At 45.6% G+C, this 118,146-nt stretch overlaps 1 protein-coding gene across 1 annotated transcript; it reads left to right on the forward strand.

Annotated features, from left to right (window-relative positions):
• The first annotated feature begins 4,212 nt into the window (after positions 1 to 4,212).
• On the forward strand, positions 4,213 to 81,685 carry vari (MAGUK p55 subfamily member vari). Its single transcript, XM_084590644.1, has 14 exons — positions 4,213 to 4,552; positions 40,598 to 40,719; positions 42,163 to 42,315; positions 44,776 to 44,922; positions 45,000 to 45,075; positions 46,966 to 47,114; positions 47,208 to 47,339; positions 49,261 to 49,369; positions 52,453 to 52,518; positions 57,127 to 57,288; positions 62,647 to 62,849; positions 73,552 to 73,683; positions 74,169 to 74,240; positions 77,866 to 81,685. Exons 1-14 carry the CDS (start codon positions 4,462 to 4,464, stop codon positions 78,040 to 78,042), a joined length of 1,791 nt encoding a protein of 596 aa, XP_084446770.1. The 5' UTR covers positions 4,213 to 4,461; the 3' UTR covers positions 78,043 to 81,685.
• The last annotated feature ends 36,461 nt before the right edge of the window (positions 81,686 to 118,146 follow it).

Below are 118,146 nucleotides of genomic sequence, written 5' to 3' on the forward strand. Positions count from 1 at the left end.
GGTTAGTTTCGTATGAGGTGGGGAATATTTTCTTCTGTCGAGCCTGTAATGAAGTAGGATGTCAGTATATTTATTGGGTACATCCTGTGTTCTCCGAAATCCCTCTGGAAGTGGTGCCTGGTTAGCATATCCTCGGGCTGAGGCGTTGGCGGCCTCGTTTCCTTCCAAGTGGGTGTGTCCCGGAGTCCATATGATGTAGGTGTCGAAGGGGGGGGGGGGGAGCTTTGGTGCGACGGAGGATTTGAAGTGCTATGCTGGAAATTCTTCCCTTTTGGTAGTTTCTGCATGCAGACTGTGCATCAGTGAGAATGATGACATGTTCTTTGCTCGTCGAGATTGCTAAGGCAATTGCGGCCTCTTCGGTTGCGTCAGTGTCATTTGTTGGAATAGTTGCAGAGGTCTTTTCTGTAAATGTGGAATCCATAACGCTAATGGAGTGAGCTTGTCCTCCGGGGGTATTTTGCTGCACTAGTGTATCTCGTTTCCGGATTTGTTCCGTGCGCTTTGCTCAGGGCCCGAACTCTTGCTTGACGCCGGTCTTTGCTGTAGGATGTATATTTCGCGGGATGGGGGCTACGGTGCTGTATGAGCAGATTTCTTTCGGGATGCGCTGCTTGGTGTTTTTTGGTTCTAAGCTTTCTCTGTATCTCAGTTTCTTGAGGGTTGCGCGCCCAGTTTCTGTTAGTTTTAAGCGTTCCAATTGGTTTACTTTGTGGGCCTCGGCAAGCTCTTCCCACGTGTTGTGAAGGCCGAGGTGGAGGAGGCGTTGCGTAGAGGCCCGTTCGGATATACCAATGGCGATTTTGATGGCTTTAGGGATGAGAGTGTTAAGTTTTTCCGCTTCTGCTTTCTTTAGATCTAAATATGTTCCGTATGTTATGCGGCTTATGATGAGAGCCTGGATGATGCAGACGGTATCTTGTTATTTCATACGTCGTGTCTTCTGCTGGCCAGGCGGCGGACCAGGTGCGTCACTTGAGTAACAGTAGCCTGAAGTTTCGGGAGTTTTGCGGATCGACATTGAGCTATCTTTCGGGATGTTTAGGCTAAGAATGCGGAGAGAGTCGGCTTGAGGGATAGGGGTTCCGCCAAGAAAGATTTCCGGATCAGGAATGTCATCTTTTAGTGGTCTTCCTCGAGTTCTGGCTTTAAGAACCACAGGAGTGCAGATTTCTCTGGTGCGCAGCCCGCAATATTTTTATGTAGTTGTTGGTGCAGTCGACGGCTTTCTGAAGGGCGTCTTACTGTTGTCCTGGGCAGCCGCCTCGAATCCAGATTGTTATATCATCGGCATATAGAGCATGTGGTATGGCCGTCGATTTTATCTAGATCCTTCGGGAGTTTCAGCATAGCAATATTAAACATGAGGGGTGATATAACAGAACCTTGCGGAGTGACTTTGTCCGCTACCAGGAATTGGTTCGTTTTGAGGTTCCCCAGGCTTATGGTGGCCGTACGATTCGTCAAGAATGTATGAACATAGGTGTATGCTCGCTGTCCGAAATTGGTGTCCTGTAGGTTGCGAAGAATTGCGGCGTGTGAGACCTACCAAACGCTCCCTTTATATCCATTGGAAGAATGACGCTATTACTGTATTTGTCAAGATGGTCAATAATATTCTCTTTGAGTTGAAGTAGGATATCTTTCGACGAGCATCGCGTTAATTCTCGCGTTCACACGGTCTTCGCGTATATATATAACTGGATGACTGTACGACAGGGGCGAACGAGTATTAACCAGAGCCAGGCTACGCGTTGCATAGCAGTCCTTACAGTGGTCAGCGCACAGTGATCAGAAACTTGTTGTTCTCCCACTAAGCGACAACCACCTTGCGCCGTTTCCCGTTTTTCCAGAATATTTCTTTGCCGTTTCGACCTCCCCCCGACTCACTACCCAGCTTGTATCCCGCTGAAAGCTACACCTGGTACAGTCCGCAGCCACCTCGGGGACGTCACTGTTATGTCCAACAAAGCTGCTTCACTCTGCGTCGTTTTCTTTGCTGCGTCGTTTCCTTTTTTTAGTTTGCAGTATATTTGTCATGCATGCACCTAAAGGGGAAAAACGCTCGTGGAAGGAAAGTGTTCTGAAGGAAAAAGTCATTCAGCTTCAAAGGCGATTCCTAGAGGGCATAATAAAAAATAAAGCTGCGTTGCTGGCACACGTTTGTCAAAAATAGTCGAACACTGTCGTTTTCCTTGACTTCAGAAGAAGTATGATGCGTGCCACTAGGTGCCAGTAATAGGCGCATGAACTTTCCTTACATTAAAAATAAAGCCTTCAAGCTGCAAAACGTGCGCTTCGGGAACGTCAGCGCATGCATGGCCATAAATATCCATTGCAATACGCGCTCGACGCAGCGTGGGAGAATCGATTCAACAGAATACCGCGCGAATCTATTTCATGTCCCGTTCACGACGATTTGACGGTACACGCTTCATTTGTGAAAAGTCCTGGCAGTGAAGATGAGTTCAAGGGCTGCGTCAATGCATTAAACCGCAGTGGCTGAAAAAAAAGAAAAGAAAAAAAAAGCAAGGGCAAAACACCTCGTTGAAGGAAAAAGCCGATTAATCTTTTCCTTCCTTCATTATTTTTATTTTATTCTATTATAATAAAGAACCACGTACTACTACTACAAGGGAATGGAAGGTACGTGCTCAGAAAACACTAACAATGGAATAAAAAAAAAAATGTGACTGGCATCACCTTCACTGTTGGTGCACGTCCAACCAGCCTGAACGAAGAGAACTCGTGACGTCGGTCGCTATGCTCCCAGGCTGCCGCGGCTTCCGCAGATGGTGCCCAGCGGTTGATGGATGAAACGTCGTGCATTGGGCTGTCACGGCGGTTCCACGCACAACTACGCTAGAGACGGTCTGTCTCTACCACTGTTTGATTTTGCATCCATCGCACGAAGCAGGAGCGGATGGGACTTCCTGTCGTTTCGGGGACGAATTGTTTCCAAGCAGCTAGGGGAGCTGAATGACATTTGAAGGAAAACAAGGGTGCCAGTGCTAGGCTTGGATTCTTACTCCTTAGTGGCAGCCAGTTACACATACACGCGCTCAACTGCTCATTGCTAAGAACTGTATATTCACTCTGAATATTTACACGAAATGCTCACGCCAAATTCATGCCTCGTAATGTTCTAAAACAAAAAATGACGCGAAGAAGGGACTTGGCTAGTAACAGAGCGCTTATTGGGGTGATATTAATGGTATGTAATACTACGAAAAGACGATATGAGGCCAATATAAACGAACAAGAAGAAATAAGAAGAAACGTAAACGGTACGAGGACATGACAATAGGGTTAAGTTCAGCCCTGCTAACTTGTATCTGCTCTAGTCAGGTGGGCTAATTTCTTGGCAAATGCGTCTGCAGTATAATTAAAAAGCCTTTATGTGCACCGTGCTTCCTTAGCCCAGAACTCGAAGCGCACTTCTCGATAAATACAAATTTGTAATAATATAGTAATTCCACATTAAATAATCAGTAATTGCTTTCTAACTACGAATTTGTTCCCTGTTATATGATTTGCCTGAGCTCATTAACTAGGATGCTAATTTATGCCATTAGGGCATATCAACGCATTTCTCCCTTGCCGCTTTCAATCTCACCTTCTTCCATTCCTTACGGCGCTGTTCAGATGTCCACAGAATGTGTAATAGGTACTGCGCCTTTCCTTTCCTGTTAACCAATTATTATTGCTATCAACGCGGCAACGCAGACGCCTTGGTCGTTTGGCCGCGAAACGAGCGGTTAAATCAATGAATAGATTAATCTATAATGCAATGGTGGCTGGAAAATGTATGCGCAGAGCTTAAGCAATGGAGGCTGGAAAATGTAGGCGCAGAGCTTAAGCTAAAGTGCTTTCTTCCTCCCAATGTCGGGCGTACAGAGCAGGCGTCCCCAGCCCACTCGCCCTACACAGACGGCTCTAGTTGCTATGCCGATCGGACCAGCCCAGTGCGGCGGCGGCATACCTTGCCCATCGGAAGCACCAAAGGTTCACTCTCTCCGAAAGCAATAAAGAAGCGAGACGCAAGGTGTGATGCATGCGCAGTCCTCTCGGCTGGCCGCTGGGGAATCCAAAATCGGCGCTCTCGCGGCTACGCATGCGCCGTGACCGGCATGACCTTGCGTCGAGCGCGCCGCCCAGCGGACGCGTGGTCCGCGACCCAATCTCTCTCAGCGGCGCCCGGTCTCCGCGGGCAGCAGCCGCCGCAGCAGCCGACAGCATTGGCGTCGATACGGGCCCCAGTTTGAAAGTTGCCCGGCAGCTCCGCGAGCGTGTGCTCCTGACCGTTGCTCTTCGCGGCGCGTGCATTGCGCGGCCGCACGTAGCCGCCTTTTCCTCGCTCGCTGCGCTGTCTATGCAGTGCGCTGAATCCGTCTCCGAGTGCAAATACCGGACCGGCCAAGTCCCTCAACAGGCCAGCCCGCGTGGGCGGGGTGGCGAAATATGGTGCTGTGCGGCGGACGACAAGGGGCTGACGATGACGGCCGCCGGCTGCTGCGAAGCACCGAGCAGCTCAACCAACAGAAACAAGGCAGTGAGTATAAAAAGGGACGGGCTGATCGGAAGGCGCGCGGAGGCGCGCTCACGGACCTCATCGGCTGAAGGCGGCCCATCCGCTGCCGTCTCGACGCCCGCGTGTGGTCGCCGCACACGTGGGAGTTGTGACGGAGAAGTGGCCTTTTAGGAGAGAGGCGTGCGCGTCTGAGCGCCGCGCAGAATTGTTGCCTCATGCTCTCGCTAATTGTTTTTACATATTTGCCTTGTTGCGAGCTTTTCCCGGTGTGTTAGCGATGACACTATAAATTCTGAATACGAGAAAGGCTGGGGATATTTGGCGTGCGGGCGTTAAAGTCAACGCTCCACCTTCACTGTGAAGTGACAGAAAGAAAAGTTTTGCCTGCGACACGCGAAGTTAAATGTTATTTCGGGCGAACAATTCGTCTCATCAATAGACGTGACACGCATATCATATGTGAATACTCATGTTAACGTCGCCTTTCTGTCTTGCCAAATCAAGAAACAGTCGTTCACTTTGTTGTTATTAAAGCAGAATGTAAAACTTGTGCACGTTGTTGAATCTGCAATTATATCGCACCCTTTCGATAATACGGATTTATAAGTAAAATGTTAGAGGTGAGAGGCTTCAGTCTTAGCCTTCCACCATTCTTTAAAGACAGCAAATGACGACTAAGACGAAAGAAAGAAGAGAACAACAAAACTTTCGCGTATTTTCAAGTAGCACTCTTTTGTACTTCACCATTTTGGTGCACTTCCCTGCAAAGCGATTTCGGCATGGAACCATCGCGCGTCTTCGAGTTGCGCAGAACCGCGCGAATATGATACCTGGGGAGGCAGCTGGCGCGCGTATGCTTTACCCTGCGTTTGTTTTTTGTTTGGTTTCCGGGGCCACTTTACACCGAGAAAATTTGGGACGCCAACGATTCCTCTCGTACGCGCCGTTTTGTCGCAGCTGCACCCGACCGCGGCAGGCCCACTTGCTCACCATGGAAACGGGAACGCTTCGAGGCGATGTGCAGCTGCGCTCCGCATCTAGACATGCAACATGTATATATAGGTTGCAGTCCTCGACACGATGTGGCGATGTTCGAAGAGCTGCGGTCGCCCAGCTCGGCAACTGCAAGACTCATACGGACGACGCCTCGCGCAAAACTCTCACGCATGAATGACTCGAAAGGATGGGCGTTGTGAGTCTTTGGCACACAGGAGCAGGCGGAGAAGGAACGCGCATGAAGGAGCGTCAATGAAATGTGCATAACGATTCCCTTTTAATGCATTAGTCCGCCGAATCAACCTTGCCTCCGCTGAAGCCAACAAACAAGGGTGCCGTGTGGGGCCGAAGCAAATCCAAATCGAGGGCATGCTTCTGAGGAATATGTGGAATTCGGGGCACGGAGGGCCTGAGTTTTTTATGGTTTCCTGCTGTAAAGGACACGCCTAGGAGGAGGGTCCTGGGCGGCCGCAAAGAGAAACCCCGGCAAACACGATAGTCATGCGTTCCGAATGCGCGGAACAGGGATCGAGCGAAAGCACAGAGGAAGCCGTGGGACTCGGGGGTGTGTGAGGGAGGGGAAGGGGTATGGCGCGGTGTGTGATCGTGCCCAACTGGTTTACAAAGCGTAAAGACCGAACCTTACGCGAACTGAGACGTTATAAACAAGGGTGCACACCGGATAGCTGCTGGGAATTGAAGGCGCACGGTTCAAGCGCGAAATCTTTTCTCTTCGGCTCATCCTGTAACCTTTTTCCAGCTTTTTCAGAGAGCCTCTGTCAGAACACCGGTCGTTTTTACTGCGTCTGACAAAACTACCTAGCTGGCAGAATGGTGAGAACACGAACTGGGCTGAGCTTCCCCGCTTGCGATTACTTTATCGTATGCCTCCCCCCCCCCCCCCCCCCTTCCCTCCCGTATCAAAGTACAAGTAGCAATGAGCTAGATTTGCTAGAATATGGGCGATGGGTACGCTGTTTAATACGAGCGTAAATTTAGAAGCTGCTTGCAGTCCAGTGCTCAACCATATTGACTGACGTTCCGCTCAATGCTGACGATGCGGTACGACTTTTCTTATACGCTTATGGAACAATATGCAACCATTATTGGTCGTTGAAATTTTGTTTATTTACCGGTTGCACTTAATTGTATACACATGCCAATGACACCATCAATCGTAAAATGAAAGCGCAGTAGGTGTAGATAGCTATAGGGGCATGCAGTCACCTAGATCGCTCAATGTATCTGTAACCGGAGACAGTTTCCGGACGCATGGTCATTGTTTATACTAAAACATGATAAACTCGGGGGCGTCGATATATAATGTTGTGAACGACCTCCTACGAGAATCATGAGGTTTAAAATCGTTAGCATGTCAACTACTTTTTGTTTGTTGCGGGTGACAGATCCGTCGAAAAATTCATCACTATGCACTCATGATCAGATTCTCGTGAACACCTCGGTATGGGGCATTTCAAGCAGGTAAATAATGAAGCGAAACAAAAAAGAAAAAAAAAAAGCCACCGCGTGCCTCGGCATAGTTCGCCGACGGCACACATTTCCAACCGGATGTGCAGATGTATCCGTACAGCGACCTCTTTCCGTGCGTGAATTTCACCAGCAGCGTGCGATGCAATTTCATAAATGCTGCGACTGTGCGAGCAGCGTCACTGCGAAGCGGGGGATATGCAGTGCACGTAGCGGTGGGAGCAGAGAACTAATGCGCCGCTGGATGCATTTTGGTGACGGGACATACAAATGCGCGAAATGCGGACATGATCGCGCGCGACGAGGACAAGCTTGATCCCTGTACGTGCAGCAGGTTCATGGCTTGTGGAACATATAAGCACGCGGATACCTGTGCCGCAGTGGATACGACGGAGATCCTTGTGCTGTCGCATATAGATGGCGCATCTTTTTGGTTTAGTTTAAAATCCCTTGAGGCTTTAGTTTGGTTGGTTTGGTTTGTGGGGTTTAACGTCCCAAAGCGACTCAGGCTATGAGAGACGCCGTAGTGGAGGACTCCGAAAATTTCGACCCCCTGGGGTTCTTTAACGTGCACTGGCATCGCACAGCACACGGGCGCCTTGCTTTTCGCCTCCATCGAAAAGCGGCCGCCGAGGCCGGGATTCGATCCAGCGCCCATGAGAACAGTAGTCGAGCGCCGTAACCACTGCGCCACCCCGGCGAGGTATAGCTTTTTAATTTTAAGCAGTGTTAAGTAGGCTTAGTTAAAAAAAGAGCCGCCAAGTAAAGCTACTGGGATGACAGGGGCGGAAAGGGAACAAGTGAGGCACGTCTATACTCCTTCGAGAACAACAGATAGAAGATATAGTCTGTAAAAATTTGCTTCATTTATTTAAATTTACGCTCTTAAGACGAAATGCAGCTACGGTTTACCCATGGTTTGCCTCTTCAGAGGCACGTGACATTTCTCCCCAGAGGCCACGTTCTGACCAGCCACGGCATCTTTGTTGGCACATCTCGCATACCACGAGCGCCTTTTTAAATACAACCTTCTCGCTGCGCGTCCGGCGGCATGCTTTCTTTCGCGCGAATTTATTGCTGCAATAGCCGAGGCCTGGACAAGTCTGCATGGGCCTGTAATTATGCCGGCTAAATTCGTCGAACTCGGCTGGGCACTGGATTAACAGGTCTCTCGAGCTCTTCCCCGGGAGATGGGGCAGTATGCGAATGACTGAAGCGCCACGGTGCGGACGGCTGGTTGCGCTTTCTCAAGCAACCACCTGGCTGTTCTCGCTATCTCGCCTCACACCTTTCGCCAGTGGGGTCCCTGTGGCTCATTCGTAGTCATTTCGCATACTCTGAAATTTTGCACAATTTCTAGGAAAGAGTTTCTGAATGTAATTTCTTTGTATATTGTATAACTGCGCCACAACAATCAATATAGTATTCGCAGGTCTTCCCTCGCAGGCTTGTAGTTTTATTCAGTTTTAAATACTCGTGAGCGCAAAACCAATTTCCGAAGCAAAATCATGCAACCCATCGGAAGCTTAGACCAATTTTATCAATATGCTCGTAAGAATATTTTACCATACTCCACGATTGACTCACAATTATTTCCAGACGAGCCCGCGATTGATTTCTACGAATTTCTTGGTATGAGCGCAGGAAAGACCTTTAAAAGCAAATTTTCGCCACGTATCAGAGGCTTGGACTAGTATTCCCGATCAGCATGTGCGTGACTGTACCTTGCAGTATCCCACAGTTACCTCACGGTTAAAATGTATCCCAGAATGCTAGACTAGTACTTTCTAGACATCACAAACAGCCGCACGTCATCCTTGGCAGATGAAGCTGTACAGAAGGACGGCCTTCAGTTCGCCTTGCTGCAGATACTAGAGAACCGCTTGGTAGAGCTTTTCGGCCGCTTTGTATGAAAAAATAATCTCAATTACTTGTGACATATGCGTCGTTTAATGTAATCAGGTTATTTACAAATAGATTGTATTTGCTTACCAAAGGTGGTATTAAAGGACGCGTATTCTGTTTGCTGACCTCACAGAATACGAAGGAAACAACTTGCTCCCGCAAACTCGGAAAGCGCTTTCGTGACAACTCAGCGCGGTCTTATCATTAGTTGACAGACGCCGGCTGGTACTCATGAGTACACGCGTCGAATAGCTGGCGTGCTCTGAGGAAATTCGGCCTCGCAAACGCCGACAGAGCAGAAGCAAACAGGAAGTTCAAAGAGAACAGCACGGTTTGACTTTGTAATTTATTTGCAATACAGAAATCCCTACGTTGTGGACATAGACATTTCGACGTTTCTAGGAACAACTTGCGGACAAATAAAAAGTAGGGAATTGTTGTCAGGAATCGTCGCTTGAATATCTTAAAAGTAGTGTATTTTGGGAAAAACAAAAACAAAAATAGAAGGGGGAGTTTGCAGAGCGGGAGAGAGAACGTAAATAAATCGAATGAGAGCGGCCACTCGTCGAACAGGTGGTGGCCATTATTCACTGCCAGACCGTGTCTTTTCGGTAGTTTGCGGCCGAATCGCGCCCACAGCCTCGGTCAGCCCCATTGACGGCCCGGGAAGCGCGCCGCTATGCCTGGGACAGCCGTCCCGGCCGAGCCGGCGTCCACCGCCGGCTGCGTGACAGATACACAGCAATGCATTCGACTCGCCGCGCCTGCTCCTGGCGCCTTTCGCCCCGGTCGCGCGCAACACTCTGACCGAGAGTACCGTCAGACAGCGCGTGTCTACTCTGCCCTTGCTCCCCGGAGAAAATTGAGGGGCAGCACCGGCGTTCCGCTCTGCTCCGTACAAGAACGGATGTGGCGCTCCATGGAACGGCGCCGATTTTACAAAAGAAATGCTTTGCCCCACGGAACTCGGCTGAGCCAACGATGTGATGTCCGAATTAGAGTTGACACCGCGACTGTGCCTTGCCTTTGAGACGCCAGGGCGCGGAGTCCTGACTGACCTCGCATGGCTGGCTCCAAGAAACTAGACCGCCTAACGTCCCAAGACCGGCTTTCGTTTATTTTGCCGTCCGAACGGCGAGATAAAGTGCTCGAAGCTGCGGTGCCCCTCGCCGCGTCATAAAGTGCGCAAAAAGTTGATTACTCGGCAGTTTACAAACCGACTATAAAGCTTGTCTGTAGCTACGTTCGAGCCAAGTCACCCAAGCTGATTTGTTTGGCCCAGGTATCCTACATGCGTGTATAACTTCATACAGTCGTGTGTTTGTAATTTCCTCCCCATGTGTGCACCTAAATACGCATACATGCGAATTTTATGAATGAAATGACGTCGTGGCTATTTTGCTATTATGAAGGCGTGAGAGTGTTTTGTAAAGCGACAAAGGCATTTCGTCCAGTAGCCTCCGAAGTGTCGGTGCAGGCTACACTCGATGTCACGATACTCGCGGCCCATCACAGGCGGCGGCAGCCAGTACCTGGCAAGGCTGCATTCGCGCACTCTTTGTAAAATCCAACCGTTACTCGCAGAGTATTTTTCATGAAGATGCCGGAATATAAGAATTTCATGCCTGTACAGATGCATTGGCAAGCGATGGGATGGTTTTATTCGTTTATTTACTATATGTGCTGCGCTCGAAGGCATTATTGCAGGAGAAAAGGGGGGGGGGGGGGGGGCACATATTGTTTGCATGATCGAGCTTATGTATGGAAAGGTAGAGTGACAAGAAAAAAAAAGAACGTAATAGTAATACATTGCGCAAGCTGTTATACATATGACAATTTTTGAATTTTGATGTCAGTTTCCTGTATGGGCCTCGGTGTTTTTGCGCAGTTTCATCGGTCCCAGGCGTTCGGAAATATAATTTGCTAATTTTAATTACAGAGAAATTTTAATTTCGTCTGTATGGGTACCAGTTTATTACATCTGTGCAACACAGGACAGCTAGTGACGAAATAATGTAAGGTCACGACGTTTCTCGGTGTCGTTGTTTGCAATACGCCCAAAAACAAATAAAAAAAAAGCACATTACTCATTACCCAATAAAAATATACATCTTAAGCGATCTCATATCCAGTGACTCGCTCGGCGAGTAAAGGAGTGAAGTTCCGTTGTTGGTTCTTTTTCCCCTGTGTACCAGAGGTGCGCCGTCAGAGACGGTATACCGTGTTGCAGCGGAGGTTCCTTGCGCCAGAGGCGCCCCGTCGGAGACGGTATGTAGCGGTGACTTGCAGACAGGAGTTCGCGAGAATAACTGAATATTTATATACACAGCAAATATTTACACCATTTACACAGCATGTACAACAGAGATACAAGGTGGAACTGGCTGACAGGGAAATATTCCCACCTCGGCATAGCCGAAGATGCAGAGCATCTAAACCTAGCCCAGAACGCCGGACTGGATCGGTTTTAACCCCCTGAGGTCCAGCCGTAATTTACACAACGTTCAATCACAACAAACATCAACCAGATTGGTTCGTTGTGGCGTACTGCTCCCACTTCAACTTTAAAGGCCTCAATATAGTCCGACGTAACGCGCGCGCACGTCGGCCTCCGCGACGTTACGTCGGCGAAAAGCCGAGGTCTATAGTGCAACGTCACGGCGTGATGGACGTAGCGAGCGCGAGCCGACGCGGTCCAACGTCAGACCGCGTCAGCCGCGTCGGCCACGCTTCCCAGCATTCCTCACGCGCAGTGAAGATGGCGGCTTGCATGTAGACAGCGACCGCGCGCGCATTTCAGACACTGTTGCGGAAAAGCTGCTAGAAGGCATTCGAGGGCAGCCTTGATACCAAGCGGGTTGACTACAGAGACGTTCAGAGGAAAGAAAAATGCCTGGGATGCAAACTGTCAGTGAGCGGCCGGGCACAGCTGTGAGTTCTTCGCTGCGGTGCGTGTGCCATACACGTTTTAATGCATTGCTTTAGGAGGTGTAACGATGGTGCTGTTTCACTTATCTGCAGTACATTCAGTGGAAGAATACCAAAATCTGCGGAAGCGGCTTCGCATAGAGTTGTGATCGGTACACGCCGGAATCGAAGGCCGTACTCGATTTGGCCATACGGAACGTCAGCGGCTCAACAACCAGGGAATTCGCGAAATTTATGGAATTCTACAGGAACTGCGGCCGGCCGAGAAAGTGATCTTCGTTACTGTGTAATTTCTAACTCTTCTGTAATCGTACAGATACTTAAATTATGATTAGTTTTAAGTAAAACACGCACGTACACAATCGATCGTTCCGTCTGTAGCCGTCGTCGACGCGGACTCAGACCGTTGCTGGGCTGGACGTCTCCACGGCTGGCTGTACATGCTTTGTGTCATTTGAACATTCGCAGTAAACACATCGCATCATTGCCTTGATCACAACAGTAATTAGTGCCTCGATAGGCAGCCAGTTCGTCCCTGTAGATGACCTGTCGTCTGCTCGAAAATGCACACCGAAAAAGTACCAGCCATCATATCGCCCATGCAAGCGAACATGACCAGCTATCGATAATACATGCACACTAACCCTTTCAGACGCGAATTACTCGTACATTATACTCATAGGCGTGCGCAGGGTTCTGCATTAGGGGAAGCGACGTTTCACCACAGCGCCCCCCTTCCTCCTACCAAAGACCTTACGGCCAAAACGCAGCGCAAAGATGACGATTTGTTATCAAACATTTATTTTGAAGTGATGGAATTGAAAAATAAAAAAGAATAGTGTGCGCTTAAAATTAAAACAAGCTTCACCATAGACACAGAATTCAAAAGTATATACGCGACAACGCGCTCTCACAACGGTTACTTGAGTCCTCGGCTTTCCGGAGGTAAATGTGGCAAGCACGGTCGCAAGTGCACAGTCCTTGTAGTGGAACATCACGGGTCCTTAGCCGCCAGTGTCATCAACGACAACAACGACAGCAAAAAAAAAAAAAAAAAAAAAAAAAAAGAAAACCGCATGACCATAAAAATATACCTTCACAACTGGTTTGGTTTGGTTTGTGGGGTTTAAGGTCCCAAAGCAACTCAGGCTATGAGAGACGCCGTAGTGGAAGACTCCGGAAATTTCGACCGCCTGGGGTTCTTTAACGTGTACTGCCATCGCACAGCACACGGGCGCCTTGCTTTTCGCCTCCATCGAAAAGCGGCCGCCGAGGCCGGGATTCGATCCCGCGTCCTTGGTAACAGTATTCGAGCGCCGTAACCACTGCGCCACCCCAGCTTTTTTTTTTTTTCTTTATTGCCTGACTTCGGTACAATACACAAAACCACTTACAGGGCACAACGAGCATTCATTAACACAAGTCATCCAGGTGGGTTGTGGCGTCGTCATGCTAAAATTCTCTTAAGGTCACTAATGGCTCCAATCTTCCGAGCCACTCGGGGGCTTCAGGAGCAAGTTTCTGAATTTCAATATATCTATTCATGCCTTCCCGAAAATAGATCCGTGCTGGCCGTGCGTCAGGATCGCAATGATATCCTGCCATTCTCCAGCGCCAAATACAGTGGAGGGCCATTAGCATAATAAGATCAAAAAGCACCCCATTCTCATTCTCTACTGGCAAGTACCTAATACCATGCGAGTCTAATGGAAATTCCTTTTTCAAAGTCCCGGTGGGAATACCTTCACAACTGACAACACAGGTCCGGCAGAGTAAAGTGTATGGGGCCGAGCCTCCTCCTGAGAGGATAAAGGAAGGGAGGGAGGGAGGGGAGGGGGGGGCGTGCCCCTTGTGCGCACACCTATGATTATACTGCCTAGAAAAATCTGAAAATGTGTGTATATGTATTTTTGGAACCCTCCATTTCACAAAATTATAAATTGATCAAAGGCTAGAAATTCGCGCCCACGTATACCACTTCCTTGCTCTGCGAATTTCAGCCCAATTAAAACAAAACTGCGCTCAATGAATACATCCGAAGCTGTTTCTGCAACAAAAATCAGCTAGGGTATTCTTTACTACACTTTTCCAGCGCGTGAAAGCAGGAAAAAAAAATTATTTTCAGACATCACATTCTAGAGGCATCGTACTTCGCGAGCTCGATATTTAGCGTGTTGGAAGCGATCTTCTTTTCTTGGCACGAAGTGACGCTAGTCACGCTACCATTCTGGTCAGCAGGAGTACCAAATGTAGCCGGCATCTTTGATTTGCTGAAAACAGCTCGAATCGCTGTGAAAAAAGTTTGAAATTCAAATTCGCATGAACAGTTGCAGACACCGCGTGCCGTAATGTTCGCAACGCGTGGCGGAAATCTACAAGCACACGCTGCCGTGAGTATTGCTATATATTCCTGCAAGTCCGCATCGCATTAAAGAGAAGCGTGGTGTGGGCTACTCCAATGATATACTATTACTATTTAGTCGCGAGCGGACGCATGCGCTTTTTTTTTTTTTTCCGAGAAGAAATGGCGCCATCGTAACACTGGCTCGCAACTCAGAGTGAAGGGCGCATACCAATTAATTTTTAATACTGCCCACGATACCACAATAGGCTCTGAGAAGTTTGGTTACCATGCTAAAATTATAGAGACAGCTGTTTGACAGTACTGTTTTTGTTAGAAACAGAATGTCGGTTGAAGTGTGGATTATATTTATCCAGACGAGGCTTTCATCTTCGACTGAACGCCAGGAAGTCAGCTTCATGTCGGGAAGAAGAAAGGGTCGTCTTGCGATCACAACAAATATTGGGCAGGCCCTCGCCGTCAGCACGAACGCTCGTTCGTGCAGGAACCACATGCTGCGCCGAAAATGGACAGTGCCTCAAGTCTTTCTCAGATACGACTTTCAGCACTTGCTGATGTGTATCTGGAACCTTCCTTTCTTCACCTGATGAGCTGGATTGTATGGGCAAGTTACTAGAGGTTCACGACGCTCCGTGTATGTTGTCATCATCTTCGTACGCTTGTACCCATGCATAAACCGCCCTATAGTGGTCTTTTCCACCGGCGACCACGGCGCGCCTTCAGCAGCTCCGGGCCTTGGTGGCGAAACCGGAGCGGGAGCACCGTGGGATTGGCCGCTGGGTCGGTGGCTTGACGGAGGAGCCGGGCCAGCTCCAAGAAGTGGCTTTCACGATGACGGTGCGACCAGCCACCATGGGCTGGCTGCGGGCAACGATGGTCTTGTGCCTGCCGCCGACTCCGACGCCGTCACCGTCCAGCTGCCCATGCCGAACGACGCACTCCTCAGGTAGCACCGAAGCAGGGTGACCTAGACGCCGCAGGTGCACCAGGATGGGAACAGCGGTCTTTGTCGTCAGATCGTCGAGTCGAACGGTGGTGTGATTGACAACCAGCTGCGCAAGGTAGTCACATGCACCACGATGGCGCTGCAGGCCAGACTCGTATTCCATTGCAGCAGAGGATCCAACGCCGACTCCCAGGAAATTAGGTGCTGCTAGCCCATGTTCAGAACTGTTGGCTCGAGCGTCGCGCCGGGCTCCTGCTGAAAGAACCCAGGAAGTCCGTGAAACGTAGGCGTCGCCATCTTTGAAGAACGCTGGCACCGCCGGATTCCGTGAACACCTGAGGCGAAATATTACTGCGTCGCCTGGCTGAGGGACGAGCATGGAGCGCTTTCGGTCCGTAGCGTCTAGCGTTGAGGCAGGCAGGCGCGAGGACAGTCAGGGAAGGACAGGGTGATTGCAGCAAGTTGTTCCAGCAGCGTAACGTGTGGGTGACCAGCGCCGAGCGTTGTTCGAATGAGCGCGTTCCGCGTGGCTCGGGGTGAAACGAGCTCTTCATTCTTTTCTTCCTTGGTCTCACTCGGTGCGTTGCATCAATTTCGCTACCTTTAAGGCGATAAGGCTAAAATGGATTCTGAGTTAGACACGCTGCCCATAGGCCCTGGAGGCATGTTTGGATTTATATCTGTATACAGGGTATGGTTCCTAAATATGGTAGCTTACGACTGTATGCAAATCAGTATATGGTTTGGAAAATAGTGGTGAAATTAAATGTGTATTGATAAAGTGAGTAGTAAAGTGCCTGTGCCCGAAAGCGGTTCCGCTAGAGGAGCCGGCAAACTGGAAACACTATATTGCTTCCTTATCATTCCCTTAGAGGCGGAGTTTAGGCGTACCCCATTTCTTTTTATCCTAGCACTAAAATGCGTTCACTGTGATATTTGCTAGTGGGAAAAAAATTTTAAAACGAAATATAAATGAAGAAGGGGGGGGGGGGGGGGGGGGCACCGCTGAAGCTGTGGTGGAGGCTGCCTGCGTTTGCTGTGCGCTCCAAACATTGGATGTCGCAATAGTAGCAGCGCTGACACCTCAGGCATCGTGAGTTGTTATGAAGACATTCGGCTACAAGCCCCGATATAAAATAAGCGTGAATTTAAGGGATACTTGTGGTGCAGGTCTGAGTATTGTTCAGGTCGTAATGACATTAAAAAAAAAAAAAAGGTTAGCTGCAGTTTAGCTTGTGGTTAAACCTGGAGTTACGCGAGAGCTATCTGCATGACTACGCTTAGGGTCGGCTTGAAAGTACAGGCATGACTTTTGCCCATAGTAGTTTATTCTATGGTTTTAGCTTTACTTATGGCATAGGGAACACTTTTGACCACTAGAGTGCGATGAGGCGAAAGCCTCTATCGTGCGGTGGTTCGAAGCCTTTCACTACGGCACCTCTTTCTCTATATTTTCACTCCCACCTTCGCGATGACGCGTAAGCTGTTGTAGTAGGCAGTACCCACTTGCAGTGCCTAGTCTTGGATAGCCTGGGGGGCGCTGCTGTGCGCTCGCGGAAGCTAGCAGGATCTTGGGCGCGGCTCGTGCGGCGCAGTTAGGCTTATGCCGAATAAAGACTGTGTTTGTTAGCAGCTCTCGGGCTCTACAGCTCAACAGTTACCAGCCAAAATATAAAGCCCCGCTTTAACTGAGCCGTATGAACGTGTCTGCGTGGCCTCGGGATAACGTGAATGCAGGGGTTTTGGCAGGCTGATTGTGATATCACCCTCCCATATGAAAGGAGAGGTCCGAGTTGGCAGCTTCTGCCAAACATAATGTCAGGAAGCCCTACGTCCAGTTAGTGCTCGGCCATGTCAGCTGCCAGCTACCGCCTCCCACGACTTCTTTCTTCGCTCTTCGGACAGGCACAAACAGGCACGGCGAAATGGCGAGACTGTTGCCAATGTAGCTCTCGCTAAAAAAAAAAATAAAAATAAAAAAAAAATAAAAATAAAAACGGCGACATTTATTTAGACGTTTATATTCACAAAACATTTCGCTACAGCTCATGCTTCTCTTTTCATGAAGCTTATTTCACGTCGTTCTCTTTAAGATTGTAGATTGCTCACAATATCTGCCCTATTTATAATTGCTATGAAGAAAGGAGTGCTTTGTAAAAATTAGCGGACGCCCAAGCTTCGCCTGAAGAGTAATTACGCAATCAGTTAAAGGGGCCGGAATTAATACGACCTAATATAGGCGCGATAATGCTGTTGCTAGTTTAGTAATTATCTTGGTAGTAAAACAGTTAACGTCTCAGTTACAGGATCACGTCCTGCGCAGTGACACTCGAGTACATGCATGCCAATAATGTTTTCTTAAACGTTGATTTTGCAGATACTGCTCGCAGATTATTTAGGCGAATTTCAGCGGTGTATTTCTTCTTTTTCAAAATAAAAAATAAAAACATCTAGTGACCTCAGCCGAAGTTTTCTTGGCAAGGAGAAATAAAAACATTTCACCGCGTCGAACAATAAAGAAAAACTTATAGCACGAGGCAGCACATTTTATGGCCATTGTACTTCACCATGCAGTCAATCCATTTATTTATCATAGTACCCATAGCTTCATTATCTGGCTACAAGAAAGGAGGGGGGGGGGGGGTAAAAGAAAATAATAAATCGTGATGCATGTTTTCATGCTTGATACTTGTTTTAAAAACTCATTTTATTCTTTGAGCCACTGAAAGCCGCGTAGCGGCGGCCGTCGGAATCCGAGGCGGTCCTCATGCGGCAAGCGTGGCCGTGGTGCGCGCGTGCGATCTGCCGTTTGTGCGCGTCTCGCGGGCAATTTCGCGGTGACAGTGTGCGCAAGGGGATCGCACTTTATAATAGTGGACATGTGATCGATATCACGGCCGTCTAGAACTATATCGCCTCCATATGCATCAGTGTCTGCTGCAGACGAAGTGGAGCTCATTTTGAATGTCCCGCTTTCATTACAACGCCACGCTAATTCGTTCATTCCTTGACCTATGAACCAATGTTCTTTCTTTGCTTAATGGTACAGGCTTGCTTCGTTTACATGCAATATATTGCTACCGTAAACTAGGCAGCGTCGTCGAAACTGCGAGCGGTTTCGTACCGGTGCGACCGCAGGAAAAGCCAGCGAGCTTGCAAACCAGCATTCTGAGCATCAGAAAAATAGCGCATATTGGGCTCTTGTAGCAAGAGTTCAGATTTTTCATGCTTGCGCTTTACCACTGCCTGTACTGCACGGATTTCACGTATTCCGTCGTCAAAAAGGCAGAGCGGGTAGATAATCTCGTGGTAGAGTTAGATATGAGCAGAGGCAATATCTGAAAAGCTGCAACTCAGGTTAGCCAAGAGCATATTAGATTTAAATTTTGTATCCTATTTTATTATTGTAGTATCATCTTCATTTCATTGGTATCATTCTCGCGCCCAACTGCAGAATTACAGGGCGCTTTATAACTATCTCTAGAGCCCTTAGTCTGAATAGCTAGTGCAGCGACGTGTTCTGTTTTCGTAATTTTGTCAGACAACAGGAACACTGGCTCTGGTCTTCAATGTAATTGCATGGCAAGTTTCAAAACGGATATTGGCAAATATCTGTTCAGTAACCCGCCGCAGTGACTCAGGCTACTGAGGAGGATTAAGTTATCCGCGGACCGAAGTCGACCGCGCCGCCCGCGTTTAAGTGGAGGCGAAACGCAAAATGCAACCGTGTGCTGTGCGATGTCAATGCACGCTAAAAATCGTCTGGCTAAGCGTTTCACAAATCTAATACATATTGTATCTTCCCGGCTAGCGGACGCGACCAAGTTTAAACAAGAAGGTTCACGGAAGGTGCAGTGACAAGCAGAAAACACTAAATCACTCAGGCCTGCCACACGGCAAATTTAATGCCTTTTCCATCGAATGACACTCGTTCAAAATGATGTTTTTTTGCTGCTACATGAGAAAATATAATGACATTCGATGAAAACGACATTAGGCATCGAATGAGTTTGAGGTACTCACCCGAATGAGATTAACGAGGAAATGTGTTATGTCGACACCAGACACTCGGTGGGAGGATACACTCAAAATAAACTACAAAAGTGCCACCTGCATTAAATACTACTGTGCTCCTATAATTTTGCAGCCATTCATCTATGTGAAATATGCCAAATAGCATTGTAAAAAAAAAAAAGAAAAAAAAAAAAACTGGCACCCATCGCTGCCGGCCAACCCGTAGCCACCGCACTCAGCGCGGGCGGAACAGGTCGCTTCTGCTGCCGCGGTCCGTCGGCGCCAAGTCGCCGACACGGCGGATTTCTTTCGCCACCTTCAGAAAAGCACGCTCTGTCCATCTTAAATAATACGCGCTAAATTTGAGGAAGGAATCTAAAAAAAAAAAAAGTATCTTTACTGAGGAGCGCTGTTATGTAACGAGATTTTGGAAGAAGTGGTAACCGTAATACGAGCAAATTTCTGCTTTTAGCAGCTGCCGCCAGTGTGACGCAGCTCATCCGATTTCGTTCTCTAGCTCCGCTGCTAAGGCGTCGCCTTCCGTGTACTGTAAGACAATTTGGAAGACAATTGAACTGATAGTAAGGCAATTTATGAATAGAAAATTTACTATTTCCAAAGCACTTCCAGCTATGGCTTTTATGCGAAACCGTTTAAGCGTTTAGGCCTAGCGACGACTAGGGCCTTACACACGGCCAGGGCGCCGTCGTCGGCCGCTTTCGCGGACAATGTCGTTGCGGTAAGCTCACAGCATCCGATCTAGCAAGCGTTACGAATATGCGGTATTCTTTCTTGATGAGGCTAAGCTCGAACATTTTTCGACGGGCCTTAATATGCCGAGCGAACGATTTGGAGAAAACGTACGGGAGTCAACGCGGGGCTGTAGTATGCTGCGCCGTAGGGCGATACTCGAAGGTTCTATAAAAATCGCCGTCAGACAGTACACTAGATACCTATTTTACGTATTACTCTTGACACTTGCTTTAGTGCGGAAAATGTACGTTGTTGAAACTTGTATGCGTTTCACAGTCGAGCGCAGACATATGCGCACCTTCCGTACCCTTTCGTAAACAAAGGCAGCCGACACAGCCGCTATCTTCGTAATTGAATCAAAAGGTTGGTTACAAAGTATGCAAGACATGAATGTCAATTTAAAGGCTGCTTTCGTTTACAGCGCCTTCATCTTCGCAACATATTGAAGGCACTACAATATTTGCATATCAATCAGAGTTACCATAATTTGGAAATGGCATTAGCTTTGGTCGTGTAGCAGCGCGTCGAAAAAAATGGCATTCGCCTGAAATGTCATTTGGGTGCGATTGCTTGCTTTCTGCGTCGAACAGCCGCTATTCATGGCCGCCGTCGTTCTCGTGAAGATCACTGAAACTTATACAAACAAGTTCCTGGCAAGGTTTTTTTTTGTGTTCAAAAAACCAACTACGCAGCAATTCTTCCCGGACATTGCTAAAGGTTGACAGCGGCGCTATATCTGTTAAACCGTGACCGAAGACAAAAACACGACGCGCGCGCATAGACGCTGACACGAACAGCGCCCGACCGAGCCCGCCTACGCTTCGCTGCTTTGGCGACAGGCGGCGTTGTCAGCGTTTTGCTCATCGCGTATAGACAAGTGGCCCTTATTTTGTTCGGCAGGAATTTCACATCCAGCCGGCGTCACTGGTTTGGCGAAAACATCAGCGTTTCTTTTTTCTTTGCGAAAAAAAAAAAGGTGACGTAACACTGAATCGCAGCTCACAGTAAAGGGCTTGCACCCACTCAGGATAGGCCATCACAGGCTCTCAGTGGTTTATTCAACCCACTAAGGCAGTAGACCGACAGGTGTTTGATAGCAAGTATATTTGTTAGAAAATGCCAGCTCAAGCTGGGCTACATCATCCACACGGCCCATTCGTGGTCAGTTTCGACCGAAGCCCAGAAAGTCGGCTTCGTGTTGGTTATCCCTCTGGGTTCAGTGGAAAGGGAGCAGTACAGCGACTGTCATCAGGGCGGCGTGGGTATTTACAATTGGCGGCACGCTTCATCAAATTAAAGAACACGCGACCACTCCTCACGTTGACCGTCCTGAGGGAAGCGGTCACCTTGCAACCACAATGAAGATTAGGCAGCCGCTCGCCGTCTGCACGAACGAGCGCCTGCACCTCATTGACGCGGCCATACTAGGCTGCCCAAAGTCATTCGCCCTGGAGGCCTTTCACACTCCCACCGGCGACCACGGTGCATCCACATTACACGATTGGTGCGCGAGGCCTTCCCGCATGGCTTCAGCAGCTCCGTGCCCAGTGGTGGGAGTAAAGTGAGCGCGCCACGGGATCAGCCGCCGGGTCGGTAGCTGGACGCAGGACGCAGGAGGAGGACGCAGGAGGTGGCTGGAGCCAGCTCCAAGAAGTGGCTTTCACGATGACGGTGCGACCAGCCACCATGGGCTGGATGCGGGCAACGATGGTCTTGTGCCTCGCGCCGACTCCGACGCCATCTCCGTCCAACTGTCCATGCCGACCGGCGGGCTCCTCAGCTGGCACTATACATCAGGATGGGGACTGCGGGCTTTGCCTGCAGAAGGGGGACCGACAGGTGATGAGGTCAACAACCAGCTGTGCGAGGTAGCCGCATGCACCACGATGGCGCTGCAGGCCGTAAGCAGTAATAGCCACCATGCGCTGGTTTCGTGTGACAATGGCGCCGAACACAGTGTCCGGTCCAAGTCTGCTCAGGTCTTTACGCAGACCAGCTTGCTCCTCTTTGTCATCAGGGTTAGCAACTTCGCATTGGTGGTGCTCGGCCCAGAAGCAGCGGCTCGGCTTCAGATCGTGGCAACGTTTCGTTATGTCAATAAGCTCAGCAACGTCATCTGTTGAACAGGCTAGTACAGTACCTACCCGCGTCATTCGACATGCATTGTCAAATGCATGTCGAAGCTGGGTCACGTCCAGAAGGTGTAGCCACTCAGCCTCCACCGAGACCGCGCAGGGAGCAAAGGAGAGACCCCTGGACGACCGTGGCTGTTGCAGTTCGAACTGGTGGGACTCGTACTCCATTGCAGCAGGGGATCCAACGACGACTCCCAAGAAATTAGGCGCTGCCAGCCTGTATTCAGAACCGTTGGCTCGAGCGTAGAGCCGAGCTCCTGCTGGAAGGCCCCAGGAACTCCGTGAAACGTAGGCGTCGCTTTCTTCGAAAAACGCCCCGGCACCGCCGGTTTCCGTGAACGCCTCAGACGAAACGTTACCACGTCGCCTGGCTGAGGACGAGCATAGAGCGTTTTGGGTCCGTACCATCGAGCGTTGAAGCAGGCAGGGACCAGGATTCGGATGCTTGCAGCAAGTTGTTCCAGCAGCGTAACGTGTGGGTGACCAGCCAGAACATAGTTCGAATGAGCGCGTTTCGCGTGACTCGTGGCAAAACGAGCTTCTTGTTCTTTTTTTTTTTTTTTCCCTCGGTTTCACACGGTGCGTTGCATCGATTTCTCCGCATTTAACGCGATAAGACTAAAATGAATTCTGAGTTAGACAAGCTGCCCCTAGGCCCTGGAGAGGTATGCTTGTATGGCTTGATTAAAGTGAGGCTTTAGATCTGTGTATAGGGTAGTCGTCCATAAATGTGGTAGCTTACGACTGTAGGTAAATGAGTATTTGCGTTGGATAATATTGGCAAAAATAAATGTTTAGTAGGGATGTGCCTGTGTGTGACTTCGCTTTTCATGAAGCTTAGTTTACGCCATTTTCTTTAAGATTGTAGATTGCTCACAATATTTATCCTATATATTATTGCTATGAAGAGAGGAATGCTTCGTAAAAATTAGCGGACGCCCAACCTTCGCCTGAAGATTAATTACTCCGGAACGGAGCCGGAATTAATACGACCTAATATAGGCGCGATAATGCTGTTGCTAGTTTAGTAATTATCTTGGTAGTAAAACAGTTAACGTCTTTACAGGATCACGTCCTGCGCAGTGACACTCGAGTACATGCACGTCAATAATGTTTCTTATAAGCGTTGATTTTGCAGACACTGCCTGTAGATTATTTAAGCGAATTTCAGCGGTGTACTTCTTTTTCACACACAAAAAAAGAAAAAAACATCTAGTGACCTCAGCCGAAGCTGTCTTGGCAAGGAACAATAAAACATTTCATTGCGTAGAACGATTAAAAAAAAAAAAAACTTGTAGCGCGAGGCAGCACATATTTTGACCAGCGTAGTGCTCCATGCAGTCAATTGATTGATTTATTATAGTACCCATGCATAGCTCCATTATCTGGCGTTACAAGGGGGCGGGGGCGGGGAGGGGTGGAGTTAAAAGAAAAATAGTGCATGGTGCATGTTTGCATGCTTGATGCTTGTTTTAAAAACTTTTTTTTTTTTCTAGACAAGGAAGTGGCCCTACTTTGTCCGGCATGGAATTTCAAACGCAGCCGGCGTCACTGCGAAGACAGTTTCAAATTCAAATTCGCCTGAACGTTTCTAAACACCGTGCCGCACTGGGTTAAGGAGGTTCGTAACATGGCAGAAAATCTGCAAGCTGAGGGTGATGCCAGCTTTACTATAGCTTTTACAAGTCCGCATGGCATTAAAGAAGAGGGACACTTTTAAGCTCCGCCTTTGAGGGCGTGAGCCGATATCGGTAATGGTTTCCGTCTGCAGAGTCCCCTTACGGATCCCTGTTCGCGTACTTGGAATTTGCTACTACCCCAGTTAGTAATCCCTTAATTATCTTATCTATTATCTCCATATGGAAAGCCTACCCGACATATAGTTACAGCGTCCCGCTTAACCAAGCCGTACGAACGTGGTATACCTGCATAACCTAGGGGGCAGTGCACGTGTCTGACTCGATACAAAGGCCCTGGAAGGCTCATCCTGATCTCGCCCTACCATCTGAAAGGGGTGGCCCGAGTTGGCAGCTCCTGCCATATCAGCCACGTCATGTGGTCACGCGACGTCAGACAGCCCCACGTCCAACCAGTGGCCGGCCATACCAGCTACCACCTTCCGGAGCCATTCCCGTAATTTCTCACTAATAACGCCGACGCCGGGTTTTCTGGAGAACAGGACAGGACCTTTAAGGCTGTCGCGTTAAAAAGTGCGGTGCAGGCCAGTTCTCATCGAAATACTCCGTAGTCGCAAGATAACACATCCGCGCGTTATTTTTTCTCAGCAAAAAAAAAAAAAAAAAAAAAAAAAAAAAAGACGTCGTAAGACTGAATTGCAGCTCCCACAGGGCTTGTACCAACTAATTTGTACCACTTCTCAGGATAGGCCATCACAGGCTCACAGTGGTTTCGGCAATCTGCTAAGGAAATAGAGCGACAGCTGTTTGATAGCAAGTATTATATTTGTAAGAAAATGCCGGCTCAAGCTGGACCATATCATCTACATGGCCGATTAGTGGTCAGTTCCTGCCGAAGCCCAGAAAGTCGGCTTCTTACTGGTTCTCCCTCTGGCTACTGTCGGAAGGAGCAGTCCTGCGGCCGGCATCAATGCGGCCTGCTTATTCACAGTTGGCCGCACGTTCCGTCAAATTAACGCGCACGCGACCACTCCTCACATTCACCGTCCCGTGGGAAGTGGTCGCCTTGCAACCACAACGGAGATTAGGCAGGTGATCGCCGTCGGCACGAACGAGTGCCTGCACCTCATTGGGCCGGTCAGACTAAGACTGCCCAAAGTCATTCGACCTGGTGGCCTTTCACCCTCCCACTGGCGACCACGGCGCGTCCACATTGCGCGACGTGGCGCGCGAGGCCTTCCTGCGCGGCTTCACCAACTCCATGCCCAGTGGTGGAAGTGGAGTGGGCGCACCGCGGGATCAGCCGACGGGTCGGTGGCTCGACGCAGGAGTCGGGCCAGCTCCAAGAAGTGGCTTTCACGATGACGGTGCGACCAGCCACCATGGGCTGACTGCGGGCAACGATGGTCTTGTGCCTCCCGCAAACACCGACGCCGTCTCTGGTCAGCTGTCCATGCCGACCAGCGGACTCCTCAGGTGGCACCGATGCAGGGTGACGAAGACTCCATAGGTGCATCAGGATGGGAACAGCGGGTTTTGTCGCCAGGAGGTAGAGTCGAGTGGTGGTGTGGTTGGCAACCAGCTGCTCGACGTAGTCGATTGCAGCACGATCTCGGAGCAGGGCGTACTCAGTAACAGCTACAGTGCGCTGGATTCGGGTGACGATGGCGGCGAACCTAGCGTCGACTCCAAGTCTGCTCAGATGTTTTGGCAGACCAGCGTGCTCCTTTTTGTCATCGAAAATAGCAACTTCGCACTGTTGGTGCCCGGCGAAGAAGCGGCGGCTCGGAGAAAGATCGTGACGACGTTCCATTGGGTCGATAAACTCTACACCGTTCTTTGTTGAACAGGCTAGTAGAACACGTACTGGTATTGCTTGCCCTGGCAGCGTCGCGTCCGTGAGGTGGAGCCACTCGACCTCCAGCAGCACTGCGCTGTCAGCAAAGGAGAGACCCCAGGATGACCGTGGTTGTAGCAGTTCGAACGTGTAGGAGAGGTCCTCCATCGCATCAGGGGGTCGAATGACGACTCCCCGGAAACTAGATGCTGCCAGCGTGTGCTCAGAACTTTTGGCTTGAGCGTCGCGCCGGGCTCCAGATGTAAGGACCAAGGACCTGCGTGAAACGTAGGCGTCGTCCTCATCAAAAAACGCCGTTACCGCCTGTTTCCGTGCACGCCCGATGCGAAGCGTTACCGCGTTGCCCGACCGAGGGACGAGCATGGAGGGCTTTCAGTCCGTACCGTTGAGCGTTCAAGCAGGCAGGGACCAGGACTTAGGTGCTTGCAGCAAGTTGTTCCAGCAGCGTAACGTCTGGGTGACCAGCGCAGGACGTTGTTCGAATGAGCGCGTGCCGCGCGGTTCGTGGGAATGGAACGAGCCTTTTCTCTTTCTCTTCGTTGGGCTCACGCAATTCCTTGCATGAGTTTCTCTGCGCTTTTTTTTTTTTTTCGCTACACTTGCGAGTAGCCAAGTGATTTAGAGCGTTAGCTCTATACTCCTCCCATGCATAACCTCAAGGTCAATGGATGGTGCAACTGTGACCTTGAACTCTCGCGCTGTGCAGCAAATGTCTTGTTGATTGTCGTGCTCAGGCAGGAGAGCACTATGCTATATCGCCACAGCCGGTCACGCCTCGTGTAAAACTTCAACACACACTCTTCGCTGTGCAGCTAAACGTCGTCGTACTCATCAAGTTCCAACTGCAAGGCACACTCACGCTGTGCATGGAAGATCGTCGTCCTCATGCAGTTCATGCATGTGCATCGCTCCTTCATTAATCTAGGTAAATAGGCTATCTCGCTAAAAACAGAGATCGCAGTCGTGCCAGATATGTTGCTGTGACCATCGAACCGATCGAACAATGAGAAGCCAGCCTAGCCCGTTGCCGAGGAGTTTTCCAAGCGCGGAAGCGAGCCAAGGTCGAAGCAGCCAGTGAGGCTACTGCTGAAACTTTGTTCGAGGATAGTTGTAACTCTACAATTTGTGCTTGGCATTCAATAAAAACAAAGGAAGAAACCAAACAAATGACCGGAATATTTTAATGTGCTACCTAAGAGTTTCGAGTTTATTTTCCTTGCTTCTTTTCTTTCTCTCTCGCCAATTTCATGGCAATAAGATCAGCAAAAGGAAGGCCACATTTGAAATCGGCTATTATGTTCTGAAGGATGCCTGTTTTTGCTGTGTGCGCCAAATACTGCATAAGACCAATAGCTTTAGCGCTGTACCTCGCGCAGCGAGAATTGTTTTCGAGAAAGTTATCCGATGAATGTAGCTTCGGCTACAAGCTGCGCTGAACACGTCAGTGCATTAGCAAAGAACATTTGAGGTAAATCACTCGGTATTGCTGATATTTCATTGAAGTCAAACACGGCGACGTCATAACTCACGTTCGTCTTTGGGACGTTGAACCCAGGATACCATACCATACCATACCATACCATACCATACCATACCATACCATACCATACCATACCATACCATACCATACCATACCATACCATACCATACCATACCATACCATACCATACCATACCATATCATATACCATATCGTATACTATACCATACCAATATCTGAGCACCAGCAGAAACCGCAGTGCTCACGCCACCGAGTGTTACATTGGTGTTACATGTTCAAATCTAATCTTTACCGTCATGTTGTTCGAACGCAGTGTGAAACATTGTGCGGGAAATATGAAATTTCTCGCATTCAATTTCAAGACGTGTGTTGTTACCGTCTGTTCCGATCCATTAATTTGTCCTAATTCAGTTGCCCTGAAAGTCGATTGGAATTTTTTTAGTGGCCATTCTTAGCAGCCCAAATTCTAAAAGGCATTTATGATTGCACTTACGCGGTGTGGGGGACGCCTGTAGGTGTTGTCTTAGCAATTTTGGGGCCTCCCTGCAAAACGCCCACGTCATTCAAACCGGGTGTCCTTGAAAAGCGACTTCACGTTGAACCTTTCACAAGGAGCGCAATACAGGGACACCTGTCCACTTTGGCTTTCTTTGTGTTCAGAGCTTAATGCTTGACCACAGTGGCAGCCACGTTCTATCTCTGTTCTTCTTCCATCTATCTGATAACGGCACAAGGATTTACTTTTTCTAGCAGGAAAAACAAAGAATGGACGGTGACCAGTTCGTTGATTTCATAATTACCCTAATGCCTTATGTATGCGGAGTGCTGCACTTATAATTTAAGGCAAGTATGCATGCCGCGATACGGTCGGATTCGTCGCTACTCATATGTGTATAAACGTTTCTTACGCCATAAAAGGTACGCATGATCAGTTCAATATATTGTTCCCCAGACAGCGCACTGACGGTTTATATATTCCTGAGTAAATTCAGCATATGTGAGTACAATAAAAATGTAACTCGAACTTTTAACACTGCATGCTCAAAGTGAAGGCATAAACGTGGGCGAGCGGTCGGGCGGGCATTCTTGCACCTGATGAAGGCGAGGGGTGAAAGAGAAAGGGTGTTTCGAATTGAAAGGCGAGGGCTGAAAAGCAAAAACGAAGCCATTCATGTGAGGCGTGACCGCAGTGAGCTCCTGATATATCACATAAATGTGCTCTAACCGTTTTTTCGCTGCTTTCACATATTAAAATAGTGGCGCGGAGCGCCGGAAGCTTCCTCAGTAAAGACGGACGCTGCTAAATTATTTACACAAAGGACAAAAAAAAAAAAACAATAACAGGGCATGCACTAAAAATTCGCAGTCTTTATTACCTCTGATGCCACCAGTCTACACAAAAGGAAGCGTCTGAGATCTTCTGCTTATAGTAGCGCCAGGCGGACAGGACCAGTTACAAGGATTGGCGCCGGTCGCTAATTGGCGCGTCACAGCAGAGACAGTCAGGCAGTCCCGCTTTTATTAGCCATTTTCCTAGCTGTACAGCAATTTAAAACTGATTAGTGACAATGCCACCATATAGAGGTCTTCGGCGGTCTTTGAACACCTCGGTCTCTCCTCAGAACTCTTCAGAACAATTCCTCGTCGAGCACATTGTCCAGTAATGATATGGATGGCATTATGTCTGTGGTAGCAATGTTTTTGCGCCTGGCTAGCTTTCTTTACCTTCAACCCCCGCGTCCTTCGCGCCTGCTGTATGTGACGCAAGCGAGAATAACAACCCTCCACGACGTGTCCTCCTCGCGGCGTGTAAAGGGCTCGGCTGGCACTTGCCCAGAACCTCGGCGAAGTACCACCCGTTCGCGGGAGCAAGTTCCTGAAAAAGAAAACACATTACGTCACTCGCCTTGCCGCCATGGCCGCTTTTGTTTTTCGCCATTTCCGAGCATTTCAGGCGCCGTTTAACGACCTCGTGCTTCCTCTAGCGGCTGCTGGCGCTCTATAGTACGTTCTACATTTATGCCTCGTGTAGTAGTTGCTGCCAACAGCTGTCTTCCACAGTCGCGAGATCGCACCGACGTGTCAAGCGCGGCTCGGTTATCGCCGAAGCCCCGCGGAGAGCGGCAACGCTTCGCACCTGTCTGTACCGGGCTGTTCCGTTTCCTGGACGGGGTCAACACTCGAGGCGCGCTGACCACATGGTCCGACAGGCCTCTTTTTACCTGGCGTCAGATCGATGGTGTGAGAGCCGTCTTTTTCTGGCTATCTCGACGCGGAAGCTTGTGTTTACATAATCTGTAGTTAGTCGCCATGACGACACCGTTGCCTCGGAGACCCTTTTGTGACGGAAACCTGGCGGCGTGTCGCCGCCCCTTCGTTTCTGGTATTGCTAAGATTAAAGCTAACTCGATTATAGCGCTTCGCGCGCTGGTCGGTAAAGGTTTCGATCGTGCGCTAGTTTCCGCGAGCGGTTGTGCGTCCATTTCTATAGAAATGGACGCACAACCGCTATGGACGCACAACCGCGGCTATAGCCGCCTCCCAAAACGGAGGCGACGTGAAACGCAAACACCAACCTCCGCTTTACGTGAGAAGCTAGAGCATTGCTTAGGTGAATGTGGCCGCAGCACTTTCTGTATTTCGCAAGGCTATACAGGTACAGGATATAGGCACATCGGTGTTAATGCTTTCTAAAATGCTTTCTAAAAAGGCATAACGGGGCTAGCGTGCTCGGAAGCACCGACGCGGAAGCGTATCGTCTACTTAAAATGCGTGCACTAGAAGCAAGGTTTGTAAAAGTTGCGTACTTCAGTGCAATGTCAGACGAATGTATGCACACATCGCTTTAAATTAGGAGACGCCTGCGAAAGCTGAGCACAAGCGAACGGTGCGATAGCTTTTAGGCCTCGCTGTATTGTCCCGTTCGGTGCCGTGTATGCGTACCGGACCCGCGCAGCGATTTCCTAGCTGTCTCTCCCTCATTCTTGTTTTTATGAAGACACACACACACACACACACACACACACACACACACACACACACACACACACACACACACACACACACACACACACACACACACACACACACACACACACACACACACACACACACACACACACACACACACACACACACACACACACACACACACACACACACACACACACACACACACACACACACACACACACACACACACACACACACACACACACACACACACACACACACACACACACACACACACACACACACACACACACACACACACACACACACACACACACACACACACACACACACACACACACACACACACACACACACACACACACACACACACACACACACACACACACACACACACACACACACACACACACACACACACACACACACACACACACACACACACACACACACACACACACACACACACACACACACACACACACACACACACACACACACACACACACACACACACACACACACACACACACACACACACACACACACACACACACACACACACACACACACACACACACACACACACACACACACACACACACACACACACACACACACACACACACACACACACACACACACACACACACACACACACACACACACACACACACACACACACACACACACACACACACACACACACACACACACACACACACACACACACACACACACACACACACACACACACACACACACACACACACACACACACACACACACACACACACACACACACACACACACACACACACACACACACACACACACACACACACACACACACACACACACACACACACACACACACACACACACACACACACACACACACACACACACACACACACACACACACACACACACACACACACACACACACACGCACGCACGCACGCACGCACGCACGCACGCACGCACGCACGCACGCACACACGCACACACTTAAATCGTAACATTTTTTTTTTACACTGACGACTACTGCTTGTCATCTACTCCCCCCCCCCCCCCCTTTTCTTGTTGAATTCACACACCCCAACTATAGTTTCGATTCTAGGGGCAACCGGGCCGTGGACCCGCTCATCCCGTGCAGAGCCACAGAAGAACGCAATGAAGCAAATAATAATAAGCGAACAGCAACGAAGCGCGTACAGAGCCAGGGACGACCTGCTCCGTCTTTGCATGCCTCGCGGAACGAGTAAAATGGCTGAATTTTCTCAGCTAATCGCTGATTGCGCGCCAAAAAAAGCCGCACCAGTGGGTCACCGTGCTCCTGTGCAGTGTGGTTTCCTCATTATTTCGTTGCGCTTAGCGAGCTATAGACCCGACTGCTCATAACAGTTCACATTAGGCGCAAAATTTACAGCCACCTGAAATCGCCTGCTGTGTAGGCGATTCTGTGTATCTTTCTTTCTTGTTTCGTTTTGGTACCTCCCTTAGTGCGCATTGTTCTGCTATCAGCATTGGCGTCACGGCACCTTATAATTATATAATTTTATGGGGACATGAAACCGTCTCATTCTTTTTGTTCCGCATCAAATTACTCTGACAAAGGCAGCCCAGTAATATTTTTGAAGGTGCTCCTTGTCCTTATACGCAGTTACGTAACGATAACGGCGTAATTACATGTGACCCCGCCGCGGTGGCTCCTCCGGGGTTAGGGCGCTAGACTGCTGATCCCGAGGATGCGGGTTCAATTCCGACCGCGGCGGCCGCTTTTCGATGGAGGCGAAACGCAAGGCGCCCGGGTGCTGTGCGATGTCAGTGCGCGTTGAAGAATCCCATGTGGTCGAAATTTCCGGAGACCTCGACTACGGCGTCCCTCACAGCTGACGTCGCTTTGGGACGTTAGACCCCCATGCCCATGCCCAGAATTTTTTGATGTTTTCTGGGAAAGCGTTATCGATCGCAATTTTTTCACGTATTGTATAACTTAACGATAACAATATATCTGCAGATCCTCCCTCGACAGGCTTCTATTTTTTTATTATTTTATTTTTGTTGTTCATTTTCAAAAACACGCCCCATCGGTTTTCTGTGGCAGTCTTAAAAATTGTGGGCGCAGGAGGACAAATTTCAGGAGCAAAAGCTTACTACGCATCGTAAGTTTAAACCGATTGTACCAATAGGCTCATAAACCTATCATACATTATTACACAGTTACCTGCCTCGCAATTATGTTCAAAAACGGAGCTCATTGGTTCTCTATATGGCTCGATCTCTGCGAGCGCAGGAAAAGCTTTATTAAAAGCCTATTTTTTTTTCTGCACCCCGGAAGCGTATTCCCATCAACATGCGCATGGTAGCGTTGCACATGATAGCGTCTTATAACATCCCACAGTTCCCTCGCAATTAACTGGTGTCCCAGAAACCTGGAATAGCTTTCATACCATCTCAAGTAAAACAACAGCCAAACGATGAGACATCATGGAGGGACGAAGACACGCGAGACTGGCAACAATGATCTATTAGGACACACAGAAGAATATACTAGTGAAAGGGAGAGAGTGAGGACACACTATATCGAATTCCGAACATGATTTCATTGTTGTATGTTTGTATGTTGGGCTTAACATTCTGAAGCCGCGAATGCACTAGAAGGGACACCAGCTATAGTATATAGGGCTCCAGATTACTTTCGACGACCTGAGCTTCTGTATAACGCGCGCTGACATCACTCGGGAGTTTCTCGCCTCCACCAAACTGCGGCCGGGATTCGATTCCACAACCTTAGAACTTCCGAACAGGAGGGTGAGCCAAAGCTCTTGGATGAATGGATGGTAGCTCAGAAAGATGACACAGTTTCAGGTTGATCTCTTTTCGTGTACCTGTTTATAACCCTGCGAGCAACAATATCACGCTGACGGTACGTGGCAGTACCACCGTCAGCGTGAAATGTTGTACGAATGCTGTACAAAACCTTTGCTGTAACGAAAAAAAAAAAAAAAAAGGAGTGAAAGAAGGGCGCAGTGGAGTTTTCTTTGCTCTGCCCACCGCGCTGCCTTCAGCAGTGCATGCCGATATGAACAGGAGGCGATAACCCTTTTAACATCCGTTCACCTTTCACATTGCTCCAAAGAGAACAAAATGACGGAACGTTCCCTATTGAAGGGGCTGTTTTTGGTGAACGTGGTATACGTGACACAAGCAAGTATATTTACCTGGTCATGCGGCTTACATTTGTGTGAAAGCTAACACCTGTGTTCATACTGGCGCTCACACTCGCACTTTGTGAGTAAATGCCAAGTGAAGTTGAAAACAAGGAGAACTGCATGAGTGATGGGCTCTGCGGGGCACATGTGATACATAAGCCTGCAAAGCGCGTATATTTTTAGGCAAATATAAAAACTATATTGTGTGGGGTTTCCAACGCGCATGGCAGACGTGCACTTCAGAGCCAACGCCGCTCCCTTGCGGGGATTCACCTTATTTCACTATAATCGTACTGTGGCCAAGTTTGCTGCGCTGCTTACGTCGGTGCTCGCGATCAACCCTGCGCGACCTCCATTTTGCCGTACTGTAGCACAAAGAACGTAAACTTGGTTGATTGGTTTGTGGGGTTTAACGTCCCAAAGCAACTCAGGCTATGAGAGACGCCGTAGCGGAGGACTCCGGAAATTTCGACCACCTGGGGTTCTTTAACGCGCACTGACATCGCACAACACACGGGCACCTTGCTTTTCGCCTCCATCGAAAAGCTGCCGCCGAGGCCGGGATTCGGTCCGCGCGTCCTTGGGAACAGTAGTTGAGCGCCGTAATCACTGCGCCACCCCGGCGGGGACGTAAACTTGGTATTCCGAAATGTAGTACTATTCAGATCTGCCGTCAAGCCCACTTATAACAATACTGTAGTGCCAAGGGAATATTATTGTTGCAACCAATAATTGTTATAACCACGTCCAAAGAAAAAAAAAAAGAGAGAGAGAGATAGAGAGAGAGAGAGAGACAAACTTCATTGCATTTAATGGCAGGATAGTCGCTTACAATGTTGAATTCCTGGCCAGAAAAAAATCCGCATCAGCAAGCTTTCACAGCTTTCACTGGTTCACGACATATTTTGTTCACCGTCTCTCAGAGCCTTAGTCGCTTTTGGAGGTTAAACCCCATAAACCAAACTATATTTTGTTCACATCTTCTTACAGGGTGCCTAAATATTGCTCATGTCGAATTTAAGAATTTTAGGAAAAATGAAGTCCCGCAGGTTCTTTATCATTTGTAAGGCCTCTTTTGCATTGATTCCTGTACGTCGAAACTGTCAGCACAGGTGACCGCTTAGATGGTCAACTCGTCAATCAAATATTAATTTTTCATGACTGCACCGTCAACATGCAAAAATTCTTGAAGTCTCGACACGCAGCCATCATCACAACATAAGTGGGAGCTTCGCGAACCTTCGCGTTACTGGCATTCCGAACAAAGCCTGCTTTCCAGAAACAATTCTTGACCGGAAACCCGATGGGCTTGCAGGACAGGAGCAGTGACAGTTTAAAGGGAAAAATGGTAACCGTGCTGGAAAAGCGCGTGCACATCAGTGACTGACGGAATTAGGGTCGAAATGGGGAAGAATGAGTTCTCGGCATCGGTCACTCTCGATATCGCTAAAGCACATGGCAGTGCAGAACATTCCCTACTGTTGAACAAGCTTGACGAAATTAGGCCACACTTTTACATTTTAGCTTGAATACAGAATGCCCTTGAAGTTTGGTTGGGTAGGGTAAACTTAATCCTCAATGGGAACAAATCTTCCTTATTCGTTTCCGAAAAAAAAAAAAAAAAAGTTCATTCGAAATCTCTTTCGCTTGATTAGGACTGCCTATTACAATTCTTGTCCTTCTCTACTTTGGTGCAACCGTCAAATGGCATGGTCTATACTTGTACTTTCAGATGTTATTTCCCCAAATACTTTCGCTTCATTACTATCCCTACCACCTCAAAATTTTCTCCATAATATTTTCCACCGACATTAATTGCAAATTCATAATTTACTTCGGGTACAACTTAAATCGAGGTGAATAAGTCTTTGTTTGTAGCTGCTACAAACCTGGCTAATCTTCAACTGTGGGTATGGGCCATGCAGTCTGAGGCAGAAGAAGAAGAAGAGCCAATCCCCCCATGTGGGCATGTGCCATGTTTCAAGAAGCCAACAACAACAACGTGGCCTATGCAGCGATGTATCGGTGCCAGCGCCCTGGCGCGTTTTCTACGAGATGCACAGTTTCAGAAACGTTAATTAATGAACTGCTCCACCGAACGGGAATTTGGAAAGCCAGTATTTTCTCCTTCTCTGCCTCACCGTGGCATGTAAGCGTTCTTGGCTCACAAGATGTCTGCGTTCGTGGTCACGAGCAGTTTTCACTTCCACGGAATTGAGTTGATCTGTCTGTGGGTTCCACGAGCTTCTCATGCACAAACTTTTGCATTGTGAGCGTGGCTTTTCGGGTTTGGTTTTAAAGTTTGTCTGTTTTTGTGTCTTAAGTTTGGTTATCAGTGACCAGATTTAATTGTTATAACAAAAAAAGGCGCTGTGATCGCCATCATTGCTGGTTCATTTTACACAGAAAAAACAAAACAAAAACAAACAAACGATAAAGCTGACTGGTGCCGTAGTAGACTATTATTATATCCGGTATAGTATTCTAACCGATATTGTTATAAGTGGATTTGACTGTGTGCCAAAGGCTTCAGAATGCACATTTTTCATCTATGCAACATATATATATATATATATATATATATATATATATATATATATATATATATATATATATATATATATATATATATATATATATATATATATATATATATATATATTTACATGCAACCTTCTAAAGGTGAACAAATTTAGGCTGTACTGATCATCAATAATTGTAACCGTAATTGAGTCTAGGACGGGTGCTAATATTAAGCCACGAAAAGAGGAAAAGAAAATAACAAGGTAGACAGAGAGAGGTGATGCTCCGTCCGGATGGCGTAGCGCGGGGGGCGACGAACCTACAATGCAGCATGAAACGATCGCTGTTGCCCGAAAGACCTCAATCGTTTTTCCGTAGAGGTACTCTCGCGATATAATAGCTGTGGAGCGCTTTCGTTTTCATACTTTCCATTATTCTATTCCCCCCTTCTTCCTTTCACCTGTCTTTTTCTCCGGTCTTCCACGACTCGCCGTAAAAAAAAGGCGCGTGTCGTCTTTGTTCCGTCTTCCCCGTCGAGTGAGGCGCACGCCGCAAACAAACCGCAAAAGAGCGTTTGCCGGACTCCATTCGGCCAGCGCACTTTGTTGGCTTACCCCAGAGATGCTTCACCTGAGCGCGCCCAAGACAGGTTTTGCGACTCCGCTTCTGCCGTGTTCGACATACCGGACGTGACGTTGCCGCGCGTCGAGCGGAAGCGCGACGAGGCACGCATCTCTGCCGCTGGCTGGCGGCGCGCGTTTTACGCGAGCTGCTCGGTTCATAGTTTGTGGTTTGAACCTACCGATAACTTTTGCTCAACTGCCTCGTGATATCGACAGCTTATCGTTTCCCGACACACCCTGACCTGGCAGCCTCAAAATGGGTGAGTCCACTTGTCCAATCTGCGAGCGTCAGCGTATGGGCCTCCAACTGGCAAGCGTACGCGGACGGTATCAGGTATACCTCGGGGCGGGGCTTTGCGAAGTGACGCGGCAGGCTTGCTTCGGAATTTCTGCGCCAGTGGCGTATAAATAAGCATCACAGGCTTGACGGTTGAGTAGGCCGGTGGATTTTTTCGAGCTTGATACTTGCTGTCTTCAGGAAAGAGGCTCAGGTGTCATACCAAGCAGCATGTTCATTGTTTTAAGAGATGCGCTGTTTCGGTCGCATCGAACCGCTTGTTCCAACAGGTGGCTTCGGGTGTCAACTGCTGATCGCCGCGCGCGCCGCGCATTTGAGGGATAAGCTTCTAGAGGAGCCTGCCAAACTTGCCTTAGCATTAGAGCCTGGCAGTACGGCAGCGGCTGTGAAATGAGGTGATGACCCCAAAATCAACGCGACAGACGCGCACTTCCCCTCATAGACGTTACGGGAGCGTGCCGCTGGCGAACGCAGTAGCATGCAACGAATTCAGCGCTGATGGAGCGAATAGTATGCTTTCGTGGATATGTCAAGAAAGCAACATTGTGAAGCCATGGCCCTGTGGTGCACGCTAAGGCGTCAACCACATATGCGTTAACGTCGCAGTTAATAGGAATTGTGTGTGTTTGCCCCCATCGAGACGTGGCCGCCCTGGTCGAGAATCGACCCCGCGACCTCGTGCTCAGCAACCGAACATCGTAGCTGCTTATTTGGTAGTCGTGCTGTGAATGAAGTGATTTCGATCTACGGGAAAAGTTGTGTGCATATATATAAACGTGTGTTCGTGCGTTTTTCGGGGGAGAGGCCATTGAACAGCGATGCCAGAGTTATGCATTTTTTATTTTAAACTTCACGTCGGTTATTGCTAGTACATTACCACCAATGCACTGTGCCTTCATTTGTTCTTCCGAAAAGGAGAAATGTGAACCCCGTTTTACATGTGTAGTTTGTTTATAAAGCATTTTGACATTTAGATTATGGTTAGTTGGTTTATGGGGTTTAACATCCCAAAATCGACTCGATTATGAGAGACGCCGTAGTAGAGGTCTCCGGAAATTTCGCCCACTTAGGGTTCCTTAACGTGCAGCATCTAGATTATCATGCCAGTCATAGCTAGGTGCATGCTGAGCTGACCAGTAGGAGGGCAGCTATGTTTCTGGCAGTGTCCAACTCACCTTTTTACGCTGCACTTAAGCAAACTTGGGCATCCCTTGAGCTGGCTAGGAGATCCCATGAACCTTTTAAATCTGTCTGCATCACTACAATGTCAAATCATTTTCTCTTGTTTTTGCACTTGCTTAATTTCTGAAATTTCTTTTATGCTCACATGAGTATTTGCTTGCATTTACCTGCGCCCGTATTCCGAGTTTGCGTCAATGTTATCGAAGTGTCGCTATCTCACGTGACCTCGAGTCATCTGATTGGTAGAAACGCCGGAACATGATGTTGCCACCTCTTCCGGGGAGTGGCAACACCCGGTTCCGACGTTTCGACCAATCAGATGGCTCGAGGTCACGTGAGATAGGGACATTTGGATAACGACGAAAACTCGGAATACGGGCCCTGATATCATTTCCCATATTGCACTGCTGCAGAGGCTTGCACCTATTTTAAGGGAATTGCAGCAATCAATTACTTCCGGCTTTTCTAGCAATGTTATTTGTCATCACCCCCCCCCCCCCTGCAATAATGCCGTCGGGGCTGCAGGACTCTGTAATAAAATAAATAAAGTAATAATAATAAAAAAATTTCTGTTTGTCTAAATTTTGCATAATAGTGTGCAGAACATAAAAGTACCTACCTTAATTGTCATTGTGAAGCACGATGCTCACACTTTCTAGCTGTCATTGGCCAACTGTCTGTCCCTTGACAATATTATAGGTGGACATTGCGTACTCAGTGTATATGCAGGACTGGTACAATATAAGGATTCTTCAACTGATTCTATGCCATTTTTGAATTTCTTGCCATTCAATACTGGTTGAAGTGATGCTATAGAAACTTTCTAGCCTTTATATGATGCTATGCCTCGTGTTTGCCTTTCATTACTGGGTGAAGCGAAGGACATGGTGTGACATCAGCCATTAATGAAAGGTGGGAAATTAAAATCGCGTCAGTTCAGGAAGGAATTGTTTTAGGCAAGAATGCTTGATTGAGGCCAGCAAGTCTAAGTACTAATGGTGAAATCCCCTGTTGGAAATGGAAATGGTGCCAACTGGAGCCAACATAAGCCAAACTGTTTCAAGTTGGCAGTATCACCGCAAGCCATTCCAGCTTAGTTTTTCACCTGGGTGGCAGATGTGTATAACACGCTTTAAATCGCGGGCATAAATGCGAGCCTTTCCTGTATGCTCAAACTTGCCAGCCTTCTCAGCTACCCTATTTTTTTGTGTGAATAAGGACCAAGTTTGTGCCCTTGTTAGATAGACTAGGAATGGCCATGTCATTCCAGTCGCTTCATTGTGCACTTGCTTTGTGTTGCATTGTTGGGGAAAATTTTTATTTACCATTTTAAAGAAACACACTTACATTTTGTATACATTAACAGCACTTGACTATACTGCAAAATGAGTGATTTGATTTGTGTGCCAAGTTTTGAAAGTAAGAAATCTTTGGGGTGTTTCATGTATTTGAAACTCTTAATTATGCAGTAAAGCTTATAGTATGCCTGATCAATGACATGTATCATGTTGCCATAAAGGCAGATGTTTGTGCTAGTGTATACTGAATACTCATATATGCAGGTGAGAAGTTTAGTCTTCTCAAAACTTTTTTTTCTCGAGGCACACTGGTGTTTTCATGGTAATCATGCATTCTTCCATATTTTATACGAAGACACGCTTGGCAGAGCCATTATTGACAAAGGTGTATCAGTGTGATGCAAGGTTCTTTGTTGTGAAGGAAGGCTGCCAGCAATTCTTTTGTGTCAGGTGCCTTATTTTTATGTAGTTCAAGGAGGAATAATAGAGGTGTGGGCGTGTACAGGTGTCATTATGGGGCAGTCAAGGAAAATTACATCCATTGTTTTACTACCCCAAATACAAAGGAGCTTGCTGATGGTGACTTATCTTTTGTCTAGAAATGCTCGAGAGAGGCTTCTGTCTAGATGTGCAATCTCTACATGGAGGGAAGAGGAATTACTGAAAAATTCCTTAATCAGTATTCATAATCAATTTTTAATAAATGCGTGAATTCTTAACCAGCAGAGGTGTTCATGAATCCTGCCCATGCAGGCACAGATTTGGGTCATTAGTTTCTTTTGCAAAAAACTGTGAGATCCATGTGTCTGTAATCAATAGTTATTGCCTCATTGGGGTGCTTGGGGGCCATGTAGTTGCCCTCAATCTTCCTTGACCCTTTTGCTGTTGTGCAGATATCAGGTTCATTATAGAAGCTTACAAGTACATTGTAAAAACAATGAGAGATTTCGCTTTTAGTACCATTTTTAGAAGCTTCATGAAGTTGCAAAATATAATGAATAGGGCCGGAGGTGATTTAGATAATTTTGAAACAAGGTTTTAAATCCCATAGAAATTTCTTTTTTTTTTTTTTCTGGGGGCAATGCAGTCATTACCTGAATGCGGTAAACTGTTATGTGCCAGTGTTCAGGTGAACATGACACACATTATGGCAGTGAAGGTATTAAGGTATATATGGTCCTTCTGTTATTTAAAATGTGTGCTATCTACCCTTGAAATAAATTTTAATTGTTTGGGTGACGATAAAAGAAAATGTGAAAAAGCTGGAAGGTTTATATCTTCCACTTGTGTAAAATGTGTGTGCTATAATTATCAGTGTTTTTTCCATTGCCACGGTAACCACATAATTAACTAATTCTGAAACCAGTAATCTTCCTTGTTCTTGAGCTGCTGAAGTGACCATTCAATTTTTCTTGTCTTCCTTTTTCAGCTGCATTTCAGCATGTTAGAGAAAACATTGAGGACCTCAATGGACGCGTGGGAGTTCGGGACACTGACCTCATTTTTCTCAAGGGTCTCATGGAGTCACCTGTAATGAGCTGTTTAGTTCAGGCAAGGCATTTTCACAAAATGTTTTGTCGTCTTGTGCTTTATCATTGCAAGGAAGTTGGACATAATTTATTACTAATTGAAATTTTTGTTATGACTTAAAATAGTGGTGAAAGAATTAAGAAGAGGGTATAGAAAGCTACATGCCTGAACTTCACAAGTTGGCATTTATGTCATATAAACCAATCTTTGGAGCCACTGCCGAAAAGGCAAAGAGTGTGCATTAAGCATGCATTTATTGTCACGGTCACAGTTCTGCATTATTTCTGGGGTTGTTTTTAATAATAATAATAATAATAATAATAATAATAATAATAATAATAATAATAATAATAATAATAATAATAATAATAATAATAATAACCTGTATTTCCATCACATACAAGTTGATGGAGGAGGCGAGAAAAAAAAAGGGAGAAAAGTGAGCCATTAATTTCCTTTTCTGGTTGTTTCTTAGGGTAGAGGCATCCAAAATGCATGGAAATCATATTTTCAGCATTGTAGATATGTTTTCTATGAGGCACAAATGACTGTGTTTATTTTTCTTGTTACACTTGATCAAGACAGTTGCAGTGAGTGAAATTTATAATATTGAGTGTTTGCAGCACAAAAGAACATCAGACTTGTGTGATCTTTTTGCTTTCTTGTCTGTTTTTTTGTGCTATGAGAGCTTCATATTACTCACTTGAGTGGATTTTTCAGATCTTGCTACCTATACTTATTGTGTGTTCCTGTTTTGAAGCTGTGCAGCTAGAAAAATTATGCATTAATTTTCTTCTCTGCTAGTTTTGTATTTTTGTTTATATGTCTCCTCCTATATACACTTTAAAGTGAAGTAAAAGTTACATGTTGGATGTATTTACATACTTTCATAGATGTAAAGAGAGTATGACAGTAAGTAGACAGTAATTGTTATAAAATGACTTGTTTTAGTGCAGCAGACTTGGAAAGACTCAAAACATTGCCAAATGTATTAACCTATAGGCAACCCTAATTTAGCTTACGAGCCACTGCTATGGCAGTTACGTTTTTGCATATCTTTTTTACTTCAGTAAAGACTAGTCAATTTTTAACATTGAAAACTTATTGGAGGAGGGACTAGATTTAAATCAAATGTGCACTGATTAGTAGAATGCCTTGTATACTACTGCCACGATATAAAGTGCTGATGGTATTCAGGGAATGAGCTTAGGTAACCACAGCTTGTTGTTTAAAATGAAAGTTTGGAATGAAACCTTGCATAAAAGTAGTTTTAATGGTATCACTGTTCAATAATAAAGCATAATTACTCTGCATTGTTTCAACCTGAGAGTCAATAAGGAATTAGGTTTTGCATTGGTATCATTTGTAAGTAAGAAATAAGGTTAGTCAGTTTTTTTTTCTGTAAGAGACATGTAAATGTGATGAATTCAGTTAAATTTTTTTTTTTTTTCTTTTTACTTCCAGGTTCAGGATCATCTTGAAGAGAAAACCACCACTTTCAAGCCTGTCTCTACAAACAATGTAGAACTTCTGCGGGACGTCTGCCAGGCTTGTCGTAGAGTCAGTGGTCGTGACGCCCAGGAGCTTGCCAACATTCTTAGTGGTCCTCACTTCTCAGTATGACTCTTTCTTCAAATTATTTTTGTAGTGTTTTATCTTATTCTCAGTGGTGGGAAGTCTGTATTGTGGGTTTTGCCCTCTGGTATAGTTTCACACTCTTTTGCTAGTCTAGTCAGCTCATTGTATTTGAGGTTATCATTAACTGATTGGTATGGGATTTCTTGTGGATAGCTTTTGCAAAACTGCACATGGACATTTCTGTTAACTTCTGTCACAGGGATGTAAATAGATCAACTGAATTCATTTTTAAGAGTTTATGTGAATGGAAAAGAAAAGCAAAATCTGAATGTTTCTTTCTTTTGATGGAGCAAGTTTTCTGATGAAGCTTAAAGGAAGTTTTGAAAGGTTCTTGGTTTTCCTTTTTTTTTTTTTTTCATAAGGTTTAAGTGTAACACTCTGGCTTCTGGGGCTGGTGTTGACGCGAAGCCACAGAATGCAATGAAAGTAGACCTTCCACCTACATCCGCAGGTTTAACCAGTAATGTGTGCCACTACTAACATAGCCATGAGTTTAGCGCTTTAAATTAGGCCATCATTGGGAAGAAACCATGTAAAAATTTTGCCATTTCATCTATACTTGCATGCTACATGTAGTATCTCTTTGAGTATGAGCTCTGTCATTTTTGCAGTCTTGCTCAGTATGTGTGAGAAAGCTTCCTTGTGGAAATTTTTTCCCATGTGGATAACTTTAGGACACGTAGTGTACTGTGAACAGTTAGCCCTTCATATTTGATAAATTGCCCTATGTGGAGAGCACAGGATATAATTGCGATCTGTTACTTCTCTAGCCAATATGAAAAATATTTGGTATGTGTGTTTATTTTTAAGGGCTATGATTGAAGCTATTGTATGCCCCTTAGTAGTTGTAACCTATTATGCATGCTTGCATTAATTATGAATTTTAATTCATTAGGCGGTTGCATCAGATGCATCCTGTGGTATTCAGCATTGTTTTTTGAGGATGCCCATCAATGATAGTAAGGTGCCCTCTCCTTCACTTTAAACTTCAGTAGTGGTCTCTAATGGATGTATCTTGATGTTCTTTGTTGATTACAGTAGGCTTTTAACAATGCCCTAAGTAACAGCAGTGTTATTTATAAAGCTTGGCTGGCTGAGGCAATGCTGTAAAACCGTGGGATGAGATGATTGTCAAGTCCTCTTGTAAGTGGCCTTTGGCCGGGAGTGCTGTTTTGAATGCGATGCTGCTCTAAGGCTTAAAGGCCCACTGTCCACCCTCCGGTCGAAAATATTTTCTTCCCCGGTGACTGTGAGACTTCGCCCCTGGAACGCAAGGCCGCAAAATGTTTTTTGAAAAGAGTAACTAATAACGCAGTTACAGCCACCGCAATCACCCGATTCTATCCTGCCTCTCTCCTTCCGTTCCCTCGCAAAGGTTTTTCACTCTCCTGCCAGAGGCAATGCAAATTCCCCTTCCTCCTCCGCGTTTGGCGGGAGGTGGGGCGTGGCTCTCCGCGAGCGCGCAAACAAAAAAAAAAAAAGAAAAACGGTCGAGGGAGCGCGCGCCGCTGGATTCAGTCTGGCCGTGGCGAGGGAAAAGCGCGCTGCGAGCGGTAGACACCCATCCTTCTCCCGTCAGTCAGCGAGACGGACCAATGGACGTCGTTCCCGGTACGTACGTCATTATCGGGGCCCGTCGGGCCAGCGCAGGAAGCGGTGAAGCTGGCTTCTCAAAGGAGAGCATGAGGGAGCTTTGAATTGTATTTTCGATGCTTTGCGGCGCGCGTGTCGCTGTAGAATTTTGCACAGACTATCTCCGGTACCTGATCGAAACACTGGGCTCCTTTTCTTAAAAGGGCCTTCCGTGGACGGTGGCCCTTTAAAAGCCGGCATTTGGCGCCAGTTGTCATGCGATGAAGCCAGCCTAGCTGACCAAAGGCTTGTGGCAGCTCTCGCATGGCACACTTCGTTGCCGAAGATGACGTAGAAATCAACTGTACCCAATATTTATTGCAATATTATTGCGTTTTAAGTGTAGTAGTCACAGAATTGGGCCTCTCATGATCGGCAGTGGTGTTTCTAAGTGCACTGTCCATTGCATCTTTGATGCGAGCCGCAACTCCAATGGCACTTGCATCACACAGCATTAGACGCAAGTGTTTGTACCTCGCGGGTCATTGTACTCGCAGGGAGTTGTGTGCTGCCAATTTGCCGGAGGGTAGCACGTCACTGGAGGAAGCGTACCGCTAGCGTGGGTGCATCATATTCACGTTTCTCAATTATAGAGAAGTTCGTGTGTTGATATGTTTTATATGGAGAATTATTGATATATCGGGTTGGTTATATCTGTGTTTGACTGTAAATGAGTATTTTTTAGTTAGTCTGCAGCGCATTCTGTTACGCTTTTTAGAGCTTCTTGTCTTGCCATTTATTTTAATATGGTTTAGTGGTGCCAATTGTTTCAAACATGCTTGGGGGTTCCCCACTTTTTCGTGGTAGGCCTTGCTGAACGCCCATGATGCTGTAGCCACAAAGAGCTATGAACCTGCTAAACCACTTGAGAAAGAGGCACCAGCAATGGCACCTGAGACCCTGAATGACACCATCAGGATGGTGGGAATCAGAAAGAATGATGATGAGCCCTTGGTGAGTGCTTGCTTCTTTTGCTATTCTGCGTACATGTTGTGACACCAAGATGCTTTTTCATGTTTATGTGTTTTCAGGGAATAACGGTACGAGTTGAGGATGACAACTTGATCATAGCCCGTATCCTCGCTGGCGGTATCATTGACAGGCAGGGTGAGTATGAGGGCAAACATTCTTTCTCACTAGATGCTAGGATTTATAGTAGATTTCACGACTGACTGATCGTGATACTCTCTACAGTATTAGACTTCCTAACATTGTTTGTTTGACAAGGTTTCGTGTGGTGCAAGACTTCTTATTTTTTTTTTTTCTACTCCTAACTATCTTTTATCTTTTTCTTTTGCAGAACAGCAACAAAATTCAGAATGTTATTATTTACCGTCACTTAGTCTCCAAAGCACTAAATAAGTCTTATCATTGCTGCTAAAAAGCACTAAATAAGTCTTATCATTGCTGCTTTTCTCATTTTGAATGTATATTCTGTGCCTTCAGGAGGTATTTATGATTACATGTTTTATTGTTTTAACATCCCTATGTGGCATTTTTTATTATGAGTAGTAACTGACGTTTTGTTAATTCATGATTTGAGAAAAGGAAAGGTGAGGTGCATTAACTGTCTCATGTCTTATTTGGTGCCCGAATCTCGTCATGAGATGAAATGAACAGGCTTACCAAAAAAATCTCTACATTCTTTGTTTCTCAATTTTGATACAGGTTGAGGTGTGAAGGTCAAAGCATGTTTAAGGGGCCATGCAAAATTAACCAAGCGGTAGTATTTATTCTTTGCATGCATGTTATGGTACATCATGATGCTGTAACGCCCAATGAGATCATGAGAATCGTAAGATTATATATTTTATTTAGTTCCAGAAATATTCGATTTGGTCTAAAGGTGTTGAAACACAGTGGTAGTTTCCAGCAGCAGCTATGATGCAGCTTTAAGATTAGGCGCAGCCTTTCTGATTGGTTGCGAGTGTAGCCTGCATTTGACTCTCTCACACTCGGGGCCTGAGCCCAAAACATAATGTGTGTGTGTGTGTGATTATTGTAAGCTTTCAGCATAGAAAACAAACTAAAAAATAAGCACAAGTTTATAAAAGAATGAAAACTAATAATGCTAGAGACAGTATTTTTCATTTCGCTTCAAACCGTCGTGGAGGGCAGTGCTGCAGCTCATACTGCAGAGGCCAAGAACACAGTTTGATCCCAGCCATGGCGGCCGCATTTCAATGAAAGAAAAATGCGAGGTACTGTGAAATGTCAGTGAACGTTAAAAAAAGCTCAAGGGGCTTGAAGTTGTCTGGAGCCCTCCACTGTGGCGTCTCTCATAACCAGAGTTTCTTTGAGACCTTAAACCTCGTACCCAAGTAAAAGAAGAGACGCCATTGCCAAGAACATGAGAAAAAGATAACATGATATAGAGGTGGAAGGAAGGACGTCTGGTGGTAGCTTTTCAACTGCAAACCCCGAGGGATTATAAGCAATCCTGGGGAGTACTGCTGCAATCCCACCATTGTGTTGCACTTGTCTCGTCAAAAAGCATGCATACGTGGAACAACACCACCATCCAAAATGTGGTGTGGTTGTGGGCTGTCATGGCCGGACAACAGTGACATGCAAGCTTTTGCAGCATTAGTGTATGGTTCACTTCTGATTATGTAGCAGTTATTCTTGGCTCTGGATGAGTCAAGTGCGATTTCATCGTATCTTTCTTCTTGCAATTTTGCAAACATGTAATAACCTTGCTTTGCAAGCTGCGATTTCTGCAATTCTTTCTCTGTAATGTATGGGGAATCATATGAGCCGGCAGTACCAGCAGCGTAAAAAATATGTCGCAGCGTTTTCCTTTAACTGTGGTTAAGTGGTGTAGGGGCACGCTAAACACAAACCTCATCTCTTGATGTGCACTTAATGCTCAGCGTAAAACGGTATTTCTGCAGCAGTTGTGATTTTATTTTGAACAATCAGTTTGTGTCTCCTCGCAAATACTTTTGAAAGGCATGAAAAGATTGCCACTCTGCTAGTGGACACCTTGCTTTTCAGGACTGTTACACATTGGTGATACAATCTTGGAGGTCAATGGAGTGCCAGTTCACACGCCTGAGCAGCTGCAGCTGCAACTGAAAAAGGCCCAAGGCAGCGTTACATTTAAAATCCTCCCCTCGTATCACGACAACCTTCCAACATTTCAGGTACGCATCTGTAATCAACTGGTGTATCACCACTCTGTTTTTTTTTTTTGTTTTTTTTTTTACATGTGCACCTAATGTTACTTTACTTTTCAGTGTTTTGTGAAAGCGCTGTACACATATGAGCCATCAAAGGACACCCTTCTGCCATGCAAAGAAATCGGGCTGTCATTCAAACAGGGTGACATTCTGCAAGTGCTCAATCAGGAGGACCCAAACTGGTGGCAGGTTGGTGCAAAGTTATTTTCAGAAATAGCCATGTGAACCTATGATGCGGCACACCTACTGGGTTCATGTGAATCAGCATATAATTTTTTTTGCTCGCTTTAATCATTATTCTTTTTTTTGCAAGCACAATGATAATTCGGGCAAAATAAAAAGTGCTGCTTCCTGCAAACACAGATTTCTGCCTTTTACTATACATGCAGAGCTGTAATCTGCTCAAAAAGCTCTAAAGCCGCTGTTGCATTGATTAAACCTGGGCTTTTCTGACCATTGATAGTCCACTGTTACGACTCGGCTAAGCTCTAGCATATGAGCAACACATATTTGGTTAAATCTAGGGCATCACATTGCTCATAAACTTGCAATTTCTTTTAGGTTAAATTATTGTAATTTGCCAATGCTCAACATAGCATTTAGGGAAGACAGTGGTACGTATTAGTGAGGGTGCTGTATTAAAAATGGGCTCAAGTGAGCATTTTTTGTCTCTTGGCTCGTATGTGCATGATTTTTGGTTGCAATTACCTTGGAGTAATTGGTGTATCTCAGCTATTATGGATGCTCATACTTTCCTTTTTGTCTATGCAGATCATCATGAATCAGATCTGCGCAAATAGCATAATTTTGGGTGCAAAGCTTATTCAAATATCAAATGCCAAGGGCAAGCCTAATTGAATATTTTTTGAACGTTAGCATGTTAAATTACTGATGAAATCTTTTAGAACAGGGGTCAGAAAAGTCAAATTTGTTAGAGGTGCACGAATAACATATTTTTAGGTGTAAAGCAAATGTGAAGAATTAAAGTTGGTTGAAATAGAATACTTTCAAGTGGTTTAATAATTTAGTACAGGTAGGTGAAAGTAAAGAGAAACAGTTTTGCACAAAACACAGCTGTGAAAAGAAACAGAGATGTTGCAAAAAATTTTGTTTTAGCCTATCATCAGCATAATTTGTTACACCTGCAAGGCCTATGAGCTGTTAAATAAAAAAGGAATCTTGTAATAATACCTTTACAATTATTTGATAACGATTCATGGCAGTGAAAAAAGTCTAATATCGCAGTTCGGCTTATTGCCCACATGGGAAAGAAAATTTACTAAATGCTGCCAGGAAGCACTGTAAGGTGAATACCTCTTTACTAGAAGAGTGACATAAATGATCGATTGACAGTGAGGCAAGGCACTTGCCAAACACAACAAAACACTTCTCAACATGGACAGAAGCGCAGCAACTTAAGCAGCAACGCTAGTGAGATCATCTTTTCCACATTTCCTTGCGACTCCTGAAGACAAGGTGGCGGCTCTAGATAGCCGTCGACTCAATAGCACATGGGCCTTTGCCATGCGCTGGTAGTCGCACCAAGACGAGGGCAAGTAAAGTTGCATAACAGGTGCAAGATACTGCCATTTGGAAATCTCAAAATGTTTCACTACCAGTTTAGATCAACTAGAAATTCGTAATTTCTGAATGTTTGGAGGTTCGTGAACCGCACTTTCACTTTTCGAACAATTCACGAACAGTTTAAATATTGAAAGAGTGGTCTAAATCGAATAATTCATCTGGAAAAGGCTATTTGAAAACCGTTCTAAATTTTGAATATTCGCACACTCCTATTCGCCTTAATAAATAAGTGCATGTCCTAGGTTGTGCAAATTTTAGCGTTTCATAATGCCAGATTAAATGAGCCTTCGTTACTTGTGAATCGATTAAATGAATCTGCTACTCCCAGTGAATCCCAAGTTGAATCTACTATACTTTATTAAGATATTGCGTTAAAACAATTATGCTAAGACCTTGTTTTGCTGACTTAGATTTGAAGTGAATTTTTGTTTTATTTTGTAATTGTTCTTATTTTGACCAATTGCTTGAATATTTCATTTGATTATAGAACCTGGAAGGTTTCATGTGTTATTCTTTGCTTCCATAGGCAAGAAGAGTGTCCGCTTCAGGTCCGGCAGGCCTTATCCCATCTCAGGAACTTGAGGAACGAAGACGAGCTTTTGTGCGGCCAGAGTATGACTATGCAACAAAGACAAGTATGCATTAGTTGCTGCCCTGCATGAAACAGATTATTTACTGATGGTGTAGTCTGTAAGGAAAGTATTTTTGCACCTTAAATTCATTTGTGCGTAGTGCCTATTCCAAGTAGCATTGCATTGTCGACTTGATGCTCGTGTAAGCCTGTTTCCAGTCAGGATTTTTATGTTTGGTTTTAGATGCTTTCTACTGAACTACACACACTACTTTTGTGAAGTATATTATACTCTGATGTGAGCAGGCTTTTGCCACTCTGGGCAGGTATACTAGTTTGTTTTGCATACCTGCCAAGTCTTCCAGTTCCTTCCCTGTAATGTATGGGTTTTTATAATTCTGTATAGCTGTTCAGACCTTCTTGCAGCGTGGGTGGCAGGTGCTCTTAGCAAGCATGGGGCTGTAGCTTGTCTCGTGCCACTACATGAGTGGGACACAGTTTCTTTAAAGGGAAGTGTTCAATGTTACCTTGCCTCTGGCGGTGGTCACATTGGTTGGCTCGATTTTTATACCTTCTTTTTTTTTTTTTTTTTAATTTGCCTTCCTGTTGAGTCGAGCACAGCAAACAAAATGTGAAATGAATATATTTGTCCGACTGTGCTTGCAGCAACTCATGGTAAAACATTTGGAGTACTTTGTAGTCTTGGATAGGTGAAGTGTTGCTGCACTGTGTTGTTTACTTGTGGCACAAATATTTTATTCGCTCTCATTTAAGCATTTTAGGGTAGCAGAAAGTCTATGTATGCATAGCTTAAAAGGACGTTTTTAAATGCTAGATTTCACCGCCATAAAAGAAACCATGCTTTAGCCTGAGGTGAAACTCAGCATTAATAATATCATATGCTTAAAAACGTGTAATTTAGTCTCAGCCTGAGAAGTCATTGACATCATTCTGCTATAGATTTTTTATATTCCTGCTTAATTGCAGCTCTCAGCATCATTTGTTCTTCATGGTCCTAACTGCTGGCTTGGAACAAGTGCTTACACTTGAACTTTATGGTTATTATAAAAAAGTTTAAGAGGGCTCAGAAAGAATCTAGTGGGAGATGGACAGAGTTGTACGTAATTGGCTGCTTGTAATTATTTACATTTTTGTGTAATTTTGTTATCAATTACTTTTTAGTTTTTTCAAACAGCAACATTTCAGGAAATTAAATTATTTTTTTTTATGTAAATTTCCGTTATGATGTGATTGTGTCAGATTATTCAGCCACATGACAGTGTGCACGGCTGTCTGGCGTGTTGCACTCTCTGCGGTCTTCGTTCCTATTGTAGTTGGTGCCATCTATGGATGTTTCTTGCAATAAGCCATGAGTAGGTAATTTATTGCAATAAATAAGGCTGTTTTTCTTTTCACAATTAGCGTTTTTTGTTGGCAGTTGGGCTAGAAATACACCTGAAATTACCCATACTGAAAGTATAGTATATTTTAGCTGAAAATAATAACTATATTGGGGACATCGCCCTACCCTCTAGAGCTTACATTGAGAGATTGTTCAGTGTAGCAGCTGCTGTCTTCACGAGGAAACATAGGAAAATCAGTAACAAGTTTCAAAAACGAAAACTTCTGCTGAATATTAGCATTGTACAAAAAATTTAAAGCAAACCACACAGTTTGAGCAAGTTTATTGTATGGCAATAAAGTTCGAAGAAGAGTAACGTAGTAGTAATTGATTAATCTACTGTAATTATTCGGTTACTTTGCTGGGGCTGGAATTGACCACTGTTTTTAAATGGAGTAACTGTAGTCGTAATTTGTTACTTATTTTCGATAGAAACTACAAGAGTGTAGGTGGAGAATGAAAATTATTTGTACATTGGGAGAAGGGGTAAGACTAGGTCTAAACGGCATTGTTTATTGCGTGCTGAGTGCCTGCCCATTTGTGAAGTAAACGGCTTTTGTCGATATCTGGACAAATCAGTGATGATGTTTTGTACAGTTTTCTGATATTTGTGTTTTTCTCTTTTTATTCTTCCTTCTAATTGGTATAGAGATTAGAAAAAATTATGGTAAACATAAAGATATCGGAAATGGTTACTAATAATTGAATGTATATTGGCAGGAAAAATTGAGACTATGATGAGATGTGCCATTTGTAAAAACATTGAATGCTGAATGAAATAGTTTGCAGTGAACTTCTATTCCTCCCAATTATGGTTTTCTTTCGCAAGTTTCCTGCTTTCATTCCAGCATGAGGCTTCGAATTCCTCGTGGACAGAACCCTTTCTAAGAGATAATTTTTGAAGGAACTGCATTATCATGATATACTTGCTACTATCCCGAAATTATAATTCTAAAGGAGGAGATAATTCTGGGGCACCATACTTACAGCTAATAAATGCTTGCATTATTTCTATTGGTTTCACTGTGTTTACTCCCTGTGCATGCGTAATATTTGTGCGAGATATGAGGGAAAAGGGGGTGCTGCTTCTTGGCGATTTAAATACAAAAGCTGAAACATCCAACGGAGTTACAGCACAGATTTTTGGTGACATTTCTTTTATTTCTAGGATATACCAATGTTATGAACATTGGAACAGCGGAAAACTGAAAACAGTGACGGAATTGCGTGTGGCAATCTGCTTAGTTCAGCCAGTGCATACTGTTTCTTTGAAAGGGCTTTACTGCAGGCTTTCGCTAGTTCCATTTGCAGTGTGCATATTATCGGTCACACTCCTGTCACCATTAAGCTTGCATTATTATTTTTGCTGTTTTCTTATCACATACGTTACCTGATATTCAGCAGGCAAACCTAGTGAAATGAGAGGCTCGTCATGAGATACATGCAGGAGGTAGTAGCCAAAAAAAAAAAGACTAAGGAAAGCATAGGGGATTGCTTTTTTTTTTCCCTTTCTTTCTTTGGTTTTGCTGGACCTACCTGATATTGTAGCTTATATGGTCGAGTAAACTTATGTTTGGCCATGCTTTTCAGAAGTCTTGTTTATAAAATTCTATAGCTTGTTATAAACATGTATAACGTGTAGAGTAAAGCTTGTGTAATTTCATAATTTTTCTCATGCAGAAATAGTTTTTGTAGCCAGGTATACATGTGTGCTTGATATATGATTTGTGTTCATTTCTTTTTAGAAATGTGTGGTACGAAGATTACTAAAAAGAAGAGAAAAACAATGTATGAGAGCAAGGCATCAGCGGGTACGTTCATATTTCTTTGTTTTTTCTCCGGAAATCACATGTGCAGGTAAAAGAGTTGAGTTAGGTATTTACAGTGGAACATTGACATGATCTAATCACACCGGCTCTCTAAAAGGTCATTATATCAGTGTTTTTGTATTTCAGCAATGCCTGTATGTAGTTGAAAGCTGCACCTTTTGGTGTACACGATGTAAATGGGCTTATATGTATAAAAAAAAATTTGTTAGTAACTGAGGACTTGTTAGTGCTTCAAGTCTGGCTCCATCGGAAGATGGTGTTTAGTCATCCGAGCGCAGGTAGAGAGGAAAATAAAAAGGGAGAGGGAAGTGGCGGGCAGCCTGCTTTGCACAGTATTGTATACAAAGGGAAGAAATCATTCTTCAAGTCGTTTTTTTCCTCAATTTATGGCACACACCTAAAAAAGTGATCCCCATGATCTGCCAGGGTCTCAATGGTATCTGACGTAAAACGGTTCACATTAAACTGAAGCATTGGCACGTGCAACATATGTAACTATGCAACTATTTTATGTACTCTTGACATCGAAGGCAAAAGTAGTCTTTCTGAAAAGACCCAACGGTCTGATGCGATGAAGACTGTAAGAGTAAATAAATGTATAACTTTCTGCAAATAAATATTCTTCAATTACACTTTATAGAAGAAGTGCAAGTTTTAGTTACGTTAAACATAAAGTCAACCAGGGGGGGGGGGGGGGGGGGAATAATAAACAACAAATTGCTTCGCAAGTGTGCATAATGAAAATAACAAAAATAATATATAAGAACAGTAAGGTTGGTCTGATTGACAAGCAGCGACTTCCCAAGTGTTTAATAAGATTATGTAAGCATTGGCATTTCACTCAGTGAGCGCCTTAACATGATGCAAACCGATGAAATCGGTGAGAATTGGCACATGCGCAGGATACATCAGTTCTGTGCCTTTGTGTAGCATGACCGACTTTTTGTTTTTCTCCTTCTCAGGTTTTAGAAAACCTGCTAATGCTGCTTACTGAATGTTCTTGTGAAATTTTCGAAGTTATAGGGAGGAAATGTTCTGACTACCACTAACATGGATAAGAAATCATTGCCTACTTCAGATTCATTCAGTTTCTACATCCTAGCAGGGGGCGGGGGGGGGGGGGGGGGCTTGGTCCCCATAGTTTCCCTGATTTAACCCCTGGGACTCGTCGTAATCAGTCTATGTGGCTGATGGACAAGATCCCATAAAGTTAAAATGCCACATTTCTATTGCTCATGTGCATATACTTTGACAAACATGTACTGTCTTTGCCAAAAGTAACCAGGCTGCATGTTCCACTTCTCAGTCGGTTAGCAGAGAATTCGTACCACTTCTGAAGCTGTAAATCTGTGCGAAGTGAAGGCGAGCACCTGTCCTCACTTCTCAAGTTGTGATACTCTGGGAATCCATGTTGGCTTTAGAATACAAGCGAGAAGCAAAGCATGCAGCCTGGTTATTTTTGGAAAAGACGGTACAATGCAATCCACTTATAGCGATACCAGATATAACGATATATTCTTTATAACGATCAAATTGTAGAGATTTATTAGTTTTCTCATTGCCCCTATGTAAAAATAAACCGTATATAACAATCAATTATTGGCGGCATATAGGATACGATAGCTTTCTGGCCGCCCAGAAGAGGTTTACCACGGAAATCTGTCTTAATGTTTGATAAAAAATAAAATGCCAAGAAGAAAATGGCATGAAAACTCGACATAAGTGCCGGAAATGCGGATGTCACCTGTTAATAATTAGAAGTGTTATTAACGATGCGCCCTTAACGGTGCGCACACTCCCAGGCACCCTTAGAGTGAGTTGGGGGTAGCTGTTCCGGTCGCAAAGGAGATGCCCTCTACTTGCGTGACAGGCTCAGCCGGAATTCAACTACCTTGAAGTGACAGAAGGGGGTGGCCGTTTGGTGCCCAGCTTTCGCCGGTTCAAGCCAGAGTAAGGGTCGGAGTCAGAAGTAACAAACAAAACGCACATTATACATAGCAAGAGACGATACAGAGGAATATACAAACACTAAAATTGCACAGACGAGAGGTTCACAGAGAAACAAACGCTAAGCATGCAACTACAGAGGTATTTAATAACACAGAGGCTTTACAACACAGATCAAACACGAGAGAGTCGCATAATCAAACACCAAATTGTTCACCGAGCACTGTTGTAGTCCGACACCTCGAGAGTCACGATGTGGCCGCCATGCAAGACGAGCGCCGCTCCCTTGCAGGTCTGTGGGCTTGCCAGCAGCAGGTGATTCCTGGGAGTCCAGCCGAAGCATTAGCGAACACGCCGCAATCACTGACTGACTGACTGACTCAAGCGGCGCGGCCTCCATAAATAGAGCGCACTGCATCTGTCTGTTAAGGCGCACCAAGGCTAGCACGCACACACACATACAAAGCTACGCGCTCCCTCGCGCGGGGAGGGAGGCTTTTCTCTAACCTTGTGGAACTTTCGGCGCCGCACAGGCCTCGCGCCGCGCTGGCTTAATAAAATGTGCGCTGATTTCATGACAGCGGAAACGGGCCGGCGGGGAGAAATCCGCGACAGCATTGTGTGAGGTTAGGAAATGAGCTCTATCATCATCACACTTGCTGCCTGTTGCCACGCAATGGGTGCGGCTGTATCGCCATCGCCCGATTGTGCGTCTTGGGAAGGCTGACCAAGACGACAGTGCGATAGCTCTTGAGATGAAACGGCAGATTCAGTGGGATTTCCGGTAGGGTTTCAAGGTTGGAAGCCTTGCGAAAAAATACGGGCATTCGCATTCTATGATTTTAACAGTCACCAAGGCTGGGAATGTCATACAGTTTATCCAATCGCTGATCGCTTTTGTGCGTGCAAAAGGACTACCGACAGTCTATCCACTACTGGAAGCGATTCTCACAGCAATTGTCAAGCTTCAGCTGCCACTCAAGCGAGTGCGAATTTCATATTTTTTTAAGCATGCTGAAGTTATTTTATGGCTGTTTATGTATCCTGTAATAAAGTGTTCAGTGCTCTTCACGATGATTTGCATTGTTCAACCCAATTCACTCATCGCTGGTAAGCAGGCAGGCCTGCATGCATGAGAAAATATGGGGATGTGTTCTTATTTTTTTTTTCTCCAGTCCAGTTATAACGACCGGATTTTCCAGTTTTCTCAATATCGATATAAGTGGACTGCACCACTGCGGATTTCTGAATCTCTTGCCTCTGGAGACTTGTATCTATAATCTGGTGATACACGCTCCCTACTGTCAGCTCCAACAATTGCAAGCCTTCTTATCATCCGTAATTCATCAACCCGTCGAACCAAAAAACATCAGGGAATTTAGTCCCTGACGTGCAGCTTGTTTGAGCAGTAGTGTGGACGGCGGTGAGCGATCGTAATTCTTTCGTTATGGCAGTCTGTTAACAAATCTTATTCATCGCATTGTTTTGTGATAAGTAAGCAAAGCAGCCGTGAAAAATATGAGTTCTGTCAGAATTTACTGTCATTTTTGATTCATAGAAACTCGTCCGTGACCCTCTGAGTAGTTTCTAAGCCCCCTGATGTACTTAGAAAGCATGTATCTAGAATAGACTTCACCAAAATGCTGTGCTGACAGAGCAGCAAGTAGCAGCCACTTTCATATTCGGACTGTAACCTTTAAATGTCTAGGTATGAAAATGTGTCATCGATTTTTGTGTTTTGTTTTTCTCCAAGGCTTCTGATGCACACATGTGGAGTTCAAGTGTTTACGAAACAAATCTGTGCAGAACTGTATTGCATAATAAGAGGAAAGATAATCATCGTCAAAGCAAACAGAAGAACAAATTTTCACATTACATGCATTGCCATAATTTTAAATGTACCTGGGTCATGTCTTTGACAATGTGCCTGTGTGGGGTAAACCATATGCACTCTCCTTATTTTATCTGCTACTCTGTTTACATCAGGATCCAAAAGAAAATAAGGTGCTTTTATGATGTCTTGGCATGGTTAGTTCCTTTAAAGGCTTATAGTTTGCCTAAGTGAGGATGTTGTTCGAAGTGGGGAAAGTAAAGCTTCAAGTAATTCAAGCATAGTTGTGCAACATGTCGAGATAACATCATCAGGGCACTAATGCGGATTTCAACTGCTGAGAGCAATAGTGTGATTGCTGAAGCGGGCTGCATGTGTGACCTATCTGTGTAGCAAGTAATGGACCCCGTTTGCATGATTGTTAAGTATGTTTGCATAATACACATTCTGAACAGAATTCACCCACTGCAACGAGTTGAATAAATGCAAGTTGTCTGTAGGCCTACTTATTTGTAGCTGTACTGTGCTATCGGTAATTTCCCACAGCATACTTCTTTGCAGCCAGCGTTCCATTAGTTGCAATCGCCTCACCTTGACAAGGTGCTGTGCTATGCTGGTACTGCATTGACATGCTGCATCATGGCAGTAGGCCTTTATGATTTAAAAAATTTTCAAGCCACCAGTAAGCACTGGAGGAATATGTTCGAAAAATTACGTTTGCATTTCTGAAAATGGAGTTCTGCTTCTTGCAGTCTTTTTCTCATGTGTGACGTCTTTGTGTCTGTCTCTTTCTGTCCTTTTATCTGCTTCAGATTTCGAAAAGGCTGAGCTGCTGCTGTATGAAGAGGTTGCCCGGATGCCACCCTTTGAACGGAAGACGCTAGTTCTTGTTGGAGCACGGGGTGTTGGCAGACGTTCACTAAAGAATAAGCTTATTAGCTATGATCCAGCACGCTTTGGGACACCACTTCCACGTAAGTCATTTTCTGTTTGGGTTATGCAATGTCGGCGCATTTAAAAAACTGTAGGGCAATCCAAAGCCCTCCACTATGGCTTCCTTCATTACGTACCGTGTTTACTCGCATAATGCTCGCACTTTTTTTCATGGAAAATTGATGCTAAGTTGGGGGGTGTGATAATTATGCGGGGAAAATTTTCAAGCGAATGTTTTGCAGCGCTAAAAGCAAATTTAAATAGGTGCGAATCAGGATTCTTTGGTCAGCTATTGTAAATATAACCAAAACATTACTTTCAAGCAGAACTTACCCTTATTATAAAAGTACAGCGTCGCCAAAAGCACTTTATTTACCGCACGCAGCCTCATCATCACTCCCCGCGTTCCGTGGTATAATGCCCACAGCAGACCATACAGTTCTACTGTGGATCAGAGACTTGATCCGAGTCCGTATCGACACTGCAATCGCTGTCTCCAGTAGCGCACTGCGCAGAACTCGTTGACGCCAAAGTGCCTGCTGGCAGCGCGGTTGCTATGCTGTAGCCTGTACTTGAAAGCTTTCAGCTTAAAGGCAGCTGTATAACTTGCATACCGCCCCACCGCGATGCGGCACCAAGAACACAGTAGACGGTGGAACAAAGCAAGTAACACGGACGGAACAAATGAACAATGACAACGAGACACGGACACCACCAAAAATGGCGACGACTATGAGCATCATGGAGGTAAAAAAAAAGAAAAAGACGAGCATAACCAATGATGATGATCTACCCTATCTACCCGAGTACGCTATCGCCGCCTAGTAGCGCGTGCACACGAGACAAGCTAGGTTCAGTAGCGCTCCAAAGATGGTGCTTGTTACTACTAGCAGACAGCTCTCGCAGTGGTAATATTGGTGGTGCGATGATTACGCGAGGAAAAAAGAAATTATGGTTTTTGCAGAGTTCTTTGATGATAAGAAGGCTGCCAGTTGTCCATGTTGCAGTAGTGCTTGGCACAAATTTGGATGTGGGAACCATGTGAAGTTTGTACAGACTGCAGGTGTAAAAGAGCTTCAAGGGCTGTAGAATTCGTGTCTAGAACATATCTATCATTAAGTAGTTGTAATATGTTTAGGCTTGTGTTCATAGAAACATGCCACCCTTGCATGCCCAATAATGTAACTTTTGCAGTAAATTGCTATTATAATGTCACAGTGTAGTGTATTAAACCATGTTGTCTTTACTTAAGGGGGGACACGGGTCTTGCGGACCAAAAAATCGCGAAAAAATCACTTTTTGAAAATGTGATTTGCGAAATCAGTAGCTCTTTATCTACCTATCTGCTAAGTTTTTCATCTCTAGGGTCGGTATTTTAGTCACAATGCCAATTTATATAATCGATGTCGCCCAAATTTGGGCCGAAAACGACCCCGAAACAACCATTTTCGGCGAGGCGTAGCTCCCATTTTGTGCGCGGCACCGTAGCCATCTTGGTCTCATTCGAAAGAGCCGCCTTTCGTCTTCAAATTGCCGCCTCTGCTGTTTACATTCGCCCATTGGTCGCATAAAAAATAGCAAAAAAGAAAACGTGGCATTTGCAATCCCATTGGCTTTCGGGGTGCACGTGACGATAAGGCGTCCCCGCATTGGTGGAGCTGGCTGATGGCGTCTGCTCGGCGCGCCCGAGCCGCGGGGAGACGGCGGAGACGTGACGCCGGCCGCGCTTGGTTCCGAACCGCGAGGTGCGTTCATGGCAAGAATTTGTGAAAAAAGTAAAAAAAAATAGTTGAATAATCATCTCAAGTGATGCCCTGCCCCGGCTGTGCGCGCTCAGGCCGACGGAAATCGTGCGCCGAACGATCGTGTGTACGAGCCTGAAGTAGGCCTAGCGTGTTCCCCAGCACGGGGGACTGCTACTGCCAGCGGTCGCACCCGCCGCGACAGTGATAACGCTGGCCGCAGATGACCAGAAAGATAAGCTCAAAACAGGAAAAGCTTGAACTCGCGCCAACTCCAGCAACGAAGCGGTAGACGGATTGTGTTCGTAACGATGACGGCAGCGCGGCGGACAGTCCGCTTGGCGATGCGGAGTTCACGATCGTCAGATCTAAACAGTTTGCCGAGATTGGCGAAGCGTAAAACATACGGCGGCGATATTGGCATTTAAAAAAGTGAACGGGGATAAGGAATCACCGTCAAACTTATTCTCCAATGCGTAAACTGCGGGACACGTCGTCTTCGTAGAGCTCGCCGCGCGTTTGCGCCGATCGGACCTCGTTCATAGTCCTTAGGGAATTCACTTGCTTCCAGTGCAATGCAGAGCACTGGGAAGCAGCAAACAGCTCCAAATTACATTTCTTTTCCGCAATAAACGTTCCTCACCGCGGTCTTGATGCGAGGACGTAGCCAAACGACGTACGTATAAAAAAAAAAAAAAAAAAAAAACCGAAACAAAACGAAACGAAAAAGTGACAACTGAATGTGCTGCAACTGCAAATCAAAATGAAAGAGACGACACTTGGACGTTGGAAAGCAAAGAGACTACATTCCTGGAGGTTTATAGCCATTTTAAATTGTAAACGTGTGCATTGCACCAGTGAATGTCTGAGAGCAGAGAGGAAGCGTGCTTCCTCTGCAGCTTTTCAGACTGCAGCAAAACGAAAGCAGAAGGGCAAACCCAATGCAGATTACTGTCCAGGAGCCTTCTAGGCCACAGTGGCCTGCATTTCTACAGTTTTTGTTTGATTAAATTAGTGTTTGACATTGCAATTCGTTTTTTCCATTTTTCTCAAAATGAAAATTTTGCCTACCCTTCTATTTTGCGGGTGGCATTGTGGCTCTCCTACTCCTTAGATTGTAATGATTTTTATTTTTACTGGCTCGTGAGTGTTAAAGGAACACAATAAAGCTATTATACAAGGTCTCAACTGCATGAAAAATTTTTAAACATACGAAGATGTAGAAAGGGGGTGGTTGCACTTGTGAAGCTGAAACTTAAAACTTCCATAACTTTGGCTTGTAGTAAGGCAGGAGCACAAAACTTGTTTTATTGTGTTCCTTAGACATTCAGGAACAGATCCATGTGCATTTTAGCAATTTCCCTTCAGTAGATATTTTTACAAGCTTCCCGCAAGTCTGCAACAGCAAAGTTGCTGTAACTACTCAGCAAATTTATGTAGAAGAAAACTAACAACATATTTGAAACCAGCACAAGAATTTACATAAACCCTGCAAATTTCATACTGACAGGACAAATATTAAGAAAATTTTGCTCAAGACCCATGTCCCCCCTTAAAGAGGAATTCAGATCTCAGAAAAAAAGATAATGAATTTGTTTGATGTATTTGCATGAAATATTTTTGAACATATTGGGAATTATTTTACGACTATTCTCACAAAAATTTTCTGGTTCTGCTCCAAGAAAATTGTTCTCTACTTTCTATCTTTCCCCCGAATCTTGTGAAAAGCGTGGAGAGTTAAAACCTGGAAGAAGGGTGGTTCAAAATTAATTGCTTACTTAGAGGCATGCTACAAGTCAAGATATTCTTAATTTCTTTTCTCTTTTTTTTCTTTCTTTTTTTTCTTTTTTTTTGCAAAACACAAACTTTCAGTTTTGGATTTTTGCAATGCAGTGTAGATGTAGTTGTGCCTAGAGTAAGATAATTTTGTACAGCAAATCTAAAACAAAAAAAAAACTAAAAAAGAAACTAATGTCTTAGTCAAGAGTGCGGTCCTAAGAGTGCAATAAAACAAATGGTGTCAAAATGGATAAAAATGTTAAACAATCCGTTGCACTAGCCGAGATTCTCTACAGAAAATTGGAACAAAAAAGAATGCCGACTGTTTGTGCCTTTTCTTTATATGCAAATCCACCGCGGTTCATGAGTCAATTTTTTTAGATTACTTCTTGGTGAATTTTGGCAATGAAACTTCATGACTACATAGGAAACGAATCATGCTAATAGATAAAATGATTTCCCAATAATCTATTATTTCTTTTTGCCCCACATTCCGTCTTCAAGGGACCAGAAAAAATGTTCAAATTAACAAAACGTTCCATTTATTCAGTCGTCCTGAAAAAAACTGCCAAAAACTGTTTGTATTGCAGCAATTTTATCTAATGAACACCTGCCTGATGATTTGGGATGAAACCCAAGTCAGAATGATGGTCGCTTCCCAGTTCCCTCGAGTTCTTTACTTTGCATACACTGTCGGGAACATTGGGAGAAGTTCAAAATCTTAAAGGCCTCTGCTGCCCCCTTTCACAGTGCAATGCAGTAGCAGTGGTGTTTCTTCATAAAACAAGCCCGTCTCGTTTTGAGGATCTTGCACTGCACAGTCCACGCACAGTACAGTGAAACTGCACATGTCCACCGTGCAGTTCCAGCTTACTAGAAGCATCATGCGGATGCACATAAGGGAAATACTATGCGTAAGCATTAGAACAACCCATGACATCATTCCATAATTAAAATAAAAGAACAGTGACACGCGTGCAGTGTTCGAAACGACGTGGCTGGTCGATGTGTGTGCCTGATCGCAGCCACTGGATGGCGTGGAGTTAAGAAAAATGTAGCCAGAACTCTGGAACTTGGCTATATTTTGGAAATAGGGAGCTTTCAATAGTCATTGTTCCTGCCATAGCACGCGAAAAGTGCGCAAGCACCACTCTTTCATACAATTCAGTTTGGGAAGGTCTATTTCGGTGACCGCTGGTTGTGTTGCAGGTTGTGCCTTGGTACAATTCCCCCATAGGACTGAATTGGAGCGAGCCCATCCACGTCCGGGAAATTAACGAGCGTCTGACGACATAGACTTTCATGGGCTTCGGCTGGGACCTTGCTCCTAGTTCGAGTTATTCAAATTTCTGAATTTTGGGGGGTTGAATTAATGAGATTTGACTCTAAAAGTGAAACAAGCGCAACTAGGTAGGGTTACAAGAAGGCACATGCAAGACAGAATAAGCCCTGTGTCTTGCATTGAGCCAACTAGCCCTAACCAAAATTTTGATTAAATTAAACAGAAGGTAATAGAGTGATATACAGACATTATATTCCTGTCTTCATGAAAGCTTAGTAAAGACTATTTATGGCCTTGGAGAATGTGTTCAGTCGTAACGAAACATACTAGCAACAGTAGCTGGATTTTAGTTTAATCATGCATTTTTGTTTTGTAAATGAACACTAGCAATTACTGAAATGCTCGTGCTGGTAGTGACCCTTCAATATCGGGTATTAATGGAGGCATTACATGATTTTAATATTTCACATACAACATTCTGTCTATGTAAACAGGGTTGCCCACTCACTTTCGTGACAGTGTGACTCGCTTTCATGAAATTGTAACTTTTGTACCAGTCCTAATTGAGAAATTTGTCTCGTTATTTTGGGGTGCAGATACATCTCGACCAATGCGAGAGACGGAAACAGATGGCAAAGTGTACTACTTTGTATCACGTGAGGTAATGGAGGCGGACATAGCTGACAACAAATACCTTGAGTGGGGCGAGCATAGTGGTCATCTTTACGGCACCAAACTGGACACCCTGCGTGCAGTCATCCGCTCTGGGAAGATGTGCGTGGTGGACTGCAGCCCCCAGGTATGCCCCGTTTGCTGTTCTTGGAAGAGGCTTTCATGGCATTAAGGCTGCATTCATTGTAGTGCTATCATTTATAGGTTCTACATCTCTTAGGCTTTTGAACCTTTTGCAGTATAATATGCTTATCTTGGCTAAGCTGAAGTAATTTGACTATTCCTGAATCATCAGAAAAATTTCGGAGCATGTAACCTAAAAGCAAAGAAGAAATGGGTATTTGGAAAGATCCTTTAGTTTGAAGATTTGGCTAGTAGTCCTTTGACCTGCTTTGCAGCGCATATTTTAATGGGCCCTTCTTCTCTGCAGGGAGCAAAGGTCACTGTGAGAAATTGTGGGGTACATACCAAAATTTCTGGGTGCGCCTCGTACACCTAACATCGGTTTAGGCCAGAGCAAGCTGAAGGCACGGCTAGCGTTCATACACCTACAATGCCTTTCTGAAGGAAGGAAAGAAAGGGTACTGTAAAAACCCATGTACAGTAATACCTCGATAATTCGAACTCGGTTAATTCGAAATCCCGGATAATTCGAAGGTTTTCTGCGGTCCCATATTTTCCAATGTAAATTTGGCCGGATAATTCGAACAGGCGGCCTGCGCCAGCCCGGTTAATTAGAAAATTTGGACTGCTATGCGGCAGTGCCTGATCCATGTTTCGCCGCAAACCCGGCGAAACGACGGCCCTACGGAGCCGCGAGGCAAAGCCACATAGTAATGGTGATGATTTATAGGCGAAGCGCCCCAGCCGGAGCACTCTCTGCACAAAAATCGGTCCACAGTGCGCCTCGCGCACCGCCGAAACACGCGCCTGCAGAGGAGAAGAAGTGCTTCACTGCAACACGGCGGGCATACCGGTTTTTATCACGTGACCTCGCCCCCACTCCATCCCTTGGTGTGCTTCACCCACTCTTCCCCCGTGCCTCCGACGCTGCAAGTACGCCACCACCACCGCCGCGCCGGTCTCGCCTGCGCCATTTCTTTGTGTTGTGCGCTGTGGTTAGGGGTCGGCTACTGTGCCGTCTTTTTGGGCGGGACTGTGCAGAAGTGCTAGCTTTGTGACCGTAGCAGTGCAGAAATGCCAAAGTACAAGACTTTAACGCTGCAGCAGAAGTTCTGCTTGATCCAGGAAGCAGGCAAGAGCGCTTGTTCGAAGACCGAGTTGGCCAAAAGGCATGGCGTGCCCCTCTCGACGTTGTCCACAATATTGAGCAACAAGTCAAAAATACTAGAGGCTTACGGCTAGACCTATTCTTCGAAGCGGTCACGAGTGCGGGCTCCCACGTATCAAGATGTGGAAGCTGCTCTGCTTCGCTGGCTGCAGAAAGCAAACGCTGCCCACCTTCCCGTCAAAGGAACGCTACTGCGGGAGAAGGCCAACGACCTAGCTCTACAACTTGGGCACGAGGAATTTAAGTGCAGCAATGGATGGTTTTGCCGTTTTAAAGAACACAATAATTTAACCTTTCTCACCGTCTGTGGTGAGAGCGGCAGCACTAACGAGAGCGTTGTCGAGGATTGGAGAAACCACACATTGGCGCCGCTGCTTAGCGAGTACGGTGCAGACGACGTTTACAACCTTGACGAGGCTGCACTTTTTTATAAGATGCTGCCAACAAAAACATTCGCAGTGAAGAACACCGCCATCAAGGGTAGGAAACAGGCCAAGGACAGGATTACTGTGCTGTTCGGCGCAAACATGTGCGGTAAACACAAGCTGCCGCTACTGGTCGTCGGGAAGACGGGGAAGCCTCGCTGCTTCAAAAATGTGCGGCTGCCGCCAAAGGATGAACTCGTCTACAGGCACAATAAGAAAGCCTGGATGACAGGTGCAATATTTGAAGAGTACGTGCGGCAACTTGACCGCAAGTTCGCGGCCACGGGCAGGAATGTCCTATTTGTCGTCGACAACTGCCCGGCACATGGCGACATCCCACATCTCCAGGCCATCAGGATGGTATTTTTACCTCCGAACACCACTTCGATCTCACAGTCGATGGACCAAGGCGTCATTCACCACACTAGGAAGATTTATCGGTACCACCTGCTCAAGCGCATGCTCCTTTGCTACGACAATGGCAAGGAGTACTCCATCGACCTCCTCGGAGCCATATGCCTCATGGTGTACGCTTGGAAAAAAGTGGAGCCCACATTGATCAGGCGGTGTTTTAAACACACTGGTTTTTCCAGTGAAAGCACTGTTGATGCCGGTGCAGACCACCCATGTACTACTACTCTTGACGAAGAAGGAGCAGAGTATTGCGACCGCATCAATGCGCTCTGCGCAGAGGATGAGTCCAACGCAGTCGGCTTCGCCGAGTATATCAACATTGAGAGCGAAGAGCAGACTGGCTACTCTGACTTGGAGAGTGAGATCACTGCTGGTACGAACATGCGCGATGACAGCGACGATAGCGACGACGACACCGACGAGCCTCCCCGAGCACCTGCTCTTGGTGAAGTTATCAGATCGCTGAACGTTATCCGCAGTTTTGTTGAGTGCCGCGGTGGAAGTTCAGAGATGTTTCGTCTATTTGACCAACTCGAGAGCATGACCTTAGGAGCCGCAAACTACCGGACGCGGCAAACCAGCATCTCTGATTACTTTCAGTAGTAATTCAAAATATGCCGAATAAAGGTAACACGTTCCTGCAACGAATTTTTTTGCCTAAGTCTTAATTTCTTGGTGTGTTCGGTTAATTCGAAAACCCGCTTAATTCGAAGATTTCTCGCGGTCCCGATGACTTCGAATTAACGAGGTTGTACTGTATAATACAGACCCGCATGTAATACGAGGTGTAATTTGAGAATAGTAAAAACGGAAAAAAACAAGTTTTTATCCGCGTATAATGCGAGTGAGGAAAGATCAGCAGAAGTATTTACTGCATTACATTTTGCAATTCGCCCTCGAATTGTATGCGCTCCACGCTTTTGCGTCCAATGCAGTCCCGCACTAGGCGTCAATAGTGCCGCAAACCTTTATGTGTTGCTGCTGTATTGCTCTCCTTCTCGCGCTGACACGCGTGATTGGAGAATTTCACACAGTGATGAGAAGACCACCTCACGTTCGCTCCGCTAATCGGTCCTTCAGCTGTTCTAAAACCAGTAGGCCGCTTCCAGCTCGGATGCGGGATGGTAGTGCACGAGAAGCTGGTCATCGTGCGCTGTGCTTGTTTGCGCGGCGTGCGCGCCCGAGAAGTATCCTCAGATTCAGAGCTTTCACGATCGTCGTCATCCGGTACATGTATCGTCTGCCGAGAGTCCTTTGCTAGAGAGAGCTTTCTTATAAAATCTTTTTCAGTGCCTCTAAACGTGCTCAATATCCCGCATTTCTCGAAAGCGTGATCGACGTGCTCCTTGGGAATGTTGGTCAGGCATCCGCAATTCGGCTGTAGTGCATGGCAGCATGGCAGCAATGGCTGGAGAGGCTCATGAGAGACCCGTGCGAGGTGTGCTTAGCATGCTTCTGGCTGTGTGCACATCTCGGGCACCGTAGTCGGGAGGATCGCGGGGTCAGCGTGGTGAAACCGAACTCATTGAAGCTGCCAGCCAACGCCATCGCTAGATAGTGCCTCCTCTCACCAGAAGCCTGATGTTGATAGCGCCAATTAATAACGAGGCCTGAACTGCAAATTTAGGCTGCAATTTTTTCGGATCTGCATATAATAAAAGGCGGAAATCTGACATGATAAAATCGGGGAAAAAAACTCCATATTATACGTGGATTTTTACGGTAGTTAATTGAAAGCACAAGTGAGTATTTCGCAGTAAGCTGCGTTACAAAATACTATTTTGATGCCCTGAACATCAATGCAATCCTCAGCCTTGCCGTAGCACCTGAATGTGGGCCTGCAGAGCCACATGCACACGGCAAACCTACATGTTCGAAGCGGAGGTAAATCTTCTCGTAGGCCACGAAGTGTGCGGCACAACGACAAAAGCGAAGAAGGATGGGGGGATATACGGAGCACATCTTGGTGACACGGTTCATGCGCCAGTGGTCAGACGACAGGACTCCATTCTGGCTGCAACTCAAGCAAACATGCAAGACGTGCACAATACACCAGCTTTGTTCATGGTACCCTGGCAAAGGCCAGAGCACCAGGAGAAAACACTACTAACTCTGCCAGTGGCTGAAACAAGAAGAATGGAAGGGAAGGTGATTGACAGGAGTTCTTGGAAGAGCTTCCCCTGGCGAGGGCAGGCAGCATGACCTCCCTTTCCCCATTTCGCTCTTGCAGTAATATGATAAGGCTCCTAATGAGCAAAACAGTAGCAGCTGCTGTGTGTTCGTGTCACTCAAGAGGCACAATTCCTACGACTAGTCAAACTTTATGACGCACAAGGATGTTTTACCGCTGCTGAGGTCACAGTATTTGTGCAAAATAGGCTCGTGGTGTGCTTTCAATTGTCAGCAGTGGAATATTTGCCATTTACTTTGTACTGTGCTTGCACAGGACTTACAGCAAAGGCTTTGAAGCGCATTTAACTGAACTGAGTGCCTCCAGTCTGAACTAGATTTAGGCATAAAATAGTTGCAGTTCAAGTCAGTTTGGGAATTGATTATCACTTTTTGGACTGTTGGTTGCGACTGTTGGTTGCTGCAGAATGAACTCTGTAGTGCTGGCAAGGACAATTCTCTTTACAGCCACGCATTCTTGACACCGTAACATCACACATGGCCGCACAAGGTGTCTATTTTGTGATAAGTATGCATAGATCAGAGTCGGATCTTTCAGTGCAAAGGAAAAAAAGCAAGTTGAGGTTCATTCAGAGGGGAAAGATGAATCTAGTCAAAAATCTTCATGCGGGACGACACAGCCCACACTTCTTGCATGTAGGCAGCATGTCACAATTCCAGATCATGCATCACACTGTGTTAAAACTGGTTTATCACAACAGTAGAACTGAATAGCTGAATAATATTGAGTGAGCAGCGCTTTTCAAATGGTGATTTACTTGCAAAGGCGTTGCGTCAGCTGGTGCTCAATAAAGCTGTGGCACTAAAAGGAATGTGGCTGGAGCAAAATGTAGCAGCACCATATTTGCGTGAATGTAAAGAAAAGTCAGCTTGGACGTTTGACAAAGATAAGGCTGTGGAAGAATTGAATGCTTTAGGAAAATGAAAGGAAATAACGGTGAACGGGCATAGGAAGAGGTGGTACAAACCACAAAGCAGTGGCATCATAGCAGTCACGATGGTCACCGCTTTGTGGGAGCTTGTGTGCCAAGGACTTTGCAGTGTATGATGTTGTCGAGATATTATTGATATATCCATCTCTTCCATATGCTTGCTTGCCACCTCCGTGTGCGCACGTGTGTGTATGTGTGTGTGTGGGGGGGGGGGGGGGGGGTGAGGGTGGTTATACGAATCCTGTGGAGTGCTTCTCTCATTTTCCCAGCTAGTAAGCCATTGAATCCTTGGAGATCAAATTTTGAACAGAAATGGCGTTTGGTCGCCAGTATTCTTTTCATACCAGATTCGTTTGGAGTACTTGCCTAGTTTGATCAGAAGTCAAATAGTCACATTGTCTGTGGCAAAGCAAGCTACCGTCCAAGGGGGGGCACCAGGAGCACCATCTCATTCTTTCCAAGCTCAAAGAAATATTTATTGCAGTAGACAAACTAAACTCTTCAAATTTAGTGCAGTTTTGGCCAAACCAAGTTTTGATGATTATTATTGATAAAGCTCTTCAAACCTTCTGCAAAGCAACTCTGCCCACCTACCTTCCATCACTGAATCTGTGTGGCGTTTTGCTACAAGCAAAGCAAATGGCATCACCAGCCTCATCGCTTGAACAGCAGTTTTTCTTCGCCGTCTCCGCAGACGATACGAACATCTAACTTCTGATCGAGTCAGGCTGCTCCACCCCAAACAAATTTGAAATAATAAAATACTGCGGACCAAATGCTATTTCTTTGCAAAATTTGAGCTCCGAGAATTCAGTCGTTTAGCTAGGAGAAATTCTAGGGGGTGCGTTAATGGCGCAATGCGCTGTATGAACTGCCGAACCTTGTTATAATTAACGAACATGTTTATAGTGAATTACAGGATAGAATGAAGTAAAAGCAAAGTTTGGTAAGTCCATTGCTTTATTCTATGACAGTTCTCTCTGTATAACAAAAGCGAAAGGTTCAAAGTTTTACATGCGATCGGTTGTAATGATGCAGTTTTTTGATTCACATTGCTCAGAATGCATGAAGGAGCAGAAAAATATTTCATGGCTTTAGTTAGGCTGGTTTCACAGCATGATAGCTATGTGGGGTGAAAAAAAAAAACAGAGTACGAGAAACTGAAGGCCTACCTCAGGAGCACACCATATTCAACTCATTACGCTGTTTCACAGCACTAACGCAGCAAGCAAGTACCTGAGTCCGAGTCCACAATTTTCACACACAAGGTGAAAATAGGAAAATCTCGAGGTTGTTTTCAGACAAGTTGAAATAGTACTTCAGAGGGCTAAGTGTATGCCCCGAAGAGATGCTGGCTAAGAAATAAATAAATGCCACTGTTAATGCCACAAACTGCGCTGTACATTCATGTTGTTGGTACGACTACTAGCGTGAAATTGTATAATTTGAACTCAGCATGCATTGAATTTACAGAAGCCGATGCTGAATATGTTGCTCACCATTTCTCCTCAGTACTTTTATTTTTTCATGTAAGCCCCAAGAAAGCATTAGAAAGCACAAGCAGTTGCTGTCTTGAGAATCCAGAGAATTTAACACCAGAATTTCTCAGTGAGTACTCAGTTGATTGGGGAATATATGCGGTATATTTTGAAGATGCTCATGCCTCTAGAATTTCAGAAAAAAAATATTGCACAAGTGACAACCTTTTAGATGAAAATTATGGAAGATACTGTATTTGTTAGTTTGCATAAACATGCATCTAGTTCAAGATATAAAGGGTACGAAATTTTTCTGATCTGAAGAAATAACTGCTAGCAGTTACACATTCCAAGAAAAAGCTCTCAGCTCACAATGTGCTAAATGGTGTTGCTTAACCCCTTAAGGGCTGAATAAATAAAAAAATTATGTCCCCAAATTGCCAAATTTTTTTTTAACGTAAAATATTTCAGTAATGTGTTTAAAACACAAAAAAATCACAGAAACAATTTCTGTATATTTTATTAGTCATTACCTGCCCCCTTGTGCAATACTCCATACCTTACACCCTTGAGGAGCATTGAGAAATAAAAAATAAATTCTTGAAAGTACAGATAGTATGAAGTGGCTGAGAATTGCCATGCAAAAGATGCACCATTGCTTCTAGATGCATTCAAACTAGATGAGACCACTATCCGTGTGGTAGCGTTCGAAGCATGGCACTGCGCAGAGGGCCTTCTCGCACCACCTGCACCAGACCCTTGTTTCCTTGCGGATGTATTTCCCATTGCAGTCATCGCCGCTGTCTTCCGCTTCTGACTCGCTGTAAAAATGTAAAAATGTCATCACTCTCCTCTTCACTTGAAGAACAAAAAACGGCATTGTCATCACTTGCGCTATCATCCGCTACCAGATTCACGCACGCATGATGCCATGGTTTAGAAAACGCGGGAAACGGGATGCAGCAATTCCACCATCTAGTGTTCAAAATCACATTCAAGAAAAACGCTAACGATGGGACCCGTGCTGCCATCTATGTTTCATGTGGTAAAGTATCGTTTCAAGAGCTGGGCTTGCCAAAAGCCTCTTGAAACATTGCGGAAAAGCTATGACGACCTCGGCTCATTATAAGCAAATAAAGTTCCGATCACTTGTGACAAGCTGAGCTCGTCATAAGCCCTTAAGGGTTAAAGAAATAATGTAAAGGTATTATGCTTAACATTTTTCAACAGCAAAAAATTTGCAGTGTTTTATTTCAGTTCTGAATCCTGCACATTGTGTTATTATTTCACTCTTGTTAGGCGTTTGCAACACATCATCATTCAGTGTTACTGGGCGAAACTTTTTGCTGTGCATGGTAGTGCCCACCCAGCGTGTACAGGGTAAGGGGAAAACTGATGCTTTTGGTAATTTGAAGGTCAGGGCATTTCAATCTCTATATTTGCTTGACCTGGTCACAAGTGATTGCTACTATAGTTTGGTACTTGAAAATGTTTCTGGTCACAGCGGTTAGTATACATTCCTTCTTGGATGAATTGCAAATATATCATGCACTGCATATTTTGGCTCTCACTGGTGAATTATAGATGGTTAAAATTGTCTGAAATTCTACAGTACAGTGCCCCTCAAAGACAAGGTGCAAATGCCCAACATAAAAATGTATTGGTAAACGATCATAAATGGTGCAATCAACAAACATGCGCAAATGCATCATTTTATGGTTACCCATCAACCAAAAGAAGCAGTCCAAGGGCACCTGCAGTACGCATTCAGGAGCTGGTAAAAACTGCAATGCAAGCAGGAACTGTCCAGCTGGAATATGTTGGAAACATTAACACTGCAATCATCGTCTTAATGAGAAGTGTTGCCTGTAGTAGAAACAGAGTGCTAGTCATTATCGTATGCCTTGTATGTACTACAGTCGAACCCCGGCATAACGAAACCGCCGGGGAAGGAAAACTTTTTCGTTCTCGCGAGAATTTCGCTGTCGCAAAAATGGACAAGTAAGCACACATATTACTTTCCAGAACGAAAATTTAATGAAAAAAGTCGCTTATTTTGCTCAGCTTCACACTGCCATGCACGAGCTTCACGACTTAGATAAGCTATGCATAGCTTCTTCGTCGTCGTGGTTGCCGAGGAAAGTGCGGATAACATCAAAAGCATCAAGCACATCACACGAGCTTACTTGCTTTCCTTGTGCTTTGTTTTCACCATCCTCGTCGCCGCTCTCCTCATTTCGTTTGCGCACACTGTCGATAAGCGCTGTCACTGAATTCTTCGTGCACTGTCAAGTCGGCATCCACACACAAAACGTCACTCAGTTGAACAGTGTCTGGCACTATTGCATCGACACTGCGAAACGCATCCCATGCTTCAATTAGTGGCTGTAGATCGTCACCGCTTGCAGGAACACTCGCTTCCAGTTCTGCCAAGGCATGCTGACCAGCTGCGAAACCAGCGTGTCTGAAGCAATTCTAGACAAGGGTGGCCAAAGTAGCAGTCCACACTGCGGCAAGCACTAAGATTAATTTCCGTTGGTCGCTTCATTTCGATGTTTAACAACATCCGCCAAATGAGTCTCACAGGGTACGCAGGTTTGACACTCTTAGTAACCTCTTGGTCAAGAAGTTGGATAATGGGCTTGCAGTTCGGAGGAAAAAAAAAACGTCTTTGATGTGGTGGGCACTGCAGTTATCCAAAAAAAGGCAGACGGATCTGCTCTGCTTTTGCATATCTGCGTCAAAGGCTCCCAGCCAGCTCGATAATATTGCACGCATCATCCAAACTTTCTGGTTAGCAGTGTACTCGACCGGAAGCCTTCGGTTACCATTAAAGCACCGCGGCATCTTGCTCCGGCCGATCACGAGAACGGGACGCTTGTTGAATTCGTCCATGTTTGAGCAAAAAAGTATTGTCACCCGCTTTTTGCTCAGCTTGCCTCCATGGCATTTTTGTCCCTTCAGGTCGAGTGTTTTCGATGACAACATTCCATAAAAAAAGCCAGTTTCATTCATACATTCGTATTATAAATTTCTGAGGGATCGTATTCGTCCATTATGGTTTCATAACTTTCCGGCATCCAGGACGATGCTGCTTCAGTGTCGACGCTCGCAGACTCCCCCGACGACACCTTGGCGACGATGCAGTGCCGCGCTTTAATTCGGTTTAGCCATCCGGTGCTCACCCTAAAGTTGTCGTGTCTGCACGCGAAGTCAATCGCCTTCTGCTGCAGAGGGCTTCCAGACAAAGGCATCTCGTTCGCTCTCTTGTCGTTGTAGACCGGCATTGCCACCAGCTTGTTCTACGTGTGCGCGCCGTTCTGAAGTGCCGCCATGATGCTGTTCTTGGCTTTCAGAATCGTAAAAAGTGAGCTGCACGGGATACTGAATTGCTCCGCAATGTCCAACTTCTTTCTGCCCTTTGCAGCTTCAGCGATGATTGCAGATTTTTCGTGCAGGGCCGAAAACTTCTGCTTTTTGACAGGAGGCGGCATGTTTCCGACAGGCCAAAAAAGAAAAAAGAAAAGAAACAATACTGGACACACGCAAGTCACGGGCGAAATCGGCGTGCAGGAGGCGGACGGCGAGATAACGTGGTCGGCATGGCAGCAAAAAGAAAAAGAAGGATTTGTTGCTCTGGCGGCGGTGCCATCGAAAAATGTCACGTGCGTGCGTAGTTGCCAACAGACAGACCAACAGACAGAAAGGACAGAAAGTAAACAGCAATGACCACGCCGGTGCTTGCTGACCGAAATGAACGGGCCTGACTTGTCGGATGAGTGTGCTGCTGCAATTTTGCCGCATCTTTGTTCCCAGCTGGCTGACGTGCCGAAAAAATGTTGCAGATCACTACCTCAAACTTTGGTTGATATGGTACTGCTTTTTAAAAACTCTTTCATTGTTGAGAGGGGGAAAATGCATTGAATTATGGAAGTTCGCTGGGGCCGCAAGAATTTTTCGTTGCCTTGAGAATTTCGTTCTTGAAAGCTTTTGTTATTGAGGGGTTCGACTGTACAACCCATCGTGCGTCACTTTAAAAGAGTAGCTAAACAACATTACAAACTGCTACAAATTCATAGTTGCCAATGTCTTTTCGCAGTACCTGAAAATCCTGAATACACCGGAGTTCATGCCTTACGTGGTCTTCATTGCTGCGCCTCAGCTGGATCATTTTCGACAGATGCATGAATATGGCCGTCATCATGGATATGGAAGCAGCCGAAACCTCACGGTAAGATAATGTAGGAAACTATTTAGAACCTGAGAGTGAATTGCATGCAGGCGAGGTTTGCCTGGCCTGCTGAATGGGCCACGTTCAGTGCTCGCAGTGTACACTTGATATCTGGATTTGGTTAGGCAGTTATTCGAGTTCATAAATACTTAAAGTTAGTAAATGTACTACGTGCTCATATATGCAAGGGATGTGCTCATATAGATGAATTTCACTTACTGTAAGCTACGATGCTGCTGCTTTCAAGGGCGAGCACCAGACTTGTGCTCTTTTGATCACCAGCTATGTATCAGCTCAATGGAAGCAAGCAGGGCAGCTCAAGAGTAATACAGTTTAATCATAAAAATGCCACTCTTTTATACCTCGCCTTTCTTTGCTTCTTTGCTGTATAACTTTTGGCTGTTGCCATTCCTTGCTTAAAGTGTGATTTGACAAACTTGACAACATTGGATTATCACTTTTTTTTTTTTTTTTCATTAATTCAGTTCGATAGAGCCATGAGTCGACATGGCTCACGACGTGCAAGGACTCTCGAAAGCTTGGCATCTCTTCAGGAGGTAATGTACTGCTTTATATATATTTTTATTTAACTTTTATGTATGTCGGTTTATCATTTAACATTGCCACAGGCTTGAATACTGGTCATGAATGAAGTTTTCTATTTTGGAACAATACTTAGGTTGTAAGAGGTGCTATAATGGAGAGGTAGAGTAAACTTTGAAAGGTATATAAAAAACAAAAAACAAAATCCAAGCATGGGAAATTGGGGATTGGCATTGGGTTTTGTTTTAACTGTCTTTGATGCAATTAATAAGTGAAGTGTGTTATAGAAAGCAGGGTGTAAATCTCTTATTATGTACCAAGTATTTCAGTGAAGCCTGCCAGTAATTTTTTTAAAATAGGCTTGAACACAGCTTTCGTGGCATAGTGATACCAGTTTTGGTAGGGGCCAGGAAACAGTAATCGTGTTAATTAATAAGCTGGTTAACCGATTTCCAATAAATAAATTTTTAACCATTACAGTGAGTCACCTGGCTGCAATGAGAGATTAGTAATTTGCCTTATAAGCTTTGTGCCCTTGCGCAATCTCAAAAACATCCAGTCAATGAAAGTCATGGGTCATCTTCCTGAAACAAGTGGTATTTAGTGCTTATAATTTTTTTACTTTGAGATCGAAGGCATTCTTTTCTGTGCAGTACAGGTAGGTTCATTCGTATATCGCAGTATGTGCTGAATTCACTGAAGTCAGCCCCAAATTATGAGTGTTGGCAAAAAAGCTTACCACTGCTGTCCCTTTTTTATTAAGGACTCAGATAGTAGTTAAAACTATGAGCAGTTTTGTTGTCTCTCTATTGTCTTCCTTGGAAGTCAACAGGTTAGATGTAATCATTTGAAAATGTCGTTTGCTACATATTTTGTCCTGTCCAAGTGAAATTTGATTGTCTTACTGGTATGAGAGTAACATAGCTTAAATAACCCTTTACCAGCAGATGCTTTGCTTAAAAGGGCAGCTTTCACTGCCCTTTGAAGCAAACTTTGGTTTTCTTATTGAGATGCATGGAGCATGTCAATTATTCCAGCAGGTGGTCACGATTATGCTCTAGAGAAGAAGTTTTAAAGAAGAATTTTAAATCAAGCTATGAATTGAAATGAAATTTGCCACTTTCTTTGTTTATAAAGATATTGCCAAAAGAACCAACGCAAATATTAACTTTTTAAATATGTTCTTGCCACATGTGACTTTGTAATGAAAATATTGTCAAAATGCTGTAAATTTTGGCATCTGTTACAATGTTAGAGAAACAAAGTTGGTACCTGTTAATTCCATTGTGGTAAACTGCTATGTCAAGTGTTATTTGCAAATTTTTGTTTATAGGTTACTGCACAGCATAGAATAAAATTTAACCTGCCTTTTTTGGCTTATTCTTATTTGCTTTAGCTGTGTAGTTTACAGCGTATTGAGGTCTTTTGTAGTTGCGAAGCTGTAGAGTATAGAGCTGTGAGAGTGAAATTTCCTCAAATATTAAGTTTTTTTCTTTCGGCAACATTTTGGTACAAATCGAGGACTTGAATTCAAATTGTGCTTTCTTTAGTGACTAAGTACAGGTATAGGGATTGCAAGCTGTGTATCTCATTAAATTCACCTTATTTCATTCAAATTAGTGCAGCAGTAGTTGCCTGTGGGAACATTTTCGTGTCCTTGATGCATACGCAGAGGAGAACTAGTGCTGGTCTTGAATTAAGATTTTCTGCTAAAGGTCTCTACAAGTCGAACCACAATGATTAGCAGGAAGGTGTATGAGGTAGTTTTCCATGGCTATTGTAGTGAAGCCAGTTCAGTGATCTGCATTTGCTGCGTTGCTGATTGGGATTGATTGCTTTCGGTTGTCTGCAGGAAGGCCAGTTGAGCTGATAGCTTCAAGCATAGCACTTGACAAAGTGCTACTACTATTCATATTTTGAATAAGATTAAGATGTGTTTTATTCACAATATTAAGAGAAGGAAATTTTGGGGGCTTCAAATGGCACTTCCGTTTAGGCTGTGTAGTTTGGAAGAGAGAGAAATCAAGTATTTTTCTCACACCGAGCAACATGTTCATTATAACGGTAGAATTTGAAGCTTTATCAGGGAAAAAAATGCAGCAGCAGTCACAGTTTGCTGCTGCCTGCCACAGTTAGTACACACGAAAGAGCCACCTGCCTTGACAGGTGGAAAAGTGGAGCAAGGGAAGTCCCCCTCTCGTATGTGCAAGGGAGAGGAGGGAGGCGTCGGAAGGTGGCTGCTATGGGAGCACCTTCCTCCTTTCCCCCAAAAGAAAGAATAACTTTGTAGATTTTGAAGTTACCGATAATAACTAGGAATGACTGTAAAATGGAAAATGAGTAAAAATATTCAGCAAAAGTCAAAATGACTAAAAATTACTTAGCGGAAAGCACAGCAAGGCTGCTCAGCAGTTTGATTAGCAAAGCTTAGCAAGGAACCTTTAATGAGCAAGGAAATACATGACAAAGTGTATAAGAAAATATGAGAAGTTGAGAAGTATAAGAGAAGCAGTTAAAAGGAGAGGACATATTGCCTCCGTATCATGACTTGATGGTAATTAGGTGCCTTCGTGATTTTGTTTTCTTGTGTCAACCTACATATATTGCAAAAAAAAAGTTTAATTTTTATTTGGTCCCACTTGTGGGTTGTATATGTCCTGCAGCTCCTGGTGCACTTAAATTCATAACTGGGTACATCCAGTCAAGTGGAATGATCAAACTTAGAAATTTTGTTGATGTAAAAATTGAATACCTGAGCTTGTGAAGAAAGGTTTTGCTTGTAGTTTCTAGGACAATAAAATTAACCTGCCTGAGTTTGCAAGCTGTATTTGTGTGCAACTTCTGTTTATTTATTTTATGCCTTTTGCTTTTGTTTTGAAAGTTGACTGTTTATTGGGGCATGTTAATTTTTTCTTTATTTCCAGAGAAAAGGAAAAGTATGTATTCACTGTAGATGTAGAAAGTAGTAGTAGGTTGCTATTTTTTTGTTGCAGTCATTTATGTTGTAATTCTCACGTTTTTTGATGCATGCATTTCTATTTTCAACAACAAAAGGGCCGAGTATGTATCGTAGCAGTAGGCATGCCTAGATATCCTAGCTGATGTCTTATGTTAGAAACATTTTCTCTTAGTTATGATGTCTTTCATTTATTGCAGTGTATTTAAGTGCGATTTTATGTTCCGATTCCATTGTGTCTCAACTCATGTGGTGCCAAACCATTCACATCGCTGGACGTACACATCGCATTGCTTGAAAATATTGATGTCTGAGCAAATTAGTTCTCTCTGGCGACTTTTCTTTTCTTACAGTAGCAGCAGCTATTGAAATGTAACATGAAGAGCTCTTGGTGCATTTTACTTACTTAAGGCTGTTACAAACATTTGGAGATATATTCACTTTGAGTGTTGGATGTAGAATAAACGAAATTATTTTAATTATGGATTTGTATGGCCTGTTAATACTCCAGTTTGGTAGGCTAAGCATTGCCAATAATCCCTATATTTTAGTTTAGTGTTGTGCTGCTTCTAATGTTACTGCCAAGAGCAAAACAAAAAGTGGTTTTGGTAATCACTGAGCTGAGATTGTAAGCCACAAATACCATTGCAGCCAGAGTTAAGTCTGCCTTAATTTTTGCACAGGATGAAGATCTCAAGAGGACCATTGAGGAAAGTGCCCAGCTTCAGAGGGCTTACGAGCGCTATTTTGACACAATCCTTGTGAACAACAACTTTGAAAAGACCTTTGAACAGCTCAAGGATGTGATTGATTCTTTATCGACCGAACCTCAGTGGGTGCCCATTTCATGGGTATACTGACATATTTTTTTTTGCAAGAGTGCTGGCAGGTGACAACTTGTGGAAATATCATGGTTGCAGTCAAGGGTGTCTTTTAATTGGCATGTGCCAATGAAGTTTATTATAAGTGAGGACATCATTTGGGGAGTAGTAGGTTTTAAGAACATTTTTTTAGGCAACAGGTTGATCCCTATCAGGTACATGCTTAATACTGCAATTCTCCTGCAGTTCGGGCTAAAAGAAAAGAAGCATTTAGATATTTTACTATTTAGTTGTGGTTGTGCACTTTTCCAGATGCCATAACTATGAACGAGTCTCATTTTGTACCTATGTGACCCCCCCCCCTTCTTCCCTTTTTTTAATGCTACTTGCGTCAGCACCCAAATTGTGTATACACCAGAGTGCCTTCCACAACCACTCTCATTCCGTCCTTTTACTTGATATCTTGCCTTTGAAAGGTTGTATTGGCTGTGACAAGTGTGGAAGGGGGTTTTAAATACCGCATTCAGGCATTTCCTTTGTTGGCCAAATGAAGAATCTCAAAGATAGCTGCCTGAGCTGCATTGTTTTACATCAAATGCTATTTCAAGTGTTATGCATTCCATTTTTAAGCTGTTTGTTGATTTTGCCTTTTGATTACACACAGGTGTGTGTGTGCACTCCTCACATAAAGGGTGTCGGTAACCTTGTGTTGTGTGCGGAGTGAACACAGGTTTCTTGCCACTGTGTATAACCGGTGATGCCACCTGCAATACATAAACACACATATCACTCATAGTACATCACATCAGTTGCGTCCGGTTCCATGCAGAGCACGATAATGTTTGACTGTTGCACCTTTGTCTGTATAATATTCCAGTGAGATAGTATGATAGTACAGTGTGATGAACCACCGTCTATATTGTAGTATTTACCAGTGGAAGCACATCAGATTTCTTCTCTGTGCTCTTTTTGATCTGTTGTTTGTTTTGTTTTTAAAAAGGCAGACTAGGCGAAATAAGCAATGGTTTTATATATGCCAGCATGAAATGGCAGGTTAACGAGTAAAAAAAAGAATCTGCAGCTTTGTTAAGTAAGGTAATAAATGATCTCCCTGCTTTTATTTTTCATTTTTACTCAAGATATAGAACTTTTGGGAATAAAACATTCAAAAGTCATAAGAGGAGCTCAAATAGATTTGAGATTTGACATGAAGCAGTAAGTTTTGAATTTGCATTCCTTTGTCATGGTACATTACGCTGCAGTAATCTGACCTTTCACTCACGCTGGAGCCAAACTTACTGAACACAGTTGATAAGATGTGGATTTCCGACTGGGGCATGCTAAGTGTAGCGTTATACAAGGTGTACGATCTGACCCAAGTAAACATGGATTCTATGGTTTTATTGTACCAGAAGTGTTAAAGGTAAACTAAAGTATCGGTTTGGATAGCCACAGCAAGGATATATATTCTCACCCTTGAGGGAAGAGAGAAATTGCTGTGTTGGTGTGGACCACTCACACAGCCATCATTGCACACCTTTTGTGAAAATGCATGAAAGCACTTGTAGCACCACATCAAATTTTGGTGAGTTATCCTTTTTATATATGTTTCAATGTTGCAAATTGCAAATTCATTATAGGACATTTAACAGAGAAATAAAATCAGGGAGATCATTTAAAATAGTTTTGTACTATTTCTCAGAGGCTTGACCTGAAGGTTTTTCTGCTATAGGCAAAGGCTTAGGCAGCATCTCTTTGTGGTTGTAGGAAGGAGACAAACCAGTAGCTGGCTTACGTTACTTGTTGACTCAAGCTTAATTTGCAGAAGTGAAATGATGCTTCTAAGGGTGCTTAGGTGAAGTATGGTACTGAATAATATACATGCTTGCTTTATATATGAATGTGTGAGTAACAAGTCGAATTTGCTTGGTTGCTTGTATGAATGGTGTGCTGTTGAGCTAACAAGTACTTCCCGTGCAGCTTTGACCTCTGCTCAAGTGCAAATTTGAACAGGTCAAGCTGGTTTATAGAGCAAATCCCAATTGGTCCCAGCTCAAACCAATTGGTTTTAACTGAAACCTACTAAGAGTTATTTCGTGAAGCAACTTGACCAGTGGGTGAGACAGCTCTTCAGGGTGGTACTGTTGCTTGTAGTGGAGAGAACTGTGCAAGAGCTATGTTGAGAACGGTATGAGGGTGTGTCACAGAATTGTGTTGAAGAGAAGAAATTGGCAGAAAAATGATATACTTATTATCATACAGTTCCTGTGGGTAGCCTTGTCTTAGTGATGCGAATGGTTTTGCTTTTCTAGCAAGAAGGATTTAGATGCGGCAGTGAAGACATTGCGAAGTCCCTCACGATTTTAATCTGTAGTTGTGCGGCTTTACAAGAGGTTATTGCCTGTGAGCAAAGATCAAATGCATTCCAGGTCCTAGTGACATGTCACTCTATTTTTATATTCATAGATAAATGCATTTTAACTCTGTAGTGATAACATGTGCAACAGCAACACTTTTGTGTCATTTGATGAGTGCTCAGGTATTCAGATGTTTCATGATAGAGGTGCTAGTAATAACCAAGAGTGATATGCTTTAGCATGTTCATATTTTTGTGAGTAATAAGTTTACTTTATCCAGATGTCTGTGAATTTTGACACATATTGTAGTTTTGGATATTCATATACTGCTGATTTGTGTGCAGAAGCCTTGAACAGTCAAGTTTATAAAACCAGAAGCCTTGCTTTAGGAAATGTTGCTCATTTGTGTAATTTGTACTTTGTGCTTCATAACATTTACAGATGTGTTCAATGTTACTTTTCTTGTAATAGCATGCTACATCTTGCGTCATCAGCTGCTACCAATTGTGTGCCATGCAGAATTCCGATGTAAATTGGGATGACAGGCAGTGCACAGCTCTTAGGAATTTCACCACGCTCTTCAAGGTGCTTTCATTTTAAGAAGGAAATGTGCTTTTGCGTCCTGCATTAATATCTTGTAGTGGGAAATGTTTGCTTTCATTTCCATCGTTAGCATTCAGAGGAAAAATGTACAATAAGTGTGTTGCTTATTTAATGTTTAGACTTGCAAATTTGTTGTACTAATGCACCTTACGTGTTTTTGCTTTTTAGTGGATTGTATAGTCAGGCATTGTATAGCATCCCACTTTAAACTGTCTAAAAAACTTGAGGACTGGGTACTCTGATGCATGAACTGTGTGCACTGTTGGTTATGATGGGAGCTTCATGAGATCTTACTTCTAATTACGAAGCTCAATTAGCCGTCCTCTGCCTTTTTACCAAGTGGTGAAACCTGTTCCTGAGAGTTATGCACTTTTTGTTGGCCTGCATAATTTTGTCTTTTGGCAACATGAAATCAACACTTGTGCATTTTGGACCTCGATTTGAAGCCATTGCATTAGAAGCAGATCTCACACTGTTTGAAGACACTGTTGCATTGCAGATGAAATAGACTGGCAGCATGTTTTTACGGCACTATACAGCCATTTTCTTTTACACCTGCGCTTGAATTTTCATTTGTTAGTTTGCGTGTGCTTCTATATCCTGCATCTTTACAATGAGATTTTTATAGAACTGTTACTTGGTTGCCATTCTGGCATCATCCGTCCAGAGGTGTGCCTTTGACAGCTGCAGAATAAAGTTGGTGTTCTGTCCATGACAAGACACTTCTTGATTTTGTGCATTCAAGCGTTTCTGTATCGTGTACTGCGAGTACTGAGTAGTACTTGCGGCACGCAACAGTAGCACTCAAAATTCGCATGCACCTGTGGCCATATTTGCTTTGCAAAGTATTTGGTGGTTTCGAGACATTTTATTTTCAGGTGTAGTGCAGATTTTGCAGGTAACATACCTGCAAAAGCTGCACACATTCACAATATTGAATTTCATTTCAGTGTATTTGATAAGTCACTCAGTTCTGCAAGCTTGTCATTAGGTACCACTAGCAGTTGTACATTTGTTCTTGTTTAGTCATATTTAGGCCTATTATGAGTGGTGTACTAAGCAAAGCCATCAATGCATAATAGGTGTTTATTGTCAGATTGCACAGTTTCAGTTTTTATGTATAAGCATGCACTGTATCACAAAGCATCTTATATGGTATGAAAAAGCACTGAACAAGGGTAGAGGGGGCGAAGCCTCAGTTCGCAAGTCAAGCCAATATTTCGACAAGTCCACATGTCAAAACGTTGACTCGACTTGCGAACTGAGGCTTCGCCCCCTCTATCCTTGTTCAGTGCTCTTTCATACCGCGTAAGCGATCTTCTTCCTCTCATTCTACCTAAAGCATCCTTTAGGAGCAAATGACATGAGAGGTTTTTAAAGTAGTTAAAAACTGGCTGCATTAGGATGAAGGCTGCTTGAATTGCAGGGAGAAAATAGTAATGTTTATCATTTAATTTGTACCTGGTGGCTGCCCCTTTATAGGTCCCTTTCGATCAATGAAAACGGGTAGCATGGCAGAAAAAAAAAAATTGAATTTACATTAAGCACTATCACTAAGTAAGTCATCACCACCCTGCAGCCTTTATTTCGTCATTCTACTCTCACGGTCCAATAACACCAACCCAGTCTTTCAGTTAGTCACTTTTGGATTAAGTTAAAACCCAAAGGGCAGTTGCGTTTTCAGTTGTCAGGTCAACCTGCAGAGGTTTCAAGCGTATACGCAAAGTGTCCCATGGATAGGAGGAAGCTAAGGGTAAAAGGAAAAAAAGATTATTAAAAAGATTATTTTCGAAATAAAGTGCAGGTTTTATTTTTGGTGGCTCTTGAATGCCAACAGCAGCGTTTTTAACATGACTAACATAGAGCATCAAAAGGGATATATTCTCGTAGTGGTGACGTCGACATCGACAATGCCGTTGGCAACAAATGAGGAGGCCTGAACTTCACTTTAACTCTATTGAGCTGACTTGTGCCCGCAAAAGAAGCGATCGGCGGCGGCGATAGCTACAATTGTGCTCGGCGGTCGTCGAACAAAGAATGCCTGTTCCACTCATCAGCGCTCAATGTAAAGGCGGCGAGGAGATATCTAGATAAAGTCGCAGACTGTGACTAGCACTACCTAACATTGCAGAAACATACGCGAGTGGCCGGAATCTTCGAGACACATCTCGGCGCATCTTGCGCGACAAAGACACTGATAAAGCTGCGTTCAGGTGACAACCAGTATGAGCAAACAACGAATACAAAATTGATCAGCGTGCCAGAATCAGAGTGATAAGGCGGCATACTGACGGCTGTCGAAAAAGGAACAAATAAAGATTCGAATGGTTTGTGGCTCTATGGTGAGAGTTGTGAAAAAAGTCGGAACGAGCAACGTCCGACCTGTGCAACTGGCGGCTCTGCCCTGTTAGCCTCTGGCATGCTCAAGTTTTCAAAGTTGCAGTGGCAGTTGCAAAGCTGCTGCATTTTTTTCCGGAGTTGTGTTGCAAAGCAGCTGCATCTTTTTTTTTTTTTTTTTTTTTTGTAATTCCGCGGAGTTTTTCACACTTCCTACATAAAGCAAATACATTTGAAATAACCCTATACATGCACAAATGGTGCCATTTTGCAATGCCTTGTATTGGCCTGAAACTTTCAGTCAGTTTGTGCATTTCTCCAATGGGTTGAAAGTTCGATAACCTTTGCAGTAAAGTTGGTTTATACAGAATGAAAATGAAAAATGCTTTCTATCAAAACCGTGTTTCCTTAGCATATGCTGCCTTTATTTCTTTTTATACCTTAGCTCGCATTTTTCAGCTGGGTTCTGTGCATAAATGGATGGAGTGCGAGTTTGGTTATGGTTGAGTGGGGAGCTGCATTGCAGGACGCCAGATGGAAGTGCAGTGCATAATTTCATTAGGACTGCACGCTGCATAGGAATGGATAATGATCACGCGTCACTACGGAAAAAGCGCAGCTAGCTAGGCATTCCGGAAAAAAGTGCAAAGCTCGGGGAAAATAAAATCAATAATTGAAACTGTGCGTGTGCTGCGCGCACACGCGTACGTTGTATCGACTTTACCGAATTTCGGACGATCAATTCATGAAGTAGGCGCGATCCGTATAATATCTTGGATCGTTCAGGGGGCTGTGCCTGAGAGCTTTGTCCTCCAGTATTGGGCTGCTGCTAGCCGCCTTCCTATACACGCGAATCCATTAGTTTTGAAATTACTTATTCAACAGAACGTACTCGCGCACGCGAGCAACCCTGCCACGGGACCTCGCAACCTTGTTGCCTGCTACCTTTCGTCGTCTATCTGCAATTCCTATTCTTTTCTCATTCGAAATCTTTGTTGACCCTACGTTGATTGTAATGGATTCTGGACACGGCATGTCGTTTTGGTTCTGTTTTCGTTGAAATTTTTCAGAATAGGTACTTTCTTAGCTCACGACCTCTTCCACAGTTTCCTTCGCGGTTTCTACGCAGTATCTTGAAGGACGAATCGCATCGATTCACGCGCTGTGCGTGCCGTGTTCTCTCGGGCTCCCTGTTATATGCGGCCCACGGCACCGCGATTCCGCCCCCTGCCCTTGATCCAGGGAACCTCGAAATGCTTCCAAGGACGTTTCTCTCCTGCGCTACCGCCGTACTCATGTAGGAACTCGTGTATTGTTATTAGATCAGTAGTGTGGACTGTAATATCGTTCTCCCTCCCTAGGCTTCGTGTCGATTAGTTTAAGTTGCTCGTACTGCGTGCACAAGCATCTGGCATGATACGTGATTTTATAGAGGTCTCTTAGGTAGTTTTTGTTGGCAGACATCAGAAAACATGAAGCTAAGAGGTTCTAACTATATAGCTGTGATATAATAGTTCAAACTTTACCACTGTTGCTGTAATTGAAGAGTTATATACTCGTCATGGCTTTTAGATTTTCGAAACTGCCATTCTCGTTGCCGCAAAAGAGAGCTTGATACGCACGTGGACGTCTGTGCTACGCGGCAAGGCAGGGCATATCTAGCGCGCACGCTGCGTCAGGTCAAAGTCAGACGGGCCTCTCTCTCTCTCTCTCTCTCTCTCTCTCTCTCTCTCTCTCTCTCTCTCTCTCTCTCTCTCTCTCTCTCTCTCTCTCTCTCTCTCTCTCTCTCTCTCTCTCTCTCTCTCTCTCTCTCTCTCTTCTTTTTTCTTTAAAGCGAAAGCCTTCCTAGGCCAGCGAATTCCATGCACGAAAGTTGTGCTCGAGATCTGCCATATTACACGAGATTCCGCGAGATGTGTTCTTGTCTAGCGTTCCTGCCAACCCTTGAACGCTTGCCAAGGAACGACACGCGACAGGAGCGATGGTGTACCGTCCAAACACTTGTCGGAGAAAGTGTGGCAGATACTGCGCCTTTCTTTTCCTGTAAACCAATTATAATTATATGTAGCACTGCAACGAACGCCGATAAGAGGGTGTCCTACTCTGGATGTCCCGTCCATAGGGCAAAATGACTGATTGTATATATACTGCTGTTACATATTTCGGGAGCTTGGTGAAATGTGTTGGGTGAACGGCGTTGGGAGCGCTGGTAGCAGTTACTATCAGAGGGTGGGGACTGTACGCGTGAGTACACGGAAGTTTAGGATTTCGAGCAGCTGCTCCGCCATGTTGTAACACTGGCAGTAATGGTCAACAATGAGCGGCGATGTGACGTTCATATATTCACTTTTTTTTTGCGATGTTTATTGCCTCAGGGCACAAAAATGCTATGAAGGGTGAAGGGTGTGGCCAAATTAATGAATAAAGGTTAGCTGATGCAATGAAGTCGAGGAGTGTACGATGATGTGGTCCCTGCGTCCAAGCCGCATATGACTGCGGATTATGGGGGGGAGAGGCCAGCTGCCACCAGATGCCGGATCCGCGTTGGCTTGAGTGCTGGACATTCCCAAAGCAAGTGATGGATGTCAGCTTATTTCTGGATTTGCAGATGGGGCACCCAGGGTGTGGATACCAATGTTGAAATTGATGCCACTTTCTGACCATTGCCGGTGTTAGAGCCACCCTAACTCTAATCCTCCGAAGCGCCACCTCCTCTGCACGGGTTAGACCGCGCGGGAGGCTTGCCGTACACGGAGGTATAATAGCCGTGCAGGGCGTCGGAGATGCTCCTTTCTTGTTAAAAGCAGGGTAACATTAACCAATTTTATGAGGTTTGGCGATGTCGAGGTTGAGGTGACAAGGCGGCTCGCAGAATCCGCATGGCTTTGAGCACTTAAGGTCGCGCCGAGTCCATTCGATACGAATTGTCTGTGGTATGCATGCCGCTAGACTGTGTATGTTTTGGCAGATTTCTGTGCTACCACTAACGCGTCTAAGTAGCTTTGTCACTTGAAGGGCATTAAAGCGTATGACAATACGGGCCGTGGGAGGCATGGGAATGACGGTCGCAAAGCGAATCGCCTCTTGCACTGCAAGCAGTTCCGCATAAAAAGAAGATGGAGGTTCCGGTAATTGAAACTTTGATGATCTGTTCAGTGAAGGCTTACTGGGGTAGTGAACTGCAGTTGTCACTTTGCAGGCTTGGATGCTGGCGTCGACGTAAATTATAATGAATCCTTGTGGCAAGCGGGCGTCTTGTTCCATAATTCGTTCGCGAACTGACGACGCCGTTTCCTGTGTTCTAGGCCGTCTTAAACCAGTTGGCTTGTTATCGCTCAACTGTACAAAACGCCGAGGAAGAACTGGCAGTGGCGGTGGTAGAAGTGAATGTGAGGAAGCATAAGCCCTCAGAGCGCACGTTGCGTGAGAGAGGGTGGCCTTAAGCCTGCGTGCATCACGTCGTTGCTGCACCAGTTCATCTATTGTGTTTAGCTGCGCGTTTTCTTGGAGTGCCACGATTGGTGTGATGCGAGGGAGGCAAGTGATGACCCTCATTGCCTCTCGGTTTATAGCTTCAAGGCGATCCCATTGTGTCCTTGTTAAATGCTGGAATTGGGCTTGATAAACAAGGCGCGGTTGCACAACTGCCCGCTCCAACTGTCTTGCAACATCTGTGCGAGTGCCACCCGTTTTTGGAGCAATGCGTCTGATCAGACCCAGAGTCTGTAACGCCTGTTTTTTAGCCTGAGACAGCCATGAAGTTCCAGTTCCTGACTCATGAATTGTTAAACTCAGTCTTTTTACTGTTGAACTTTCCTGAAGTGGGGTTCCGGACAGATGTAGACGAATAGGTGTTGCCGCTAGTTTACGGCGCCCCCAGCGGTTGGCGCCTGATATGAATGTAGTTTTACTGGCGGAAAGTTCGAGGCCAATGGAAGATGCATATGTAGATGTAATATCTAAAGCTGATTGTAGGGCAAGTATAGTCGTTGTGTGTGCTCCACACCTTGATGTCATCAGCGTATATTAAGAATTTAACATTTGAAATTTCACGTAACCGCCATGCAAGGGCGATAAATGCAATATTAAATAATGTTGGTGACAACACTGATCCCTGGGGTACGCCGCGAAGAGGGACAAATGATCATATGGCATCGCCACTCAGGCGTATTGCAAATTGTATACCTTCAAGGAAAGACTTTACAAAGTTGCGCACCCTATGTGGTAAATGGAGCATGTCAATTGAATCCAGAATAGCAGCATGACTGATATTATCATAAGCCTTTTCGACATCCATGGCGAGGATGGTGCGTACATTGTGGCTGCGGGTGGATGATAATACTGAGGACGCCAAGACAGCCAACCCGTCTTCTGTGCCTATAGATGGTCTAAAGCCAATTTGGGCCGGGTGATAGAAATTCATGTGGCGAGCATTTTCTCAGCAAGCTTGCAAATTGTTGGCGTTAAGGATATAGGTCGAAGGTTGCTAAGGTATGTTGGCGTTTTGCCCGGCTATCGTCGTCCAACTGGAGAGCTTCAAATCTGTAGGATGTCTGAAGTGATGGTGAACTAACATGTTGAGACCATTGCTTCTGCATCCCATGATGGACCTTTTGATTTGCTTTCTGTTTTGTTAGGCATGGCCAGGTCGGAAACAGTTAAAACAGTAGACAACACTCGGTTTATATGGTCGAGGGCCATAATAGAATAGGCGAGTTGGGGTATTCAGAGGGCCTTGCAAAGTGACGATGCAAGAGCGCCCCTTTCCCATGTGACAGGCTTGGAGCACACGATGGGTAGGGCAGTAGAGCTCACGCTGAAGTGCAGCCTTGTCCTCGTCAATGTCTACGTTGTAGACAATACAGCGTTGTAGGTCGGAACTAGCAACAAGATAAACCTGGACCGGAACCGAGACTTCGCTTGTTACTGAAATACACTTAAGTGTTTGCAGACACTCAACAGCAGACAAACTCGGGAGCCACACAGCAATGGTATTTGACTTCTTCCTGGCTGTGAAGCCACGGAAACACTTGGTTCCAAGACACGCGTCCAGGTTCGCCTGAATAACTCTATTCGGTATCTCAGTAAGGCACTTGGTTGTCAGAGCCTTAATGATCACTTTATAGGATGCTGATCCAGGTGTCGAAAATACCGGGTGATCAGTCGTTGTACAGGAACGCTTGCCTTGTGAACTGTTGTTTGCGGAAGATGACTCCAGTGTACTGTCTTCTGAAGGACGCTTTTGAGCACCGCGCTGAACCACCCGTCCAGGTGGTAGCGCTAAAGACATGTCCATTGGCGTGCTCGGCTGCTCACGCACATTGGTGGGAAATCCATCACCAAGTGGAGTCTGGTTAGCCATTTCCGGGCTCTGCCCTGGGGACAGATAACTCAAGGCTTGATGTGCATTTTGAGACGACAGGATGTATGCTGCAGCCGGTGGACCAGGAGCAGGAACCAGGAGTTGGGAACCAGGCTCGGATATCAATAACTGTGCGGTCGGTAATGCCGTCGACACAGGCGGCGCCGACGAAGGTACCTCCGCCAGCGTGCCACCGAAGGCACTAGGCCTATAGTCTCGGAGCGCAGTTCAGGTGCAGGAATTATGTAGTGAATTCAACACAACCAGACGATACATGAGCTATCGAAGCTTCCCCGGACACTAAGAAGTCAATACTCTTGATGTAAGATCGTATTTACCGGAAAGGTAAGATTCAGTATTTCTTCTTAAGTAAAATAAAAAATCGATAAAAGTTGCCGAGCGAAATTAAAACCAGATTAGCCATGAAATGAGACGCATTTTGCGTTCTCGAAAAATGAAACTTTCTTGCAAATTAAGAATATTTTCTGAAATTTATCTTGAAATCATCATAATCAGCCGGACTACACCCACTGCAGAGGAAAGGCTTCTCCCATATTCCCCAATAATCCGGTCCTGTGCTAACTGGTACAGTCGGATATACAGACCTGCAATAACCGCCGCACACAATTCCTCCGTGACAAACTACAGTCCGCTGTTAAGGAGCTTACCTAAGTAAAAAAGCAAACCATACCAGACTTAAATTATAAGCTCAACCCAAGAATTTCGATGCTTCTGGGCTCTGATGTATAGGCAAAGGCCAAATACTTATTTTACTTACCGTTCAGCGGAGCAATTCACACGCCGCGTACCACGTGGTACGCGGCATGCATGCGCATTTACAGTAGCAGTACTGTCACTGCAGAATGACACAACTAGAGAAAAGAGAGCAGAAATGGTAGCCATGGAGACGGAAAGTCAGAGCTAAGCAAAAGTCAGAGAGTTTGTCAGTATGATCAAGAAAAGTGTTCTTTCCTCCCTCTTTCTACATTTGAAACCAGAATTCTTGGATTTCAGGCCAAATATTTTGTGCTAACCGTGCGCATGTCCCAGACAGCCGGAAAAGCGTTTTATATTGCTCGCGGGAAAAAAATTAAAGGCCAGCCACGATCTGGCTTCGATCACACCAAAACAGCTGTCTCAAACCTGCCAATCAACCCCCGTCCACGGGTCAGAATCGTGATGTGATCGGAGCCTAATTAACCCCTGAACATCAAAACCTGAGCCATGGCTGGGACCTGCGTCTCCCGGAACCTTCATGTTCTCGGAGGCGCACATGCTGACTACCTTCCCTACCTTCACCTTTTCTTCCCTCACTGAAATTGTAGTTGACTGGTCTCCGCCAACGCTTGTCTCCACTGCGGGCCCTGTTGAAGGTAAGTAGACTCGTAACATGGTAAAACAAGCTGAGGTTTCGAAAACTGAAACCCCGCCACAGTGGCGCAGTGGTTAATTAAGACGCTCGACTGCTGTGTGAGGCTCCAAATTGCTCCATAGCCCTCCACTACGGCTCCTCTGCCTCTCTTTCCACTTTCACTCCCATCTTTCTCCCTTCCCTTACGGCTGGGCTCAGGTGTCAACAGAAAAAGTGAGACAGATACTGCTCCTTTCGTTTCCTGTAAACCAGTTTATTTAAAAAAAAAAAAAAAAAGATAAATAAAGATGTCGTTTGAGTGCGGAAATACTTATCATGTTTTGGTAATGTATTCCTCGCACGTTGAACGCACAAAGGGTGGAATTCGTAGCCAGATTTGGCAGCCTTTTTTTCCTGCTCCTGACTCGTCGGTAACTCCTGTCGTCCCACGGTCACAAAGAGTGGCGACAACAAGCAAAGTACAAATAGAGTAATTCTTTGAAGAGGAAAAGTTTTTAACTGACGTTGTTCACTTTGGGGCGCTTAGTTTACGGTAAGCGTCAGACGTAACGATGCCCGTGCATAAGCCAGTTTGTATTCTGACATCATCGCACTATATTTGCTTTTTTCTCATGTGGAGTAGCGCGCCAGGGCCCCGTTATGGCCGGCCGACCTCTCTATCTTTGCTATAACTGAAGTTTACGTCTTGTCTCCAGTTCCCAAAATTAGCTTCTATTTAAACTTTAAGTCTTTTAGCTTTAGTTTTCACCTCTACGTTGTCAAGGGCTCAACACGAGTACTTTTTTTCGTCCATGGCTAACAACTGCAACGACAGGTTGGAGAATAGTACCGCTCTAGCAGTGAAAGACTAGAACTATGTTTTTTTTTCTTCCTAATTTCGTTTCAGTAGCGGGCGTTAACTTCTCCGGTGAGGTAGTTTTTTTTTTTTTTTTGTTACTTCGATCTTCTTCATTCAGCCATAAGCTTCGTTTACATGGACCCGACAGGGGCGGGTTGATTTTTGGTTGAGTTTATCGAGTATCGGGTCGAAAACGGGTTACCGGGTTCATATAAATGCTGCCAGGTCGGGTGGACGAGCCGAGGGGTTAATTGGAGTCAATTTCCGCTGCAAGGGGCGGGTTGACTCACTCGACCTCAGTTGATGTAAACGCAGCCGATAAGACAACAGTATGGAAAACGGAAATAATGCGCTAAAAAAAAAAAAAAAAAAAAAAAGACCGGAACCGCGGGTGCCATCTGCTAGTTCTTCGTCTCGACGCGGGGCGCGACCGTCATAGCCGCTCGTCAGTTCAGGTTCATGTAAACCTGGTAGGGTCGAGTCCCCCCAACTCGACCCCCGCAGTCGGGTCCGTGTGAACAGAGGTGGAATAATATAGCGATTCCAAAATTTATTCCATTCCCTCGGCGATGACGTCAAAATTGCGTATGAGGTGACGGCTACGTGAACTTACTTCTGACGTCCTGTGACGTCCTGAAACGCAACGTTATTATGCACAGATTCAAATTTTAACCGGCCAATGGCAGAGAAGGTAATGGAATGGAATAGTTCCCGGATGGAATAGAATCGTTATATTATTCCACCCCAGGACTATATAGGGCGGGACATCTGCTGCGCTATGTACGACTTTGTTCCTAACTCAGTTACCTTTTAAATATTTATAGCAGGATTACTTTCACTGTTTTGTATTCAGTGTCCAAGAATCATTCCTTTTTTTTATATATATTTGTTTACAAATCCGTTGAGCCCGAATTTATTTATTTATCAATTAGACCAAACTAAAATTGCATCTGAAATTTCACGGCCATCTTTCACTGAGTTTTACAACATCTCGTTTGCACCATTATATGTCACTCGTACCCGATTCGGGACCATTGATGCACGGTTGAATGAAGGAATTTCTATTCCGATTCTAAAGTCTAGAGCAACAAGCGAATATCAAATTGAAAATTATCTGAAGTCACTTTCTTGAAATTATCCTTCGCGTCTATTCGTTTGTGCACGCTGTTGCTGGTGGGCGACGAAGGCCGTTTAAGGGCTGTTATGAGACGGAAGATGGAAAGCAGCTGGAGAGGATCAGGTAAATGTTGATTTGTTAAAGGGGGGGGGGGGGGGGGGGGGGGCATTGGGCTTGAAAAACTGGCCACCCTGTATGCGCAATGCCTGGTGCCATCGATGGTACCGGAACTATGAATGAACGCAAACATTATCTTAATTCATAAGAAAGGGGACGCTAAGGACCTGAACAATTACAGACCAATCAGCTTACTGTCTGTTACGTATAAGGTATTTACTAAGGTAATTACTAATACAATCAGGACAACCTTAGACTTAACACGTGAACGCATGTGTCTGTCGTTCACGTGTTTCGTGTCCCCTAGCGCTGTTTTACTCGATCCATAAAGCATAGCTAATAAATCTACAGAACTTGAGAATCTTTTACTCCAAGGAAGCCCACATATCGTTCTAATTACTGAAACATGGCTTACTTCCACCACACCTAATAACTGTATTATTCCTCCAGGATACACCCTATTTAGATGGGACAGAGATACTCGCGGTGGGGGCGTGGTAATCGTAGTTAAATCATCTCTCAAGGAGGCACAGGTGGACTGCAATATGTCGGAATCGGTCTGGTGCAGAATACACTTCGAAGACATCACGTATTTTGTTGGAACTATTTACCGGCCGCCTAACACACCCCCTGATTTTCTCGATGAATTGAGACTGTTTCTATCCGCGCATGCACACGCCGATGCACGGTTGATAATGGATGGTGATTTTAACCTCCCGCACATTGACTGGGATAATATGTCACCTGGACACATGGAGACTTCGAGTGCAGAAAAACTGTTAGAAATTTCATTTTTGTGTAACTTAAGACAAATTGTCTACGAAAATACTAGAATGACACTTCATTCTCAGTCCTTACTTGATCTTGTATTTGTTTCAAATAAAGTCGGAGATTGCGAACTGACTGTCATGGATGGCTTATCAGATTATAAGATGATTTTGCTTGATATACCAGTTAACAAAAGCAATTGCACAGAGCCTTCCCCTCAGGTGCTAGTGAAAGATTACGCACGGGCGGACGACACATCTATATTGGATTACTTAGAAATTTCTTTTAGGGGATTTGAGTTAGCCCTCGAGCAGGAATCCCTGGAGCACTTATGGCAGCGGTTTAAAAATATAATAAAATTTTGCGTGGATCATTTTATTCCCACACGGCGCAAGAAGATACGGAAACACAACCCGTGGATAACCAGAGATATCATACACATGAAACGTAGACTACATAGATTACGTAAGAAGCAAGTTACTCCTGCCACCCTGATAGAACTACGTCACAAGATAAAAGCTGCTGTATCAGCATCGAAGCAACACTTCTTCGATGAAACATTAACCGGCTATCTCAAAACCTCTCCCGATAAATTTTGGCGATATTTAGGTAAAAAAGCTGAATGTATAAACCAGATCAAACTGGGAACAACGATTTTGACTGCAAACTTGGAGATAGTGGACGGTTTTAATAAATTCTTTCAAACCGTCTTCACGAGATCTGCCGGAAACTTTAACACTGATCACTTAGATTTAGCACGGGCAAACGACTGTACAATGGAAAACATTTCTTTCACGCAAAGGGGCGTACTTCAGCTATTATTAGATTTAGATGCGAAGAAGGCATGTGGTCCCGATGGAATACCCACTGCATTTCTGAAAAGATATGCCGAATGGGTGTCTTTTTACTTGGTTGCCATTTTTGACAAATCGCTCCAAGTGCATTCCGTACCAGAAGATTGGCGTTGTGCTGCCGTTATTCCCATATATAAAAATGGTAGCCGAATGCTCGTAACCAACTATCGACCTGTGTCGCTTACCTCAGTTTGTTGCAAACTCATGGAACACATCATAGCAAAACATATCACTGTGTACCTGGAGGCTAATGGATCACTAAATGAGCACCAGCACGGTTTTCGACGAGGGCTCTCAACGACCACGCAACTTATATAAAACATCCATGATTTTGCAAAGGCTTTAGATGACCGTCAGCAGATTGACATTATATGTGTAGATTTCGCGAAAGCCTTTGATAAGGTGCCGCACAATGACTTGCTTCTTAAACTGCATGAAATAGGCATTAATTATGAGGTTCTGAAATGGATTAAGGCCTACCTGTCTGGCCGTAAGCAGGTTGTACGTGTTAATAGCTGTGATTCTGGATTATTGGATGTGCACTCGGGCTTACCACAAGGGTCTGTGCTCGGACCATTGCTTTTTCTCGTCTATATGAATGGCATTGTAGGTGCTGTTGAGTTGCCTGTAAAAATTAAACTTTTTGCTGATGATTGTTTAATTTATGGAGCAGTATCTTCTATGGAAGACCAGATTAAAATTAAACAATGCCTCAGTGCTTTCAATGACTGGTGTCAAAAATGGAAAATGCAAGTTAATTACGGTAAAACAACTTTCACACATATTACTAGAAAGAAAAATCCACTTACCTTTCAGTACTCTATAGGTAATAATTACTTGACAAATGTGTCTAGCTTTAAATATTTGGGTATAACTATTGCACATGATTTAAATTGGCGCTTGCATGTTGAAGCGATTTCATCGACTGCTTTTATAAAGCTATGTTTTTTGAGAGCGAAATTGTCGAGGGCAACAAATGATGTGAAGTTATTGTCATATAAGACATTCATTCGACCAGTGCTCGAGTATGCTTCAGCAGCCTGGAATCCTCACCAAAAGGTACTGCAAGACAATCTCGAGAAAATACAACGACTTGCGGCACGCTTTATCTGTGGCAGATATAGGAGGACTGATTCTGTCACTGCAATGTTGCACTCCTGCAACCTTGAGCCGTTAGAAACGCGAAGAATAAAGCAAAGGTTGACAGTACTGCAACAAATACTGCATGACGATTTAAAGATAAAGAAATGTACTTCCACCCACCTGCTAAGCATAGCGCCAGGTTGAATCATAATGCAACCATACGGCCGTACTTCGCTCGCACTAACGTATTTCGCTTTTCTTTTTTTCCTGACGCGATAGAGCTCTGGAATAAATTGCCTACTCATATTGTACAAAGTGCCAGTAAAACAGCATTCCAGAAAAGTCTAGACCAATACTTTAATGAACGCTAACATGTCGTCCCGCGTGCGTCGCGTACTATTTATTACTTTGTATGTGCTTTTTTGCTTTCTGTGTCATTTGATCCAGCTCAGCAGCTTTCTGAGATGTTTGTATAATTGTAACTCAAAGTGTTTGTTACTGTGTTCTGTCATTTGAAATTTTAGATGTGTTATTGATTTTATATGTATTGTTGATTCCCTCCCTGTCATGACCCTCAGTAAGGGTTAACAGTATGAATAAATAAATAAATAAATAAATAAATAAATAAATAAATAAATAAATAAATAAATAAATAAATAAATAAATAAATAAATAAATATGATGCTTTCGTCATCTTCTGCAATCGAAATCCAAGAAGTAAGCTTCAGGCTCGTTCTGTTGCTGGTTGCAGCCAGAAGAAGCATCCCACCAACCGGTATCAGTGTGGCTAGCGTATTATCTGTTGGCCGTGGCATTTTCTTCAAATTAACATGTGACCACTCGACACGTTCATCGTCCCGTGGCCTGTCATCGTCTTGCAGCCACGACGCAGATGAGACAAGCCCTCGTCGAAGACACGAGCGAGTGCTTGCACATCATTGGGATAGTCATTTTGAAGCTGCCCGTAGTCACCCGCCGAGCTCCTTTACATTCCCCCCGACGACCACAGCGCGCCCGCCCACACTGCACGACATAGCGCGCGAGGCCTTCTTGCGCGTTCTCAGCAGCTCCGAGCCTTAGTGACGATATCGGAGCGAGTGCACCGTGGGATTGGCCGCTGGGTTGCTAACTTGACGGAGAAGTCGAGCCAGCTCCAAGAAGTGGCTTTCACGATGACGGTACGACCAGCCACCATGGACTGGCTGCGGGCAACGATGGCCTTGTGCCTCCTGCCGACTCTGACGCATCTCTGTCCAGCTGTCCATGCCGACCATGAGGGCTCCCCAAGTGACACCGAGGCAGGGTGACGTAGACTCCACAGGTGCACCAGGGTGGGAAAAGCGGTCTTTGTTGCCGGATGGTGGAGGCGAGCGGTGGCGTAGTTGATAACCAGCTGTACTAGGTAGTCGCATAAATAATGATGGCGGTGCAGGCCGTACGTAGTAACCGCCACCATGCGCTGGCCTCGGGTGACGATGACGCCGAACTCAGCATCGACTATAATAAGCCTGCTCAGATGTTTATTCGGACCAGCGCGTTCTTCTTTGACATTGAGGATAGCAGCTTCGCACTGGTGGTCTTTGGCGAAGAAGCGGCGGCTCGGCATCAGGTCGTGGCGAAGTTCCGTTAAGCTAACAAGCCCAGCAACGTTCTCTGTTGAACAGGCAAGCACAATACCTACTGGCAGTGCATGTCGAAGCGGGGTCACGTCCAGAAGGTGTAGCCACTCATCCTCCACCAAGACCGCGCAGGGAGCAAAGGAGAGACTCCAGAACGACTGTGGCTGTTGCAGTTCGAACTTGAGGGACTCGTATTCCATTGCAGCAGGGGATCCAACGCCGACTCCCAGGAAATTAGGTGCTGCTAACCAGTGTCCAGAACTGTTGGCTCGAGAGTCGCGCCGGGCTCCTGCTGGAAGAACCCCGGAAGTCCGTGAAACGTAGGCGTCGTCATCTTCGAAGAACGCTGTCACCGCCGGATTCCGTGAACACCCGAGGCGAAACATTACCGCGTCGCCTGGCTGAGGGACGAGCATGGAGCGTTTTCGGTCCGTAGCGTCTAGCGTTGAGGCAGGCAGGCGCGAGGACAGTCAGGGAAGGACAGGGTGATTGCAGCAAGTTGTTCCAGCAGCGTAACGTCTGGGTGACCAGCGCCGAGCGTTGTTCGAATGAGCGCGTTCCGCGTGGCTCGGGGTGAAACGAGCTCTTCATTCTTTTCTTCCTTGGTCTCACTCGGTGCGTTGCATCGATTTATTTACTTTAGTGCGATGACGCTAAAAGGATTATTAGTTAAATACGCTGTCCCTGTTGTCCCTAGGCCACGGAAGCACGTTTGTATGGCTTGAATAAAGCGAGGCTTTATATCTGTGTAGGGTATTCGTTCATAAATATCGTAGGTAGCTTGTGACTGTATGCAAATGAGTATATGCGTTTTATAATAGTGTCAAAAATGAAATGTTTAGTAGTAAAATGCCTGTGCGCGAAAGCGGTTCCTCAAGAGAGCCGGTAAACTAGAACCACTATCGCTATCGCTGTTTTTTCATTCCCTTAGAGACGGAGTTTCCGCAATACCCCATCTTATTTTTTTTTATCCTGGCACAAAAATGCGTTTACTGGGACACTGACTAGTAGGCAAATGTTCTAGCTTGCATTGATTAAAAGCGAATGGAAAGATCAAATAAATACCCAGGAAATTTTAAAACGAAACCTAACTGCAGTTGCGGGTTTTTTCTTTTTTTCTTTTCTCTTTTCTCTCACTGATATCACGGCAACAAGGATGGCGAAAAGGAGGTCCACGCTGAACTGACACTTGTGCGGTGGAGACTGCCTTCATTTGCTGCGTGCTCCAAACACTGGATGAGCGCAATAATAGCTGCGCAGAGACCTCAGGCATAAATTGTTTTGAAGAATGCTGTCTGATTAAATATATTTGGCTACAAGTCGCGGCATAAACTAATGGTGTACTTAAAGAATATTTGCGGTGCAGGACTGAGCATTGTTCAGGTCGTAATGAGGTAAAAAAGAAATGGCGACATTTATTCAGACGTTTATATTAAAAAAAAAAAAAACGTTTCTCTGCAGCTCATGCTTCTCTTTTCATGAAGATTAATTGATCAACTACATCATCCTCTTTAAGTTTGTACGCTCGCCATATTTATCATATTTATAATGCTATGAAGAGAGCACTGCTTCGCAAAAATTAGCGGACGCTCAAGCTTCGCCATGAGAGCATTTCGCGTCGCGAATTACTATGGAACGAGGCCGTAGCCAATACAGCTAGCATTACAGTGGGGGCGGGGGAGGGCGGGTGTGTAAAAAGGAAAAATAATGCATGATGCATGTTTGCATGCTTAATACTTGTTTTAAAGAACTATCCTTTTTTCTAGACAAGAAAGCGGCCCATTTTGATCGGCAGGAATTTTAAATGCAGGTGGCGTCACTGATTTGGTGACAGCAGACGCTGCGAAGAGAGTTTCAAATTCAAATTCGCCTGAACGTTTGCAGACACCGTTTCGCAACAGGTTAAGGAAATTCGTTACATGACGGAAAATCTGCAAGCAGAGGGTGATGCGGGCTTTACTATGGCTTTTGCATATCAGTATCGCATTTGGAGGGACACTTAAGCTCCGCCTTTTAAGTTATGTCGCGATAGAGGTAATGGCTCCAGTTTGCCAAGTCTCCTTATGAATCCTTGTTCACGTACATGGACATCGCTACTACTCCCATTCGTAATTCCTTAATTTCTTCCTACAATATCTGAAACATACGGTCTGTCATGCAGTTATTTGTGAAAGTGCATCCGACTAGATATAACCGAGCCGGACCAACGTGGTGCCTGCGCAACCCAAGGGCAGTGTGTGTTCTTATCTCATCCTCCTATATCTGAAAGGAGAGGCCCGAGTAACCGAGTTGGCAGCTCCTGCCAGATCAGCCGCGTCATGTGGTCACGTGAGGTCAGACAGCTCTACGTCCAATCAGTGGCCGGCCATGCCAACCACGAACTACCACCTTTCGGAGCCATGCCAGTGATTTTGCGCTGAGAACGGCAACGTCCATTATAGCTATCAATCATCCTGACAGCCACGCCGGACACGTGAGAAACGTATCTTAGTTCTCCTTATCTAGCGTCATGCCAGCGCGGTTGCCATGGAGACCTCCGTCGATAGTCAGTGGTAGATAGTGATGGATAATGATAGTTGGTAGTTAGTGACAGTGAAGATGATAATGACAGAGATGACTGACTATACGACTTAATCACCTGGTCGTGACGCCATCATGAATTCATTTCCGGCCATGCTTAATAACCAGAATTGACGTCATGATGGCGTTACATTCGGTCATGGCGTCACGACTGGTCACGACGTCACCAGGCGATTCACGCCTATTCGAAGCTGACCCCGATAGGCGTCCTATCCAGGCGTCCGTGCGGCGCCTTTCATTTGGCGCTTCCTCGAACGCTGGACCACACTGCATACAGAAGCAGATGCAGTACAGCGGGCATCGGCGGAGTTTCAAAGTGGTTTCCAGGAAAGAAAAGGCGCAGTATCTGTCACAATTCTTCGCGAACACCTTAAAGCTTGTGGGGAAAAGGAGGAAGGTGGGAGTGAAAAAGAGAGAAAGAGGTGCCGCTAGTGGAAGGCTTTCGACCACTGCACAATAGACGTTTTCGCCTCATCGCACTTTAGTGCTCCAAAGTCGCCCCTACAATTTTCTGGAGAAGGGGACCTTTAGGGTTGTCGCATTAAAAAATGTGGTGGTAGCCAATTCTCATAGAAATACGTAGTCGAAAGCTAGCACATGAGTTTTTGTTTTTGCAACAAAAAAAAAAACAGCAAAAAAAGTGACGTCACACAGAATCCCAGCCAACTTTAGTAAAGGGCTTGCGCCAGCTCAAAATAGGTCATCACAGGCTCTCAGTGGTTTATTCAACCCGCTAAGGCGGTAGAGCGACAGGTGTTTGGTGGGAAGTATTATATTTTAAGAAAATGGGAGGGGGGGGGGGCGGCTTCGTGCTGGTTTTTTCTGTGGCTACAGTCGGAAGGAGCATTCCAGCGGCCGGCATCAGTGCGGCGGGCTTATTCACAGTTGGCCGAACGTCCCTTCCAATCAACGAACATGCGACCACTCCTCACGTTGACCGTCCTGTGGGAAGTGGTCGGCTTGCAACCACAACGAAGATTAGGCAGACGCTCGCAGTCGGCACAAACGAGCGCCTGCACCTCATTGGGGCGGCCATACTAGGCTGCCCAAAAGTCATTCGCCAGACGACCACGGTGCGTCCACATTGCACGAGTGGCACGCGAGGCCTTCCCGCGCGGCTTCAGCAGCTCCGTGCCCAGTGGTGGAAGTGGAGTGAGCGCGCCGCGGGTTTAACCGCCAGGTCGGTGGCTGGCCGCAGGCGTCGAGCCAGCTCCAAGAAGTGGCTTTCACGATGACGGTGCGACCAGCCACCATGGGCTGGCTGCGGGCAACGGGGGTCTTGTGCCTCCCGCCGACTCCGATGCCATCTCCGTCTAGCTGCCCATGCCGACCGGCGGGCTTGTCAGGTGGCACCGAGGCATGGTGACGTAGAAGACGCTGGTGCATCAGGATGGGAACAGCCGTCTTTGCCTGCAGTAGGGGAAGTCGAGAGGCGGCGTGGTCGACAACCAGTTGGACGAGGTAGTCGCATGCACCACGGTGGCGCTCCAAGCCATACACAGTAACAGCCACCATGTTCCGGGATCGGGAGACGATGGCGCCGAACACACCGTCGACTTCAAAAATGCTAAGTCTTTTGCGTACACCAGCGTGTTCCTCTTCGCCACCAAGGATAGCAACTTCGCACTGGTTGTGTTCAGAGAAGAAGCAGCGGCTCGGCGTAAGACCGTGGCGACGTTCCGTTAAGCTAATAAACTCCACAATGTTATCCGTTGAACAGGCTAGTCCAACACTTACTGGCAGTGCGTGTCGAAGCCTGCACAGACTCCAAGGTGGTCGTGCCTGTTGCAATTCGAACATATGGGACTGGTACTCCATCGTAGTGGTGGGTCCAACGACGACTCCCATGAACTTAGCACTGCCAGCCTGTGTTCGGATCTGTTGGATCAAGCGTCGCCCCTGGCTCCAGCTGGAAGGACCTAGAAATTCTGTGAAACGTAGGCGTCGCCCTCTGCGAAGAACGCCGGCACCGCCGGTTTCCGTGATCGCCCCAGACGAAACGTTGCCGCGTCACCTGGCTGAGGGGAGAGCATGGAGCGCTTTGGGTCCGTACCGTCGAGCGTTGAAGCAGGCAGGGGCCAGGACTTGAGAGTCTGCAGCAAGTTGTTCCAGCAGCGTAACGTCTGGGTGACCAGCGCAGAGCGTTGTTCGAATGAGCGCGTTCCGCGTGGCTCGGGGTGAAACGAGCTCTTCATTCTTGTCTACCTCGGTTTCACACGGTGTGTTGCATCTGTTTCTCCACATTTAACGCGATAAGGCTAAATGATTCTGAGTAGACACGGTGCCCATAGACCATGAATGCATGTTTGTATAGCTTGATTAAAGCGAGGCTTTATATCTGTATATATGGTTTGGTTCCTAAATGTGGTAGCTTACGACTGTAGGTAAATGCAGTACATGCATTGGATAATAGTGACAAAAATTAAATTTTTAGTAGTAAAGTAAAGAATAAGATTGGGATGGAGCGCATTTGGCAGGCACTCGCAGATTATGACTTGCAGCTTACCGGTATCGCTCAAGAGGAAAGTATACAACAGTTTCATCTTACCTGTACTCACCTATGGGGCTGAAACATGGAGGCTAACCAAGAGGGTTCTACTTAAGTTGAGGACAACCCAGAGGGCTATATGGAACGAAAAATGGCAGGGGTAACATTAAGAGATAGGAAGCGTGCAGATTGGGTCAGAGAAATAACTCAAGTTACTGACATTCTAGTGGAAACCAAGAAGAAGAAATGGGCATGGGCAGGACATGTAGTGCGAAGAGAGGGTAACCAATGGTCGCTTAGGGTAACAAACTGGATTCCAAGGGAAGGAAAGCGTAGCAGGGGCGGCAGAAAGTTAGGTGGGCGGATGAGGTTAAGACGTTCGCAGGCGACAAATGGATGCAGCTAGCACAGAACCGGGTTAATTGGAGAAATATGGGAGAGGCCTTCGCCCTGCATTGGGTATAGTCAGGCTGATGATGACGATGATGAGTAAAGTGCCTGTGCGTGAACTCGGTTCCACAAGAAAAGTAGACAAACTAGAACTACCATCGCTGTCTTTTCATACCTTTAGAGTTTCGGTAGTACCCCATTTTTTTTTTATCCTAGCACTAAAATACGTCTACTTCGACACTTGCTTAAGTAGACAAATTATTTAGTATATATATGTATTGAATAAAAGTGAATGGAATGATCAAATGAATGACCAGGAAAGTTTAAAACGGAACCTAATTGCAGTTGCGGGCTTCTCATTTGTCCTTTTGTTTTCTTTTTTTTTTTTGCTTCTTTTTTTTTTTTTTTTGTTCTCACTGTTATGATGACAATAGGATCGGGAAAAGGAGGGCCACACTGAAGCCGACATTAGCGGTGGTGTCTGACTGCATTTGCTGTGTACTCCAAACATTGGATATGCGCAATAGTTGCAGCGCGGGCACCTCAGGCATAGTGAATTATTTTGTAGAATGTAGTCCGATCAAAGAGCTTCGCCTACAAGCCGCGGTACAAAAGATGTATTTAAATATTTGTGTTGCGTGCCTGAGTATGGTTCACGTCGTAATGAGATAAAAAAGAACGGCAACATTTATTCAGAGGTTTATACTCACAAAACCTTTCTCTGGAGCTCGTGCTTCTTTTTTGTAAAGATTCATTGATTAATCAAGTCATTCTCATTGAGTTCGTGGACTGCTCATAATATATTTTTAGTTACAATTCTATTAAGAGAGCAGTGTTTTATAAAAATTGGCGCACGCTCAAGCTTCGCCGTACTAGGCGTAATAGCGCCTTTAACACCGCCTTTTCATTCCGCGAATTACTACGGAACGGGGCCGGAATTACTACGGTCCCACGTAGCAATATGGACGCGATTATGCTGTTGCTAGTTTATTAATTATCTTGGCAGTGAAATAGTTAACGACTCCACAGCATCACGTCCAGCGCAGTGACACTCTAGTGCATGCATGCCAGTAAGGTTTTTATAAACGTTGATTTTACAGACTGTTGCGTCGTGGCCGAGGCGGCCTTAAGAAGGAGAAACGAGGCTCATGCGTCAGTCGTCCATGCTGAGAAGCCCGTTTATTCGCGTGGTGAATTTTTCCTTTCTCCATGGCGTGGTGCCTTATATCTATTGAATACTGGATTGGATTGGATTGGATGGGTACTGAGGCTTCCCTTTTTTACCAGGTGGACCAGAAAGGTCCTAGCCTTGTCAATTCCCTACTGTGACGGAGTCTGTCCCGCCCTGGCCCAACGCCACCAACACTATTTATCTAGTATGCCTTATCCAGTTCTCAAGGCGTCGTTTGGTTGTCTCCACCACAGCCACAGCCCTTTAATCCCGCTGTGTCGCATCACTGTCCACCGCAGCGTCTCCTTGCGGCTGTCCAGACGTGAACCCCAGCACCTGCGGCAAAGTTGACCCGCTAGGCTGACATGGCATGAGCACTTGGCAAGTCAACACAATACAGACTGTCACGGATGACTACACAATCTACAGTCAAGGAAAAAAGTACAGTCACAATCCACAGAACAGAAACCGAAACAGGACGGAACCGAAACGAGGACAGAATAGACAGAAAAACACGACATAACATATTCTCCCTTCGTTGAGAAAAAAAGGTAGAAGCAAATTGACATTTCTCAATGGTTCTAGGGACGGATGGTTTGAAATGACAGACGATTTTTTCGGATTGCAGTAGGCCAACATGGCTCTTTCAACTGCGTTCGCGGGCGTTCGCCCATCCGACCCGTTTATCCCTCAGCACCCGGCCCGGTCGCCCAACAATCCCATCCTCGTCGCCAATGTTACGTCGTGGCCGAGGCGGCCTTAAGAAGGAGAAATTTCGAGGCTCACGAGTCAACTGTCTATGTTGAGAAGCGCGTTTATTCGCGAGGGGCCGGGTATATTTATTGGACACAGACTACGTCACGACACGATCCACAGTCAAAGTGTCAAAGTCCACAGTCGCAATCCACAGAACAGAAACCGAAACAGGACGATACCGAAACTAGGACAAAATAGACAGGACACAATATAACACAAACACTGCCTGTCGATTATTTAGGCAAATTTCAGTGGTGTACCTCGTCTTTAAAAAAAAAAAAGGAAGAAAAATATCTAGTGAATACATCCGAATCTTTATTGGGAACAAAAAATAAAACATTTCACCGCTTAGAACAATAAAAAAGTTACAGCACGAGACAGCACATTTTATGGCAACCGTAAGGCAGCGCCATGATCTGGCACTACAGCGGCGGGAGGGGGGGGGGGGGGGGGGGGAAATGCATGATACATGTTTGTATGCTTTATACTTGTTAGAAAAACGATCTTTATTTCTAGACGAAGAAATGGACCTATTTTGGTCGGCGGGAATTTCAAATGCAGCCGGCGGCGCTGCGAAGCGATCTTCAAATTCGCCTGAACGTTTGGAAACACCGTACTACAGCCACTGCAACCGTACCACACTGGGTTAAGGAAGTTCGTAACATGGCGGAAAATCTGCAAGCACAGGGTGCTGGGAGCTTTACTATAGTTTTTTACAAGTCTGCATCACACTAAAGAAGTTTAGAGGGACACTTAAGCTCCACCTTTGAGGGCGTGACTGGATAGAGATAATGGCTTCTTTTGCCGAGTCTTCTTACGAATCCTTGTTCACGTACTTGGAATTTGCTACTAGCCCAGTTTGTTCTCCCTTAATTATCTCGTCTATTATAACCATATAGAAATTCTAACAGACATATAGTTACAGCGCCTCGCTTAACCAAGCGGTACGAATGTGGTACCTGCGTATCCTAAGGGCAATGTACGCTTCTTACTCAATGAAAGGCCCTGGAAGGATGATCCTGATCTCACACTACCATCTGAAAGGGGTGGCCCGAGTTAACAGCTCCTATCATATCAGACACGTCATGTGCACGGTCCCGTGACGTCAGAACGCTCTACACCCAATCAGTGGTCAGCCATGCCAGCTACCCCCTTCCGGAGCTATTCCCGTGATTTCTCACTAATAACGCCGACGCCGGGGTTTCTTGATAACGGGACCTTTAAGGCTCTCGCGTTAAAAAGTGCGGTGCAGGCCAGTTCTCATCGAAATACTACGTAGTCGCAAGTGAACACATCCGCGATTTTTTTTTTTTTTTCAGAGAACAGAAAATGGGTGACGTCGTATTAAGGGATTGCACCAAATAATAGCTACCTCTGCTCAGGATAGGTCATCACAGGCTCACAATGGTTTAGTCAACCTGCTAAGGAAATAGAGCGACAGCTGTTTGATAGCAAGTATTATATTTGTAAGAAAATACTGGTTCAAGCTGAATCATACTGACCACACGGCCGATTCGTGGTCAGTTCCGGCCGAAGCCCAGCAAGTCGGCTTCTTATTGGGTCTCCCTCTGGCTACAGTCGGAAGGAGCAGTCCTGCGGCCGGCATCAATGCGGCCTGCTTATTCACAGTTGGCTGCACGTTCCGCAAAATTAACGAGCACGCGACCAATTCTCACGTTCACCGTTCCGTGGGAAGTGGTCGCCTTGCAACCGCAACGAAGATTAGGCAGGCTCTCGCCGTCGGCACCAGCGAGCGCCTGCACCTCATTGGGGCGGCCAAATTGAGGCTGCCCAAAGTCATCCGCCATGGTGGCCATTCACACTCTCACCGGCGACCACTGGGCGTCCACGCTGCCTGACGTGGCGCGCGAGGCCTTCCCGCGCGGCTTCAGAAGCTGCGTGCCCAGTGGTGGAAGTGGAGTGGGCGCACCGCGGGATCGGCAGCCGTGTCGGTAGCTGGACGCAGGAGTCGAGCCAGCTCCAAGAAGTGGCTTTCACGATGACGCTGCGACCAGCCACCATGGGCTGGCTACGGGCGACGATGGTCCTGTGCCTCCGGCCAACTCCAACGCCGTCTCCGTCCAGCTGCCCATGCCGACCAGCGCACTCCTCAGGTGGCACCGATGCAGGGTGACGAAGACTCCATAGGTGCATCAGGATGGGGACAGCGGGTTTTGTCGACAGGAGGTGGAGTCGAGTAGTGGCGTGGTTGACAACCAGCTGCTTGACGTAGTCGAGTGCAGCACGATCTCGGAATAAGGCGTACTCAGTAACAGCTAAAGTGCGCTGGATTCGGGTGACGATGGCGCCGAACCCAGCGTCGACTCCAAGTCTGCTCAGACCTTTTCGCAAGCCAGCGTGCTCCTCTTTGTCATCGAAAATAGCAACTTCACTTTGTTGGCGCCCGGCGAAGAAGCGGCAGCTCGGCGCAAGAACGTGACGACGTGCCATTGGGTCGATAAACTCTACATAGTTTTTTGTCGAACAGGCTAGTAGAACACGTACTGGCATTGCTTTTCCTGGCCGCGTCGCCTTTGTGAGGTGGAGCCACTCGACCTCCAGGAACACTCTGCTGGGAGCAAAGGAGAGGCCCCAGGATGACCGTGCCTGTAGCAGTTCGAAAGTGTCGGAGAGGTCCTCCATCGCAGCATCGGGTCGAACGACGACTCCCGGGAAATTAGGTGCTGCCAGCTTGTGCTCAAAACTGCTGGCTTGAGCGTCGCGCCGGGCTCCAGATAGAAGGTCCAGGACCTGCGTGAAACGTAGGCGTCGTCCTCATCAAAAAATGTCGACAATGCCTATTTCCGTGCACGCCCGAGGCGAAACGTTACCGTGTTGCCCGGATAAGGGACGAGCATGGAGCGCTTTCGGCCCGTACCGTCGAGCGTTCAAGCAGGCAGGGACCAGGACTTAGGTGCTTGTAGCAAGTTGTTCCAGCAGCGGGGTGACCAGCGCAGAACGTTGTTCGAATGAGAGCGTGCCACGCGGTGCGAGGGAGTGGAACGAGTGTTTTTATTTTCTTCGTCGGGCATCAGTTTCTCAACTTTTTTTTATTTTTTTTTTATCCTGGCACTGAAATGCGTTCACTGCGGAACGTTCGTGTAGTTAAACGATTCTGCGGAGTATTTAATAAAAACAAACTTCAGAACAAAAGAAATGACCAGAAACGTTTGAAGTGAAACCTATAGACCAAAACTGTGTTTGCAAACAAAGAGGGCGCTCGCGGGCGCCGCATTATCATCATCATCATCATCGGATGTGGTGAAAAGTAGGCTACGCGCTATAAGAATACATGGGAACGAAATATTTCATAGCTGTGTTTTAATTTCACAGTGCGCCTATGAAGTCTTCGCTCGATGAAGATCAACATGCTAGAACAGTCTGTGAAAGTATAGAACGTCATTGCAAAGGCGGAGTATATTTGTGCTACCTTGAAACCACTAGGGGTACGTGCCGGAATGCGATCCATAGTAACACATGTAACCAAACTTCCCAAAATATTTTTATCCTTTCGCACAGAAGCCACGCAGACAGCCCTTTGTGAACACTTAGCACGAGGTTTGAAAATGATGTCACAAAGCATGCAGCAACATTTCAGTTTCAGTTTCGGTTTATTTCCCACAACAAGTACAGGGCATGTACGAGGTGTGGCGAGGGTGACGGGATAGAAGCTGCATCAAGGGTAGCTTGACTGGCCCCGTCTCACCAGACACCATAACAGCAATCACGACAGTTTGGAAGCTCGATACAGATATATAATGGAAAGACTAAGTAGCAATCATTTCATATTAGGAAAAAATATGCATACTAAGAAAAGTGCAAAAAAAGAAAGAAGGAAATTGTGAATTCGTCCAAATGCAATCAGATTGTACAGTACTGGTTAGTAATTTCAAACATTTCGATGGTAGTGTATTTTAAAAGGATGCGATAAATGTGTATTGCGAAACCGGACATATACAGAAAGGGTTCACCATCCGCTGGGCGTTAAGGCGAAACGCGCAAGCTTCTCCTGTAGCATGACATGATGTCTCTACTAATATGATAGCTCAAATTATACAGCCTAAATAGCAGTGCATTAAAAAAAAATATAACAGTCGACGAACGTCGTTGCAAGGGGACGAAACAGAACCGCGCAGTATAGAGGGTATTCACTGACGCGCTGTGCGCGGTGCATTGTGGGTAATTGAGGCGCAGTCGGCCATTTTTGTGTCCACGGAACGAACAGGGCGAACGTACGTATCAAGTGCTGTCGTGCGGTTCTACAATCAGTGGCATCCGCACCTATACGTTGTTTATTGAGCTATCGTAGACTATAATAGACGCGTGCACAGTGTAAACAAAGGAATCTGAAGAGCTGCGCGAACGACCTCTGCATTTTAAGGTTCCGGAAGTACACACGAACAACTCCACTCGAACGAGATACCTCACCGAGATGCGACGTCACGTATGGCTGGCACGGCTCAAACGCACAAGTATCATGGAATATGAGAAATGTATGTCAAAATGGGCTGGATTGGAATCTTTCGGATGTGCTCCAGCAGCCAGCTCTTGTCACTATCCGTGCACGACTGTTCTTCACGCACTCGGAAGACACATTCCCGGTAAAAGAGCAGCGCGGTATCGCTTCCAGTCATGCGCATGCATACAGCGCGCCGCCAACACCTCCTCGCCGTGTTTTGCTGCAATAAAATCCTTCAAAGAGGGCTCGCTGAACTTTGTGTTTGTCGTACTTGCCTCATTCGATCAGAAGTCGGATATTCGCATCGTCTGTGTCGTCTGGTAATCAAAGCAGACCGCATGCAGATTCGGAAAAGGAGCGTAGGCGGGCAGAGTTGTTTTGCAGAAGGTTTGAAGAACTTTACAAATTTATTTATCTCTAATAACAAATCAAGTTTAGCTTGGCCAAAACTGCGCTGTATTTCAAGAGTTTCGTTGCAAAAAGTTATTTCGAGCCCGCTAGGCAACGAGGTGGCGCCACCGGTGTCCGCTGTGGCCTGTGGCAGCGGTTTCTTTTGCTTCCTTACCGCCACACACGATGCAAACATCCGACTTCTTCTGATTGATTGAGGTGAGCACACCAAACAAGCTTTGTATAAAAGATACTGATTACCAAATGCCATTTCTATGCAGAATATCAGCTACAAAAACTCAGCGGTTTAGTTGGTATAAACGTTGGACGGCACGCACGTAATTACACAAAGAGCGAGTTCGTCTGCTTCAACCGCGGCTCTTAACCCAGCCGCTTGTAACGTATAGTTGCATTCTTCAAGTGGTCAGTAGGCTTGCGATTGGTTTCTTGTGACGAAGCTCGTCCGTAGGACAAATAATTCGTGATTGTCGCACATATCTATGCGTGGGCACAGGCCGACACTTACCATGCAGTTGCACATATCGACTGCACACGGGTAGGTACCAAAGTTTTGTTTCGTACATGTCTCTGTCCGCATCACGCACACTTTGCTGATAAATCAAACTGTCACTCATAATATCGATTGAGTTTTCATAACAACGGTGCTGGCATGAGGCAGAGTGGCAGAGCAAACGGACGCGCACGAACAGCTAAGCTAACCGCCGCCCCGTACTAGTACTAGTCTGAACAGGACACAAATATGGCATCGACTGCATACTGACGTCAGCTGTGACGTCACGTGAATACCCCCTATAGCAGACGACGGCGCAGACGATATCTGCGACTGCCACCGGCTGCGACGTCCGCAAGCGCCTGAGTTTCTCAAATACTACTCTATGTAAGCGCTACCGTGTGTTTAAAAGCGGTGTTGACCGTCTGCTACTGTGCGCGGTTCGCTTCTAGTTTGTCGGGCAGTCTTCATAATGTTTCTAATGTGAACATTTGTACTACTTGAAGGACATTATTTGCAAGATAACGTACCGTGTGCGGCGCCATGTCCAAATAGTAAACCGATCGTGATTCGGAGAAGCAGCCAACAGTAGGTAAACTTTTTTTTTTTAGATAAGTCCGGTTTCACAACGTAGGTTAATTGGAATGCTTTCAAAATAGATCGCTTTCAAAATTTCGCTGCATTTATACTCTTTCGCACTATTTCTCAAATCACTTTCTAACTGTTCACAAACGACTGCTTTCTTGGTAAGGAGAACATTTCGGTAGTTATTGTTTGCATTTCGTAGCGCTCCCGACTCGTACCCACATTCGTTTCTCATTGTATTATAAATACTCCGTCATCGAAAGACATTTCATAGTTTCACTGTCTATTCTATAGGATGTTCATGGTTGCTCTGCACCTAAGGGCGACACCATGGGCGCACTGCAAAATTGAAGAGCTGCTTTGAAATCTTTTCTTCCCATTTAGGGAGCTTGGTGAAGCGATGCATGCTGGACAATCCGCCATGTTGTCGTCGTTGTCATCTGACTACGCAGCACAGCACTGCAACACAGCCGCGTTTGCATGGTCGCATAAAATGCACGCAGACGATGTAGGTGCGATCGGACAGGCCGACTGCGCGGCGTTGTTCAGGATTCCAAGAATACACCTGCGCGAGTGCTAGAAGGCATGCGCTCTGAGCGAACCCGACGCGAATGGCTCGCACGGGCCAACAGACGCGAGATGCGAGTTCGCAAACACGGTCTCTGTTGTTTTGTTTTTAACACTAACATTCCTTTAAGCTAATTGAACGATCGTGCCTTGATAAACTACGTCAAATACGCATGCTGGATTTCAACGTTGAACCTGTTGTCCCGCCCAGGATTTATTTTAGCCGAATGATGCTCCAAATAATTGGCATCTATGAGGAAAATGACTCTTGACCAGACTGGCTTCCGCTGTTGACGGGGTGTATATCTTTGTCGCCCTTTTAGTTGTTTTGCCTGTGAAGACAGTGCGCAACGGATGAGTGCTTTGTAAACAGTCTGGGTACATAGCTCTTTCGGTGCACAATGACGTGCAATAAATACCCACTGCCAATTCTACTCATCCTCCCCCAAAACCCCCATCCACGTCTCCCACTATCTCCACAGAGGGCTTCACAAATTTCAACCACCTGGGGTTCTTTAACGGACCTATACACTGCACAGCACACAGATGCTTTTCTTTGTAATTTTACGTTGGAAAATCATGCTTAACTCCATTTTTGACGCAAGTAGTACATAAAGCACCAAGTGCAAATTGGACCACCCCCTTCAGGAGAGACCCATTAAACCGCGCCCCTGTTCACTCTGCCCTCGAGAAGGCGGGAAGAAGGTAAATGTTTTGGAGTTGTCGCTCTCGTTCCGAATTCTCACGCCGTCTCCTGCCGCAGCGCACCTGTATCTGTCGCCAGGTGTAAAGTGGAAATCCCTCTCTACTCTATTAAGGAAGAGGCGGTAAGGAGGAATTGGGGCTGGTCGAAGAGATAGGGCTGTTGGTGCCAAATTGGAAAGAGGAAAATCTCTCCACTTTTAGGCCAGATGAGGAAAAGGGAAAGTGAGAGATGGTGGCAGGCAACAGGTAGACTATAGAGTATTGGGAGTCCTCATCGGCTGCGAGAGGTGGCTGGTTCGAAATCCACAGACCGCCGGACAAAAGATGGTGTAAGGCCGCGGTGGCCCTTTCTTTATTGTTTCGGCGCGCGCGCCGCAGAAAACGGCGATGGAATGTTCTTCAAGCTACGAGAAAGCGACGCGACCGATTACGTAATCTCGGCCACCGCGCTGCGCTTCCTCGCCCTCGTCGTCATGCGCGTGCATTCCCCCGCACGGTCCCGGCCATCCTCCTCGCCCTCCCGCGCGTGCTGACCAAGTTCGAGTAAATTCGAGTCCTCTCCAGAAGGCCGAGGAGGGGAGGCATAGCTTTGGCAGCGGTAAGCTGTTGTCCGTTCCTCCTCCGCGTCTAGAAGCTTCTGCGCTGGCTATTTGAGAGCGCGCCGCGCAGCCATCGACGGCTCTGGTTCTTGTGCTGAGACTAGTCGTTGATGAAGATAGCGTAGCGGGCAGGCCCCCCTTAGAAGTCGTAAAAAGAGCGATGCGCTCAGTTTGCAGTTAGTTTTTCGCTCAGTCTCTTTTTGTAAAGTGTGTCGCCTCTCTGTCTCGCGTAACTAAGTTTTCTGTACCCTGTGCTTCGTGTTCTTGTGTCATATAAAGTTAATTTTCGTTTTGTTACTGCAAGTTCGTCGTCCTGCGTCTCAGTGCGTTTGTGTGTGAACTGCACGTCGCCTGCCGAATCGAGGAGCACCTTGGAGAGGTGCGGACGATTCGAAGAAGACAAGAAGAACCTGTGACGTTTACAGATGGGTACAAGCGTCGTCCGGCCCGGTGCCCGGCTTTCTGCGGAGTGTGAGCTTGGAAGAGGCTCCGCAAACCTCGCTGCGCCATTTCGGGGACAAACCCAGTTAATCAGCCTACAAAGGTGGTTCGTGATGTGATCACTCGAGAGTTCAAGTTCGTGTGCTCTACAGGTTAACAAGACGTACAGGCTAACTGTGACTGTTGTAAGTGATATTTCGCATGATGTTCACTTGAGTGCATGGCTGCAGTCCTGGACAAGTCCGGATTTACCTCCGGCTAACTGGCTTTGCGAAAAAAAAAAGAAAAAAGAAAAAAAAAAAACAGAACTTTTCAATGAAAAATGTTTTTGCTGCCACACGCAGCTGCTGCTGAAACAATCGTGTTAAGAACCATTTATTTTCTCTTGTTCTTTGTTGTTATTTTTTCGATTTCTAACCGCATGATTATAAAATTCAGTTTAGACAGGCGTGTCTTTGCTCATGCCAATGATAGTGTCAGTGACACTGGGAGTAGCTAGGAGTGGCGTCGGGTTATAGCAGTTGGCCTTTAAGTTTTCTGAAAGACGCCCATTATGGGATCGTCAGGTATCTATTTCCGTTTTACGAAAGAAGAGTAGCCGCAGAGAACGGCGTTACATCACCGCGCCCGGGCGCCGCTCTGTTACTTATACTGTTTTTCATTTCTGTGTGCCCCACCCCTTATGTAACACCCTCTAATGAGGGTATTTAAGGTATTCAAGTTAAGAAGAGCTCCCATTACACTATATATATATATATATATATATATATATATATATATAGAGAGAGAGAGAGAGAGAGAGAGAGAGAGAGACGTTTTTCTACCGTGTGTCAACGCGGCTAAATGAAACATTTGGACGGCGGCGTCAACATGGGTGGAAGCTTCTTTTTTTATGGAGGCAGAAGCGAACAACTCCTCTCTCACTCCGAGAAATAAGAGCGGCGGAGAAATCTGATAAACAAATCACAGGGCTGGATAAACACCCCGCAAATTCAGTATATCGTATCGCTGCTTCACAGTACAAAAACTTTAAATAGCAAAACATATTTTATTTCTTCTTTTTTTACTGTCACCAACAACGTGTTTCAAGTACTGTTGACCCACGACGCTAATCTAACCCGTCTTGCACGTTTTCCCTAATTAAGAGCTGCTGCTAGTCCCAGTCGCACTGCCAAGACAAGTGGCAGCTCCGGTACAACCGTTGCTCGCAAAATTCGAACGATAAGCAATAGTGATTATAGATAATCGCATCTGGGGCTAATTGGGCGCTGTCTGACTTCTGGCACAAGCTATGCACACATTTCCATGACACGCATATAGTTCCCTATGCGTTCCTAAAAAGGTAAGGAAATAAAGGAGGGAGAATAAACAACTCGATCCTTCTTGCTTGTGTCTTGACGTTCACGGAAGAGCCTTTCATTTTACATTTTGCGATTTCTCTTTTTCTTGCGGGGAGGGGGGTCCACGGACTACGCGCGTGTTTCATGCTAACACTTGTACTGAAGAAAGACCCTCGACGCAATACGCATGTCGAAAGGGGCCTCAAGAAGAGGGGCGGCGCTCTGCTCAGCGGCCGCAACTCTTGAGCAGGGATGTTCGCCGTCGCTTGCCGCATTTAGGGACAATAGGCGGCACCAAAATGCCGCTTTCCGGAAATGGCCTCGAAGCGAAAGTGAGCACTCGGTGCGGCCGCGGTTTTCGCAGCATGCATTACGGCTGGGGAGGAAGGGGCGCAAAAGAGCGAGCGCACGTCGGGAGCTTTGCCGAAGAGCGAATTTCTCTTCTCGAGTAAAATTGAACGACGCGTACGAATGAAAAGGAAGAGGAGAAAGCAACGAGAAGAACCCCCGGCTAATTACATCATTCGACCGCCGCAGGATGTGGCAGATTCGCTGCTGGCAACTGCGAAAACTTCGCGGCGCTCGCTCGCGCGTGCTATCGCGGGGGGCTTGCTGTGCCAGTGCCGGTCCTGTTAACTTGAAAGCACGCGGGCGCGCGCGCGAACCGTCTGAATTTGCATAATCTCCAGGTGTCTTCCGTAATTTCTCGGCGGACTTGCTTTGAGCGAAGTTTCACGCCCTGTGAACGCACGTATATACCGCGGCCTCAAAAAAGCAAGGACCAACCTAGACTAGCTGATAAGGACAAAATGAAGAATCAGACAATAATAAAAAAATTAAAAAAAAAACGGGAAGGAAAGAGAGGGGGTTGGGGGGGGGGGGGGAGGGAGCAGAGAGGATGGGAGGACGTAATAGAGAGATATCCACTCGGTGGCCATGAATGGCGTCCCAGCGGCTAATTGATCCGCCGACGGCCGCACTCTCGAGAAAAACGGTGCAGCGGCGGCAGGGGAAAAATAGATAAACAAATCTCCGTAGCCAAACTGTCCTCGGCTCCAGCGAGAGCACTCCGCCGGCTTTCCAAGGGGGCTTTCCTTCCATTTCTTGCGGCCAATTCTTTTCCTCGCGCTCTCGCGCATGTCGCTGTTCGAACGGCTAAGGCCTGACCGGAGGTAACGACGTAAGGTACACGCCGCCATGAAAACGGAAAAATACATAGCGCGCGATACCCGCTTAGCCATGCAATCTGGCTGGCACGCAGATCAGGTAGCTTTGTATGGACAAGACGGGTATATAAGCCAAACGGCGAACCAAACCGAGCCGTAATACGCTGCGGGGAAGATTAGTCGGAGTGTTCATTATACCTTCAGATTTAATGCGTGGATAATTGCTATAAAAAAAGGAGTGCTCTCGGGTGCGTATATGGGGCAAGGGGAGAGTAAGGGGGAGAGTCTGCATTATACCTGCAGCGCGCCGCCTGGCTGAGTGAGAGGCTGGGCCGACCGGAGGACTCTGCTCTTTGTTAAGCCGCCTTTAATTACTTCGCCGAGCCGGGACATTCTAAATCAGTTCATTGACTCGGGCGGCTTTAATTTAGCTCCTCTTTCCCCGTTCTTCTTCGAATATGTGCATTATATATATAAACACATGGTGATTCCAGAAATCGAGCAATTTCTCCATGCAATATTCGTCGCACATACAAATTAAACGAATGCAATTAAAAGCTTAATTGCTGAGTTTAGGGTTCCGTTCTTGGAAAAAGGAGGGGCTCACTGCGTACATGAGCGCATTAATGGACATCCTCTAGAATGACCCTGCGTTCCGTCTCCTGCTAAAACTGTACGCTCCGTTGTGGCGTATTAACGTCGGCGTTTGGCTGGCGTTCACAAGGTCGCTGGTTCGAGTCTGTCCTCAGCGGCCGTACTTTGATGGAGGCGAAATTAAAAAAACGCCTGTGCGCCGGGCGATGCCAACGCACGTTAAAAGCTCCGCGGGTGATTTAAATTATCCCGGAGCACTTCACTACGGCGTACCTCATGTGGCCCGTGTGTCGCTTCGGGCTATTAAAAGCACATAGTTTTTACAATTTACTACAACTTCATTAAACCTCCAGTTTAGTTGTACCGGTGTTTTTCTTGCAACTGATACGCAAGATCCTCTTAGGTTTGGATCTTAGGTTTGAAGCGAAGCATGCGAGTAGCTTGTATACAGTATGAAGTTAAGTAGATTACGATATTGTGATTCTGCATTCGTCAGATACTTTGGTTGACTGGTCATAATTCGTTCCAAGAAGGCACCGACACATGACGCGTTGACCTTGTTGAGACGCGTGAGAAGATAAATGCCTATTGCTTGAGCTGATTTGTCCCGCGTTTATCGGACACATTTGTTTAAGATAGCGGTCACTGCAGCCCCGACGGCTGTGGTGTGAGCAACGCTAACCAAAAACAAATCCACTTCCATATACTCAGCAGACGCACAGGTGAGAGAAGCGAAATAAATGCTTTAATCGCGATCACGTTATGCTAATTGCTGCTTCAACAAAGGCTTTATCACTTAAGTATTCATCGATTCTCGGAGCTGTTAGATTATCGAGAAGACGTGCCGAAGTGATCAATTCTAGGTGACATGAGCAGTGCGTCCTCGACAGATGACGAATGTTGGATATCTACAAAGAAGAATCAGCGAATGCAAATGCATTTCGCGGATGCTCCACTACGTGGTCATCGGCATCTGTATATAGTCTACTCGTTGTTCTTTGTTCAGAGTTTGTATTTTTCTTTCCAGCGACCACCTGGGGTTCTTTTACGTGCACTGGCGTCGCACGTCGCACGGGTATCTTGCGTTTCGCCTCCATCGAAAAGCGGCCGCCGCGGCCGGGATTCGATCGCACATCTTCAGGCACAGTATAGTCGAGCTCCCTAACCACTGCACCACCACGGCGGGGCTCTTTCGTTAGTTAACAGAAACAACGTTTTGTACTTTTTTGCTCACCCCTATAGGCTCATTTACCCCTATGTGATATCCAAGCAGTAAACATCGATGTGCTCTACTTTTGACCATGCACAGGGGCCACGGCTGAGTTCGACGAGCAGTTGGTACATGTTCATAGCGGAAGACTAGGGGCTGGACGAAAGCGGGACACAGGACAAACGCTCGTTCGTTTAGCTTCTTTTCCCTAGTCTTTTATACTTTGCTTTTTTTTTTTTCCAATATGACCTATAGATTATCGCTCTTCTCTAGTGTCCATGGTGCACTGGATGAGTCATGCCGATTAGCACGGCGATGTTTCTTTTATCAGAAGGTTCCCACTTGGGCGTCTCGGGTGTATACTATAGCGCTGATAACATCAGTATACTTTTCCGCTGCTGCTTTAGAGGCTGTTTCCCTCTTAAAAAGCGTGCGCGCCTATAGTAACGCAAATATACTGCGGAGCTATCATGATGGTATATGATGGCAAACTATATATTACTGGCGTTCAAGATACCAGCTTTCGTTGTCTTCGTCTTGTGCACTTGAAATGGGCGTAACGAATGTCAATATTTAACGGCGAATTATTTGGCCGACCTATACAGTCAGGCAAACCATTTTGTTCTGTTTACCGTCGGCATTAGGCTACATCTTACCCTTCGCACAGAGCCGAGCACGTAAGCAAAGGTGGAAGGAAACCAGGGAGTCCAGTATTTCTTTCTTCTTATGCCCTCTTAGCAATAGCCTTAAGGTCACGTCTCCCGGGAGACGTCGAGTAACGGCGAAGTTAGAAATTCAGATGTCAGACTGGCTGCGGAGGGCAACCTGCTCCCATCTGTGCGGCACTAACGCACGCAACTTACGGCGGTGCACCATCGAGTGGAAACGAAAAAAAAAAATAAATAAAAACAACACAGACCCACTTCTGGCTACGTGCTTTCTGAAAACCGGCCCGTTCTTTACCTGCAACAGCAAAGGGTGCTTGAGATGTCCGCTACTTCACCTCAGGGCAGGCCTCTGGGAATCCACTCAGGGGATTTGTCGTTCGTTTCACCTCAAATAGTTCCTATTCTTCTGAGAGGCGAGGAAGGCTGTGGTTAGGAGCCGCAGACGCTCGTTCAAAAGTTGGGGGAAATGAAATTTTTTTACCACTTTATAATTTGTTGTCTTAGAGAGTTTTTTTTTTTTTTTTTTTTTTTTTTTTTTTTTTTTTTTTGGTCTCCCTGGGGTTAATTCTTTGCAGTCCCTAACGCTATAGTAATGTCTAGCAGTATGCACCAAAAGATAAGAGTTGCCTGCATCTGCTGAGCTAACGAACCGAAGTTAGAAAAAAGTCGTGGCCTTTCTGTCTACACAGCGCGAAGTTGTGATTCTCATAAAACAGGAGGCACGTATATGTGTCAACGGAACCGAATGTTTATTGACGTGTTCCTCCGGTTTGAGGCGTTTCTTGGAAGCCAGTTATTGGTTGTGACCAACGTTTTATAGAGTTTTTTTTTTTTTTTTTTTTTTTTTTTTTTTTTTTTTTGTTATCATTCAGGGCTCAATGCTCTACTGCGAAAACTGTGAGAATGTTTTTAGAGGCCCACTCTCTGGATGGTGGTCGTCGCACTTTACAGGAAGATGCTGCCAGCCTCAATATTTTAATCGGTCTAGGCCACGTGTTTAAAGCGTCAACTTCTGGCACGTTCAAGGACGTCCTGCCCTTTGACCAGAAAGTACGCACTTCTTCCTCTTTGGCTGGTCGCTTCCCTCTATCCCCCC

The sequence above is a fragment of the Amblyomma maculatum genome, chromosome 1 (genome assembly GCF_055883805.1).
Source record: "Amblyomma maculatum isolate TAMU_Amacu chromosome 1, ASM5588380v1, whole genome shotgun sequence".
In the NCBI taxonomy this organism is placed as follows: domain Eukaryota; kingdom Metazoa; phylum Arthropoda; class Arachnida; order Ixodida; family Ixodidae; genus Amblyomma; species Amblyomma maculatum.

What these genes read in the sequence shown, in the direction of transcription:
- vari (XM_084590644.1), top strand. Translation starts at nt 4,462, where the DNA reads ATGGTGCTGTGCGGCGGACGACAAGGGGCTGACGATGACGGCCGCCGG. An exon ending in ACAACCTTCCAACATTTCAG is followed by an intron (nt 47,115 to 47,207) that starts GTACGCATCTGT and finishes TTTACTTTTCAG; the next exon opens with TGTTTTGTGAAAGCGCTGTA. An exon ending in TGGTGGACTGCAGCCCCCAG is followed by an intron (nt 62,850 to 73,551) that starts GTATGCCCCGTT and finishes GTCTTTTCGCAG; the next exon opens with TACCTGAAAATCCTGAATAC.